At 40.1% G+C, this 135,591-nt stretch overlaps 1 long non-coding RNA gene and 1 other non-coding gene across 2 annotated transcripts; both read right to left on the bottom strand.

Annotated features, from left to right (window-relative positions):
- Positions 1–73,170: 73,170 nt before the first annotated feature.
- LOC132346573 (uncharacterized) lies at positions 73,171–118,945 on the bottom strand. Its single transcript, XR_009496423.1, has 3 exons — positions 118,683–118,945; positions 115,020–115,182; positions 73,171–73,934 (listed from the first exon to the last, which is right to left on the bottom strand). It is a non-coding gene; the product is annotated as an uncharacterized lncRNA (long non-coding RNA).
- Positions 81,125–81,197, bottom strand: TRNAC-ACA (transfer RNA cysteine (anticodon ACA)). The gene has a single exon. It is a non-coding gene; the product is annotated as a tRNA-Cys (tRNA).
- Positions 118,946–135,591: the final 16,646 nt, after the last annotated feature.

Below are 135,591 nucleotides of genomic sequence, written 5' to 3'. Positions count from 1 at the left end.
CTGGCTTGGAGAATTTTGAGCATTACTTTGCTACCGTGTGAGATGAATGCAATTGTGTGGTAGTTTGAGCATTCTTTGGCATTGCCTTTCTTTGGGATTGGAATGAAAACTGACCTTTTCCAGTCCTGTGGCCACTGCTGAGTTTTCCAAATTTGCTGGCATATTGAGTGTAGCACTTTCACAGTGCCATCTTTTAAGATTGGAAACAGGTCAACTGGAATTCCATCATCTCCACTAGCTTTGTTCATAGTGGTGCTTCCTAAAGCCCACTTGACCTTGCATTCCAGGATGTGTGGTTCTAGGTGAGTGATCACACCATCGTAATTATCTGGGTCATGAAGATCTTTTTATATAGTTCTTCTGTGTATTCTTGCCACCTCTTCTTAATATCTTCTGCTTCTGTTAGGTTCATACCATTTCTGTCCTTTATTGTGCCCATCTTTGCATGAACTGTTCCCTTAGTATCTCCAATTTTCTTGACGAGATCTCTAGTCTTTCTCATTCTACTGTTTTCCTCTATTTTTTGCATTGATCACTGAGGAAGGCGTTCTTGTCTCTCCTTGCTTTTCTTTGGAACTCTGCATTCAGATGGGTATATCTTTCCTTTTCTCCTTTGCCTTTCATTTCTCTTCTTTTCTCAGCTATTGTAAGGCCTCCTCAGACAACCATTTTGCCTTTTTCATTTCTTTTTCTTGGGGATGGTCTTGGTCCCTGCTTCCTGTACTGTGTCATGAACCTCCATCCTTCATTCTTCAGGCACTCTGTCTATCAGATCGAATCCCTTGAATCTATTTGTCACTTCCACTATATATCGTTAGGGATTTGATTTAGGTCATACCTGAATGGTATGGTTTCCCCTACTTTGTTTAAGTCTGAATTTGGCAATAAGGAGTTCATGATCTGAGCCACAGTCAGCTCCTGGTCTTGTTTTTGCTGCCTGTATAGAGCTTCTTCATCTTTGGCTGCAAAGAATATAATCAATCTGATTTCAATGTTGGCCATCTGGTGATGTCCATGTGTAGAGTCTCTTGTGTTGTTAGAAGAGGTGTTTGCTCTGACCAATGTGTTCTCTTGGCAAAACTCTATTAGCCTTTGCCCTGCTTCATTCTGTACTCCAAGGCCAAATTTGCCTGTTACTCCAGGTATTTCTTGACTTCCTACTTTTGCATTCCAGTCCCCTATAATGAAAAGGACATCTTTTTGGTGTGTTAGTTCTAAAAGGTCTTGTAGGTCTTCATAGAACCATTCAACTTCAACTTCTTGAAGGATTCCCTTGCAGAACCCATCTTTGCATGAAATGTTCCCTTGGTATCTCTAATTTTCTTGAAGAGATCTCTAGTCTTTACTATTCTATTGTTTTCCTCTATTTCTTTGCCTTGATCACTAAGGAAGGCTTTCTTATCTCTCCTTGCTATTCTTTAGAACTCTGCATTCAGATGAGTTTATCTTTCCTTTTCTCCTTTGCTTTTAGCTTCTCTTCTTTTCACAGCTATTTGCAAGGCCTCCTCAGACAACTAAATGCCTTTTTGCATTTCTTTTTCTTGGTGATGGTCTTTATCACTTGATCATTTTTATCATAGTCCAACTTGATATGCAAAACTCAGGAGTTCATTTTGCCTTAAAGCTGCTTTCTGCTCCCAGGTTGGGACTGCTTATGCAGGGATAGGAGACTCAGGCGTGGTTGATTCCTCCCCTCACCTTACTTCTTCCTAGATGAGAACTGGAGAGAACTGGAAGGAACAGGTATGTGTTGATACTTGGGGTTCCCCACGAATGGTAAATATTCAAAACTGATCAATTCTTTTGCAGCTCCTTTCTGGTAGGGGGACTCTGGTAGAGCTTTTCTTCATGAGAAATTCCTGAGTTTTGTTCCCTTGATAGACAAGTGCCTGCACTTTAGTTATTCACTCACACCCCATCCTAGCTCTGTATTGAACGCTGCACCTCCATCCTCTTTCCTATGAGATAGACTAGCCCCCAGGTAGAAGGCTGCATGGGAGGGATTTCTTTAAAAATGATCACAAGACCAGAACCTTCCTTCCCATCATATCTAATTATGAGGACTCATATCTCTGCCCTACTGTGAGAGTTGGACTATAGAGAAAGCTGAGCACTGAAGAATTGCTTTTGAACCGTGGTGTTGGAGAAGACTCTTGAGAGTTCCTTGGACTGCAAGGAGATCCAACCAGTCCATCCTAAAGGAAATCAGTCTTGAATATTCATTGGAAGGACTGATGCTGAAGCTGAAACTCCAATACTTTGGCCCCCTGATGCAAAGAACTGACTCACTGGAAAAGACCCTGATATCAGGAAAGATTGAAGGTAGGAGGGGAAGGGGATGACAGAGGATGAGATGGTTGGATGGCATCACCGACTCAATGAATATGAGCTTCAGTAAGCTCCAGGAGTTGGTGATGGACAGGGAAGCCTGGCATGCTACCGTCATTGGGCTTGCAAAGAGTCGGACACAACTGAACATCTGAACTGAACTGATATCTCTGTCCTACTATTGATAGAAGTCACAGTTTGCTCTGAATTCAACCATCTCTTTTTGCTTCACTTGGTAGGCATTATTCAGGTCATAGTCAGCCTCTTTACTTTCCATAAGTCTGGCCAGTCCATTCTAGCTTCAAGGAGTAAAGGCCAGGCTCTCAAAGTGGTTCTTTTAAAGACCCTCTCCCTAGGCATGCAGTGAAGGGAAAACACCCCATTTCTCTCTCCCATGGTGCGAGAGGGGCAAAGAGGGAAAAACCATAGCTTCCCTGAAACTTTTCTCAAAAAAATCCTCTTGAGCCTGAGAAGGGTGCTGGGCTCAGGACCTTAAAATCAGTTTTAAACACTCCTTTTGGACAACAGAGGTAGTTTAGCACCTCATAAAGTGGGATTTCCCTGGTGGCTCAGACGGTTAAGCGTCTGTCTACAATGTGGGAGACCCAGGTTTGATCCCTGGGTCAGGAAGATCCCCTGGAGAAGGAAATGGCAATCTACTCCAGTACTCTTGCCTGGAAAAATCCCATGGACAGAGGAGCCTGGTAAAGAGTTGGACGCGACTTCACTTTCACTTCCAAAGTGGGTGTAACTATTGTTTTAAGTCTCAGGTCTCAGATAAAACTGAGACAAAAATCCTCTTTTTCAGATCAACAGAATTCAATATAAACTTTGGATCCTCATTTGAATTTATAAGTTTAAGACATTTGTGAGACCATTGGGTGAAATTTGAGCACAAGCTGACTGTTAAATATTACAGAATTATTTTTAACATTGTTGTGGGTATATTTTTTGTAACAGCCCTGTTAGAGGTATGTAAGTGTTAGAGGTATCTATGAAACTGTATTTGGGACTTGCTTTAAAACCCTCAGGGTTGGGCGTAGGATAGAGTAGATAGAATGAGCTTAGTAAATTGGTACTAGTTACTGAAGTTGTGTCAGGGGTACATGGGGATTTACTATACTATTCTCTAATTTTTTTATGTTTGAAATTTTTATGTAAAGTTTTAAAATAAAATTTAAAAGGTAAGGATCCATTTTCATTCTGCAAAATATGTGACAAGTAATCTTCAAAACTGTCAAGATCAAGAAGAACAAAGATGTCCTGAGAAACAATAACAGGAGTCTCAGGAGACATGATGACTAAATGTGTATTCTGGATGGGGTTCTGAAACAGAAGAATGGACTTTAGGTAAAAACTGAGTAAAGCTGAATAACGGATGAACTTTAGTTAATAGTAAGGCATCAATATTGCTTCATTAACTGTGACAAAAAAATGTACCACCCTAATGTATGACATTAATAATGGGAAACTGTCTGTAGGTGATTAGGGGAACTCTCTGTGCTAGCTTCATAATGCTTTTAGAAATTTAAAACTGTCCTAAAATAAAAAGTTAACTCTTCAAAAGTTCATTTTAGTATCTTGTTATATACATAATTAACATTTCAAAATAATTTCTCACTGTAGTGCATGAATAGCATGATTGATTTAAAAATATTTTTAAGTATTTCAATGTATGGGACATGATTTAAATTTTTGATGAGCATGTAAGTCATGCTCACACTAAGGATTAAACAGTTGATTTTCAAAGCATTAAAGCAGATCTTAACTAGATGTGTTAGTCACTCAGTCACCTCTTATTCTTTATGACCCCATGGACTGTAGCCCACCAGGCTCCTCTGTCCATGGAATTCTCCAGGCAAGAATACTAGAGTGGGTTGCCATTTCCTACTTCAGGGGATTTTCATGACCCAGGGATTAAACCCATATCTCCCACATTGCAGGCAGATTCTTTATCAACTGAGCCATCAGGGAAGCCCTTCTTAACTGGATAAAGAAGCACAAATAAATAATTAAATATATAATCATACCTCGATTAATGAAAAGAATGTATTACAGAAACCATTTATTTCTAGAAGAAGAAGTTATATAAAATGCAAAACATATTGGAGAAGTGAGGAAACTATAGAAAAGTATCATTTTGCTTAGCACTGTGTACTTTAGAAAACATGAAATATGCATCTAGAGGTCTCAAGTAACAGAAGGGTAAAGTTAAGATTAGCTCAAGAGGGGACTAATCAGAGATACTGCTGCTTGGACACATTGCAAAGGCAACAAATAGCAAAGGCAAGTTTTAAACAGAATGTGCCTAGGTTCTGCTATAGCGCCAAAGACAAGGAAGAGAAGAAAGGAAAAGACACTAATTGAAAAAATTAGGCAACACAGACCCTTCCCCTCCTAATATCTCCCAGGCACAGACTTACAGACTTGAGCCAAACTCAGGTTTTCCTATGGAAGCAAGAAGCCTATCTGGGGAAGACGGCCCTTAAGATTCCTCTTTAGAATGTGCGCGTATGTGGGTCCGCATGCACACACACACGCACGCACGCACTCATGTACGTTTCCCTTCAGATTCCTTCTTAAAGTACACACACACACACACACAAATGCACACATGGAAGTTTATTCCCTGAGAGGTATAAATTACATTTACTCTCAGATCTGATCTAGTGTGACATCAAGGCTTCTCCAGTATTTAAAACAAATTATCTATTTCATGATGCTTTTGCTAGATCACAGGATGTATATACAGCATCCATCCCAATCTCTAGCTTGCTTTCCTATTCTCTAAAGTTGGACAGTTTAAAGTTACATCCTTGCAATAAGGTACTTTCTGTGATAGAGGATCAGACCATGCTAGATATGGAGGTGGGTGTGAGCAAGACTGAGGCCCTCTGCTGCTGGTTCTGTGATAAGCACAATGGAGGAGTTTAGTTTTTTTGTGTCATTAACTGAGGTCACCATGACTGCAGCCTCTTGGCACTGAGAGTGCAGGACATCCATTTGACTGGTTAGTATCACGTACCAAGTTCTGGAGTAGCAGTTTCTTGGGTGTGGCAGAACGTGGCAGCTTCCTAACGGTGGCAGGAAAGACAGTTTTAGAGCCCTCAGTTTCTCAATTCAGTACGTGGTTTCTTTTTTTTTTTATTTTTTTTTATTTTTAAACTTTACATAATTGTATTAGTTTTGCCAAATATCAAAATGAATCCATCACAGGTATACATGTGCTCCCCATCCTGAACCCTCCTCCCTCCTCCCTCCCCATACCATCCCTCTGGGTCGTCCCAGTGCACTAGCCCCAAGCATCCAGTATCATGCATTGAACCTGGACTGGCATCTCGTTTCATACATGATATTTTACATGTTTCAATGCCATTCTCCCAAATCTTCCCACCCTCTCCCTCTCCCACAGAGTCCATAAGACTGTTCCATACATCAGTGTCTCTTTTGCTGTCTCGTACACAGGGTTATTGTTATCATCTTTCTAAATTCCATATATATGCGTTAGTATACTGTATTGGTGTTTCTCCTTCTGGCAGTATGTGGTTTCTAACTGCAGAAGAATCATTTGCCCACACCACCCGCCCCACCACGACCACCCCCCCACCCCCCGCCACAGTGGTCCAGTTCTGCTGGGAAGTAGATCCTAAACCATCAGACTCAAAGTGGTTCTCAACCCTGGTTACACATTAGAATCACCAGGGGACCTCAGTAATTCTACACATGCCCTGAGGTTTTCATCCGCAGGTCGGGAAAATCTCCTGGAGAAGGAAATGGCAACCAACTCCAGTACTCTTGCCTGGAAAATCCCATGGACAGAGGAGCCTGGTAGGCTACAGTCCGTGGGGTCACAAAGAGTCGGACACGGCTGAGTGACTTCACTTCCTGAGGTTTTCATTCAATATGTCTGCCATGGATTCCAGAATCTACATTCCTAAAAACAACCCAGACGCTTGGGGCACAAAGCTAAGGTTGAGAACCACTGATTCAAAGATTCTTTCAGTAGTCCTCGCAATGATCCCATAAGCTACTTAACTGTTGCTGTTTAGTCGCTAGGTTGTGTCTGACTCTTTTGTGACCCCATGGACTGTAGCCCATCAGCCTCCTCTGTCCTTGGGATTTTTCAGGCAAGAATACTGGAGTGAACTTTACCAAATGTGATGTATAGGGGCAAAATCTTCACAATAGGAGTAGATCAAAGTTTAAGCAGAATGCAAGTTCAAATATGCCATCCCTCTCCTGCTCAATAAAGAAGCATTAAAATTTTCAGTGCTTACAAAGAGAATAAATAAAGATTGTAAGCAAAAAAAAAAAAAAAAAAAACCAAGCCAAGAATGGTAATAAAGCCTAGAATTTTGAAAAAGAAATTGCTGTTGAAAGATTATAGCATAAAGGCTAGGTAACTTAGAGTCTATAAACTAGTTTCATCCTGCTTATTTACTTTTACTGTCTAGTTGCTTTGCAGCTATTCTGTTTTAGTCTGAAAAAATTAACAAAATGATAACATTAAAAAGAACACTTCCAATGCCCTGATTTGTTAAACTAACCATAATTTCTGGTCTGTTGCTGCCCCCTACCAACTATCCAAGGCAATGCAGGTCAGGTGGATATGATTACTATTCCAGTCTTCCCAGAGTGCTGTTCAGTTCTGCTCAGTCGCTCAGGTGTCCAGCTCTTTGTGACTCCATGGACTGCAGCATGCCAGGCTTCCCTGTCCATCACCAACTCCTGAGGCTTACTCAAACTCATGTCCATCGAGTCAGTGATGCCATCCAACCATCTCATCTTCTGTTGTCCTCTTCTCCTCCTGCCTTCAATGTTTCCCGGCATCAGGGTCTTTTTTAATGAGTCAGTTCTTCACATCAGGTGGCCAAATTATTAGAGTTTCAGCGTCAACATCAGTCCTTCCAATTCAGGACTGATTTCCTTTAGGATTGACTGGTTTGATCTCCTTGCAGTCCAAGAGACTCTCAAGAGTCTTCTCCAACACCACAGTTCAAAAGCATAATTCTTTGGCGCTCAGCTTTCATTATAGTCCAACTCACATCCATACATGACTACTGAAAAAACCATATCTTTCACTAGATGGACCTTTGCTGGCAAAATAATATCTCTGCTTTTTAATATGCTGCCTGAGTTGGTCATAGCTTTTCTTCCAAGGAGCAAGTGTCTTAATTTCTTGGCTGCAGTCACCATCTGCAGTGATTTTGGAGCCCCAAAAAATAAAGTCTCTCACTGTTTCCATTGTTTCCCCATCTGTTTGCCATGAAGTGATGGGACCTGATGCCATGATCCTAGTTTTCTGAATCTTGAGTTTTAAGCCAACTTTTTCACTCTCCTCTTTCACTTTCATCAAGAGGCTATTTAGTTCTTCTTCACTTTCTGCCGTAAAGGTGGTGTCATCTGCATAGCTGAGGTTATTGATATTTCTCTCGGCAATCTTGATTCCAGCTTGTGCTTCATCCAGTCCAGCATTTCTCATGATGTACTCTGTATATAAGCTAAATAATCAGGGTGACAATATACAGCCTTGACATTCTCCTTTCCCAATTTGGAATCAGTCTGTTGTTCCATGTCCAGTTCTAACTGTTGCTTCTTGACCTGCATTCGGATTTCTCAGGAGGCAGGTAAGGTGGTCTGGTGTTCCCATCTCTTGAAGAGATGGAGTGCTTACAGAGGATGGTAGTAATAGGAGTGCTGTTATTACCACCTAAGTTCTCTCTTATTTCAGTGTCGTACTTTTAGAATCATTTGAGGTGTGCACTAAATCCTTAAATAAGCATTTTAACTTTTGTTAGGGATCTTCACTGAACAGTTCACTAATATGAAAGTATCTTGACTTTCTCTAAGCAAGAGTACTCGAGTGGGTTGACATTTCCTCCTCCAGGGTATCTTCCCTACCCAGGGATCAAACCTGTGTCTGTTATTTCTCCTGCATTTGCAGGCAGGTTTTTTACCACTAGTGCCACCCAGGAAGCCCCATGGATGGCACAGGAAAAGCAAAAATTACAATAAAATTCATTCAGTAAATGCTGGTTGAACTCCCACTTCATCCAGCCCAGTGTTATGGCTGACACTATATTCATCAACTGCATCCTTTAAAAATTAGCCTTTTTAAAAATCACATGCTTCAGAGATATCTTCATAAATAAGATGGTGATTGTTTTGCAATATAAAAAATTTTCATCTAGAATTATTTACTTTTCATTGCCATTTATAAAACTTTATCTTAAAAAGGTTGATAATGATGATGAACATAGTAAAGTGTCAATAATTTAAAACATATTTTGCTCACTGAATATATGTGATTTCCTTCTGAATCAGTGAATAGTATACTAACTCACATTTGCATAGCTTTTTACATTATTAAGACCTTTTTACATATCAACTCCAATCTGATGTTTACAGGATTCTGTGAGTGCCATAGGCAAGGTGCCATCTCTATTTGAGAGGCAAGGCAATAGCCTCAGAACACTGAAGAGATTGCCCAAGATTACCCAGGAAGAGACCCTATCTAGAATCTGGCCTTATGAGGTAAACTTCAGAGTTGCTTCCACTATGCCACACTACCTTCCAGCAGTCTTTCATTCACTCATTCAGTAAACCTCTCAAGAGCTTACTGGGTGCTATGTGTGGGTGCTGGGGAGAAGGTGGCCTCTAACTTAGAGATGAGGTTGCACGGAGCATGGAGAGATTGTCAGGGAAATTCTCTGAGGAAGTGATACCTGAAAAGTGTCTAAGGAAACAGCCAGGAAGAAAGTGGGAGAATTTAATCCAGGCAGAGGGAATAGGATGGAGAAGGCCTGAGTTTTCCCCGTAGGAAGAATTGAAAGAAGGTTAGCATGGCTGAAGCATTATTAAAAAGGGGAACGTGGCCTTTAATAGGGCCATCAGTTCAGGCAAGTAGAAACAATGTTCACCAGGCTATGTAAGCCATGGTGAAGAGGCTCATCTCTGTTCCAAGTACAGTGGGAAGCCAGGGAAACGTGGTTGGCTGTGTTCCACGCTGCAAGTCGAAAAACATCCCCAAGTGCGAAACATCACGGTAAACTGTTCAGCTCACTTCAGTGCATTTCCATTCTTTCCCAAGATCTTGTCATATAAAGTCCTGGATGCTCTAGTTCCTGTCCCATTCTTCAAATATCTGGATCTTTGGTTTGGTTTGGCTTTTATCCAGTTTTGGTAGTTGTCCTCAGCTGGTATTTGGTCTGATACAAGCTCACCTGAAACAAAAGTCTTCTCTCACTTTCTCTGAAGACTACAGGCATACCTCAGAGGTAGTGTGGGCTCCAGACTTCTGCTATAAGGTGGATAGCACAATAAAATGAGTCACACACATTTTAGTATATAGAAATTATGTTGACACTATTCAGTATTCTATTAAGTGTGCAATAGCATTATGTCTAAAAAATGCACACAATTTAATTTTTTTAAATGTGGAGGGGGAGAGGCCAAGTAGAACAGGAAGACCTGGAGTAACATCCTCCCACAGACTCAACAAATTAGCACAACTATTGGTGAGAAAGGCCTGAAGAAGAGCAGGAAAGTTCTTCTACAGCTCAAGGTGTAAAGGAGGAACCATGGAACAGGTAGGAGGACATGGTTCAGTGTCCATATCCATGGTTCCAAGTCCATGGTTCCATGTCCATAGAACCATGGAACAGCAGTCTAGTCAAGACCCATACAGTCAGGTAGGCAACCAGCATTTGAGAAGTGAGCCCTACGTTTGATGTGGCTTTTGCCCTTAGGATGTTTACCAGGTCTCAGGCTGTGCAATGGTGAGACGGCAAGAAACCAAAAACTAAAGATGCACAGAGCTTTCAGAAATTTCATGGTACTGGGTAGAGAAAAATTACAGTTTATTATTATAGTTTATCAAGGAAGAAGGGCCTTGATAGTGCTCCAGCTTTCTGTGAACACTCCTCAAGACAAAGGACAAATAAAAATAGACCAACTCTCACAAAGCCTGTAAAAGCCTAAAATTACCTCAATCCTGGAGAGCATCAATATGATCTGGCCCCACTCTAATTGCTGACAAAAAGAAGGTTTAATCCTTTTCGGGGAAGACAGCAGCAACCAGACCAGAGAAACAGGGAGAGATAGATCCAGATAGATAGATATTGGAATTTAAAATAATACCAGTCTTGTTGAAAATTTGATTAACCATCAAGTTGAGAATAAAAAAGAGAATTTTATTCAAGCCAAACTGAGGATTATAACCCAGGGGACAGACTCTCAGAAGTTCTGAGAACTATTCTACCTATTAAAGTTGAAGGCACAGTCATCCACATTTTTGAGACAAAGGATAGAACATCAAAATGGCATACTGACATTTTACATAAAGTTCACCAAAGATAAATAGTCCAGATAAATACGAACAAAGAGAACAGAAAGCCACCTGACTCCCACAGACTTCGGGAAAAATACTAATCTTTTAAGAAGTGACATTGCTAGTGTCTGAAGAAAGGGAAAATAAATGAATCTTTATGGTCGGGCAGGCACTCTCATCTTTGAGGAGGTCTGGTTAATGTGTAATTCAGATGCACATTGCACATTAGAGAGAGGGGGAGGAGGCCCACACAGACAGAGAATTTCATGTCTAAACTTTCTTGTCCTGCCTTAAAATACAAATTTTATTTCATCACCAGGAAATAGGACTAAAAGACAGAAAAGTAAGAGAAAACTAGGCAATAAAAACAGACCCACAAGTAACCCAGATATAGCAGTTATCAGACATGGATTCTTTTTTAAGTGGGAGTATGAGCCTACCTGATAGCTCAGTTGGTAAAGAATCCGCCTGCAACGCAGGACACCCTGGTTCAATTCCTGGGTCCGGAAGATCTGCTGGAGAAGGGATAGGCTACCCACTCCAGTATTCTGGCCTGGAGAATTCCATGGACTGTATAGTCCATGGGGTCACAAAGAGTTGGACATGACTGAGCAATTTTCACTTCACTCACTTTACATGAGTTTATGACAAAAGTATTATGGGATTACCAGCTACACAAAATGTTTATCTGAGATTGAAAATGTCACAAACTTATGTTGATGCCAATCTCCTCAGTTGTGTGGTTCCCCGGCCCCCAACAATGCCATCCTACCCTTTGGACTTCCAGTGAGCCTTAGCCCACTTCTAACAAAGTCTCTAGCCCTGTGCTTAAGAATTCTTTACTCCAGAACTGTCAAAAGCCATCCTTGCTGCTGGGCTCACAACAGGCCTAAAGTGCTTCAAATAATGATTCTCAGGAAATGGTGAATAAAAGCCAAAGTAGGACAGTTCTGAGGTGTGTGTTTTGCACTGTTTCCCCATGGAAACTACTTAGGTGGCTGGCTTAATAGTACATCCTGTGCTGGATGTGTTCTCTCCCTTCACTTCCCATTTCTCAGCCAGTATAATCTATACTCCCCAAATTAACTCCTTTAACCCAAATCCTTGTTTCAATGTCTGCTTCTGAGGGAGTCAAAACTTAAGCTCTCACATATACTGGTGCAGGCTCAGAGAAATATGTCTAGAGTTGGAGTTTTGCCAGGTAAGTACAACCGAGAGAGGGAGAGGGGAAAGGAGCATTATTATAAATTTAACAGAAACTTGGGAAAAAGAAGAAAAGAGTATAAAATCACCATTGGATATATCCAATTTTCATATCAACTCCCCCCATTTACAAAATGCCCTCTCTTCACCCCCATTGCCAATTGAGGTCATCTCAACATCTGTGGAATATCTAAATTTTAAAAAATAACATTCAAAAATACCTAAATACTATAAAATTCTTCCAGAAACAACTAGATAATATGTAAAGAATTGTGTGGTTTTGGAAGGGAATGCTTGAATTATTCTCTGTGCCTCCGTTTGGCATGTTACACTGTGTAAGCAAATTTTCCCTAAAGATCTCTGACTTTCAGAGCTCACATTTTGTGCAAGGCTCTATCAGCCCTTTTAACCAAGCTGCAGGTTATTATCACTTGGGGAACATTTTTTACTACCTCCAGAGATTTTAATTTAATTAATGTGGGTTAGGGCAGACTTCAGCATTGTCTTTAAAACCCCTCAGGCAGTTCTAATATTTAGCCAGGGTTGTGAATCATAGATCTAAGGGATTGTGATAAATGACGTTTATGTAATACTTTTTCCTTTTCAAAGTGATTTTCATAAAGTGAAGCACAATCAAACTAAAATAAGCCCAAAACAGTGGTCTGCACAGGAAACCAAAATGCTTATCTGGTTGGCCACTCAGGCCCCAGAGCCTATCCACTTCAGAAAACTGTCTATGACAATACATGGGAAAGTTCTATACAAAGATGACAAAAGAACTTACAAAGCATGATTAAGCTCAACTTTTGAGATATCTGCATTTCACTATTTGTTGTTGTTTAGTCGCTAAGTCATGCCTGACTCTTTTGCAATGCTGTGAACTGTAGCCTGCCAGGCTCCTCTGTCCATGGGATTTCCCAGGCAAGAATACTGGAGTGGGTTGCCATTTCCTTCTCCAACATTTCACTATACATTAATATAAAAACTGGCACTTCCCTGGTGCTCCAGTGACTAAGAATCCACCTTGCAATGCAGGGGACGCAGGTTTAATCCCTAGTCCAGGAAGTAAGATCCCACATGCTACAGAGAAACTAAGCCTGTGTGTTCCCGCGAAAGATCCCACATGATGCAATTAAGCCTCAATGCAGTCAAATACATTAACTAATTAATTTTTAAAATACATTAAAAAATAAAGATCTGTGATCAACTACCAAAAGTACCTAGAGGAGGAATCTGAAAATAATTTCCAGTTCTTCCTCATTCAGGAATTTATGAAAACCCTTGGTCATTGTGATCAAAGGCATATATTCTTATCCAGTCTTGATTCTGTTTTCCAAAACTCTGCTGCTCTTCTTCATGTATCAAACTACTCTAGTCATAGAGCAGACGCGTGAGGATGTATCTTGTGTCAGAATACTAATTCTACTTGCAGAGAATTCTCAATCTGTATGTCTGGAACTGTTCAATGTTGATTTTAAGTGCCAAGTCTTTACCACCAAGAGAAGCTGTCCCCACAGTTACATCAGGAAAGACTGGCTGCCTGCTTTCTTGTTCAAGCTGGGGCTGGCTTTGGTCTGTTCAGCTTAGCCCTATAGCCCTGGAGCTCTCTAATTTGCAGGCTCTGACATCTGTGTTCTCTGTAGCTGAAAGCATTTCCCTCTGCCTGCTCCATGTCCTGGCTGGCTCAGAAAAAGGGAGAGAGTTTATTCTGCTCTATTAGGCAAGAGGAATAACTTCAAGCTGTACTTTCTACTGGACACTTGTTATGGGATACCATTAAATATCCTCTGGCAGCATTGACTCAGAGCATTGTTCTCTAATATTTTGTATCCACTATCTTGAGATCTATACTTTGAAATAAATTAATGCTATTTGATAGTCATACAATGTTAGAGGTAAAGGAAGAAAAGTTATTGCTCATTTTGCAGAGGAGGAAACTGGGCAACAGAAGCTAAATCAGAGTAAGACACAGAACTGTTTAGTGCAAGAATTAGGATTAGTAACAAGCACAGCAAATTGCATGGATTCAAATGCAATTTTAATTGTTTTCTTGTGTAAAAATATACATGACAGGGACTTCTGTGGTGGTCCAGGGGTTGAGAATCCACCTGCCAATGCAGGGGCCGAAGGTTCAGTCTCTGGTCCAGGAAGATTTCACATGCTTCGGAGCAACTAAGCAGCCGATGAGCCACAACTTCTGAGCCCCTGCTCCAGAGCCCATGCCCCACAATAAGAGAAGCCGCCACAGGAAGCCCGCACCCCAGGGGCAGCCCGTGCGCAGCAACAAAGACCCAGAGCAGCCTAATATAAAACACATAATTTTTTTTAAAAAGGTACATACCAGAATTAAGAAATAAATGATGAACTGGGGAAAAGATTCACAGCATGTACAACTGAGAAGGTTTAACACCAGTATGTCAGGAATTCTTGCCAATCAATAAGATAAAAGTGCTGCCCTCACAGCAAAATAGACAGAAAGCTCATTTAAAAAACAAATACAAATGGCCAACAAGTATATGAGCTGATGTTTATTAGCGAATACAAATTTAAAACGATGATTGGTGGATATTTTTCACTTTTTAATCTATGCAGTATTCCTTCTCCCCTTCTACTTTTTTTTTTGCTTATTTTGTTTCCACGTATATTTAATTTTTTAAAACCTTTTTGTTTTGTATTGAGGTATAGCTGATTAACAGTGCTGTGATCCTTCTCCCCTCTTTTTGATATAAAACATCTTTGTCCCAGATTCCAACTCTGTGGTTCTGGGAGGGCTGATGACACCTATAATAGACATCTGTTCCTTTTGTTGGTGCATCATTCAGCCCCCCTCCCCTGTTTCTCTTTTACAAACCCTTCACCTCTCCTGTGAGTCGTTCTGGTTTTGTTGCTGGGGCTAACATCTCCCTCCATCTTTGTGCCTGGGTGGTATCTGACCCAGTCCTAACTAATCAGAGTTTTCTCATCCTCCCTGCCACCATGATTGGCTTAGGCATAAAATGCAATATCCAAGTCAGGTCAACCAAAGTCTTCCTTAGAACCTTTGCTGCAAACGTCAAAACTGAGGCACATGTATGGAACAGTCTTATGGACTCTGTGGGAGAGGGAGAGGGTGGGAAGATTTGGGAGAATGGCATTGAAACATATAAAATATCATGTAGGAAACGAGATGCCAGTCCAGGTTTGATGCACGATACTGGATGCTTGGGGCTAGTGCACTGGGACGACCCAGAGGGATGGTATGGGGAGGGAGGAGGGAGGAGGGTTCAGGATGGGGAACACATGTATACCTGTGATGGATTCATTTTGATATTTGGCGAAACTAATACAATTATGTAAAGTTTCAAAATAAAATTAAAAGAATAATAAAAAAATAAATTAATTAAAAAAAAAAACAAAAAACTGAGGCAAAGCTGGTCATCAGTAATTGAGTTTGACACCCGAGGATTCAACCAACTGAATTAAATATATTTGGGGAAAAAAAATTCCAAGATGTTCCAAAAAGCAAAACTTAAATTTCCTGCATGCAGACAACTGTTTACATAGCATTTACATTGTAATAGATATTGCATGTAATCTAGAGATGATTTACTCTCTAAATTGGGAGAGGGGAGTTTAAATATATAAATTATATGCCAGTACTACACCATTTTACATGAGGGATTTGAGGAGCCTCAATTTTGTAATCTGCAGAGAGTCTTGGAAATAATTCTCCTTGGATACCAAGGAATAACTGTATACCCTCTTTGAGACTCATGAGACTTCTGAGTCATTTAAGTCTGGAGCTGCCAGGAACCATTTTGTCAACAGGCAGATAAAGTTTATTGAGAATGAAGCCCAAAACATGAGTGGGATGAAAGGTAACCAATTAAGTCCTGATAGCATTGTATGAGCCCATGGATCTTGTTGTTCCTGAAAGCAACACTCTTTTCTAGACTTTTCAGTTACATGAACCAACATATTCACATGTTTTGCTTTAATCAACTTAAGTTAGATTTTCATAAAGGAGATCAAATAAGCTCTGCTTAATGTAAAACTAAATAAAAAAGAACAAAGATTTCTCTTTCCTCCAGACCTCCTAGACTGAAATGATGTAAGCAGCTGCCTGCAACTATATCCCCCTCCTTAGAAAAAACTGTGTTCAGTAGAAAACCAATGAGGATAGCTCATTCTTAGACATCAACTGGGTTCCTTAATCAGGTCAATCCTGAGGTCAACAACCTGATGAATGATGTTCATTAATCTCATATTTTGCTTAAGCCAGCTTGTATAAATTCTCTATCATTGTAGCCAAGAGTCCTAACAATGATATCTTACTTGTATTTGTCCTAAAAAAGAGAGATAACAATTTCCCTAAAATCAAAAATAACAATAACCAATATTATTGATGATGTGCCAAAATAGGGATTCTCATGCACTGCTAGTTTTTGAACACAAACATTTTGTACAGTAATTTGACTATAGATCTGGAAAGCCTTAAAAATTACACATCATTGGAGGAAGGAGAAAGGGATAACTAGGTATAAACTAAGGTATTTTTAGGGCAGTGGAACTATTCTCTATGATGCTCTAATGGCAAAAAAAAGACATCATATATTTGTCAAAACCCATAGATCTGTACAATATAAAGAGTAATGATGCTGACAAAAGCTGTGGATTTCCGTTAATGTATCAATATTCTTTCATTTATTGTAACCACAAAGGTACCACACCAATGTAAGACAGTAATAGGAGAAGCTGTGTGGGCACAGAGATGAGTATGGAAGCTCTCTATACTTTCTTTTCTACTGATGTAAAACCGCTCTAAGAAATAGCCTATTAATTTAAAAATGAAAGAAGAAAGAAAGACAAAAAGAAAGGAAGGCAGGAAAGGAAGGAATGCACATGGTTTATCCAGCAGTTCTGCAACTATAAATTTCTCCCAAGGGAAAAAAAACGGGCAAGGATGCAAAGAATATAAATAAAACAATTGTCATGGAAATGTTTGTTATAGTAAAAAACTGGAACTGGAATCTATTCAAATATCAATCAGTTTTCACAAAATGCTAAATAAATAATTCATATGCAGTCTAAGAGAATGAGGGTGTTGATCAGGGCTTTTTACCTAGGTCCAGGGATGAGCTTCAGGGGTTCAAATGCTGGCTTTCTCATGGAGACATTTGCAGGGTCTTTGGATGCCCTGAGGGGCCCTCTAATCACACAGCTCCCTAACATGGTGACACTACTGGGACAACCAGTGGGACTCTGGACCTCGCCCTGGCAGGTCACCCTCTTTGGGAAATTCCTTTCAAGAAAGCTTGAGTCCAAATACCTTGCACTGCTTAAAAACCCTCAAGAGCCTCCTAGGACCTACAAAGTCCACACTTCCTAGCATGGTATTCAATGGTATTCAAGGCCTTCTATTATAGGGTTTGAATTGCTCATTCCAGTCCCACTTCTCACTCAAAGAGAATTACTTTTTAAAGTCTAGGTACTTTGCTCTATCACTGTTCAAAACCATAGTCCCTTATGAATCACATGATGATGGAAAGATCAATTCAAATGACAGTTTCAATTATCATTCCTGGCATGGACCAAATATAAAGCAAATTAAACTGGCATGATTTTGTACAACAGGTAAAGCGATAAAAATTTTAATGTGACACTAAAGACATTCTCCTTTGACTAAAAAGGGTTCTTTTATTTACCTCATAAAGAGGAAACCAATGTAAAATAGATAGCCACTGAGAATTTGCTGTATGAAGCAAACTCAGGGAACTCAAACTGGGGCTCAGTAACAACCTAGAGGGGTGGGGTGGGGAGGGAAGAGGGAGGGATGTTCAAGTGGGAGAGGACATGGATAAACCTATGGCTGCTTCATTTTGATGTTTGGTAGAAACCAATGCAATACTATAAAGCAATTATCCTTCAATTAAAAATAAAAAAATTTTTAATTCAATATTAAAAAAAAGAAAGAGAAAAAAAAAGGGGGAAACCAAAGGGTAATTGTTGGTTCTGCTGCTGCTGCTGCTAATTCGCTTCAGTCGTGTCCGGCTCTGTGCGACCCCATAGAGGGCAGCCCACCAGGCTCCCCCGTCCCTGGGATTCTCCAGGCAAGAACACTGGAGTGGGTTGCCATTTCCTTCTCCAATGGATGAAAGTGAAAAGTGAAAGAGAAGTTGCTCAGTCATGTCCGACTCTTAGCGACCCCATGGACTGCAGCCCACCAGGCTACTCCGTCCATGGGATTTTCCAGGCAAGAGTACTGGAGTGGGGTGCCATTGTTGATTCTACAGTGAACTAAATCTGATAAGCCACAATAACATAAATGTTCATATACTATTTTTTACAATTTTAGAATTAACACAAACAAATAACAGAAGACTAAATTATTACACTTGAAAAACTTAAAACTAAATTTGCAACTGACAGAGGTTGAAAAGTGAAAAGGGAGAAGAGCAGGTAACAGGGAACATCTGAGCACAACTGTCCTCAACAGGAGATGCTCTCTTGGTTGAAGGAACAGCAAATACAGGTTCAAGGATATTATCTGGGACTTCAGTGGTTAAGAATCTGCCTGCCAATGCAGACGACACAGGTTTGACTAAGCCTGAGGGCCACAACTAGTGAGTCCGAATTCTAGAGCCCTCAAGTCACAACTACTGAAGCCAAGTGCCCTAAAGCCTGTGCTCCCCAACAAGAGCAGCCACCACAGTGAGAAGCCCCTGCACCGCGATGGAGTAACCCCTGCTCACCGCAGCTAGAGAAAAGCTCGAGCAGCAAGGAAGACCCAATACAGCCAATAAATACATAAACAATTTTTTAAAAGAATATTATCTGAAATCTAAGTGTTGACTGGTAGAGGAAGCAGAGATTAGTGTTGGGAGGAGGGAAGTGGCAGAGGATGAGGCAGGAAAAGTGAACTAATTTGCACCCTATATAGGCGTGACAGCTATATCAAGAAACAACACATTTAGAGATATCAAGGTAATCACAAAAAGAACTAAAAACAGAAACTGCTAAAAGTAGTTACCTCTGGAGAACAAGTTAAAAGGACATCACAAGGAAGCAATCAGTCAGGTCCAGAAATGGGACATTCTACTAGACGACTGACCTAGATTCTCTAATAAATCAATGGTGTAGGGGAAAAGTGAGTAAATCACAGGAGACACAACAATTGAGTTCAATGTGGAGACTTCATTTGGGACCTCTATTGGTACAATTTTGAAACAGAAAAATTGGATTATTAGCTGAATATAAAATGATGATAGGAGAAACTGTTAATTTCGTTAGGTATCATAATGGCATGTAGGTTAGATTTTAAAATGTCTTTTGTAGTTAGAAGCATAGTGGAGTATTTCAGGAAAAAATAACATGATGTCTGGGATTTGCTTTTAAAATACTTTAGTGCCAATCCCTCTTACCCTTAGAACATAAAGGGATAGAGAGAAACAAGATTGGCCAAAGGTGATAACTGCAAACGCTGGGTTCACAGGGTTCACTGTACCACTGTTTCTGCCTTTATGTATGTTTGGAATTTTCAAAAATAATAGACTGTTTAATTAAAAACAAAAAGCAGGTGCCTCTGGGGTGTGGGATAGAGCTTGGGGAGCAGCAGTGCAGATAAGATTGTTTTATGTTTTTCATTTATTCAATGAATGTTTATTGAGTCCCTATAATGTGTGAGGCACACTTTAGGCACTTTGGGGATATAAACAGATCAAAATTTCTCTTCTAGCGGAGCTCACATTCCAGTCAGGGGAAAGAGACAATAGTTCATAGACATAAAAAATTAGTTTGATTTGTGGTTGTTTAATTATACCTATGGACTTTGATAAAAATAATTGAAAAAAGATCGCTTTAAAAAATAAAATAAAATCTCCCTCCTTTTCATTCCTCTATCTTTACCTATCAGAATTCTCCTTTATTCTTCAGGTTAGCTTCAAGTGATCAGCTTTAACAAGGTCTCTTTCATCCACAGCTAGAATTAACTGCTGTTTTGTATTTTCTTGTACATCACTAGTAATGCTAACATGTATTTTATTCTCTCATATGACTCTTTATAGCTTTACTAAATGGTTTTATATTTCATTATTTCATTCATATAATAATCTTGAGTGGTTTTTATTTCAATATTATTATTTCCACTTACCAGATGAGAAAGTTAGAGCTTTGAAAGAACAATGACCTACATCAAATTAGTGAGAAACAGAGATGGTGTCTGAAGCCTAAATCATAGTCTCCAAATGCAAATGTTACTCCACTACCTCTCCATAGTTAGTGGTTTCTAACAGTCTTTTTCTTGTTAAAATTGATTTGAATCAAGTACTCTTAACAAATGATATTAAATCAGGTAGTTCAGAAAATCTTGGGAGGAAAAGCAAGTCTCCCACCTCATCAATCCCCAGTCATTTTACAAGAGCAATATTTTTTCATCATTTTCGTTTTTAGCTCCTTTGGTGGTCATCTGTGTAACTCTAGAGAATACATTCACATCTCCAAGTATTGATCATTATCACCTTTAGATATTCTCAGCTGGCTGTCTCCTATAAAGGCGGAGGACTTAGCCATCTGAATGGCTTTCATGTCTTGGGTTAGGTTTCCCAACACGCTGACTCTGAGACAGAGGCTCCAGGGACAACCCTGGAGGAGTGAAAGCAGCAGAACTGAGCTGCGAGAGGAGCTGACCTGCTGAGCAGAAGCCTGAGCCTGTCCCAGGAGCTGGGAAAGTCCTTCATAGCTGTCATGAACTGAGACAAGGGGGCTGGGCCTCCATATCCCATTACTGACCATCAACCAGTCATTAAAGTTGGAGAACATCACATTAGACAAGATACCCCTCCTCAGCTGAGACCCAATTCCAGAAAAAGGACTCAGAGGTAAGTTGGCAGCAGCCAATACTTCCATAATCAGTGGAGAATGAACGTCTCAGCCCTGGTGTGGGAATGTGAGTAGACACCCACTACATGGCTTGGATCCATTTACTTCTTACAGCAAACCACCCCATTTGAAGTTCAGTTCAGTTCAGTCACTCAGTCGTGTCCACCTCTTTGTGACCCCATGCACTGCAGCACGCCAGGCTTCCCTGTCCATCACCAAATCCCAGAGCTTACTCAAACTCATATCCATAGAGCCGGTGATGCCATCCAACCATCTCATCCTCTGTCATCATCCCCTTCTCCTCCTGCCTTCAGTCTTTCCCAACATCAGGGTCTTTTCAAATGAGTTAGTTCTTCGCATCAGGTGGCCAAAGTATTGGAGTTTCAGTTTCAACATCAGTCCCTCCAATGAACACCCAGGACTGATCTCCTTTAGGATGGACTGGTTGGATCTCCTTGCAGTCCAAGGGACTCTCAAGAGTCTTCTCCAACACCACAGTTCAAAAGCATCAATTCTTCAGCACTCAGCTTTCTTTATAGTCCAACTCTCACATCCATACATGACTACTGGAAAAACCATAGCCTTGACTAGATGGACCTTTGTTGGCAAAGTAATGTCTCTACTTTTTAATATGCTGTCTGCTGCTGCTGCTGCTAAGTCACTTCAGTCGTGTCCGACTCTGTGCAACCCCAGAGACCACAGCCCACCAGGCTCCCCCGTCCCTGGGATTCTCCAGGCAAGAACACTGGAGTGGGTTGCCATTTTCTTCTCCAATGTATGAAAGTGAAAAGTGAAAGTGAAGTCACTCAGTTGTGTCTGACTCCTAACAACCCCATGGACTGCGGCCCACCAGGCTCCTCCGTCCATGGGATTTTACAGGCAAGAGTACTGGAGTGGGGTGCCATTGCCTTCTCCAATATGCTGTCTAGGTTGGTCATAACTTTTCTTTCAAGGAGCAAGCGTCCTTTAATTTCATGGCTACAGTCCCTCTGCAGTGATTTTGGAGCCCCCAAAAATAAAGTCTGATACTGTTTCCACTGATTCTCCATCTATTTGCCATGAAGTGACGGGACCAGATGCCGTGATCTTAGCTTTCTGAATGTTGAGTTTTAAGCCAACTTTTTCACTCTCCTCTTTCACTTTCATTAAGAGGCTCTTTAGTTCTTCTTCAGTTTCTGCCATAAGGGTGGTGTCATCTGCATATCTGAGGTTATTGATATTTCTCCCGGCAATCTTGAGTCCAGCTTCTGCTTCATCCAGCCCAGCATTTCGCATGAGGTACTCTGCATATAAGTTAAATAAGCAGGGTGACAATATACAGCCTTGATGTACATTTGGATTTAACCCACCCCAATTTCTGTTTGGTTCCTTTGTTTGGAGAACCTTACAAGTATGTTGGTGAGCCAAATTACTGCCCTTGCCTCTGCACATGCTCTCAAAACCACATCTGAGACTCACTACTTCCCTCCTCTACTACCAATTTCAGACTCCCTTCTCTCAGCTAGCACATCTGCTGGTCTAGGTGGCTCAGCTGGGGCGGGGATGGGGAACCCCAACCTCCATTCCTGAGGAGTCTGAGTCTATGGTCAGCAAGCCTCCTCAGGTTAGGTTGGCTACACTGTCCACTTACCATCAAAACTGGGTGTGTGAGAAAGAAGAGAGGCTCTGCTGGATAAGCTGGATGCCAAACATATTCTTCCCCGCCCCACCATGAAGCTGAAATCTCATCCTCTTCTGATGACTGGCATCCATTATTCCTGCTGGGATGTGGTTCCTTTCCCTAGGCTTCTCTCCTTCACATCTCACATACTTGCACGTACCTCTAAGACAGCTCTAACTCACTAATGCTCAGCACAGCAAGTTCAACATCTTCACAACTAAACTGATTTTCTTCTTCATTCATAAACATGTTCTTTGTCCTTCTGTCCAGCTCCTATGCTGAAACCAGGTTCATTCTGGGTTCTCTGCCTCCTTCACCCTGTAAATATACCAAGTTCTATAAATTCTCCCCCTAAATAGCTTCTAAATTCACTCTTATTCTCTGTACCTCCCCCACACCCCCTGCAATAGTCACTTTCCTTGCTCAGGTGGACTTTCTCACCTGGACTATTACAAAATCCCCCAAATGTTCTTCCTTTCTCCAGTTTCCCCAATAGTCCTCCCACCCACATTATACCACATCTTTTAAAAAGTATGCCCTTTCAGTGATTAAAACTCTTCTAATGTTTAGGCTCTTCACAACTTGGCCCCTTCTTCACTCACCTCCTCTCCACTCCCCCTGCACCTACTTATTGCTTGTAGCTGCCCAAAGGTGACAGGCTCCCTTCATGTGTGCGTGCCAAGTTGCTTCAGTCGTGTCCAAATCTTTGCAACTCTATGGACTGTAGCCAGCCAGGCTCCTCTGTCCATGGGATTCTCCAGGCAAGAACTAGAGGGGTTACCATGCCCTTCTCCAGGGGATCTTCCCAACCCAGGGATCAAATCTGCACCTCCTGTGTCTCCTGCATTGGTAGGCAGGTTCTTTACCATTTTGCCACCTGGGAAGCCCGGCTCCCTTCATGCGCCTCATGCCTTTGCCTGTTCTTCCTCTTGGCCCACAGGCCTCCTGGTGGACTCTACTTCTCTTTGGAGATTCACTTCATTCCATCTCTGACCCTTCCTGATAGGTAGAATGGGCTGCTTCTAGCCTCATGGTCACACTGCAGTTCTTCCATACCTTTATTAAGACTCTTATCACATTATGTTCACTAATTTGTCTTACACACATAGTTGACTGAAATATTTTTTTAATCAAAACGGTTTTGTACCATTCAGTTGAGTCCAGTGCATTGTATTACGTTCACAGTTCCTAGAAACAGTAGATAATCAAAAGATGTCAAATGAATGAATGAAATACACAAATGTTGTTCAGGGCATGATGTACCTGTCTCACCATCAGCAGCTGAGCAGATACTTCGCATCATTTCCCAGTACTGTTAACTGGATGTGTGCTGACTGACTGTGGGGCCTGACCTCAAGAGGACTGCCAAGATTTTCTGTTCATAGCCTAAGAATGCAAAACTCTGTATGTTCTCCCTGGACAATGACTCAATGGCTGTGAATCTGTTTTAGGGAAGGGATGCAAAAGCTAACAAAGCGAAGCAGGCAGACTGAAGCAACACTGGAGAAAGAATCACCGAGTTGATGAGGGCTTAATCATCTACTACTTACTGATCCAAAGTCTAGAACCATGACTGAAATATGGTAGGCATTCAATAAATGTTTGTTGAACAACTAGAGAAAGATGAGAAAGGAGTAACAAATGATGCCCTTGGAAGTGATGCAGAACCTGTAGAAAACTGTCAGGATGGAGAGAGATGAAGTCAGATTTTAAACCATTTAATTGTAAGCTGTTTACACTTAAGTTTGAATCTGGATATATCCTAAAGGTAGAAAAAGAAGACAAACTAAGAGATCCAGAATTGGAAATGTATCTGTTTAAACCAAGGCCATGAAATGTGCACCGAGGGAGACTTAAATGAAAAGATATTATACAGAAAGAGGCAACCATTTCCTGTACTTTTTAATCTCTTCTGTTATTTACCTTCATGATCCTAAATAATATATTTACACTGCTATTCTGTTGACTTTTTTACATTTTAGAAATTATATATTGACTCCCCACTACCATGGAGGATAAAGATACCACTTTCTTTCTGTGTCCCCCCACACTGAAATACACATTCTTTCCCCCATCCTCCAATACAGTTCTATTACAAATGTACAAAACCAATATTTGGTGTTTGCTTTATTTGTTCATTCATCCAGTAAACATGATTTTGAATTACGTTGAAAATTTTAATCAGGGTATATGATAACATTTGTATTTTCAGTAATTCCAGATAGCCTCTTCTGGGTGTTGCCTTTTGAAAAACATTAGTACAATTTGTCTGCCTATTTTAAAATATAAAATCAATTTTTAATCAATAAACCAACTATGTCAGTGTTTATTATGTCCAAAGCAATGTGAGGGAGACCAAGATATCTAAAACAGCTGCTGCTACTGCTGCTAAGTCGCTTCAGTCGTGTTCGACTCTGTGCGACCCCATAGATGGCAGCCCACCAGGCTCCCCTGTCCCTGGGATTCTCCAGGCAAATCTTCACTAAAATATGTGTCTTAAAATGTATATGAGCGTGTTTTCTAAAGTCAGACTTTCCCATAGATTAATATCATTATTTTTATTTATTTATTTTTAAATTTTATTTTATTTTTTAACTTTACAATATTGTATTGGTTTTGCCATATATCAACATGAATCCGCCCAAACCCTCCTCCCTCCTCCTTCCTCGCACCATCCCTCTGGGTCGTCCCAGTTCACCAGCCCCAAGCATCCAGGATCGTGCATCGAACCTGGACTGGTGACTCGTTTCATACATGATATTATACATGTTTCAATGCCATTCTCCCAAATCTCCCCACCCTCTCCCTCTCCCACAGAGTCCAAAAGACTGTTCTGCACATCAGTGTCTCTTTTGCTGTCTCGCATACAGGGTTATTGTTACCATCTTTCTAAATTCCATATATATGCGTTAGTATACTGTATTGGTGTTTTTCTTTCTGGCTTACTTCACTCTGTATAATAGGCTCCAGTTTCATCCACCTCATTAGAACTGATTCAAATGTATTCTTTTTAATGGCTGAGTAATACTCCATTGTGTATATGTACCACAGCTTTCTTATCCATTCATCTGCTGATGGGCATCAAGGTTGCTTCCATGTCCTGGCTATTATAAACAGTGCTTTGATGAACATTGGGGTACATGTGTCTCTTTCAATTCTGGTTTCCTCCGTGTGTATGCCCAGCAGTGGGATTGCTGGGTCATAAGGCAGTTCTATTTCCAGTTTTTAAAGGAATCTCCACACTGTTCTCCATAGTGGCTGTACTAGTTTGCATTCCCACCAACAGTGTAAGAGGGTTCCCTTTTCTCCACACCCTCTCCACCATTTATTGCTTGTAGACTTTTGGATCGCAGCCATTCTGACTGGCGTGAAATGGTACCTCATAGTGGTTTTGATTTGCATTTCTCTGATAATGAGTGATGTTGAGCATCTTTTCATGTGTTTGTTAGCCATCTGTATGTCTTCTTTGGAGAAATGTCTGTTTAGTTCTTTGGCCCATTTTTTGATTGGGTCATTTATTTTTCTGGAGTTGAGCTGGAGGAGTTGCTTGTATATTTTTGAGATTAGTTGTTTGTCAGTTGCTTCATTTGCTATTATTTTCTCCCATTCTGAAGGTTGTCTTTTCACCTTGCTTATAGTTTCCTTTGTTGTGCAGAAGCTTTTAAGTTTAATTAGGTCCCATTTGTTTATTTTTGCTTTTATTTCCAATATTCTGGGAGGTGGGTCATAGAGGATCCTCCTGTGATGTATGTCGGAGAGTGTTTTGCCTATGTTCTCCTCTAGGAGTATTATAGTTTCTGGTCTTACGTTGAGATCTTTAATCCATTTTGAGTTTATTTTTGTGTATGGTGTTAGAAAGTGTTCTAGTTTCATTCTTTTACAAGTGGTTGACCAGTTTTCCCAGCATCACTTGTTAAAGAGATTGTCTTTAATCCATTGTATATTCTTGCTTCTTTTGTCAAAGATAAGGTGTCCATAGGTGCGTGGATTTATCTCTGGGCTTTCTATTTTGTTCCATTGATCTATATTTCTGTCTTTGTGCCAGTACCATACTGTCTTGATGACTGTGGCTTTGTAGTAGAGCCTGAAGTCAGGCAGGTTGATTCCTCCAGTTCCATTCTTCTTTCTCAAGATCGCTTTGGCTATTCGAGGTTTTTTGTATTTCCATACAAATTGTGAAATTATTTGTTCTAGCTCTGTCATTATTTTTAAATGCCTCATTTTCACTGAAGAGTCACAGTGGCTCCCAGAACTCTTACTGGCCATTCCTTCCCATACTTTACATAACATAATGTGTACAAAGCCTTCTTTTGAGAGAATAATTGTCTCTAGGTTTTCATTTAATAGCAATAGAATTTCTTAGAAAATATTATTGTATGATTGTTTTAAATTGCTCTCCTAGTTGCATAATGGTGCCTATAGCATAATGTTCAATAAGTATCCCGATAAGTTTGGAAAATCTTATACTAAAAAGTCTTTAATAAACTACTGTGCTTTGAAGCTGAAAAAAACAATATAATACACAGTGTTTCTAAACTTATTTGATCACAAAATATTTTTTTAAATATGATTATAGTTTAGGAAACAGTGATTTCATCCACTCCCTTGATGCAGTCTCCACTTGATTCAAATGTCATGCAAATGTGCATGCATGTGTGTATGCACCCCCCCAACACACACACACACACACACACACACACACACACACACACTACCTGTCTCCCCCAGTAGAAACTGCTAGGATGGCACTTCCTGCTTTGGGGTGTAACAAGTGGCTCTTTGAAACCAGGATTATGTTCTCAGGCAAAAGTTATAATTAATGACGTGGCAAAATATAAAAAAGAAAACTATATTAACTCCTAAACACCTTATGTCTTTAGATAATTCTTTGTGCTTAAAACCACCTCCCACATCCACCAGTGAGACCAGTGAGCCAATGGACCAGCCATCCCAGACTCTCCCTCTGCTATCTGAAGTCCTGTCCATAGCTGACTCTCTTGTTCCTTTTCTTTCCAGTTTTTAGAGGGGTAATGCCTGAACTAACTAACACCTAGATCACCAGATGCCTGGTGTAAAGGCCTTTATGAGTGTCAGTCTTCCACTTCTGAAGAATATGTAGAAGCAGTGCAAAGAAACTTCTAGTCACCAGAGGTCAGGGATTACATATTCTTTTTATAATTTTTTCACAACATTCATTTTTAAAATTTTCAACCCATCCAAAAAATGCAAAGAGTTATACAATTAATACCCATATAGTCTTCACTAAGATCATATCATTGTTAACTTTTGCTGCATTTGCCTATCTCTCCCATGCCCCTCACCTTTCTCTATCTTTCTTTCTCCCCCTCTCCATTTATGTTTTTTTTTAAGTATGCTGCACATATCAAAATATTTCACCCCTAACCTAAATATTCTACATGCCTCATCTAAGAATAAAAACATTCACCTATATAATCATAATACTACTGTCGCATCTAAGAAAACGGACATAAATTTAACAGCATCATCTGACATACAGTCTATATTTAAATTTGCTCAATGAGGGATTCTCTAAATATTGCCCCTAAGGGTACATAGATGGCAGAAAGAGGGCAGTAAAAGGCTAGCAACTGACTGTGTAGCGAAGTTCCTGGCAGCTGGAGCCCATTTTTGCTGACTCTTGTAGTATTCCTTTCCTAGGGAAATTTAATTAATATGATTAAATGGTTAGGAGTAATTAAACCTCTCACTTAAATGATTGTGAATGTTACTTGTAGTTTCAGCAAATCCGTAAGAAGAACATCAACTCTGCATGATTTATAACATAAGAGCTAAACCAAATACTAAGATTTGGATCTAATCCTTGGATAGACAGTCCTAAAATGTATATATATTCTCCAGGCTTTTAAGGATGCTGGCATATAAACCATTCTTGTATTTTTTGCAGTAGGAGGATTTAATTCATCAGGTGCTCCTTTCACCTAGAAAGTGGAATTTGCTTTTTGTTTTTTTAAGGGTATTTTTTCCCAGGGTCTAGGAGGCTGTTTGAGCATATTCTGTCCAGATTGGGGCTCTACAATTACCAGCAGGATCCTGGAGCCTCATGCCAGCTTATTCACAGCAGGCCAGACTCTTCTAATAGAGAACGTCATTCTCCATGATGTGTGTCTGGTTCTTTTCACCCTCCTAGATTCATTACACATTCTTTCCTACCACTCTGTTTACTACTGACCCTCTCCACCAGTGTCTGTTCTCTATAAACTGAGGACTTTGATTTCTTTTGAAAGTAACAACTCACTGGGACTTGTCTCCTCGAACACTTCGGGTTAACTGTGGGATTTAAAACCTTTACAGATGACAAGTAAATGTAATTGAACAAAGAAAGACAGGTGTGCTGCCGTAAGAGCTTCAGGTATAATGGGAAAGGAAGATAATGCGTCAGTCTCATATGGGCTTCTTTTGCTGTGGTCTCTGTCTAGGAAACTAGTGTATTTATTGATTAGTCCTCAAAAGAGACATCATTCACAAACTGACCCTTGGCTTGTGGCAGGAGATGAACATTTGTGTTAGTTTCAATAACCGTATGAACAAATTCTGTTGCTGGGAAGTCACAAGCAATTGTTGCCTTGACAACACAGCATGCAAGTCTCTAGTTCCCTCCGTAATTCCCTGAGAAGATGGTGATTACTTGTTAGTCCTACCTATGAAGCTATTGCAGAAGGATTCTTTACCATCTGAGCCACCAGGGAAGCACTACGTCTTGCCTACAAGATGAGAAATGTTAACCTATTACTAATTTGCTGGAGGTTTGTCAATACCTGAGAATTTCATCAAGATTCAGGTACACAAAGCCAACATGAAAGGCCATAATAATGTAGAACATTAGGTTTAAAACTTGATTATTGGGGGCAAAGCATCTTAATTTATTAAGAAAGCATTTTTGCTATAAAAGGATATATGTGTCATGGAGGCTAAACAATATGATACTAAACAACTGAAGGATTACTGGAGAAATCAAAAATGAAAATAAAAAATACCTAGAGACTAATGAAAATGAAGACATGATGATCCAAAACCTATGGGATACAGCTAAAGCAGTTCTAAGAGGGAAGTTTATAAGGAATCCCCGGGCAGTCCACTGCTAAGGACTCCACACTTTCACTGCTGAGGACCCAGACAGAATCCCTGGTCGGGGAACTAAGATCCCACAAGCCACGCAGCAAGGCCAAAAAAAATTTTTTTTAAGAGGGAAGTTTATAGCGATATGAGTTTACCTCAGGAAACAAGAAAAATCTCAAACAAACAACCTAACATTATACCTAAAGAGAAAAAAACAAAGCCCAAAGTTAATAGAAGGAAAGAAATTATAAAGACTGGAGCAGCCATAAATGAAACAGAGACTTAAAAACAAGCAGAGAAGATCAATGAAACTAATAGTTGCTTCTTTAAAAAGATAAACAAAATGGATAGTCCTCTAGCCAGACTCATGAAAAAGGGAGCGGGCCAAATCAATAAAATCAGAAATGAAAACGGAGAACTTCCAACTGACACCACAGAAATACAAAGGATCATAAGAGACTACTATGAGCCACTATATGCCGATAAAATGGACAACAAAGAAGAAATGAACAAGTTCTTAAAAAGATATAAAAAGATATAGTTTCCTAAGACTGAATCAGGAATAAATAGAAAATATAAATAGGCAAATTATCAGTAGTGAAACTGAATCAGTAATTTAAAAATTTCCAACAAACAAAAGTCCAGGACCAGATGACTTCAGAGATGAATTCTATCAAACATTCAGAGAAGAGTTAATATCTATTCTTCTCAAACTATTTCAAACGTTTCAGAGGAAGGAACACTTCCAAACTTATTCTATGGGGCCACCATTGCACTGATACCTAAGCCAGACAAAGATATCACACAAAAAGAAAACTACAGCCCAATATCACTGATGAACATAGATACAAAAATCCTCAACAAAATACTACCAAATTGACTCCAACAATATACTAAAAGGGTCATACACCATGATCAAATGGGATTTATTCCAGGGATACAAGGATTTTTCAGTATCTGCAAATCAATCAAGGTGATACACCATATTAACAAATTGAAGAACAAAGCCATATGATCACCTCAATAAATGTAGGAAAAGCTTCTTATAAAAATTAAACATCCATTTATGATAAAAAAAATTTACAGAAAAATGGATATACAGCGAACATACCTCAACATAGAAGCATAGTAAAAAGCAGAGACATTACTTTGCTGACAAAGGTCTGTCTAGTCAAAGCTATGGTTTTTCCAGTGGTCATGAATGGATGTGAGAGTTGGACCATAAAGAAAGCTGAGCACTGAAGAACTGATGCTTTTGAACTGTGGTGTTGGAGAAGACTCTTGAGAGTCCCTTGGACTGCAAGGAGATCAAACCAGTCAATCCTAAAGGAATTTAGACCTGACTATTCATTGGAAGGACTGACGACGTTGAGGCTGAAACTTCAATTCTTTGGCCACCTGATGCAAAGAACTAACTAGCTGGAAAAGACCCTGATGCTGGTAAAGATTGAAGGCAGGAAGAGAAGGGGATGACAGAGGATGGTTGCATGACATAGCCGACTCGATGAACATGAGTTTGTGCAAGCTCCAGGATTTGGTGATGGACAGGGAAGCCTGGCGTGCTGCAGGCCACAGGGTCACAAAGAGTCGGACATGACTGAGCGACTGAACTGAACTGAACTGAATATCAACATAATAAAGCCCATTTATGACAAACCCACAGCTAACATCATACTTAACAGTGAAAAGCTGAAAGTATTTCCTCTAAGATCTGGAACAAGACAAGAATGCCCAATCTCACCACTTTTATTCAACATATTTCTGGAAGTCCTTGTCATGGCAATTAAAGAAGAGTAAATAAAAGGAATCCAAATTGGAAAAGAAGAAGTAAAACTGTCATTGTTTGCAGATGACATGATGGTTTAGAACACAGATAGGTCCTAAAGATGCTACTAGAAAATTACTGCTGCTGCTGATGCTGCTAAGTCGCTTCAGTCGTGTCCGACTCTGTGCGACCCCAGAGACGGCAGCCCACCAGGCTCCCCCGTCCCTGGGATTCTCCAGGCAAGAACACTGGAGTGGGTTGCCATTTCCTTCTCCAATGCATGAAAGTGAAAAGTGAAAGTGAAGTCGCTCAGACGCGTCTGACTCTTAGCGACCCCATGGACTGCAGCCTACCAGGCTCCTCCATCCATGGGATTTTGCAGGCAAGAGTACTGGAGTGGGGTGCCATTGCCTTCTCTAGAAAAAGCTCATCAATGAATTAAGTAAAGTTTTTAGATACAAAATTAATACACAAAAATCTCTTGCATTCCTATACACTAACAATGAAAGATCAGAAAGAAAAATGAAAGAAACAATTCTATTTACCATCACATCTAAAGAATAAAATACCTAGGATTAAACCTACCTAAGGAGGGAAAAGACCTATACTCCAAAAACTGCAAGACATTGATGAGAGAAAGAAACTGAAGACAACACAAACAGATGGAAAGATGTACCATGTTCTTGGATTGATGAATCAATATTGCTAAAGTGACCATACTACCCAAGGCAACCTACAGGTTCAATGCAATCTCTATCAAATTACCAATGGCATTTTCCACAGAACCAGAATTATTTTTTTTAATTTGTATAGAAACCACAAAAGACCCAAAGTAGCCAAAAAAATCTTGAGAAAGAAGAACAGAGCTGGAGGAATCACATGCCCTGACTTCACACTATACTACAAAGCTATGGTAACCAAAATATATGGTACTAGCACAAAAACATACACATGAATTGGTGGAATAGGATAGAAAGCCTAGAAATAAACCCACGCACTGGTAGTCAATCCATCTATGACAGAGGAGGCAAGAATATACAATGGAGAAAGACAGTCTGTCCAACAAATTAGAAAGCCATCTGTAAAAGAATGAAATTAGAACATTCTCTAAGACTATACACAAAAATAAACTTGAAATGGATTAAAGAAAATGTAAGACCAGATACGACAAAACCCCTAGAGGAAAACATAGGCAGGACACTCACTGACATAAATTGTAATGGTATTTTTTTGGATGTTTCCTAAAGGAATGGAAATAAAAGCAAAAATAAATACATGGTACCTAATTAAACTTAAAAGCTTTTATACAGCAAAGGAAACAATAAACAAAACAAAAACAAAACATACTACTCCTATGCAGTAGGAGAAAATATTTGCAAACAATGCTACCAACAAGAGATTAATTTCCAAAATATATAAACAGCTCATATAGCTCAACATAAAAAAACAAACAACTCAATCAAAAACTGGGCAGAAGACAGAAATAAATTTTTTTTTCAAATAAGATATGCAGATGGCCAACAAGCATATTAAAATATGCTCAATATCACTAATCATCAGAGAAATTTAAATAAAAATACAATGAGGTGTCCCCTCACACCAGTCAAAAAGGTCATTATTAAAAAGTCTACAAATAATAAATGCTAGAGAGGGTGTGGAGGAAAGAGAACCCTCCTACATTGTTGGTGGGAATGTAAATTGGTACAGCCACTATTGAGAATAGTATGAAGGTTCCTTAAAAACTGAAAGTAGAGTTATCATATGATCCTGCAATCTAACTCCTGAACTCCAGAGAAAACCTAATTTGAAAAGATATATGTATCCCAATGTTCACGGCAGCACTATTTACAATAGCCAAGACATGGAAGCAACCTAAATGCCATCAACATTGAATATTATGAATATTTCTTAGCCATAAAAAAGAATAAAGTGATGCCATCTGTAGCAATATGGATGGACTTAGAGATTATCATACCAAGTGAAGTATGATATTACTATATATGGAATCTAAAAAACTTATACAAATCAACTTATTCACAAAACAGAAATAAGACTTACATACATAGAAAACAAGCTGGTGGTTACCAGAGGGAATAGCAGGGGCAGGAAGATGTATAAATAAGGAGTTTTGGATTAATATATTGGAGAAGGCAATGACACCCCACTCCAATACTCTTGCCTGGAAAATCTCATGGTCAGAGGAGCCTGGTAGGCTCCAGTCCATGGGGTCGCTAAGAGTTGGGCACGACTTCACTTTCACTTTCACTTTCACTTTCACTTTTCACTCTCATGCATTGGAGAAGGAAATGGCAACCCACTCCAGTGTTCTTGCCTGGAGAATCCCAGGGACGGGGGAGCCTGGTGGGCTGCCGTCTATGGGATGGCACAGAGTCAAATACGACTGAAGCGACATAGCAGCAGCAGCAGCAACCACTATCTACAAAACAGATATAAGCAACAAGGACCTACTACATAGTATGGGGAACTATACTCAATATCTTGTAATAACTTATAATGAAAACAAATCTATAAAAGAGTATATTAATCATTTTGCTGTACACCTGAAACTAACAACATTGTAAATGAACTATACTTCAATTTTCAAAATGGTTTAAAAAAAAGAACCGCATATGTATGCAAATTATGTATTCTGACTGAAAACTGATTTATATTTTCAAGTTTGGCTCCAGCACTAGAGATCCTTTAACTTCATATGCCTCCAGCTCGTTACTGTAATACACCTGCTGGGTTGGGGTTAGGGCTCTGGGAGAACAGCTTTAGACAGCAGCAGTGTAGAACTCAAGTATCAGAAAGGGTGTGTGAGGCCCGTGTGGTGCCAATCCGAGACGCAAGTAGACTTGAAAACTGCTAGTGCCTTAGCGCTTGTGCTCTCTCATGGCTCTTGGAAATGAGACTGCCCCATGAAGAAGAAGCCCAAGCTGCTTCCTGGAAGGTGAGAGACCCGTGTGCTAATCATTCTGCTGTCTCTGCTGATAGCAGCACAGAGAGGTCATTCTACATTGTGCAGTGACCACTCAACCCAGCATTGATCAATGAACAACTGAGCTGACTCACAAAAGAGGAACCATCTCGCCAACCAGACCCTCAGAGGCATGAAAGCGTAAGCAGATGGCTAGTCAGGACAGAAACTCTCTCTTGTCAGGAATATACTTAACAATGCAGCATATATCATTTAAAAGGCACCAGGCTTTTTGGGGTTTTGTTTTTGATGGGAATCATTTGAGATAGAATTTATCAGAACCCCTGTGCTTATAGCACATAAAGCAGAGAAGTACTATAAATAAGAGTGAGGGAAGCCACATATATGCAAGCCCCCCCAAGATTCTGGTATCAACGAAGATAAGATAAAATTAATAATCTGCCACTACAAACAGGACACTGAAGACAATTGGAAATTACATGTGGTCAACTCAAAGTGCACTAGGTTTACACTTTTGAGATTTACAATTTAAGAGTATTGTTGCTCAAGAAAACTTGGAGTGTCCTGAAATCTTATAAATCATCTATGAAATGTTATAGAGTATTTCTCAAACTTGACAAACGTGTACTATTTGCATGTCATTAAAAATATGGTGCAGGGAGTTCCCTGGTGACCTAGTGGTGAGGATTCTGGGCTTTCACTGCTGTGGCCTGGATTCAATCCCTGGTCAGGGAACTAAGATCCCACAAGTTACACAGTATGGTCAAAAATAAGTGTGTGTGTGTGTGTGTGTGTGTGTATAACATAAAACTGAAATAAACTTGTTATTGAAAGAAAACAAAACAAGTTTTGATCAACACTGGGTTCTCTATAAGATTACAAAATCTTTCTAATGCTATTATCTTATGAAGAGCACATTGTCTTATGAAAAGAATATCAAAGAAAGTGGATCCCAAAAAGTAGGTTAAAAAAGTTCCATAGAGATGTATCAGGCAGATAATAAAAATATTGTTCTTTTAGGTTTGGGAATATTTGTGACATTTGTCAGCTTTTTAAAATTTGTGTTGGTGTGATTTCTTTTCTCATTCTAATCAAATATTTACATTTTCATGTAATTCTGCATTTATGATCTTGTATTCTTTTTTCTTAAAGAGAACAGAACTGTATAACCTTCAAGCCACTCCAAACTTAGAGCTGGATCTGCTTCTGGTCAGGATGTAAAGATAATTTGATGGGAATCACTTGACATAGACTCAACAATGTCATTAAGGATTTTCTTTCTTTCTATCCTCTGCTTTGATATCTATGATGTCAATATCATCTCATTTTGCTTCCTTCATGGTGACAAAATGGCTGCAAGAGTGCCAACCTTCCATCTGTATTCTACTCTATTCAAGAGAGTGACAGCTGCCTTTCCACTGTTCCCTCAGATGAGAAACTTGAAACAGAAACCCCCTGTCTACTACCTTATTGATTACCTGCAGGTTCCTGAATCCAGTTGGCTTAGGTTTGGATTACTTGAATAACTCACTGTAGTAAGGTGGATGGAATTACTGCAAAGAGGTTAGTCTCCTCTCAAAACTTTTGGCTGGTACACAGTGAGAGTGAAAATGATTCTGAGGAGATGCCCACACACATGTCCTTTGGAGAGAAGACATGAGAAGGGTAAAATGGCTATTTATTTATTCAGCAACCATCTCCCTGGAACATACCATGGACTCAATTCTATGTTAAGTGTCAGATATAATGAAGATAAACATAAATAAGAAACAGATGCTTCCTGGCTCCTCCTAATTGGAGCAGATACTTCATTTTTAAAAATGAATTTAGGATATCTGATTCTAATACTACTACAAAATGAATTTAGAAACTTCAATAAATTCTACTTTTAAGTCTTCACTTATTCAATAAACACACAATACATGACTACTGTATACTCATCATGGAGTGGGATGCAAAATGCAGTTTCTGACATCATGAGTTAAAATGTTTATTGAAATGACTTAAACAAATGAAAAATTTAAATGATAAAATGTTTAAATAGCTAAAATAAATAACTATCTGCCCAAAAATGGCAATAGAAGAGATGATCCAAGATAGTACAAGAATAGCTTCTGATGACTGGTACAGAGGGTAATGAAGCTACAGGAGTTAAAATTTTTTTAAAATATCAGTTCAGTTCAGTCTCTCAGTCATGTCCAACTCTTTGCAACCCCATGAACTGCAGCACGCCAGGCCTCCCTGTCCATCACCAACTCCCGGAGTCCACCCAGACCCATGTCCATTGAGTCAGTGATGCCATCTAACCATCTCATCCTCTGTCATCCCCTTCTCCTCCTGCCCTCAATCTTTCCCAGCATCAGGGTCTTTTCCAGCGAGTCAGCTCTTCGCATCAGGTGGTCAAAGCACTGGAGTTTCAGCTTCAACATCAGTCCTTCCAATGAACACCCAGGACTGATCTCCTTTAGGATGGACTGGTTGGATCTCCTTGCAGTCCAAGGGACTCTCAAGAGTCTTCTCCAACACTACAGTTCAAAAGCATCAATTCTTGGGTGCTCAGCTTTCTTCACAGTCCAACTCTCACATCCATACATGACCACTGGAAAAACCATAGCCTTGACTAGATGGACCTTTGCTGACAAAGTAATGTCTCTGCTTTTTAATATGCTGTCTAGGTTGGTCATAACTTTCCTTCCAAGGAGTAAGCATCTTTTAATTTCATGGCTGCAGTCACCATCTTCAGTGATTTTGGAGCCCAGAAAAATAAAGTCTGACACTGTTTCCACTGTTTCCCCATCTATTTCCCATGAAGTGATGGAACTAGATGCCACGATCTTCGTTTTCTGAATGTTGAGCTTTAAGCCAACTTTTTCACTTTCCTCTTTCACCTTCATCAAGAGGCTCTTTAGTTCTTCTTCACTTTCTGCCATAAGAGTGGTATCATCTGCATATCTGAGGTTATTGATATTTCTCCTGACAATCTTGATTCCAGCTTGTGCTTCATCCAGCCCAGCGTTTCTCATGATGCACCCTGCATCTAAGTTAAATAAGCAGGGTGACAATATACAGCCTTAACGTACTCCTTTTCTTATTTGGAACCAGTATGTAGTTCCATGTATGGAGATAGATATATATATAAATACATTTTTATATATATTTATATATATATTAAGGAAGCTATTAATTCTGACTGAGTAAGTAGGTGGCAGGCATTGGCCTAAAGTAAGTATTTGAATTTTCACTTTCAACTACTAGGGATTGTTATCAGTGTGATAAATAGGAAGCAAACACAAACATGCACTTTGACCTGCTGTGTTACTCTCAGTACTCAGTTCTCTTGTTAAGGTCATACTTCCCCAAGTCAGAGGTGAGACAGAAAACACCACAGACACCACTGCAGTAGGCTAAGAGGGATTTGCATTGAACACTCTGAGTCTAGCACTTCATGACTTTGTCTGTTAGTTTCTAAAGAAGGTGAAGTGATATAATGGAAAGAATGTTACTCCAGGGACTGGAAGAATTGATTTCTATTTCCAACTCTACTTATTCACCTGATACCTTGGGCAAGTGATAGTCTTTCTGAGCCTTAGTTTACTCAGAGCATAGACCAATTTTCGATTCTGATCATTCCCCTCTTCTATACTATGTAGGCTCCTTAAAGGACTGCTTGTCTTGTAGGACCATTTTGCTGGACACTCTGACATTCATCTTCACAGAAATTCATCTGTGTAACTGTCACTTCCACTACTCAGAAACCCTCTTCTTTGTGTTCGTTGCTTTTGTGCTTGTTAGTAATTATTTGCCCACCTCCAGCAGTTATGCTCCATGTCCTAAGAATTGTCTAATCTCCATTACCAGCTTTTCATTTAACCTCTGTATTCATTTACTGCACAAATATTTATTGGTGGCAAAAAAAAGTAACTGAAAATTAGGATAGGTTATATTATTGAAAATTTTACTTATATGTGTATGTGTGTGCTTAATAAATTTAAATGCTGGTTTGTTTTGACTGAAGTCTAATTAACATACAACATTATATTAGTTTCTGGTATATAACATAATGAGATGATATTTGTATACACAGCAAAATGATCACTACAATAAATCCAGTTAACATCTGCCTTCATACATGGTTAAGATTTTTTTTATTCTTGTGATGAGGACTTTTAAACATCTCCTCTGTTAGCAACTTTCAAACATGCAATACAGTATTATTAACTACAGACATCATACTGTACATTAAATTCCTATGACTTACTTATTTTATAATTGAAAGTTTGTACTCTCTGACCATCTCGCATTCATTCATTTTACCCATCCTGCACTGCTTATTTCAGGCAACCACTAATCTATTCTCTGTACCTATGAGCTTGTTTCTTTCATATTTAGTGTATAAGTGAGATCATATAGTATTTGTCTTTTTCTGTCTGACATTTCACTTAGCAAAATACCCTCTAGATCCACCCATGGATCTAGAATGTTGTCAGAAATGGCAAGATTTCCTTCTTTTTTTATGCCTGAATAGTATTCAGTTGTACATGTGTGCAACATCTTCTTTATCCTTTTATCTAGTGATAGGCACAGGTTGCTTCCATATCTTGGCTATTGTAAATACATCTTTTCAAATTAGTGGCTTTGTTTTCTTTGGATAAATACTTGGAAATGAAATTACTGGATCATGAAGAACCTCTATACTGTTTTCCATAGTAGCTGCACCAGTTCATGTTCCCATCAGTAGAGTACAAGGGTTCCCTTTTTTCCACATTCTCACCAACATGTTATTTCTTTTCTTTTTGATAATAGCCATTCTAACAGGTATGAGGTGATACCTCATTGTGGTTTTGCTTTGTATTTCTTTGATGATTAATGATACTGTGAGCATCTTTTCACATACCTGTTGGTATGTCTTCTTTGGAAAAATGTCTATTCAGATCCTCTACCCAAGGGTTACTCATACTGCTATATGAGTTCTTTCTATATTTTGGATATTAATCCCTAACTCATGTGATATGCAAATATTTCCTCCCATTCTGTAGGTTGCCTTTTCATGTTATTGATAATTTCCTTTCCTGTGCAGAAGTTTTTCAGTTTGATGTAGCCCAACTTGTTTATTTTTGCTTTTGTTGCCTTTGGTTTTGAAGTCAGATCCAAATAATCATCACCAAGACTGATGTCAAGAAACTTACTTCTATGTTTTCTTTTAAGAGTTTTATGGTTTTAGGTCTTACATTCAAGTCTGTAAGAGTCAATTTTTGTGTATGGTGTCAGCAGTCTACTTTCATTGTTCTGCATGTGGCTGTCCAGTTTTCAGTGTACAGATCTTTCATACCTGTGGTTAAAAGTATTCCTTTTTGAAATTATTGTAAATGAAACTGTTTTCTTAATTCCCCTTTAGAAAACACCCTGATGCTGGGAAAGATTGAAGGCAGGAGGAGAAGGGGATGACAGAGGACAAGATGGTTGGATGGCATCACTGATTCAATGGACAAGAGTTTGAGCAAGCTCCAGGAGTTGGTGATGGACAGGGAAGCCTGGCGTGCTGCAGTCCATGTGGTTGCAAAGAGACGGACACAACTGAGGGACTGAACAACAAAAATAATAGTTCATTATTAATGTATAGAAAGAAAACTCATTTTTTATACTGATTTTGTATCCTGCAATTTTACTGAATCCATTTATTTGTTCTCACAGGTTTTTGGTGGCATCTCTAGAATTTTTTAATATACAATATCAAATTATTTGCAAATAGTGACAGTTTTATCTCTTCCTTTCTAATCTGAATGCTTTTTATTACTTCTTCCTCTTCATTGCTTTGGTTCAGACTTCCAATATTATGTTGAACTGGAAGTGAAAGAGTGGGCATCCTTGTCTTGGTCCTGACCTTAGAGGGAACTATCAGCTTTTCTCTGTTGAGTATGATGTTATCGGTGGTCTTATCATATGCAGTATGGCTTGTATTTTGTTGCCTCTATACCCGTTTGTTGAGAGTTTTTAATCATACATTAATGGTGAATTTTGTCAAATGCTTTTTCTATATCTATTGAGATGATCATTTTTATCCTTCCTTTTATTAATGTGGTGTATGACATGACTGATTTAAGAAAACTAGACTATCCTTGCATCCTTGGAGTCAATTTCCTTGATCATGGTATATGATCCTTTTAATGTATTGTTGAACTTGGTTTGCTAAATTTTGTTGAGAATTTTCACGTCTATATTCATCAGGGATACTTGCCTGTACTTTGCTATCCTTGCTGTGTCCTTGTCTGGTTTTGATGTAAAGGCAATATTGATTTCATAAAATGAGTTTGGAAGAGTTCCCTCCTCTTTCATTTTTTGAAAGAGTTTGAGAAGTGCTATGTACTCAGTCGTTCAGTTGTGTCTGACTCTTTGTGGCCCTATGGACTGTAGCCTGCCAGGCTCCTCTGTCCATGGAATTCTCCAGGCAAGAATACTGGCCTGTGTTGCCACTTCCTACTCCAGGGGATCTTCCTGACTGACCCAAGGATAACACCCATGTCTCTTGTGTCTCCTGCACTGGCAGGCAGATTCTTTACCACTAGCACCACCTGGGCAGTGCACAGTTTGAGAAGGACTGGTATTAATCCTTCTTTGAATGTTTGGCAGAATTCATCTGTTAAGCTGTCTGGTCCTGGACTTTTGTTTTTTGGACAGTTTTTGATTACTGATTCAAAATCCTTCCTAGTAATCAAGCTATTCAGATTTTCTATTTCTTCATGATTCAGTCTTAGAAGGTTGTATGTTTCTAGAAATACATCCATTTCTTCTAGGTTGTCCAATTTGTTGGTGTATAATTGTTCATAGTAGTCACTTATAATACTTTGTATTTCTGTGGTACCAGTTATAATGTCTCATTTTTTCATTTCTTATTTTATTTCTTTGCGTACTCTCTCTCTTTTTCCTTGGTGAATCTAGCTAAAGGCTTATCTATTTTGTTTATCTTTTCAAAGAACCAGCTCTTTTTTAATTAATCTATTGTTTTTCCAGTCTCTATTTCATTTATTTCTGTTCTGCTTTTGTTATTTCCTTCCTTCTATTAACTTTGGATTTCATTTGTTCTTCTTTCCTGGTGCTCAGATGGTAAAGCATCTGCCTGCAACGTGGGAGACATGGGTTCGATCCCTGGGCCAGGAAGATCCCCTGGAGAAGGAAATGGCAACCCACTCCAGTATTCTTGCCTGGACAATCCCATGGATGGAGGAGCCTGGTGGGCTATAGTCCATGGGGTCGCAAAGAGCTGGACTCAACTGAGCAACTTCATTTTCTTTTCTTTCTTTTTCTAGTTCCTTGAGATGTAAAATTAGGTTCTTTAGAGATCTTTATTTTTCTTAATATAGATTTTATTGCTATGAACTTGCCTCTTAGAATTGCTTTTGCTGCATCCCATAAATTTTGATATATTGTATTTCCATTTTCATTTGTCCCAAAGTATTTTTTAATTTTTCTTTTATTTCTTTGTTAACCCATTGATCGTTCAGGAGCATACCATTTACTGCTGCTGCTAAGTCACTTCAGTCATGTCCGACTCTGCGACCCCATAGATGGCAGCCCACTAGGCTCCCTTGTCCCCAGGATCCTCTAGGTAAGAATACTGGAGTGGGATGCCATTTCCTTCTCCGAGCATACCATTTAATCCCCACGTATTTGTGAATTTTTCAGTTTTCTTCCTGTTATTGACTTCCAGTTTCATACCGCAGTGATCAAAAAAGATGCTTAATATGATTTCAATCTTTGTAAATTTGCTAAAACTTGTTTTGAGGTCTAATATATAATCTAGAGGATGTTCCATGTACAAATGAGAAGAATGTTTATTCTGTTGCTTTTGGATGGAATGTTCTGTACAAATCTGTTAAGCTCATATGATCTAATGAGTCATTCAAGACTGATGTTTCCTTATTAGTATTCTTTCTAGGTGATCATCTGTTGATATATGTGGAGTATTGAAGTCCTTTACTATTAAGTATTATTGTATTGCTATCTATGTCTCACTTTAGGTCTGTTAATATTTGCTTTATATATTTTGTGCTTATATATGGGTGCAAAAATATTTTTAAATATTACATCCTCTTATTGAATGGATCCCTTTATGATTATGTAATGCTCTTTTATTATAGTTAGTATTTTAAAGTCTATTTTGTCTGATATAAATATAGCTATCCAGCTTTTGTGGAGAAAGCAATGGCAGCCCACTCCAGTACTCTTACCTGGAAAATCCATGGACGGAGGAGTCTGGTGGGCTGCCGTCTATGGGGTTGCACAGAGTCGGACACGACTGAAGCAACTTGGCAGCAGCAGCATCCAGCTTTTGGGGGGGTTCCATTTGCATGGAACATTGCTTTCAGTAGCTTTACTTTCAGTCGGTTTGTGTCCTCAAACAGTGTTTTATTTCCAAATAACACTTAACTTAAAGATTTTGAAAACCTAGGTCCAGACTTAGAGTTAAACAGAAATAGTTAAATCTTCATGCTCACAGAGGTTAACTTGCTGAGACAAATTTCAAGATTTAGTACAGGCAACTGCTAAGTGCTATCACAGATCAGATCAGATCAGTCACTCAGTCGTGTCCGACTCTTTGCGACCCCATGAATCGCAGCACGCCAGGCCTCCCTGTCCATCACCAACACCCAGAGTTCACTCAGACTCACGTCCATCGAGCCAGTGATGCCATCCAGCCATCTCATCCTCTGTCGTCCCCTTCTCCTCCTGCCCCCAATCCCTCCCAGCATCAGAGTCTTTTCCAATGAGTCAACTCTTTGCATGAGGTGGCCAAAGTACTGGAGTTTCAACTTTAGCGTCATTCCTTTCAAAGAAATCCCAGGGCTGCTCTCCTTCAGAATGGACTGGTTGGATCTCCTGGCAGTCCAAGGGACTCTCAAGAGTCTTCTCCAACACCACAGTTCAAAAGCATCAATTCTTTGGCGCTCAGCCTTCTTCACAGTCCAACTCTCACATCCATACATGACCACAGGAAAAACCATAGCCTTGACTAGACGGACCTTTGTTGGCAAAGTAACGTCTCTGCTTTTGAATATGCTATCTAGGTTGGTCATAACGTTCCTTCCAAGGAGTAAGTGTCTTTTAATTTCATGGCTGCAGTCACCATCTGTAGTGATTTTGGAGCCCAGAAAAATAAAGTCTGACACTGTTTCCACTGTTTCCCCATCTATTTCCCATGACGTGGTGGGACCGGATGCCATGATCTTCGTTTTCTGAATGTTGAGCTTTAAGCCAACTTTTTCACTCTCCACTTTCACTTTCATCAAGAGGCTTTTTAGTTTTTCTTCACTTTCTGCCATAAGGGTGGTGTCATCTGCATGTTGAGGTTATTGATATTTCTCCAGGCAATCTTGATTCCAGCTTGTGTTTCTTCCAGTCCAGCGTTTCTCATGATGTACTCTGCATATAAGTTAAATAAATAGGGTGAAAATATACAGCCTTGACGAACTCCTTTTCCTATTTGGAACCAGTCTGTTGTTCCATGTCCAGTTCTAACTGTTGCTTCCTGACCTGCATATAAAGTTCTCAAGAGGCAGATCAGGTGGTCTGGTATTCCCATCTCTTTCAGAATTTTCCACAGTTTATTGTGATCCACACAGTCAAAGGCTTTGGCATAGTCAATAAAGCAGAAATAGATGCTTTTCTGGAACTCTCTTGCTTTTTCCATGATCCAGCAGATGTTAGCAATTTGATCTCTGGTTCCTCTGCCTTTTCTAAAACCAGCTTGAACATCAGGAAGTTCACAGTTCACATATTGCTGAAGCCTGGCTTGGAGAATTTTGAGCATTACTTTACTAGCGTGTGAGATGAGTGCCTTTGTGCGGTAGTTTGAGCATTCTTTGGCATTGCCTTTCTTTGGGATTGGAATGAAAACTGACCTTTTCCAGTCCTGTGGCCACTGCTGAGTTTTCCAAATTTGCTGGCATATTGCATGCAGCACTTTCACAGCATCATCTTTCAGGATTTGGAATAGCTCAACTGGAATTCCATCACCTCCACTAGCTTTGTTCGTAGTGATGCTTTCTAAGGCCCACTTGACTTCACATTCCAGGATGTCTGGCTCTAGGTCAGTGATCACACCATCGTGATTATCTGGGTCGTGAAGATCTTTTTTGTATAGTTCTTCTGTGTATTCTTGCCATCTCTTCTTAATATCTTCTACTTCTGTTAGGTCCATACCATTTCTGTCCTTTATCGAGCTCATCTTTGCATGAAATATTCCTTTGATATCTCTGATTTTCTTGAAGAGATCCCTAGTCTTTCCCATTCTGTTGTTTCCCTCTATTTCTTTGCATTGATCACTGAAGAAGGCTTTCTTATCTCTTCTTGCTATTCTTTGGAACTCTGCATTCAGATGCTTATATCTTTCCTTTTCTCCTTTGCTTTTCACTTCTCTTCTTTTCACAGCTATTTGTAAGGCCTCCCCAGACAGCCATTTTGCTTTTTTGCATTTCTTTTCTATGGGAATGGTCTTGATCCCTGTCTCCTATACAGTGTCACAAACCTCATTCCATAGTTCATCAGGCACTCTATCTATCAGATCTAGGCCCTTAAATCTATTTCTCACTTCCACTGTATAATCATAAGGGATTTGATTTAAGTCATACCTGAATGGTCTAGTGGTTTTCCCTACTTTCTTCAATTTCAGTCTGAATTTGGCAATAAGCAGTTCATGGTCTGAGCCACAGTCAGCTCCTGGTCTTGTTTTTGCTGACTGTATAGAGCTTCTCCATCTTTGGCTGCAAAGAATATAATCAATCTGATTTTGGTGTTGACCATCTGGTGATGTCCATGTATAGAGTCTTCTCTTGTGTTGTTGGAAGAGGGTGTTTGTTATGACCAGTGCATTTTCTTGGCAAAACTCTATTAGTCTTTGCCCTGCTTCATTCCGTATTCCAAGGCCAAATTTGCCTGTTACTCCAGGTGTTTCTTGACTTCCTACTTTTGCATTCCAGTCCCCTATAATGAAAAGGACATCTTTTTTGGGTGTTAGTTCTAAAAGGTCTTGTAGGTCTTCATAGAACCATTCAACTTTAGCTTCTTCAGTGTTACTGGTTGGGGCTTAGACTTGGATTACTGTGATATTGAATGGTTTGCCTTGGAAACGAACAGAGATCATTCTGTCGTTTTTGAGATTGCATCCAAGTACTGCATTTCAGACTCTTGTTGACCATGATGGCCACTCCATGTCTTCTGAGGGATTCCTGCCCGCAGTAGTAGATATAATGGTCATCTGAGTTAATTTCACCCATTCCAGTCCATTTCAGTTCGCTGATTCCTAGAATGTCGACATTCACTCTTGCCATCTCTTGTTTGACCACTTCCAATTTGCCTTGATTCATGGACCTGACATTCCAGGTTCCTATGCAATATTGCTCTTTACAGCATCGGACCTTGCTTCTATCACCAGTTACATCCACAGCTGGGTATTGTTTTTGCTTTGGCTCCATCCCTTCATTCTTTCTGGAGTTATTTCTCCACTGATCTCCAGTAGCATGTTGGGTACCTACTGACGGGGGAAGTTTCTCTTTCAGTATCCTATCATTTTGCCTTTTCATACTGTTCATGGGGTTCTCAAGGCAAGAATAATGAAGTGGTTTGCCATTCCCTTCTCCAGTGGACCACATTCTGTCAAATCTCTTCACCATAGCCCGCCCATCTTGGGTGGCCCCACGGGCATGGCTTAGTTTCATTGAGTTAGACAAGGCTGTGGTCCTAGTGTGATTAGATTGGCTAGTTTCCTGTGAGCATGGTTTCAGTGTGTTTGCCCTCTGATGCCCTCTTCCAACACCTACCATCTTACTTGGGTTTCTCTTACCTTGGGCGTGGGGTATCTCTTCACGGCTGCTCCAGCAAAGTGCAGCCATTGCTCCTTACCTTGGACGAGGGGTATCTCCTCACCGCCACCCCTCCTGACCTTCAATGTAGGATAGCTCCTCTAGGCCCTCCTGCACCCGCGCAGCCATGGCTCCGGGTAACTCCTCTCGTTGTGGCCCCTGGCCTCGGGCGTGGGGGCGTGGGGTAGCTCCTCCCAGCTGTCGCCCTGATATCTCGCTTACCCTCTATTTGCTCACACTCCATGAAAGCCATGTTTGATCACCTGTAAGGGATCCTCGTCTGTGCACCGCCTCCACTCCAGGCCTAGCCAATGTCTGCTGTACCCTCCCTCTCTCCTTAACCCATCTCTATGCCCACCTTCCTTCAAAGACCCTTCTCCAAGGCAATCTGGTCTTCTTTCTGCTGACTCTGAAAAATAAAATTAAATGTATTTGAAATCTACATATTGATATTCTCTGAAATATAAGGTGTCAAAACTGTATCACATTAATCAGATCAGATCAGATCAGTTGCTCAGTCATGTCCAACTCTTTGTGACCCCATGAATCCCAGCACGCCAGGCCTCCCTATCCATCACCAACTCCCGGAGTTCACTCAGACTCACGTCCATCGAGTCAATGATGCCATCCAGCCATCTCATTCTCTGTCGTCCCCTTCTACTCCTGCCCCCAATCCCTCCCAGCATCAGAGTCTTTTCCAATGAGTCAACTCTTTGCATGAGGTGGCCAAAGTACTGGAGTTTCAGCTTCAGTGTCATTCCTTCCAAAGAAATCCCAGGGCTGATTTCCTTCAGAATGGACTGGTTGGATCTCCTTGCAGTCCAAGGGACTCTCAAGAGTCTTCTCCAACACCACAGTTCAAAAGCATCAATTCTTCAGCGCTCAGCCTTCTTCACAGTCCAACTCTCACATCCATACATGACCACAGGAAAAACCATAGCCTTGACTAGACGAACCTTTGTTGGCAAAGGAATGTCTCTGCTTTTGAATATGCTATCTAGGTTGGCCATAACGTTCCTTCCAAGGAGTAAGCGTCTCTTAATTTCATGGCTGCAGTCACCATATGTAGTGATTTTGGAGCCCAGAAAAATAGAGTCTGACACTGTTTCCACTGTTTCCCCATCTATTTCCCATGACGTGGTGGGACCGGATGCCATGATCTTCGTTTTCTGAATGTTGAGCTTCAAGCCAACTTTTTCACTCTCCATTTTCACTTTCATCAAGAGGCTTTTTAATTCTTCTTCACTTTCTGCCATAAGGGTGGTGTCATCTGCATACCTGAGGTTATTGATATTTCTCCCAGCAATCTTGATTCCAGCTTGTGTTTCTTCCAGTCCAGCGTTTCTCATGATGTACTCTGCATATAAGTTAAATAAATAGGGTGACAATATACAGCCTTGACGAACTCCTTTTCCTATTTGGAACCAGTCTGTTGTTCCATGTCCAGTTCTAACTATTGCTTCCTGACCTGCATACAAATTTCTCAAGAGGCAGATCAGGTGGTCTGGTATTCCCACCTGTTTCAGAATTTTCTACAGTTTATTGTGATCCACACTGTCATTAATATCATCCTGAAAAAAAGATACTTGAATACATATTTCAGTTGTTCCCTATAATACAAATTAACATGAAGAACTAAAAAATTGGGAAACTGCTTTACAAAAGACAATTGTGGAGTGCTGATACTAGGGTGTTTTCATAAATTATAAAAAATAAAATTACAAGTTTGTTTATAAAACAACACAATCAAAATTATTGAAATACTATATAATTTAAAAATACAATAATATTATTTTAAATGTTAAACAATAAACTTACTTAAAAATAAGGAAATCAGGACAGATACATTATTTTTTATTGCTATTTAAGTAATAAGTGTATATATTCTTCACATCAGTTTTTAATATAATTTAAATGAGTTTAAAGCCCCCTTTATACTTTCCACATCTTCTCAGTCTTAGTTCTTTTTTCATCTCCTCATTATTATCACTTTGCTATATCTCTTCCAGAACTCTTTCCTTGCATTTACATAATCTTTCTACAAGGGTTAATATTTTACATGTAAAAAACTAAACAGCTTTTGTACAAAGAAATAAGAGCTGAACTTCTGTTCTAAGGTATAATTTTCCAGGCAGGAACATTTTCATTTCTGGGCTCTAGTGAATGTTGAAGAAGCAATGTTAAATCTAAAATCAAAACACTTTTAAAAATGCAACATTCAACTATCTGCTACAAGGAACTCACAAAATGTAAACATTAGTAAAAAGAAATGTCAACATGAATGACATTTTAAAACCTTTAGTTGTGCAAAAAGTTTAGGAAAAAGAAAACTTTTACAGGCAGAAACTATGCCAGTTTATTACTAGGAATTATTTTTGTCATCCCATTATTAACTCTATGAATAACCTAATTAGTCTGTCAGGCACATACTGTCCATTGTACTTTTATTATGCACAGTAAGCTATATCTAGAGCTGCTTTTAAGGCAAATTAGCAATGCTGTGTTTCAGTCACTCAGTTGTGTCTGATTCTTTGTGTCTGATTCCATGAACTGCAGTACACCAGGCTTCCCTGTCCTTCACTCTCTCCCAGAGTTTGCTCAAACTCATGTCCATTGAGTTGGTCATGCCATCCAACCATCTCATCCTCTGCCACCCACTTCTCCTCTTGCTTCAATCTTTCTCAGCATCATGGTTTTTTCCAATGAAAGTCAGCTCTTCGCATCAGGTGACCAAAGAATTAGAGTTTCAGATTCAGCATCAGTCCTTCCAAAGAATATTCAGGGTTGATTTCCTTTAGGTTGACTGATTTGATCTCTGTGTTGTCCAAGGGACTCTCAAGAGTCTTCTCCAATACCACAGTTCAAAAGCATCAATTCTTCGGTGCTCAAACTTCTTCATAGTCCAACTCTCACATTCATACATGACTACTGGAAAAACCATAGCTTTGACTATACAGACTTTTGTCAGCAAGTGATGTGCTTTTTAATATGCTGTCTAGGTTGGTCATAGCTTTCCTTTCCAGGAGCAAGCATATTTTAATTTCATGATTGCAGTCACTATCCACAGTGATTTTGGAGCCCAAGAAAATAAAGTCTGTCACTGTTTCCATTTTTATCCCCAACTATTTGCCATAAAGTGATGGGACCAGATGTCATGATCTTCGTTTTTTGAACACTGAGTTTTAAGTCAGCTTCTTCACTCTCCTCTTTCACACTCAACAAGAGGTTTTTTGTTCCTCTTTGCTTTCTACCATTAGGTTGGTGTCATCTGCATATCTGAGGTTATTGATATTTCTCCTGGCAATCTTGATTCTAGCTTGTGATTCACCCAGCCTGGCATTTCACATGAAGTACTCTTCATACAAGTTAAATAAGCAGGATGACAATATACAGCCTTGTCATACTCTTTTCCCAATTTGGAACCAGTCCATTGTTCCATGTCCGGTTCTAACTGTTGCTTCTTGAGCTGCATACAGGTTTCTCAGAAGACAGGTAACGTGGTCAGGTATAATAGAAAGACAAAACAGATAGACAGACACACACACAAAAATAAATAAAGGAATCCAAACACTAAAGATAGTCATCAAATCACACTGGAAGAAAGCAAAAGAAGAACAAAAAAGAACTCTGCTGCTGCTGCTGCTAAGTCGCTTCAGTTGTGTCCAACTCTGTGCGACCCCAGAGATGGCAGCCCACCAGGCTCCCCCGTCCCTGGGATTCTCCAGGAAAGAACACTGGAGTGGGTTGCCATTTCCTTCTCCAATGCATGAAAGGAAAAAGTGAAAGTGAAGTCACTCAGTCGTGTCTGACCCTCAGCGACCCCATGGACTGCAGCCTACCAGGCTCCTCCGTCCATGGGATTTTCCAGGCAAGAGTACTGGAGTGGGGTGCCATTGCCTTCTCTAGAAACCTCCAAACAAATAACAAAATGGCAATAAGTACAAATCTATCAATAATTATTTTTTGAAGTAGAACTGACTTACAATGTTGTGTCAGTTCAATAAGTACTTTAACTGTAATAAACTAAATGCTCCAATTAAATGACGTAGAGTTGCTAAGTGGATACAAAACAAAACCCAAATATAATCTGCCTACAAGAGACTCACTTCAGATTGAAAGTTCAGAGACAAAAAAAATATTCCATGCAAATGGAAATCAAAAGACAGTCATTGTGGTAATACTTAGGCAAAATCTGTAAAAAGATACAAAGAAGAATATTACATAATCATCAAGGGATAAATCTAAGAAAAAGATATGACAATTGTAAATATATATGCATCCAACATAGGAGCACCTAAATACATAAAACAAATATTGACATAATGGGAGAAACTGACAGTAACATAGTAACAGTAGGTGACTTTCAAACCCCACTTATATCATCCAGACCAAAACTCAATTAGGAAACAATGGCCTTAAATGATACATTAAATCTGATGGATATATATATATATATATAGAGAGAGAGAGAGAGAGAGAGAATATTCTAAACAAAGTCTCAGTAAATGTAAGAAAACTGAAGTCATATCAAGCATCTCTTCCAAGCACAATGCTATGAGACTAGAAATCATTATAAGGAAAAACACAAACTCATAGAGACTAAACTATACGCTAGTAAACAACCAATGGATTACTGAAGTAATCCAAGAAGAAATAAAAAGACTTGGGGACAAACAAGAATGGAAACACAATGATCCACAATTTATGGGACATAGCAAAATCACTTCTAATTCTAAAAAGAAAGTTTATAGGGATACAAGACTACCTCAGGAAGCAAGAAAAATCTCAAATAAATGACCTAACCTTACACCTAAAGTAATTGGAAAAAAAAGAACAAACAAAACCCAAAGGTAGTAAAAGGTAATAAATCATAAAGATCAAGACAGAAATAAATGAAATGGACTTTAAAAAAACAGAAAATACTAATGAAACTAAGACTTGCTTCTTTGAAAAGATAAGCAAAGTTGTTAAAGCTTTAGCCAGACTCATCAGAAAAAGAGACAGGGCCCAAATCAATAAAATCAGAAATGAAAGAGAAGTTACTATTAACACCACAGAAATACAAAGAATCATAAGAGATTACTAAGAACAACTATATGTGAATAAAATGGACAATCTAGAAGAAATGGGAAAATTATCACCAGTCACATCCACAGCTGGGTATTGTATTGCTTTGGCTCCATCCCTTCATTCTTCCTGGAGTTATTTCTCCACTGATCTCCAGTAGCATATTGGGTACCTACTGACCTGGGGAGTTTCTCTTTCAGTACCCTATCATTTTGTCTTTTCATACTGTTCATGGGGTTCTCAAGGCAAGAATACCGAAGTGGTTTGCCATTCCCTTCTCCAGTGGACCACATTCTGTCAAATCTCTCCACCATGACCCGCCCGTCTTGGGTGGCCCCACGGGCATGGCTTAGTTTCATTGAGTTAGACAAGGCTGTGGTCCTAGTGTGATTAGATTGGCTAGTTTTCTGTGAGCATGGTTTCACTGTGTCTGCCCTCTGATGCCCTCTTCCAACACCTACCATCTTACTTGGGTTTCTCTTACCTTGGGCGTGGGGTATCTCTTCACGGCTGCTCCAGCAAAGTGCAGCCATTGCTCCTTACCTTGGACGAGGGGTATCTCCTCACCGCCGCCCCTCCTGACCTTCAATGTAGGATAGCTCCTCTAGGCCCTCCTGAGCCCGCGCAGCCACGGCTCCAGGTAACTCCTCTCGTGGCAGCCCCTGGCCTCAGGCATGGGTTGCTCCTCCCGGCCGCCGCCCCTGGCCTCGGGTGTGGGGGCGTGGGGTAGCTCCTATACTTATGGTCAATTAATCCATGACACAGGAGGCAAGAATTCACAAGGGTAAAGATAATCTCTTCAATAACAGTGCTGGAGAAACTGGACAACTACCTGTAAAAGAATAAAATTAGAACACTTTCTCACATCATATACAAAAATAAACTCAAAATGGATTAAAATGTAATACTGGAAATCATCAAATTTCTTGAAAAAATATAGGTAAAACACTCTTTGATGTCCAATATAGCAATGTTTTTGTATCTGTCTCCTAAAGCATAGGAAATGGAAACAAAAATAAACAAATTGGACCTAAGTAAACTTAGCTTTTGCACAGCAAAGGAAACCATCAACAAAATGAGAAAATATTTGCTAGTGATATGCCTGATAAAGGATTAACATTAAAATATATAAACAACCTATACAACTCAATCTCAAAAAAAAAAAAAAAACAGAAACCAATAACAAATGTCCCCAATTTAAAAAGAAATACCTGGAGTAACAGGCAAATTAGGCATTGGAGTACAAAATGAAGCAGGTCAAAGGCTAATAGAGTTTTGCCAACAAAACACACTGGTCATAGCAAACACTCCCTTCTAACGACACAAGAGACAGCTCTACACATGGACATCACCAGACGGTCAATACTGAAATCAGATTGATTATATTCTTTGCAGCCAAAGATGGGGAAGCTCTATACAGGCAGCAAAAACAAGACCAGGAGCTGAATGTGGCTCAGATCATGAACTCCTGGTTGCCAAATTCAGACTTAAATTGAAGAAAGTAGGGAAAACCAGTAGATCATTCAGGTATGAGCTAAATCAAATCCCTTACATTTATACAGTGGAAGTGACAAATAAACTCAAGGGATCAGATCTGATAGACAGAGTGCCTGAAGAACTATGGATGCAGGTTCATGACACTGTACAAGAGGCAGGGATCAAGACCATCCCAAAGGAAAAGAAATGAAAAAGGCAAAATGGTTGTCTGAGGAGGCCTTACAAATAGCTGTGAATAGAAGAGAAGCGAAAGGCAAAGGAGAAAAGGAAAGATATACCCATTTGAATGCAGAGTTCCAAAGAATAGTAAGGAGAGATAAGAAAGCCTTTCCCAGTGATCAGTGCAAAGAAATAGAGGAAAACAATAGAATGGGAAATTCTAGAGATCTCTTCAAGAAAATTATAGACACCAGGGGAACATTTCATGCAAAGATGGGCACAATAAAGGACAAAAATGATATAGACCTAACAGAAGCAGAAGATATTAAGAAGAGGTGGCAAGAATACACAGAAGAGCTATACAAAAAAGAACTTCATGACCTAGATAATCACGATGGTGTGATCACTCACCTAGAGCCAGACATCTTGGAATGCAAAGTCAAGTGGGCCTTAGGAAGCATCACTACGAGCAAAGCTAGTGGAGGTGATGGAATTCCAGTTGAGTTATTTCAAATCCTAAAAGAGGATGCTGTGAAAGTGCTGCACTCAATATGCCAGCAAATTTGGAAAACTCAGCAGTGGCCACAGGACTGGAAAAGGTCAGTTTTCATTCCAAAAAGAAAGGCAATGCCAAAGAATGCTCATACTACCACACAATTGCACTCATCTCACATGCTAGCAAAGTAATGCTCAAAATTCCAAGCCAGGCTTCAACAGTATGTGAACTGTGAATTTCCAGATGTTAAAGCTGCATTTAGAAAAGTCAGAGGAACCAGAGATCAAATTGCCAACATCCGTTGGATCGTCGAAAAAGAGAGAAAGTTCCAGAAAAACATCTACTTCTGCTTTATTGTCTATGCCAAAGCCTTTGATTGTGTGGATCACAATAAACTGTGGAAAATTCTGAAAGAGATGGGAATACCAGACTACCTGATCTGCCTCTTGAGAAATTTGTATGCAGGTCAGGAAGCAGCAGTTAGAACTGGACATGGAACAACAGACTGGTTCCAAATTGGGAAACAAGTACATCAAGGCTGTATATTGTCACCCTGCTTATTTAACTTCTATGCAGAGTACATCATGAGAAACGCTGCACTGGATGAAGCACAATTATAATCAAGATTTCCAGGAGAAATATTAATAACTCAGATATGCAGATAACATCAGCCTTATGGCAGAGAGTGAAGAACTAAAAAGCCTCTTGATAAAAGTGAAAAAGGAGAGTGAAAAAGTTGGTTTAAAACTCAACATTCAAAAAACTAAGATCATGGCAACCAGTCCCATCATTTGATGGCAAATAGATGGGGAAACAGTGGAAACAGTGAGAGACTTTATTATTTTGGGCTCCAAAATCACTGCAGATGGACTGTAGCCATGAAATTAAAAGATGCTTGCTCCTTGGAAGAAAAATTATGACCAACCTAGACAGCACATTAAAAAGCAGAGACATTACTTTGCCAACAAAGGTTCATCTAGTCAAAGCTATGGTTTTTCCAGTAGTCACTATGGATGTGAGAATTGGACTATAAAGAAAGGTGAGCAATGTAGAATGGAAGCTTTTGAACTGTGGTGTTGGAGAAGACCCTTGAGAGTCCCTTGGGTTGCAAGCAGATCCAATCTGTCAATCCTAAAGCAAATCAGTCCTGAACATTCATTGGAAGGACTGATGCTGAAGCTGAAACTCCAATACTTTGGCCACCCGAAGTGAAGAACTAACTCATTGGAAAAGACCCTGAAGCTAGGAAAGATCGAAGGCAGGAGGGAAAGGGGACAACAGAGGATGAGATGGTTGGATGGCATCACCAACTTGACGGACATGAGTTTGAGTGAACTCTGGGAATTGGTGATGGTCATGGAAGCCTGGTGTTCATCAATCCATGGGGTCACAAAGAGTCTGACACGACTGAGTGACTGGATCACCATGTGATCCAGCAATAGCTTTCCTGTGTATGGAAGACAATGAAAACACTCATTTATAAAGATGCATGTACCCGAAATGTTCATAGCTGCATTATTTACAAAGCCAGGAGATGGAGGCAACATAAGTATGCATCAACAGATGAATGGATAAAGAAGATGTTTATATGTATAAAACTATAGAAAATATATGGTTACACATAGAGTATATATAAAACTGAGTAAAATTAAAGAAGAAGAATGAAATTTTGCCATTTGCAACAACACAGACAGAGCTCGAGGGTATTATGTTTAGTGAAATAAGCCAGATAGAAAGATGAAGATTACACTTTTATGTGGAATCTCAAAAATAAAACAAACGTTTATAACAAAACAGAGAGAGGAAGGAAGGTGAGACAGGATAGGACTAGGGGATTAAGAAGTACAAACTATAATGTATAAAAAAATAAGCTACAAGGATATTGTACAACACAGGGAATATAGCCAATATTTTATAATAACTTTGTATGGAGTATAATCTGTAAAACCTCAATAACCTCACATACACATATGATACCACTCTTATGGCAGAAAGTGATGAGGAACTAAAAAGCTTCTTGATGAAAGTGAAAGAGGAGAGAGAAAACACTGGCTTAAAACTTGACATTCAAAAAACTAAGATCATGGCATCTGGTCCCATCACGTCATGGCAAATAGATGGGAAAACAATGGAAACCATGACAGATTTTATTTTCTTGGGCTCCAAAATCACTGCAGGTGGTGACTGTAGCCATGAAATTAAAAGAAGCTTGCTCCTTGGAAGAAAAGTTATGACCAACCTAGACAGCATATTAAAAAGCAGAGACATTACCGTGCTGATAAAGGTCCATCTAATCAAAGCTATGGTTTTTCCAGTAGTCATGTATGAATGTGAATGTTGGACTATAAAGAAAGCTGAGTGCCGAAAAATTGATGCTTTTGAACTATGGTGTTCTAGAAGACTCTTGAGAGTCCCTTGGACAGCAAGGAGATCCAACCAGTCAATCCTAAAGCAAATCAGTCCTGAATATTCATTGGAAGGACTGATGCTGAAGCTGAAATTCCAATACTTTGGCCACCTGATGTGAAGAACTGACTCATTGGAAAAGACCCTGATGCTGGGAAAGATTGAAGGCAGGAGGGGAAGGGGACAACAGACGATGAGATGGTTGGATGGCATCACCGACTCGATGGACATGAGTTTGAGCAAGCTCCAGGGGTTGGTGACGGACACGGAAGCCTGGCATGTTGCAGTCCATGTGGTCACAAAGAGTTAGACACGACTGAGCAACTGAAGTGCACTGAACTGCATCTATAAAGTTTTTGATTCATTATGTTCAGTTTACCTGAAACAATAGAATATTGTAAATCAACTATATCTCAGAAAAAACTCTTATTGGCCCACTTGCATATCATCACTGGTCATGTTTATTGTGCTTCTAAATATGGTGGTAACACATTAATCTTTCCATTCATTCTATTTTTTGCTTCATTTGGGCAAGGGGAGATGTTTAAGCAAGTTGGGAAAATGGAGGTGGGGGATATCAGGCAAATTATCCCTATATATGAAAAAGTCAAATCACATTGTCTTCTGGTTTGGTAATATAAATACTTAACCCCTTTGGTTACTGGTATTGGGCACATTTTGAAGCTGACCATTTACTATCTATAGGCTGGCAATGGCAAATACAGTTCAATGGAATTCCAAGTCAGAATTTAGCTGATTTACAATTTCTGAATCTCCATGTACTCTGGAGTAGGAACTATATCTTTATGATCCCTATATTCCCTGGATGAATATAATTCATGTTAATGAATGAAGAGACAAATATCACCTATTTACTCATAACATAAAATAAACCGTATTATTGACAATAAGAATTGCCATTTTATATAATTCTGTAGCTAATAAGAAAACATATGATTAAGTACCACATTTATTTTCTTATTTCCTTATTTTAAGTATTTCATAGATATTCCTGACAAGGTTGGACAGATTACTCCTGATCCCACAGTATGTGCCATCTATCAATATTTGGTTAATTGTTCTCACTAACTCAAACTGTTTTCTTCCACAAAACAAACAAAAACAAAAGTCTCTTTAGTTAAAATATATTCCTATACTCTAAAACCAGCCAGATTTGCTTTAAAATGCCCCATTTGAAAAATAAATGAATAAAATGCTCCGTTCACATGTCTATATTTCATGCTCTCTTTCCGTATTAAACTGTTTCATAAATTAAACAAGGATATTTAAAATAAAATTTCATTACACCACCTAAAACTGGCTGTACCAATAAATACATGTAGAGCCTCTTTCTCAAACAGCCTGTATAAGATTATTTATTCTATTAGCCACAACTAAATAACATATTTATTACTTTAAGTACATGTAGCAGAAAACAACTAGTGCTACTTTTAGCAAAAATCAAAAGTGAATGTTGTAATTATAAGGATACAGGCATCTCATAGAACCCAATGTCAGGAATTCAACCAGGTCCCAGAAAAGAACTGAAAGAAAGAACTAAAAGGCCATCAGAACCCAGGCAATTAATTCTCCCCTTTGGACCTAGCTTATCCTCCTTTTTCTGCAGGATAGCTTTTTCTTCTCAATCCACGTAGAAGGTTTAACCTAAAACAAAACACCCAGTTGCTTTCCATCCAAACAGTTATAGTTGGAAACAGTAAAGAATTGCAATTTGAGATATGCAGATACAGTGAACCACATGCAAGTCTAGTAAAACAAAAGAGAAGAGAAACTTGGGGATGGGGCTACTATAAACAAAAAGTGCATTTGATGAAACTGCGAGTTTGAAGTATAGTGGCTTTTTACTGGGGAGTTGCAACAGTCTCAGTAGCTGAGCTGTTGCCAGGCAAGGAGAATTCTTTCTTCCTCCAGCTGGCAGTAGGGCCACTTTTTGCTGGAGATGCCAAATACATCCCTTCCTCTTGCAACAGGTATTGACAGAATGGTGTGGGAGAGAGAGCTCTCCCTTCTGGCCTCCTGACTCCATTGTAATGAGGTTTCCCTTTATTAATTTTCACACAGGAAAGCAATGGCCATATCATCACCAGACTGACTGACTATCTTTATTCAAATCCCTGGAGAGGAACTCTCATTGGCCCAAATTCACCCACCTCCACTAGTAGCTGGAGGTGAGCATTCTGCTGTATGCAGTCCCTCCTTGGAAGCAGGGAAGTATTAAGAGGTTTTTTTGTAAGCTAGGAACACATATCACATAGTGTATACAATTGTATAGTATGCTGTACTGCAAAAGGATAGGACTATACAAACCCCCTTCCTCTCTCAAACTCAACAAAACAATGTCATCCCTCCTCTCCTGGAATGAAGTCACTAAAGGAGTAGAGAAAAGCCCAAGATTACTAAAGAAACCAGTGTCCATCCACATAGAAATACCAGTTACAGGTAAGAAGAATCTAAGCCAGCTTGTCAGTGAAGCATTCAACCAGACAACTTCCATGTCAAAACAGCTCTATAAAATGAAATGTCACATTGAACAATGTGCATTCACTCTCCTTTCCTTAATGTTTTACTTAAATCCTATGTGTTATATGAACAGAGCTAAAAATACTTCATGCTTAAGATAACCAAAGAACTCAGGCTAATAATAAAACAATTGCTGCCTACAGCTTCTATTTAGAAAAGGCAAACAACTTAGACATTCACTGTAAAGAGTCACTGAGCTGATAATTATCTATTGTTTTGTTAAGTTTCACCTTCTCCTGAACGTTTGCTAGTCCACTACGTGGATATACCAGAAAAGATGAAATATCTTGCATAGGAAATAATAAAGCATTTTCAGATATAAATTCAAAATTGAGATGCTTTAAAAAGAATTATAGGTATAGTTATCATAGATTTTCCCCTGTAAATGATGAATAATTTTGCTAGACTGAGCTCTAGGAATACCTGAAACATACTTTTTTCCCCAGCAGATAAGAATTCATATTAGGTAGACTCCTTCTCTAAATATACTCTCTTAGTCTCATCTTTTCAACAGTATCTGCTAAATTTAATCACAGATGCTTAAGATACATTTTTTTCCATAAATGGTACTAAGCAAAAGTATTCTCAAAGGGGGAAATACAGTGTAAGGTAGAATTAAATCCTAATTTTATTTCTTATTCTCTCTCTGACACTGGAGGTCTTCACATTTTGGCTTCTTGTTCTGTAAATTTTATAATGCTGCAATGCCTCACAGCACTGTTGTAAGAAGGACATAAAATGTGAAAATTGAGCAAATATAATCATTGTCATGATGGTTGGTATTATTGCTAATAATGCTGCCCTGCTTATAAGAACATGGATATCATTTCTTATAGGAACACATCATTTACACTACACCTGATTTTCAGAGATTTAACCTATAAGGCCTCAAGTAAGTTAACAATTAATACCTGCACTTGTATAATGCTTTATGGTTTATAAATAATTTCATGAATAAGGAACATTTAATCCTCACATGTGTTGTGTAACAGGTGTATTATCATCCAAGGAGTCAGTGGCTCTTAAATGTCAACTGATTTACCCAGATTTGAATTCAAAGCTGGGATTCAAACCCTGTCTTTTGACTCCAGGTCTCATATTTTCCTTTTATTGTAGAAACTTGTCTGATGGTTTAAAAAAAAAAAAAAAAAGCCTTCTGATTCTATTTCTCACCTTAACTTATAACATAGGTATATGAAGGAATCCACTGAAAACTGTTCCACTAATTTTCCAGGACTGATCAGAGATCCTGATGATTTAACTACTTAAAATGTTCAGTTCCTTTAACTACTTCTTTAACTTCTCACCCTACTTTCTTTTTTCCTTCTTCCAGTTTTACTGAGATACAATTGACACGCAACACTGTGTAAGGTTAGGGTGTACAGTATGATGATTTGACTTACATACATCATGAAATGGTCACAACAGCAAGTGTAGTGACCATCCATCATCTCATATAAGATTAAAGAAACAGAAAAAATGTTTTTCCCTTGTGATGAGAATTCTTAGGATTTACTCTCTTAAAAACTCTCGTATATAATATACAGCAGTATTAATTATACCTATCTTGTTGTATTATGTCCCTAGTATTTATTTATCTTATAACTGGAAGTTGGTACCTTTTGATTACTTTTGTCTGATCCCCCCTCCTGCCTGTGATAATCACAAACCTGATCTCTTTTTCTGAGTTTGTTTGTTTTTGATGTATAATTGACCTATGCAACTGTGTTGTATACAACTAACACTGTGTTGTTAGTATACAATACAGTGACTTTTTATTTAATACTTTTCAAAATGATCACTGGGATAGGTCTAGTTACCAGCTATCCCCATACAAAAATATTACATAATTATTGATTATATTCCCCACACTGTACATGTCATACCCATGACTCATTTATTTATTTAACTTAAATAAAATAGTTAAATTACTATTTTAGTAGACTGTATACTTCATAATCTCCCTCATCTGTTTCTTTGCTCTCCCCAACCTTCTCCCTTCTGGCAAAACCTCTTGTTTGTTCTCTGTATCTATGACTCAATTTAGTTACATTTGTTCTTTTTTTTTTAGATTCCACATATAAATTAAATCATATGGCATTGGTCTTTGTCTGACTTATTTCACTTATTTGCTCATTTACTTTATTCACTAACTTACCTGACTTATTTCACCTAGAGCATAGTACCCTTGCGGTCCATTGACGTTGTTGCAAATGGCAAATTTCATGCTTTTTATGGTTGAGTAATATTTCATAACCATATATTTATATACATACACACACCACATCTTCTACATCCACTCATCTATTGGTGAGTACTTAGGTTGTTGCCATACTTGATTATTTTAAATAATGCTGCAATAAACATTGGGGTGCATGTATCTTCTCACCCTACTTCTCCACTATTTATTTGTCTTTGCTTTTATTCTGTATTAGAATGCATTACATAAAGTCTTCAGTTTCAAAATAATACAATACATTTGGGGTTGATACCACTGAGGGAACACAGAGTAAAGGAGAGGAACATACAATAAGTAAGATGATTTTGTGGCCCAGTGATTTGCATGGGCCCAGTAATACATATCTGGGTTCAAATCAGGGTTTCAAAATGTGCACCTCAACTCCCTTATGTGTAAAATATGGTCAGTAATACCTATTTCACATGGTTGTAGCAAGAGCTAAATAAAAACATGGTGTATGTGAGGGTGTGTAAATATACATTTATTAGTGGTTGACAATGATTGGTACAAAATAAGTGTACGATAAACGGAAATTTTATGCCTTTGGTTGGGGAAAGTTGTAAATAAGTTTGAAAGAGGTATTAAACATGGCTTGACTCATATTGAGGAGGCTGTGGATACCAGTAAGCAACAAATAGCTTTCACAACTTCCAGTTGTTACATCCTAGTGTATATGCTGATGATAGTGAACTTTAGGCAATAATTCACTCAACTAAGAATGCATAAACAAGCCTAGAAGGATGTTTAAACAATGTCCTTGAACAGAAAACAAAATTTAGAGTTTTATCATGAATGGAGATGCTGCATATCCCTTTCCAGATAGGTACCGCCTGTTAAATGTTTTATTCCCCAGTCATGCACAAGAAGCAAAGCCCAAACACAACAGATGGCAGCCCAATTCTGGCTTCTAAAATGGTTTGCCTCCTACTCATAAGAGCCCAAGAATATGTTGACTCAAGGGTTGCAGATGAACCTTCAGTACAAAATGCAATTTCCTAATGTGACTCAGACTGACTGTGTTTCTCATTGGTGATAGCCAAGCTTAGAAACATGGTCTGAATTCAGAGTCTGAACCAGAAAACAATTTAGGTGGAAATTGGCATCCAATTCCAACAAGTTTATGCATGCATATAAAGCATAAAAGGATGGAAAAATTATTTTGATCAGCCATTAAGTCTGAGTAGCAATCATGAATTTAAAAAGTAGTTGAATTCATCTAGGCAGTCAATACAAGTTCAGGAAGCAGAAAATGGAGCATAACCTCGATGCCTCCCTTTCCCTTAACCTTGCCACATCCTATCATAGAAAGTTCACTTGCGATATTGCCGTTACATCCATGGACTTCTGTCTCCACTGCAACTCCTCTTTGTCTAGGCCGACAGCACCCATTTCTTGGTCTCCCTACATTTAATCTAGATCTTCTTGAATGCAGTCCTACAGATTTCTCCACAAGCTTGCTCCTGTCACTGCCATGACTCCATTCCTACTGCTTAAATACCTTCAATAGCTTTCTTTTGTTTCTATGACAAAGGTCAAAACACTTATAATGGTAATTAAAGCATACTGTTCTTAGTTACCACAATGTACGTCGGTTATCAGTGTTCTTAGTTATCAACAACAGAAATTGACTCTGGCTGATTCAAGGAGCAAAGGAGCTTATTAAAAACATATTGCCACTAGGAAGAAACTGACTCAGAGGAGAGAAACTTATAAAAGAATGTGAGCCATCCATAAGGCTAGGGACCAAGCTGAGGAAATGGATGCCACAGCTGGCACTGCCAACATTCTGGAAACAATTATTGGAGCCACTGCCTCACTTACCAAAAGGAAAAGGGAATTCTTCACTGTTTTCATCTGGCTCCTGATCCAAATACTGGTAGGGTCCACTTGATTGGCTTAGGCTAGGTCATGTGACCACATATAGCTGCCTGGAGCTGAGCCTCTCTAACAGGAAGTCAGCCCACCTATCATTAACACAACTAAAGTGAGGGATTCCCCAAATACAGGAAGGAGTTTCAAATGCTGAGAAGTCAAAATAAAGGGAAAGAAAAGAAAAAAAAGAATAACATCCACTACAGCCTATGACTCATGATTTGGCCTTGTCTCCACCTCCAGCATCATATCACACACACACCCCACACCCTCCCTCCCACCTCCATGCTCTAACTACTTTGTCTTTCCTTCAAACATTTGTTTCTTATTGCTCCCAAAGAGGTTAAAGTGTCTGCTCGCAATGCGGGAGACCTAGGTTTGATCCCTGGGTCGGGAAGATCCCCTGGAGAAGGAAATGGCAACCCACTTCAGTATTCTTGCCTGAAGAATCTCATGGACGGAGGAGACTGGTGGGCTACAGTCCACGGGGTCGCAAAGAGTCAGACACGACTGAGAGACTTCACTTTCACTTTCACTCTGGTTCAGGCTAGTGTAAAGGTTCGGGTACTGTTAGAAAGATGAAGGCACACTCACAGGTGAGTTCAATGAGACCATTTACAAAGATGTGGGCTGTGTTAAGGGAAGCCAGCCAGACCAACTCTAGAAAGCATCCTTGGCTAGTAACAGTGGGAAGCCCTAATCACCCCTCAGTTATAGCAGTAAAGGATGAGAGGGAGGGTTCCTGGAACCTAGAGAGAATAGCTGTGTTCTCCAGCAAAGAAATGAAGTCAGTTTACACTGGCAGGGTGGGGAAGCTAATGGCCTGGTTTCACTCTGCTCACACCCTCTAACCTCCTGCTGATGCCTCTTATTGGCCAATCACAAACTGAGACCAGAGGGATGGCATCAAGGTAACCTCCCAGAACACAGGGCAGGGTCAAGAAAGATGGATGTTGGATACAGAAAGGCTACTGGAAAAAAAAAACCCAGGGTAGTCAATATCCTTTGTTTTAGGTTCTTTTCTTAACAGTACTTTAAAACATTTTTAAATTGTGGTAAAATTGACATACAATATTTTATTGGTTTCAGGTGTATGACATAATAATTGGATATTTGTATCAGTGTATGTTGCAAAGTCCTTAACAGTTCTCACCTCTATGTGTAACTATATTATCATGAGTGGTTTTAAAATTACTATTAATACCTAATACTTCCTTGTGGTGAGGGATTGTGCCTGCATTTGTTCACCACTGTTTCCTCAGAAACTAGCATAGCCCTGTCAGGGGAGTGTGTAATTTCCTTGGTTCTGTCTCACTGCAGCAAAGATTTGAAATGGTGGACCGGTGCTACAGCTCAGAGTTTTATTCAGCAAGCAAAGCAAAGTACACCCTTGAGGTGTAAGGGTGGGCTGACCCCAAAGGAGAGGCTCAATCCATCTTGGCTTCCTCCTTTTATATATTTGTCTCCCCACCTCCCCTTGAGCCTATGCAAATTGGGCTGGCCAAGAAGGGGGCGTGTTTGTTTCACCTGAAGTTCTCACTCCAGTCCGTGGATTTTCTTTTGTTCCGTTTTCATGGGTTTTTCCCTTTCTTTGTCTTTTAGCCACCACCATTTTGAACTCCTTTTTCCTGTTCTAACTACCTAACATTCCCCCTTCAAGAGATGAGAGGCCCAAGTCTTTGGGAATAGGAGCATCGAGGTCTCTCTGGCTACTCCCTGCTGAGCTAGGACAGCAAGGGGCATTGGGCCTCCCCTTCTTGCTAGTCTCAAGCCTCAGAGTCCTTATAGTGGTGTCCATCTAAGGGTGAGTGATATTTTCTATGGTCGGGTATAGTTTTCCATATCCTTGTTGAACTAGCACTGTATTTTGTAGCTTGTTGACCAGGGCAGAGACAAAATGGGTTAGACAAATGATAATACATGGAACAATATAAGCAGCATCAATATGGTGATAACCGGGTTAGTAGGGGCATTAGCCAACTCCAAATTGCCTCTCACCAGGAGAAGGATCCCCCAAAGAGAGATTGTAGCCACACTGAGGACTTTCCAGATCGTTCTTTGAGATCCCCTAGGACCTGAATGTTTTCCCTGAGGATTGTGAGATTTTCTTTAATTTAGCTTGGAGGTATTTACCCAGAAACAATGTCTCATTCAAGATGGCTCAAGTCCTTCCTTGTTCAGGTATCAGGAGATCTATCTCCTGTCTATTTTGGAGTACAATCCCTGCCAAGCTGTGTTGGCTCTTTGGAGCTACCCTGAGAAATCTTATCCCCAGAAACCAGATTTTTGGGATGTTCATTAGAATGGCACTCATTTGTAGTTCTGAATAGGTGTCTGAGATCTCCCAGGGGCTCACAGGTGTATTGAGTGTCCTCTTCTGTTTTCTTCCATGGCTTGACTTGTGAGTAGTGAAGCCAGGAGTCATGTCCTGGTACCTTAACTGCTGTGGGGGTATAAAGTATTACAGGGTAGGGGCCCTTCCATGTGGGCTGGAGTTGAGCCTTTGGGGACCCATATTTCCAGACTTTAATTAGGACTTGAGTCCCTGGAGCATATAGTGGTGGCTTGTTAGAATCTTTTGGGTCCTGGTTGACACTCCACACGCATATATTCTGTTGGAATTGCCCAATGGCCATGGTATAAGACCAGAGGGACTGAGCCTCTGGATCTAGGAAGAGGTTATTGACATAAACAAGGGGTCTCCCATATAGCATCTCATAAGGACTAAGATGAACCTGTTCCTTAGGGGCAATACGAGTGCAGAGGAGAGCTATTGGTAAAGCCTCTTTCCATCTGAGGGAGGTCTTCTGGGTTATCTGTTCTATTGCTAATTTTGAGAACTGGTTGGCTCTTTCTACTTTTCCTGAAGACCTGAGGTCTCCAGGCACAATGGAGATAAGAAGTAATCCCCAATGCTTTAGAGATCCCTTGGGTGACCTTAGAAGTAAATGATGTCCCATTGTCACTTTGGTCTGTCACCTGGGCAGACCAAATCTTGGAATGACTTCATGGAGCAGTATTTTTACCACCTCCTCAGCCTTCTAAGTCCAGGTGGGAAAGACTTCAATCCATCCTGTGAATGTATCTATCATGACTAATAGGTATTTATTCCCTTGAGAAACTGGCATCTGGGTGAAGTTCATCTGCCAGTCCTCTCCTGGGTAGGTCCCACTTCGTTGGACAGGCTGGGCCAGCTGGGGTCTTCAAGCTCCTTGGGGGTTGTTTAATTGGCAAGTGGGATAAGAGGAGACCACTTGATTTATAGTCATTTGGAGGCCTGTTCCTCTGAAGGACCTTTATAGTAATCTTTGGAGGGCCTTCTCCCCTAAATGAGTGGTGGCATGTAAGGAGTTAACCAACTTCCATTGGAGATTCCCAGGCAGAAAAAGGAGTTCCTCCTTTTGGAATCACCCTATATGATCTTCTTGAAAGCCCTCACTCTTAGCTTTAAGAGTCTCACCTTCAGTATATGAAGGGGTTTCTGGCAAATTAGTCTGTAGAACTAAGGTGGCAACCCCTATTATGTCATGGTTCTGTAATGCTGCTCTCTTAGCTGCCTGATCAGCTGCTTGGTTCCCTTGTGCCACTTCTGTGCTCCCTTTTTGGTGTCCTTTACAATGGGAGACTGAAACCTCAGTGGGCAGATGGACTGCCTCCAAGAGCCTAAGGATTTGATCACCATATTTGATTGGGGACACTTGGGTGGCCAAGTGGTCTCTTTCTTTCCAAATAGCAGCATGTGCATGTAGCACCAGAAAGGCATACTTGAAGTTAGTGTAAATGGCTACTCTTTCTCCTTTCCCAGCTCTAAAGCCCAAGTCAGGGCTATGAGCTCAGCTAATTGGGCTGAAAGTACCTGGTGGCAAAGGTTTAGCCTCTATGATCTCAAAATTGGAGACTACTGCATACCCGGCTCTTCTTTTTCCGTCTAAGACAAAGCTGCTTCCATCAGTGTATGAGATTTCCTCAGGATTGGTCAGAGGATCTTCTGACAATTCCTCTCAGGGTTTTGTCCAATGGTCCAAAGTTTCTAGGCAAGAATGAAAGGGGAGAGAGCCCTCGGGGGTAGGCAGGAGGGTAGCTGGGTTAAGAACCTCACAAGAGGATATAGTCAGTCCTGGACTTTTCATCAGCACTACTTGATATCTGAGGATCCTTTGATCAGACACCCATAAACAGCCTCTCCCATTCAGGAGTTGTTTCACTTGGGGGCTGGTAAAAATAGTTAGTTTGCTCCCAAGAGAGAGTTTTAAAGCATCTTCTATCAGGACTGTCATAGCTGCAAGATTTCAAAGGCAGGGAAAGATCTCTTACCAATAAGGGAGTAGGACACTTAGGGACCACAAGAAACTGGTGGGAAAGTATTTGTTCATCCCAGCAAAAAAGAAGTGCTTGGGTGAATCTTTTTGTAATTGTTTTTCCTGTAGCACCCAAAATGGTACAGGTTTGGGAGGAGAAGGCTCCAGAGTAGAAGGTCAGGACAGAGTAGGTAGCCCTTGTGTCAACCAAGAAATTCTTGGACCTACCTGCCACATGCAGTTGCACCCTTGGCTCCAGACCCATGATGGTTATCTGTGAAAGGTGGGCTGGCTGGAGCAGGCCACTTAAGTCCTGTTGAACCATCATGAGGGAAGGCTTGGCGCTTGACTTTGAGGCTCTTCGGTCCCCAGGGCAGCATGCTGCCCTATGTCCCAATTGATGGCATTTGTAGAAAGCCGTTTTAGGATACTTATCATGGTTTGGGCACTCTTTGGCCCAGTGTCCTGCCTGTCTACAGATTAGGCATTTGCCTCGTGCCTTGTCCTTCAAGGACTTGGGGTTTGCCATAGGGCTTCTCTAGAGGGCAGCCAGTGTCTGGGCATGACTTATTTTTATCTCTTTCCTTCTCTCCCTTTCCTGGGCCTTGGCCTCCCTCTCCTGTTCTCTGTTATGAAAAGTATTGGTGGCTGTCTGGACCATCTCATCTAAAGAGGCAGGAGGGTCCTGCTGCTGTAGCTGTTGTAACTTTGTCTGATGCATACTGGGACAGGAATTTGTCCTTTAAAATCTCCTATCCCTCATAAGAGTCTAAGTCCAGATTGGTAAACTCTTGGAGGGCCTCTTTTAGACTTTCCAGAAAGGAAATGGGGTTCTTGTTGGACTCCTGTGTTACTGCTGAGACCGGGCACAGTCCCACAAGTAATAGGCTTTCTTCTATTCCCATGGGTGGACTTCCTTATGGGTGAGTCTTTTGCAAGCTTATCCTACCAAGTACTGTTGCAACCTGAGAGCTGGGCGTCCCCGGGTCAGGGTGCAGATCCCCAGACAGGCTGAGGTGTGACAGCCTCCTGGAGATTTAATCCCCGGGCAGGTCAAGGCATGTCGACCTCCTGAGAATTGGGTCCCTGGGCAGGTCGAGGCAAGTTGACCTCCTGGAACCCCTGGACTGGCAGATCCCCATGCAGGTTGAGGTGTGACAACTTTCTGAGGACCAGATCCCTAGTCAGGTCAACCTCCTGACACCCCAGGCTGCAGCTGGGCATCCCCAAGTTATCCAGTGTGACAAGTACTGGGTAAGATCAAGGGGTTGTGATCTTAACTCATTGATGGTTTGTCCACCGCAGATGGCAATAGATATCATGATGTAAAGCAATCCAAGTCTGTGCCCTGAGACTGGGAACCTGGTGAAATAGCCACAAGCCTAATCCTCTTATTGCTCTGAGGGAATGTAAGTCACTGATTTCCTCCCCTAGTCCTCCATAAGAGCAGTTTAGTGTGTTTCCAATGGAAAACATTTCATTGTCTTAGACACATTCTAGGTAATAACAGAAGTAATGACAAAGAAGTGGGTTATCTGGTCCTGTTAGGGGCATTAAGAGTATTTTAATAATAAGCTGGGTGGAGAGATGTGGTGTATAAGGGGGCAGGGTCCTGGTTGTAGGAGTTAGTAAGTGGCTTAAGGACAAATTAAGGATAAGAGGCAACAGACCAGATATTCCATAAAAGTGGAGTGGAGATTTGATCCAGGGAATATGTTTGTAGCTTTAGAAGGGTGGTAAAAGTTTGGGTCCAAACGGCCTACAGGGCTAACTCCTGAAGTGGCAAACATTGTCCTTGGAAGCCCAGTTGCCCTTGAAGGGATGCCACCAACAGATGGACTTCTAGCAGGCGTTGTGTGCCTGTCACCCATCCTAGTGGGTCCACTGAGAGGTGCTGTTGTTGCACAGGTTGTGGGAAACATAGAAGATGAAGGCCTGAATCTCTAGAGGAATGGATATTATACAGTATTTCCCTCCCCAGAGGCCAGCTATTTTCTGGTTGTCCTGCCAGAAGATTGTAGACACAACATTGTGGGCCCGAATGGGGTTGAGGAAAAGAGCATGAAACACGAGAGAAGGGGGCAGGGAATAACTATTGAAAGAATGACATAGCCCAAGCACATAACATAAACAGATTAGAATCAAATGGGCCCAAGATGGCAGATTTCCCTGGTGGCTCAGACGGTAAAGCGTGTGCCTACAACGTGGGAGACCTGGGTTCAATCCCTGGGTTGGGAAGATCTCCTGGAGAAGGAAATGGCAACCCACTCCAGTATTCTTGCCTGGAAAATCCCATGGAGGGAGGAACCTGGTAGGCTACAGTCCATGGGGTCACAAAGAGTTGGACACGACTGAGCGACGTTTACTTTAAGATGGCAGAAAAGTCAAATTCAACTAAACCTTGATCCTCAGTCTGCAAGCTAAATGACACACCCAGAGGCACCATGACAGTTCTGTTCAGTTCAGTTCAGTCTCACAGTCATATCCAACTCTTTGCAACCCCATGGACTGCAGCACACCAGTCTTCCCTGTCCATCACGAACACCTGCAGCCTACTCAAACTCATGTCCATTGAGTCAGTGATGCCATCCAACTGTCACGTGAGTGTATGTTCCTCGGTTCTTTGTCTCGTCACAACAAAGATTTGGAGCGACGGACATTAAAGCCCTCAGCGCGTCACAGCTCTTGGGTCTTGGACAAACCGTGCTACAACTCTTAGGCAAATCAGTGTTACAGCTCTATTTTATTTAGAAGATAGCAGGAGAATCCAAGACTGGAAGAGAAGAGAGTGGAGGAGTGTGCGGGGGAGGGAGAGAGAGAGAGAGAGAGAGAAAGAGCGCACGCACGCAGGAGAGAGAGTCCATGAGAAAGTGCTTTGGCTCCTCTTATATGTTTTTTCCTCCACCTGGGCCTGGCCTGTGCAAACTGGGCTTAGCCAGGAGTGCTGTTTGTTCTGCCTGAAGTCTTCACTCTGGTCCTCGGACCTTCCTTTGACCTTCTTTGTCTTTTAGCCACCACCATTTTGGACTCCTTTTCCCTATTCTACCTACCTAACACAACCATCTTAACCTCTGTCATCCCCTTCTCCTCCTGCCTTCAATTTTTCCCAGCATCAGGGTCTTTTCCAATGAGTGAGTTCTTCACATCAGTTGGCCAAAGTATTGGAGTTTCAGCTTCAGCATCAGTCCTTCCAATGCGTATTCAGGACTGATTTCCTTTAGGATGAACTGGTTGGATCTCCCTGCAGTCCAAGGGACTCTCAAGAGTCTTCTAGAAGACCATAGTTCAAAAGCATCAATTCTTCAGTGCTCAGCTTTCTTTATAGTCCAACTCTCACATCCATACATGACTACTGGAAAAACCATAACTTTGACTAGACAGACCTTTTTTGGCAAAGTAATGCCTCTGCTTTTTAATATGCTGTCTAGGTTGGTCATAACTTTTCTTCCAAGGAGCAAGCACCCTTTAATTTCATGGCTACAGTCACCATCTGCAGTGATTTTGGAGCCCCTCAAAAAATAAGGTCTGTCACTGTTTCCACTGTTTCCCCATCTATTTGGCATGAAGTGATGGGCCTGGATGCCATGATCTTAGTTTTCTGAATGTTGGGTTTTAAGCCAACTTTTTCACTCTCCTCTTTCACCTTCAACAAGAGGCTCTTTAGTTCTTCTTTGCTTTCTGCCATAAGGGTGGTGTCATCTGCATATCTGAGGTTATTGATATTTCTCCCAGCAATCTTGATTCCACCTTTGCTTCATCCAGCCTGGTGTTTCTCATGATGTACTCTGCATATAAGTTAAATAAACAGGGTAACAATATGCATCCTTGATGTACTCCTTTCCTGATTTAGAACCAGTCTTTGTTCCATGTCCAGTTCTAACTGTTGCTTCTTGATCTGCATACAGATTTCTCAGGAGGTAGATCAGGTGGTCTGGTATTCCCATTTCTGGAAGAATTTTCCATAGCGTGTTGTGATCCGCACAGTCAAAGGCTTTGGCGTAGTCAATAAAGCAGAAGTAGATGTTTTTCTGGAACTCTCTCACTTTTTCAATGATCCAACGGATGTTAGCAATTTTATCTCTGGTTCCTCTGCCTTTTCTAAAACCAGCTTGAACATCTGGAAGTTCATAGTTCACGTATTGTTGAAGCCTGGCTTGGAGAATTTTGAGCATTACTTCGCTAGCGTGTGAGATGAGTGCAATTGTGTGGTAGTTATGACAGTTCCAAGGTACTATCAAAAGACCAAGGAGTTGGAATGATCCTCCCACTCATTAGCATATAAAATCACCCAGCTCACAAAAACTAACCAAACCACATTTCATGGCCACAGTACTCGCCCTCTGCAATGGCCCACACTCTGTGGGGTGTGCTTCTCTCTGAATCTGAACAAATCCACCTCTTACCTATAGCTTTGTGTCTCACTGAATTCTTTTTGCAATGAGACATCAAGAACCTGAGCTTCATTAGGTCCCAAAACCAGGCACTGTGGGTTTCGGCTGGGCTCAAGTCCCAGTCAGATATGACTGAGTGACTAAGCATAGTACAGAGTTCCTGCCACATGTGTTTGAGTCCCAATCTTAGGTAAATTGTTTCAAATACAACTTTCAGAAATGGAAAGATGATGACCTGCCCAATCAAACAATGGCATAGATGGAGAGAGGAGCTGAAGGACAGGAGGAAAAAGCAGTAGGAAAAATGTGCTGAGGAATCCCCTTCATAACCTGCCATCAGTTCAGTTCAGTCACTCAGTCCTGTCCGATTCTTTGCGACCCCACGAATTGCAGCACGCCAGGCCTCCCTGTCCATCACCAACTCCCAGAGTTCACTCAGACTCACGTCCATCGAGTCAGTGATGCCATCCAGCCATCTCATCCTCTGTCATCCCCTTCTCCTCCTGCCCCCAATCCCTCCCAGTATCAGAGTCTTTTCCAATAAGTCAACTCTTCGCATGAGGTGGCCAAAGTACTGGAGTTTCAGCTTTAGCATCATTCCTTCCAAAGAAATCCCAGGGCTGATCTCCTTCAGAATGGACTGGTTGGATAACCTGCCATACAATCTGCTAAATACCTGACCTGTGCTCACAGTTTTCATTGGCTTGATCCTTGGCACAAAGATTAAGGACAGAAGAACCCTCACCTGCTTGGGCAACAGCTGCTAAGGCACAGCAGATAATAGAATCTTTGGGACACACTGGGGAGTAGCCCCTGCCAGAATCCCTCAATTGCACCCACTGCCACTTGCCTGTTCACAGGGGGTTCGAGGAAACAAGAGATGAGAGACTGTAAAGGAATTAAGATTTTATTAGCTATATGTACTTCCAACCATAGGGGCAAGAACCTCCTACCTTAACCGGAGGTCTTCTGGAATCTGAGACTGAGCTTGTATGAGCTTTCTGCCAAGTTTGTTTTTGCTGTCCTGGTTTCCAGCATGCTGGGCTTTTTGGCAGTTCCACTGCACTGGGTTTCCTTTACGTTCAGCTTTCACCACATGAACTTTCACCAAGTTGGGCTTCTGCTGTACTTGGCCTCTGCCTTGTGAGGGCCAAGCCAAGGTTGTTTCAGCCAGGTTACATCGGGGTCACAGCATCAGGTATGTCGGGGGAGTATGTAATTTCCTTGGTTCTGTCTCGCCGCAGCAAAAATTTGAAATGACGGACCAGTGTTACAGCTCAGTTAGAGCTCAGAGTTCTATTCACAAGCAAAGGAAGGTACACCCTCAAAGCGTGAGGGTGGGCTAACCCCAAAGGAGAGGCCTCAATCCATCTCGGCTTCCTCCTTTTATACATTTGTTTCCTCCCTGCCTTAAGCGTATGCAAATTGGGCTGGCCAAGAAGGGGGCATGTTTGTTTCACCTGAAGTTCTCACTCCAGTCTATGGATTTTCCTTTGTTCCATTTTCATGGGCTTTTCCCTAAGCCACCACCATTTTGGACTACTTTTTCCTGTTCTAACTACCTAACAGTACCTAAAACACAAAAGTTACTTGCTCAGTCATGAGCAAATGTTACTTGTTCAGTCATGTTAGACTCTGTGTGATCCCATGGTCTGTCCGTGGAATTATCCAGGCAAGAATACTGGAGTGGGTTGCCATTCCCTTCTCCAGGGGATCTTCCCAACCCAGGGATCAAACCCAGATCTCCTGTATTGCAGGTGGATCCTTTACCAGCTGAGCCACAAAGGAAACCCAAGAATGCTGGAGTGGGTAGCCTATCCTTTCTCCTGTGGATCTTTCCGACCCAGGAGTCAAACAGGGATCTCTTGCATTGCAGGCGGATTCTTTACCAACTGAGCTGTCAGGAAAGCCTAGAACTCAAAAGGGCCTCAGTAAATCTCTAATTAAAGGAAGTGTCTTCAATATGGGATATATTGAAAGTTTCTTTAATATGGGAAAGAGCCTAATTCTTGAGCCTTTAATAAAGTGAATAGGGAAGTTATGCCTTCCTTCTTCCTGTCAACCAGACTTTTCCCAGTTTCTTCTTTGTCCACCTAGTAAAATGGCATGTAATTGCAAAATCTCTGAAGTCCTGCTTAGATTGAGATAAAATACTAATAATTTACTTTTATTTATTTATTTTTATTCTCTCTAATATAACTTTTAATTGATTTTGTGAACTAAATAATTACAATAAGTCTGCCCATTTACATTGTCTTTTGTAAACAGAATATTTATATTCTTAAATATAAATATTTATATGAAACAGACAAAAAAAAGCTAATTTACTCAGGCTTCTTGATTATCAAAAAGTTCAAACCACAATGCACAGCAAGCATTTCAGTTTAAACCTTTTTGCCTTTGTGCTATATTAAACTATGCCTTGAAACGGGCATAAGACCATATGGTGGATAACATATGGTACCCAACAGTCGCTATTCATATGGAAAATATGCTAATGATATCCTGTACAGGAAGTAGAAGTGAAACAAGATTTACTTTCTCTATAGAGGTTTATCTGGATTCAGCATCTAAAACTACTGATTTCCAATGTCAAGGAGGAGGTGATTCAGAGGCTGAACAGAGATGGCTGGTGTTCAAGGTCAGTTACAAAGTAACGTGTTGGAGGAAGTAATAATCTGGTGGTCAGAGTCAAGGTAATGTTGAGGGCTAGTAAGAGGTGTCTAGAGAAGCCCCTGAGCCTTATCAAGGGAATCCTTCAAGGCTCAGCTCTTTCCCAGGTCCAAAGAACTCATGCCAACCTTCGGGAAACAGGCTCAGCATCCCCTAACACTGCTTCCAGTAGTGGATTGTGCTTGTTTTTATTGGCCAGGCTCTAATAGACCCGATGCTCCCTCTTTATAACACAGGTTTATAATGCTGCCTCTGAGGTCCTGAAACAGACACATAGGTAATATTATTTATACAAAATATTTTTAAACCAATGTAATACTCTAGTTATAAAATAAACGATAAACAAAATACAACAAAGTAATATATATCAGCATGTAAACCCTTAGGCACTCAGATTTACACCAGCGGGCAGAATCACTATGATGTAACAACCACAAATGCAGATCACGTTGTACTGGAGACTCAAATGCCATGAGAAGCACCGTTGTCAGGCACATGATTTTCAAAACAGAGAATGACTCTTGGTAAAGATCCCCAGCAACAATGTACAATCTTCTCTTGGCTTACACAGTAATTACATACCTGGAAAACTCAGTGATCTTTAAAATATGGAAAAACTACTTAGAACTTTATGTAAAATGGAGCTGGGTTCTAGGCACAGATACTTGCAAATTTTATACCTACATGAAATATTCCCACAGAACATTTCAAAGTCTCATCCAATTCACAGAATAATTTTTTGATGTATGGGTTAGTCTTTTACATTGCAAAATACCTCTGGTCCCAGCCCATGAAATGCCAGTGCATCCTCCAATTATTTTAGCATTTTAACAAGACAAAATGGGTCTACAAGTTTCCAAAATGCCATAAGGGCATATAGTATCTTCTCTGTTACAGAGAATTACTGGGCTAGAGGACTCAGCAATCAGTTTTCTGACTGTGATAGTAACACTGTGATGCTATCAGCATGTGACATTCTAAACCTTCCTTTGGCTGGTACAGTTCCTTCCAGCAGGCCCAGAAACAAAATCCTTCTAACTTAAGGGGAAAAAGTTATGAGCAAGATATGGGAGCAGCTCACCCAACAGAAGAAAGAGCTGAATAAGAAAACCTCAGTATATCATTTAAAATTAAGTTCCACTAAACATAATAGAAAACCCGAAGTAACAGTGGTTTAAACAGATAAAATTCTGTCTCACAGAAACTGAGCCTGGCAGCAAGAAGTGCAGAGTGGGTATAGCACCTCGGCTCCATGAAGTCCCCTGGGACCTAGGCTCATTCAATTCACTCTCTGCCATCCTTAGGGTGTGGCCCCTGCTCTCATGGTCCAAGGTGGCAGCAGAATGCAAGACGGAATGAAGAACCAGGCAGATCTCAACTATCTTCTAAGGAAGGTTCTCAGAAACTGCCATAAGACAATTTCACTTAAACCTCATCATCCAAAACTTACAGTCACATGGATATGCCTAGCTGCAGGAAGACTGGGAAAGTGTTTATTCTGGGTGCTTATGGGAAGAGATGAAAAGTCTATTAGAGAATAGACGAGAATGGATATTGGATGATAAATTAAAAGTAATCAGTGCCCCCACTTGAGCAGAAGACGAATCAGGGCAGCTCTGGGGCCCCAGTGGACAGCACTGTTTGTGCATACTCAATGTTGGGAGCAGTGAGGATTCAAGATTGTCCTGTGCTGTAACCCAGCTGTGTTCTTGGCTGTTGAGCCTTCCGTGGGGTGGTGGGCTGAATAATGGTTATGTCCTACTTCCTGGAACCTATGAACATGTTATCTTACACGGTACAAGGAACTTTGAAGATGTGACCTAAGGCTCTTGAAATGGAGATTATAATCCAGGATTACTTGGGTGGGCCTAATGTAATTTCAAGAATCCTCATAAGAGGGAAGCAGGGGATCAGAGAGAGAGAAGATGTGTTGACAAAATCAAGAGGTTGGAGGGATGTGAAGGACAGCCTCTAGAAGCTGAAAAGGGGTGAGAAAACAGATTATTTCCTGAAGACTCCAGAAAGAACAGCTCTTGCTTTACACTTTCAACATCCAGAACTGTAAGAAAATAATGTGTGCTGTTTTAAACCACTGCATCTGTGGTAATTTGTTACAGCAGCAGTAGGAAACAAATAGACTTGGTAATTGATTATTTTCTGAGTAGGCTCTAAAATCAGGTTCAAAAACCTCATAAATTTCACAAACTACCCAAAATGGTTCCATTAAATCCCTTTCCTGCTGAAGTTAATCAGAGTTGGTTTTTAATGATGCCCAATGAAGGACCCAGGCTTATATAATGAGACCATTCCTCTCAGTTCAGTTCAGTCGCTCAGTCATGTCGACTCTTTGCGACCCCATGAATCGCAGCACGCCAGGCCTCCCTGTCCATCACCAACTCCCAGAGTTTACCCACACTCATGTCCATCGAGTTGGTGATACCATCCAGCCATCTCATCCTCTGTCATCCCCTTCTCCTCTTGCCCGCAATCCCTCCCAGCATCAGGGTCCTTTCCAATGAGTCAACTCTTCGCATGAGGTGGCCAAAGTATTAGAGTTTCAGCTTCAGCATCAGTCCTTCCAATGAACACTCAGGACTGATCTCCTTCAGAATGGACTGATTGAATCTCCTTGCAGTCCAAGGGACTCTCAAGAGTCTTCTCCAACACCACAGTTCAAAAGCATCAATTCTTCAGCACTCAGCTTTCTTCACAGTCCAACTCTCACATCCATACATGACCACTGGAAAAACCATAGCCTTGACTAGATGGACCTTTGTTGGCAAACTAATGTCTCTGCTTTTGAATATGCTATCTAGGTTGGTCATAACTTTCCTTCCAAGGAGTAAGCGTCTTTTAATTTCATGGCTGTAGTCACCATCTGCAGTGATTGTGGAGGCCAAAAAAATAAATTCTGACACTGTTTCCACTGTTTCCCCATCTATTTCCCATGAAGTGATGGGACTAGATGCCATGATCTTCGTTTTCTGAATGTTGAGCTTGGAGAAGGCGATGGCACCCCACTCCAGTACTCTTGCCTGGAAAATCCCATGGACGGAGGAGCCTGCTAGGCTGCAGTCCATGGGGTCGCTAAGAGTCGGACACGACTGAGCGACTTCACTTTCACTTTTCACTTTCATGCATTGGAGAAGGAAATGGCAACCCACTCCAGTGTTCTTGCCTGGAGAATCCCAGGGACAGAGGAGCCTGGTAGGCTTCCGTCTATGGGGTCACACAGTTGGACACGACTGACGCGACGTAGCAGTAGCAGCAGCAAGCCAACTTTTTCACTCTCCTCTTTCACTTCCATCAAGAGGCTTTTTAGTTCCTCTTCACTTTCTGCCATAGGGGTCACCAATAAGAAAACTCAGCACCATCAGCATTCTGTCTCCACTTGCTTGTGCTCAGGAGTCATATTCACCAAAGAATAAAACCATTTTCCAGATTAGATCATGTGCCCATCCCTGTGATCGGGGGGCTGAGGTCCTATGACTAGCAGCCCCACCAGAACCACTTGGATTGCAGAAGGGGCAGTTCATTCAGAGTAATGAGGCAACTGGTCTTACAAGAGGAAGGAGGAAACTAACACTGGCCAATCAAAACCAACTTAATTTTTATTAATCTAATAGTTCAGAGACATAAAGGAAATCTTCATATCTAGTAAGTCAGATTGCTAAAATAAAAAACTAGTAAGGGGCATCTAGTTGAGTATCACACATTAATTACATGTATTTGTCTCTTTTCTGAAATTGCATCAAAAAATGGTACGAATCTTAAGAGCAAATAGGTAATAAACATCAGCAGACAAAAAACAACATTTTTATAAAAAGATATATTTATTTATTTATGGCTGTGCTGGGGCTTTCTCTAGTTGTGGGGAGCAGGATTTACTCTTAGTTGTGGTGTACAGGCTTCTGGTTAAGGTGGATTCTCTTACTGTGGAGCACAGGCTCCAGGCCCTAGGGCTCAGTGGTTGTGGCTCACAGGCTCTAGAATGGTAGCTCAGTAGTCGTAGCACATGGGTTTAGTTTCTCTGTGGCAGGTGGTACCTTTCTGGAGCAGAGATCAAACCTATGTCTCCTGCACTAGCAGGCGGATTCTTAACCACTAGACCACTAGGTAAGTTCCAAAAAACAACACTTTTTAATGCTAGGAAACAGATGGAAGAATGGTAAAGACATTGTTGAGCAAAAGAAGGTAAAGCCAAAGTATCCAAACAGGTGGATAACAAAAAATAGGCAGTCAGTTTACCCTGCAGATGTTCAGAAAGGCTAAGCACTTGGAAGCATGGGCACTTCCTGTGCAAAAACAGCATTTAGTGCCTCATTAAATGCGGTGTATAGAGAACTTGATTAAAATTCTGCCTTGTAAATATAAAAGATGTCAGCAAATAAATTAATATACTCTACTCATCTCTAGAAAAAAAAACTGTTAGATTATTAAAAATATAAGTATTTAACCAATGACTACAAGGCATTTGGGGCTTCTGAAAATTCTTAAAGAGATGGGAATACCAGACCACCTTACCTGCCTCCTGTGAAACCTCTATGCAGGTCAAGAAGCAACAGTTAGACATGGAACAATGGACTGGTTCCAAATTGGGAAAGGCTACATCAAGGCTGTATATTGTCACTCTGCTTATTTAAATTATATGCAGAGTACATTGTGAGAAATGCCCAGCTGGATGAAGCACAAGCTGGAATGAAGATTGCCAGCAGAAATACCAATAACCTCAGATATGCAGATGACACCACCCTTATGGCAGAAAGTGAAGAGGAACTAAAGAGCCTATTGATGAAAGTGAAAGAGAAGACTGAAAATGCTGGCTTAAAACTCAACATTAAAAAAACGAAGATCATTGCATCTGGCCTCATCACTTCATGGCAAATAGATGGGGAAATAATGGAAACAGTGAAAGACTTTATTTTCTTGGGCTCCAAAATCACCGTATATGGTGACTGCAGCCATGAAATTAAAAGACGCTTGCTCCTTGGAAGAAAAGCTATGACAAACTTAGACAGCATATTAAAAAGCAGAGACATTACTTTGCTGACAAAGGTCCATGTAGTCAAAGTTATGGTTTTTTCCAGTAGTCATGTATGGATGTGAGAGTTGGACCATAAAGAAGGCTGAGCACTGAAGAATTGATGCTTTTGAACTGTGGTGTTGGAGAAGACTCTTGAGAGTCCCTTGGACAGCAAGGAGATCAAACCAGTCAATCCTAAAGCAAATCAGTCCTGAATATTCATTGGAAGGACTGATGCTGAAGCTGAAGCTCCAGTATTTTGGCCACCTGATGCAAAGAGCTGACTCTTATTAGAAAAGACCCTGATGCTGGAAATGATTGAAAGCAGGAGGATAAGGCGGAGAAGGCAATGGTACCCCACTCCAGTACTCTTGCCTGGAAAATCCCATGGACGGAGGAGCCTGCTAGACTGCAGTCCATGGGGTTGCTAGGAGTCGGACACGACTGAGCGACTTCCCTTTCACTTTCCACTTTCCTGCATTGGAGAAGGAAATGGCAACCCACTCCAGTGTTCTTGCCTGGAGAATCCCAGGGACGGAGGAGCCTGGTGGGCTGCTGTCTATGGGGTCACACAGAGTCAGACACGACTTATGTGACTTAGCAGCAGTTAGCAGGAGGATAAGGGCATGATAGAGGATGAGATGGTTGGATGGCATCACCAGTTCGATGGACATGAGTTTGAGCAAGCTCCACACGATAGTGAAGGACAGGGAAGCCTGACAGGCTACAGTCCATAGGGTCACAAAGAGTCGGACACCACTGAGCAACTCAGCACCTGACACAAGACATTTGAGGAAAACTTCCAACATCAACAACAAATCTCAGAGGAAACAAAGATAAAGCAAGGAACAGAACAAAACTTTGTTTAAAAAACCCCTGTAATTTATATCATCAGACAGATAAAAGAATGTATTACATTCATGTAACAAAATGAGGATGATTGGTTTAATAAAGGAATTATCAAAACAAGAATAATTTAATAGAAATTAAAAATATGGCTGCAAAATAAACAAAAATGCTCCATTAAAGGGTTAGGAGATAAAAGCAAGGAGATCTTCTAAAAAATAAAACCAAAAGCTAAAAAGATGGATAAGAGGAGGAAAATAAGACATTTAAACAATCATTACAGAATGGCCAACATCTGACTGACAGGCACTCCAGAAAGAGAAAAAGCAGGGGGTGGGGAGGGTGGGTGTGGGGAAGATGGAAAGAAATCATGAAATAAATCAAGGAAAATACCCCAGAGTTTAAAAAAAACTTGCAATTTAGACAGGCAATCTCAGATTTAAAAGTCCCACTAAGTACCCAGCCCAATGAATTTTTTAAAAAAGGCACCAAGTTACAGAATGAAATATCAGGATACTGTACTAAGAATAAACTTAAAACTTCTAAGGAATTGGGGGAGTAGATAATTACATAAAAAGTATCAGTAATCAGACTAGGCATCAACTTCTTAAAGCAATGGAGGAGCTCAGAAAACAACATAGCAAAGCCTTTCCAGTTCAGAGGAGAAGCTATTTTCATCCTAGAATTAAGTAACAATCAACTAGGCCGGTATATAAGGAAGCACACCCATGCACCCTTTCTCAGAAAGCTAATGAAGAATGGGTCCCAGTAAAATGATGGACCTAACAAAAAAGAAGAAAACATGAAAGCTGGGAAACAAGCAATGTCATACCTAAAACTACTAGAGGTATTAAAGTTCTGGGATGACAGTCCAGGTGGCAACCCATCCAGACAGGAGCAGGAGGACAGAGACAAGCAACAGTTGATCTGAAATGTTAAAAGTAGGATTGATAAGCTTCTAAAAATCTAATTAAACATTTGGTTAGAATAACAGAAAACTGAAATGATGAAAAGCTAGGCAATTCTTAACTCCAGGAAAATAAGCAGCTGTACCATGAAGGAAAAGTAGTCAAAGTACATTTAATTGGCTTACTAATAAGCAACACTTACATAATAATGTCGGAAAAGGCAATGGCACCCCACTCCAGTACTCTTGCCTGGAAAATCCCATGGATGGAGGAGCCTGGAAGGCTGCAGTCCATGGGGTCGCTAAGAGTCGGACACGACTGAGCGACTTCACTTTCACTTTTCACTTTCATGCACTGGAGAAGGAAATGGCAACCCACTCCATTCTTGTCTGGAGAATCCCAGGGACAGGGGAGCCTGGTGGGCTGCCATCTCTGGGGTCGCACAGAGTTGGACACAACTGAAGCAACTTAGCAGCAGCAGCAGCACATAATAATGTAAATACTAGATACTGAACTAACTTGAAATTAGATTAGGATTATATTAAGAGGATTATATTAAGTCGTGTCCGACTCTTTGGGACCGCATGGACTGTAGCCTACCAGGCTTCTCCATCCATGGGGTTTCCCAGGGCAAAAATACTGGAGTGGGTTGCCATTTCCTTCTCCAGGAGATCTTCCTGACCCAGGGATTGAACCTGGGTCTCCTGCATTGTAGGCAGACGCTTTACCATTTGAGCCACCAGGGAAGGCCTATATGAAGAGAATAGGGAAAGGGAAGTATATGTGCATATGCAGTTAATAAAGCCTAAAATTTATAAATCAAGAAATAGCAGTATAGCTATAGGCATATTATATCAGGAAAAACTGCTAAAGATTTAAAAGCCTCCCCAGAGGTGAAACAGAAAGCACTGCTTTTTCATTTTTTTAATAAAAGCTTTGTAGTGTTATTTAATATTTTGTATGATTTTGATTTAAAATATTTATACTGCCCTGAAGAAAAGAACCAGTAAGAATAAATCCAGAGATAATTCATATTTTAACTTGTATCATGCATTAATACCACACTCTACTTAGTTCAGATTCTCTTCAGAGATCCAACATGTGCTGAATTTTAAAGAAGCTCATTGCTCCATATATCCTGTCTCCCTCAGCGACCAATATTTGAATTTTAAAAGACTGTGTGTGAAATACTTCAAATATTACTCACAATGGAAGAAAACATTCTCCTCTAGTTTCTGTGTGTGATTAGTGAATGTCCCAAAGCATGAAATATGATTTTAAAATATTGTTCTCTCAGTGTTCATTTATTCTTTGTATTTACTACATCACTTCTATATGGCATTTGATAGCCAGATGAAAGCTTCCCTCACTCTGCATTGTCTTAGCTTGGTCCTCCCTTAATCCTTCTATGACCCTCCATTACATCATTTAGGGTCTTCTCTGCTCTACCTCCCAATTGATGTAATTCTTATATTTTACCTTATAAATTGCCAAACATTCAGTATTCTATAAATGACAGGTTTGTGCATATTTTTGCTAGCAACAAATATACACACATTACAGTAAAAAAAAAAGTTTATAAATTCAGAACCTATTAACAATCTAGAGTAAATATACTTTGAGCATAACAAAATGTGTTTTTCTGAAGACTATGTGACAGTAAACAACTATCAGAATTGAATTAATCAAACATAGACTCAATGGAGAAGGCAATGGCACCCCACTCCAGTACTCTTGCCTGGAAAATCCCATGGATGGAGTCTCGTAGGCTGCAGTCCATGGGGTCGATAAGAGTCGGAAACGACAGAGAGACTTCACTTTCACTTTTCACTTTCATGCATTGGAGAAGGAAATGGCAACCCATTCCAGTGTTCTTGCCTGGAGAATCCCAGAGACGGGGGAGCCTGGCGGGCTGCCGTCTCTGGGGTCTCACAGAGTCGGACACGACTGAAGCGACTTAGCAGTAGCAGCAGCAGCAGACTCAATACCCTTTTTTTTTTTTTTTTCATTTTTAAAAAAACATTCTAGGGACTCCCCTGGCGGTTCAGTGGTTAGGACTCGGAGCTTTCATTGCTGGAGCCCAGGTTTGATTCCTGTCAGGGAACTAAGATCCTGTAAACCACGTGGCATGGCCAAAAAACAAAAAACTTTACATGAATATTCTCCTTCGACTGTTTCTAACTGGTAAATTCTGCCACAGCGAGGATAATTTTATATACCAAATCCTTCTGAGGAACTATAAAGGTGACATATTCATTAAAATTTAGTGTTTATAGTGAAGACTCACTTCAGCAAACTGCTGATTTTAAGAAAGTGGTTGAGGAGCAAATACAATTTTCTCCGCCCACTATTCTTCACTCATGATTATGAACTGGCAAAAAAAAAACAACTCTGGTACTGTATGGATTTGTCGCTGGAAAATAATGTATGAGATATATGGCTAGAAAACCAAACGTAAGAACAGTGAGAAAACTTTCAACACTCAGAAACCCCAAGGGGCAGGTGGCTTAGTTATCTTATGAAATCAATTAATCAAATAGTATAGTTTATGGTCCAAGTTTAAAGTTCATATGCCTTTCCTGCCAGCCAACCTATATACTGAGGGGAGAAGGGGATACACTAGTAAGCAATTTTACCTGTATTATTTGGATAATTTCCATTTGATTTTGGAAATGGAATTTCATTTTTCAGTGTATGGAGGGTTTTGTGTCAGACACTGCTTCCTTGTATGCTTAATGTAGGACTCAACAGGTAGTTTAGTGGAAAACAAAGAACAGGTGACAGATGGCGAGTAAAACGCCTGCAGGCACAGCATGCAATATACTTACTATTTTATGAAAAAAAAAAATCTAGACCAGACAAGCAGAAACACTTTGGGAGGAAAATAAAAAATAACTTGAAACCAAAACTGTTCCAGAAAATCCAAAACGTGTCACTGAAAATACACACCATTATAAATGCAGGGAGAGACACCATTCAAAGAATACCCTGAGGGGCCATTCAATATTCATTTAGCCATCTAGGATTCAACTGCATACACTCAGAAAAAAAAAAAAAAAAATTTAAGAGAAAAATGTAAGTCGTACAGGCAATTGTGTTTCTGTTAAACTCAGTGAACATATGCCCCTGCTAGTGGATATGATCAAACCTGAACTAGACTATCAAACCTGAACTTGACAAGCCTGTGGGGACAATGTATCATTTTATTTGAATGGAATCCGTGACCATGGGTAAGAAGGTCAGAAGCAGGGCTTCCCTGGCGGCTCAGTGGTAAAGAATCCACCTGCCAGTGCAGGAGACATGGGTTTGATCCCTGGGTCAGGAAGATCCCCTGGAGAAGGAAATGGCAACCCACTCCAGCATCCTTGCCTGGGAAATCCCATGGACAAAGAAGCCTGACAGGCTAAACTCCATAGAGTTGCAAAATCAGACTTAACGACTGAACAACAACAACAACAACAACATTACCCATGTCACCAGGCCATGAGTAGTGATGTCTTCTTTGCTGCCTATCAGATCAACAGATGACTAGTTCAACCAGTGGAATTCTGTAACAATACACTGGTTCTACTCTCTAATAATACACTAATCCTTTTCAAAGCAGGGTGTCATTCTGTGGTCAAGCTGGTAGAAGAAAGCCAGTTCTTTTCCCTGTTCTCTGAAGAACTTTGACAAACAGATACCTCTCTTGAAGTTAATTACATTAACCCACGAAAAACAAACATTTCAGAATCAGAGGGATCTGGATTTAGATAATTTACTTAACTTCCTTGAGCTTCAGTCTCTATGTCTATAAGATGAGAAAAACAATAATATCTATGTTTTATATATATACATATATATCTATATATATACAGTAATATATCTTGAGGGTATTATATACCTGTGAGGGTATTATATAGAAGCCTGTGTGCTTCTCAGAATACCTGCTATAGAATACATATTCAAGTTGAGTTTGTGCCCACTCTTTCTCTACTTTAGAATTAGACTCATGCCTGGAACATTTAGAAGCTTTGTTCTCTCTGCCAGATTAACCTCTGGGTGCATATAGTTAGTTGAATAACAGACATGCTTAATATGTCTTTGGCTATTATGTAGTATATGGAGGAGAGAATGGTTCCAGGTTTTGGAGTCAGGCCTGAGTTCAAATTCAACCTCCACCACACACAAACTATATGTCTTTAGGAGCATCAATTAACCTTACTGAGCCTCTATTTTTCATTTGCAAAATAGAGCAGTACCTTTTCCTACCTAGCTAGCAAGGATTTCTGTGAGATTGAAATTGGATAAAATATGTCAAAATGGTTCATAAGTAATAAAATATTATGATATATGTTTATTACTTTATTATCTATATTATTATAATGGAATTATAAATAATACTTAATTTTTATTATTGATAGATGATTTAGGAAAAAAGAAGTTCTCTCATTCAAGAAAAAATTAGTTATTGTATAGTCAGCTTTTTCTTATATTGAGAAAAAGAGAAAGTTAAGATATATATAAGTAAAGAATACCAGCCAGAGAATTAGAATACAACTGATAGTCTGAGTGCTAATACTAACAACTTCCTGGACAAACCTCCCTAACTTATTTAGCTTGGCTTTCTTATCTCTAAAGTAATTCCTGCCTCGGTATATTACTGTGAGGAAAAATACAGAAAAATGATGGGAGGAAAAAAAAAATGGGAAAGATGTCAAATCCTTTCAATAAAAGTCTCAGATGAGTTATTTGAACCTTCTTTCTTTAGGTATGTGGACAATCATCTCATCTTATTTATACACCTGTTTTATGAGCAAAACTGCTACAGACATAACCTTCAGAGATTTGTAGACGTGGTAGAAGGAAAGGAAAGAAGATTAAAGGAAATCCTTAAGAAACATTGGCAAACCTCAGTTTCACTCTTTAATTAGGGCGTGGTTAATAAGTGGGCCTTAGGAAGCATTACTACAATCAAAGCTAGAGGAGGTGATGGAATTCCAGTTGAGCTATTCCAAATCCTGAAAGATGATGCTGTGAAAGTGCTGCACTCAATATGCCAGCAAATTTGGAAAACTCAGGAGTGGCCACAGGACTGGAAAAGGTCAGTTTTCATTCCAATCCCAAAGAAAAGCAATGCCAAGAATGTCCAAACTACTGCACAATTGCACTCATCTCACATGCTAGCAAAGCAATGCTCAAAATTCTCCAAGCAAGTGCTCAACAGTACATGAACGGAGAACTTCCAGATGTTCAAGCTGGTTTTAGGAAAGGCAGAGGAACCAGAGATCAAATTGCCAACAACCATTGGATCATCAAAAAAGCAAGAGAGTTCCAGAAAAACATCTACTTCTGCTTTATAGAACACATCAAAGCCTTCGACTGTGTGGATCACAACCAACTGTGGAAAATTCTGAAAGAGATGGGAATACCAGACCACCTGACCTGCCTCCTGATAAATCTGTATGCAGGTCAAGAGGACATGGAACACTAGACTGGTTTCAAATCAGGAAAGGAGTACGTCAAGGCTGTATATTGTCATTCTGTTTATTTAACTTACATACAGAGTACATCGTGAGAAATGCTGGGCTGGATGATTGCCAGGAGAAATATCAATAACTTCAGATATGCAGATAACACCACCCTTATGGCAGAAAGTGAAGAGGAACTAAAGAGCCTCTTGATGAAAGTGAAAGAGGAGAGTGAAAAAGTTGGCTTAAAACTCAACATTCAAAAAATGAAGATCATGGCATCCAGTCCCATCATTTCATCACCAATAAATGGGGAAATAATGGAAACAGTGACAGACTTCATTTTCCTAGGCTCCAAAATCACTGCAGATGGTGACTGCAGCCATGAAATTAAAAGATGCTTGCTCCTTGGAAGAAAAGCTATGACAAACCTAGATAGTGCATTACAAAGCAGAGACATTACTTTGCCAGCAAAGGTCCATCTAGTCAAAGTTATGCTTTTTCCAGTAGTCACAGATAGATGTGAGAGTTGGACCATAAAGAAAGCTGGGCACTGAAGAGTTGATGCTTTTGAACTGTGGTGTTGAAGAAGACTCTTGAGAGTCCCTTGGACAGCAAGGAGATCAAACCAGTCAATGCTAAAGGAAATCAGTCCTGAATATTCTTTGGAAGGACTGATGCTGAAGCTGAAACTCCAATACTTTGGCCACCTGATGTGAAGAACTGACTCATTGGAAAAGACCCTGATGCTGGGAAATATTGAAGGCAGGAGGAGAAGGGGACAACAGAGGATGAAATGGTTGGATGGCATCACCGACTTGATGGACATGGGTTTGAGTAAGCTCCAGGAGTTGGTGATGGACAGGGAAGCCTGGCATGCTGTAGTTCACAGGGTCGCAAAGAGTCAGACAGGACTGAGCGACTGAACTGACTGAAGAAATAGTACTGTTATACTTTCTCTCTTGTAGAAACTGCCTCTAGGCTGAGCTGAAAGAGTTCCATGTCCTGGACCTCTGAATACAGAATCCAGGAGTCTAGCTTGAAACTGGAGTGACATCCTCAATACTTTCATGAACTCTTATCTCGATACTGATTAAACATATCTTGAATTAGTCACCTCATCTCTTTCTCCATTGCCAATGCTCCAGGCTAAGCCCCTCACTGGCTCTCAGCTGAATTCCTGCAAAGTCAGCTACCTGCTGACCTAATCTCCATTCCCTCCTGATCAACCCATCTCTGAACTGTCAACAGAGGGCTGTTTTTAAATAATTCCATCAAGCGACATGTCTGATAAAAACAATGACTCCCTGCATCACTCCCAAAGAAAGCTGCTGCTGCTGCTGCTGCTAAGTCGCTTCAGTCGTGTCCGACTCTGTGCGACCCCAGAGACGGCAGCCCACCAGGCTCCCCCGTCCCTGGGATTCTCCAGGCAAGAACACTGGAGTGGGTTGCCATTTCCTTCTCCAATGCATGAAAGTGAAAAGTGAAAGTGAAGTCGCTCAGTCGTGTCTGACTCTTAGCGACCCCATAGACTGTAGCCTACCAGGCTCCTCCGTTCATGGGATTTTCCAGGCAAAAGTACTGGAGTGGGGTGCCATTGCCTTCTCCGCCCAAAGAAAGCTAGAAGTCTTTAACCTGCAAAGCAGACCCCTTAATATTCTGACCCAGGCTAGCTCACCAGTTCCATTCAACACCACCCCTCCCACTCAGTTGCTTAGTGAAGCAATATAGTATAGTGTCTATAGCTAATGCTAAACAATTATCCACTTCTTACTTTCAGTAATGGAACCCTTGAGTTTCAGCTGAACACAAGGACTCCCTAGGTATGACCATGTGATTAGACTGTAACCAGTGGGATGAAAGAGAAAGTGTTGTGTGCTTATTTTTGTTTTGTCGTTAATATGAAACTTCTAGGTCAAAAGAAAGAAAGAAAGAAAATTACTATGTTAAGAGTATTCAAACCACAGCCAAGTAAAATCCAGAAACTAAAATGACCCATTATCTGCCAAATAAGAGAAACAGAACATTTAATACATTTAAAGCAAGATCAGTCTGTCAGCAGAATTCAAACTTCCTTTTCAGACCCAGGAAATTTTCTTTAAAAGAGAAACTTTGAAATGCGTTGTTGGCAGGAATCAGAAAGAAGCAAAGAATCTTTTTTTTTTCTTTAATTAATACATACCTAATCTAGAAACTATGTGGCTACTATGCCATTTTTAAGTGCCAAGCTCAAAAAAAGAAACTGAATTTTACATCTCACTGTACTGCTCTCAGAATAATTCATCTAATTCCACTATAGGCAGTCTAACAAATGGTTTGAATCTTTATCAGTTACAGGTTATAATATGCACTCATCAGTGTCCTTTATCATATAGGAAGCTCCCTTTTTCAGAACTCTACTTGGAGCTTCAAGTTAGGATCTAAGGTGTGGGGCCTTGAGTTACTGGTTAAGTAAGCTTCCTATATCCACTTGATCCTCTACTTAGAGAACCTGGGCCAGTATCGTCATCAAATTTCCTGACAGGAAACTGCTTTATTCTTTCTTGAAATGAGAGTTAATAAAAGACCAAGCACACCTGTGTCCTCTCCCTGTGCGAGCAGACTTTAATTAGTCACAATCAGATCAAGAGCAGAAACCACAGAGTAATTTAAACAGGAAGAGCTGACTATAGAGCATTACTGAGCAATGATAGGAGAGGGACTATAAAGATGGGATGAGAGCTCTAAAGGGTGCCAAAGAGCTGAGGGAAAGAACCAACAGAGAGGAACCTGGAGGAGGTCAGACTTCAGCATTTGTTGACGAAGGTATGGTCAAAGTCCACTTGATGCAGAGAAGTTACCTAAGCCAGAGATGGTCCAAAGTTGCCAGGAAAACAGAAACAACCTGCTGGGCACAGGCCAACCAGAGCTGGTTGGCAGACTGGGTATGCAGAAGGAAAGAGGTGCAGAGAGTCAGGAGGCAGGTGAGTCAGCGGGCCACTGCAGGTGAGGCCTGGGATGCTCAGTGCCCATGTCAGGACAGTCCTGGAGAACGGTTCTGTGGGGCACGGGTGAGATGACGCTAAGGGGTGGGTGCACAGAGGGAGCCAGACTGCCGCTGTGGACACTTCTGGGACCAGGACCTCGAGGGGCCTCCCTCTACAGGAACCTGGCACATCTCTGTATTTGGCTGGGGACGGAGCAGCTCCCACCCACTCAACAGGACAAAGCTTAAGCATCTTGCTCACTAGACAGCCAGCTCGATGAGTCCCAGCATGCCCACACAGAGCAGCAACCTGGGCTGCAGTGAAGGTTGTGCTGTCTGGAGCTCCCAGCCACACTTACTTACAAGATCTGAAGAAAACACACAGAAAAAGCTACACACTACAGGACTTAAGCAGTGAAAAAGAAAGCATGCTCTTCAGGCTACCAAGAGAAATCCCTCTTTCTCCTTCAAGTGTGTTTCTCTCTCCAGTGACCTCTATGACAAAGCAGTGTGCCAAATGTCAAAGGAAAAATATTTACAGGGCCCAGACCCATTCAAACAGGTTAGTCGATGAAGGGAGCTGACAGGCAATGAATTAATAATAAGCACATTCACCCTCTGACTGAAGCCCTCCATAGAAACAGAGCTGCCCAGTGAATTGTTCTCTCTGCTTTCCCCTAGAATTTAACTTGTCCCCAGGTGCCACCTGCTCCCATCAATCCCCCAGTAACTCTGATCTTCTAACCTGCCCCTCTAGTCATTTACAGGTGGCTATGTCAGAAGTCTCTCTACAGCCCCTGTTGAGGGTAGCTCATAAGTGTGATACAGTTTTGTACAGCTCTTTAAAGCAATTTGATAAAAGCAATCCAAAGTCAAATTAGAGATTAGGCCATTTTTAGAGTCATGGGATTGTTCTGTATGGCTCTGAGGTAGTGTATGTATGTGACTATGCATTTTTCAAAACCCATAGAACTATACACTACCAAGTGTGGACTTTAACGAATGCAAATTTAAAAAATTAACTAGGATGTTAGAGGACCCTAGAATGCAATACAGACTGTGAGAAATGAATCTAACTCTATTACAGACGCATGACATAACCTTTCTGAAAGGGATAGGGAAAGAGCTGACCTAAAGTAACTTTGGAAAATGGTATTTAGACTAGATACTCTAAAGTTTAAAAGGACTGTATATAAACACTGTACTATAGTCTGCAAATTAGTTTCTTACAGGGATACCAGATAAGAATTCTGAAAGTACTGTACATCTATACTAGAGTTGAACAAGTGATACTAATAGATAATATGAACTAAGTTCCTCAGAGTTAAAGGAAAAAGTTAAAAATAAACAAGGGAGAGGCTAGACTAAGCCCTGTGATAATAAGTTAGAGTTGGGGACATCAGTATAAACTCATGCCTAATTTATGTACTTTGAGTAGATAGATAGTAGAGAAATAGATAATTATACATAATGTTTGTATACATGGGAATACGTATGTATATTTCCTAGCTCTGTCCACTGAGAAAGCCTAGAAGTGTTTCCCCAATAGCAGTGAGCACACACCCTTGCCAGGATCTTGGTTTCTAAAAAACATTTTCCAATAGAAGGAACCAGGGCTTCTTGGATAAATGGCTGATTCTAGGGTGCAGGCAGGGAAGATATAAGAAGTTTGGAGAGAGTAAGTCTAGTGCCAGAAAGGAAGGAAGGGCTCAGACAGCAAAACGGACACTGGAACCAATCTGAAAGAGCTCTCAATGGTCAAAGATGGGAAAATCTGAACAAGCATGTTATTCTGAGTTGTGGAGATGAATTTTTTTTAAAAATATATAGTGAAAAGTAGAAAGTAAGTCATTGCTCCTGGGGAGTAAGAAGCAGCATAGGGGCAGGGACTGTTTGTTGTTAAAAGCCTTAGAACATAATTTGACACTTTAAACCATTTCCATATTGGCTTGTGTAGCTTTGAAGGAAAACTTCTAACTACATTAAAAAGAATACACACAAAAGAAGTTAGAATATGAGGCAATTGAGGGAATATTTTGATGAGAGGGTTTTATTTGGTTGGATTGGTTTCTATGTTTTATTAAAATAGGAGACACTTAGCTAGTTTATATATAGATAGAAAACCAACAGACAAAAAGAATAAAACAGGGAAGAAATAGAGATAACTGACTAAGGTAAGTGTCTGAGGAGGGGAGGCAATCTTTGTTAGAAGGATTTACAGAGGACTGGGCTTCCAGGTGGCGCTAATGTTAAAGAACCCACCTGCCAATGCAGGAGACATAAGACACAAAGTTTCAATCCCTGGGTTGGGAAGATCCCCTGGAGGAGGGCATGGCAACCCACTCCAGTATTCTCGCCTGGAGAATCCCCATGGACAGAGAAGCCTGGCAGGCTACAGCCCACTGGGTTGCAAAGAGTCGTATAAGACTGAAGCGACTTAGTGTGCGGATGGCACTAATCAGCTCATTATTTCTAACCTATCCAAAGAGTGACACATGCAGAATCTCAAGGAAACCTCTGTCCTGTCTCCCTCTTGCTTCTTGCTGAGCCCTGAGGTGCACCCACTCTTGCCTGGTATGGGGTGCTCTCTCACAAGCTGCAAAGGTGCACTTCCTGAAAACGCCAGGGGCAAGTCTGTCACTTCCTTGTCAGTGTCTACACTAATTATTTACAGAGATTTGGCAACAATTATGCAGACTTACAGGCTTCCCAGGTGGTGTAGTGGTAAAGAATCTTCCTGCCAATAGAAGAAACACAAGAGACGTGGGGTTGATCCTTGGGTTTGGAAGATATCCTGGAGAAGGAAATGGTAATACACTCCAGTATTCTTGCCTGGAAAATTCCATGGACAGAGGAGCCTGGTAGGCTACCGTCTGTGCGGGTGGCAAGCTAAGAGTCATACACAACTGAGCACACACACACACACACACACACACACACACACACACGTGCAGATTTAAGCTAAAGACCTCTTTTTTTAAAAAGAAAGATATGTGAATACACTTAATGACACTGGACTATACACTTCAAAATGGTTGCAATGGTGGGACTTCCCTAGTGGTCTAGAGGCTAAGACTCTGTGCTCCCCAAACAGGGTGGGCCCAGGTTTGATCTCTGGTCAGGGAACTAGATCCTACATGCTTTAACTAATACACAGCACAGCCAAAAAAAAAGAGAAAATGGTTGCAATGGTAAATTTTGTTATATAGGTTTTACTATCACAAAAAGTTTTTTTAAAGCGAGATATAAAATTAGGAGAGGGAATTCCCTAGTGGTCCAGTGGTTAGAACTGCTAAGGGCACAGATTCAAGGTCTGCTTGGGGAACTAAGGTCCTGAAAGTTGTGAAGCAATGGCCAAAAAAGTGAAAGAAAATAAAATTAGGGAGAGTCATTCCTAAATGTACAACTCTGTACTTATCAGATCTTTAGTGATGGAGTGAACCCCAAGGTTAACTGTTTAGAAAGAGGTGGAAGTCCAAGTTTACCTTCACAAGCAACTATGGATGAGCCTTTGTTGAAAAGAAAAGAACTCACTTTGCACATCACAGGAGCGATTTTGTCTTCCTAATGACTGAAGATTGCTCTTCTAGAACTATGACTCAATTCTTGAGGGTAGAGTTCCTTATCATGGTATGGTAGCTGAGGTATTTCTACTAAGTAGAATGCTCATGACATATTTCATATATTAAAACCGTTTTAAAGAAATCCATTTCACATTTAAAAAATTTGTTCTCAACTTCAGAAATAATTTTAAAAGGTCTACCAAAGACTACTTTTAATTATAGTAATAAGCAAGGAACTAATAGTGGGTATTCAGTAAAAATGGGAGAAAACACATCTACTCAGCCTTATTTTCACATTTCATTCCTCACTTAGCCCAAACCATATTCTAATACAATACAATCAATGTGCTCATGACAAGGTGATAATTAGTATGTAGTCCTAGAGAAATGGGCCTGTGATATTTTTGATTTGCATCTCCTTTGTTTGGGAATATTGCCTTAAATAACTGAAAGGCAAATAAAATGACTTGGCAGGCCCACACAGAGAAGGAAGTTTTCTTAATAGCGAGTTGCCTTTATATGGGCATATTTCTACTTTCTAAAATAATGTCTCCATTATCTTGGTTAGAGTTCAACTCTTTTAAATCTATAAGAAATATGTGAGGCATGAGTATATGGGATGATTCATAGATTTGAAATAACACCTACTCTCCTTTGGTTCTGGCACAAAATGTGTCAGTGAAGCCTGCAATTAAGAAAATTACCTTGGGCTGTCCTGCCACAAGGATGGTGATGTCAATCTACTCATCCAGAGCAGAAGTGTCTTACAAAAATGAGTTTAGAAAACAATTCTACTCTAGCGATGACTGTGTCTTGGTGCCTTTGCCATGCCATCTAAATTTTTGTCATTAATAATAAGATTAATAATATTTACTAAATATTGTTATGCTATTTCTTGTAGTCATCAAAACAGCCCTATGAGATAGATACTATGATGGTTCCTATTTTACAGATGAGGAGGGGTTAAATAAGGGGCCCAAGATCATACTTTTAACCAGTGGTAGAGCTTGGATTTGAAGCCAGATCTCTCTGACTCAGATGTTCATTCTTTTGATCAAGACTAGTTGCATAATTTGAAAAGCCCAGTACAAAATGAAAATATGGGGGGCTCCATTCAAAAAGTATTAATAATCACAGGGCCCTGTGTGACTGCACAGGTTGTATACCCATGAGCTGGCAGTGCTCTCAATCATGCGCTCTCAATCACTTCCCTCCACCAAGTCCTTCCTCTCCAATATCTCAACCAAATTTAGCAAACATTTTGTCCAATCCACAACGCTACTGTAAGAAGTCCTGTGTGAATTCCTGAGAGACACAGGTCCAGTCTGGAGACATTCATTTCTCAGTTAATCCTTTTACATGCCTAAATTTCACATTATGTTCAACAGCAGAAAGTATCCTTTGAATATCAATCTTCTCTTTGTGAAGGTCCCTAACACCTTCCTTTTAATCAGTCTGCTTCCCTCTTTTAAAAAATAAATAACTTCACCATTTCCATTTTAAGCATATAATATCACAGTGTCAGTACTGTTCCTCCCTGCTGTGATATTTGCAGCTGCTTCACCCTGATGATGGGAAAAGGCCTTGGATCCTCGTAATTGTAGGGTCCTGATTAATGAACACTTTGCCTCTCTGCATTTCCTTTTGAAGATCTTTCCAGACCTTTCACTTGGCACCTTCACTTAAGTGGAATGTCTGGAGCTTGGTGGACAGCATGTTTTGGTGTAAACCTTTTACCATCCAACACATATCTTGAGAACAAAGGAAGTCTGTTTGCAGTATTTATCGAGTAATTGGGACATGCAAGTTACATTTCTAGGGAAAGGAACCAGTTGTGTGTGGACAGCTACAGTGGAGGAGAGTTTGCAGGCAGACTAGGAGACAGAGATGTTATCTCTGCCCCGGTGGGGATTCCCACCTAACACGATGTCTAGCCCCAGACTACCTCATCCTTCACACATTTTCACTATGATTTCTTTTTCTACAAGAAATTAGGACTGTTCCTGTCTTCATTTCTTCCTAATATGGGGAAAGAAGGGAGGACTCACAGGCAGCCTCCACCTGAGACTCTTCTGACTTTAGGACTTAAATGTGGGCTCCTGATTGATGCCGCCTTACTTCCTGTGGATAAAACTGAATGAGATTATAGATAATTTGTCATTGTGGCATGGAAAGAATAAGGCACAAGCAAATATTTAGAAGAGTAGTTTTCAACTGTATCAGACCCACTATCCCCTTTTTATAATGAAACATCCCTTCATTGTCCTGAAAGGGAATTCATAGATAGTATAATCTACACATATACAGGGGAAAAGAAAACCACAACTCATTTTAATTGACATAATGCTTAAATTGTGATACAAAACAGAAATAAAACTAGAGTTAGGGTTATGTTCAGATAATTATAAATAGCTTTTCACCCACATCAGTGCCTTAAAGGACATTTGATAGTAGGGTGGGACAATTTCTATGTCCTATGGAACTCTTCCAAACATCTGTCAATCCTGGCCCTCAGCCACCAGATACCAGTTAGCATGCCTTCAATCATTGTAATAACCAAAAATGTACCCACAGTTCCTATAACACATCGTAAAAGGTGGTACTGCCCCTGCTGAGAACTACTGGTCTATGTAGGAGTGTCTCTGTATTAGATTTCTTTAGATTCTCCCTTGGTTAGGGGTTCTATGTAATAGAATACGATATACTTGCCATACTCCCAGACTAAGAGTTCCAGGGCTTAACAAGCCTGAGCTCAACCAGCATGCATTTTCTATTTGTACACAACTATTTTTAGGACACTAGTTTTAAAATAGTACCCACATACACACACACTCCACTATCACCAAGGTCCCTGACCACAGAGTCACGTGAGGGAGTGGCCATGCTATGTATGGACTGATGGTTATACAGAGTGAAGCAGAGAGAGCCTTGATTTTGTGTCCTATGTAAAACTTAGGGAGGCAGAATTGAGGATGTGTCAGTGTGGTGCATGGGTTGGCCTTGTACCTTTTTCTTGGTACTCTCTGCCCCTACCTTGGGTTAAAGGAGACTCTGTATTGTAAACAAAGGTTGTCTCTTGTTCTGCCTGCTGAATACAAAATTGAAGCCAAACAGGGACCCAAAGGGAATAAGAGTCCCCTCACCCTCATGCCCCTGGACACATACTCCTAATTAGGATCAATCAAAATATCATTCACCAAATACTCAGAAAGATACCGAGATCTGGCCCAATTGAAAAAAAAAAAGAATGCTTGTGGAAACTTCTCTGAGTCACACTCTAGCATTTAGCAGAGGTCAGTGTTTTCCCACCAGAACAAGTTAAAACTTGAATGAAATAAAAATTCTAGATTACCTAAGGGAAAACTTAAACAGCAAAATTCCTCTACACCAAGACCCATGATAAAACATTTGCCCCCTCTTAAATCATGCTCATTCAAGAATCTGTTTAAGCACAGCATGCTTTCTGGGTGGTACAATTCTTACATGGGCCATTAAGAAGAAAGAGGTTTTGAATCAATGAATGCGAGAGGAAAAAATGTGTTGCAACTAAGGAAAACATTCATTCATGTATAAGCCTAGGTGTTGGTCACTCAGTCGTGTCCGACTCTTAGTGACCCCATGGACTGTAGCCCACCAGGCTCCTCTCTCCATGGAATGCTCCAGGTAAAAATACTGGAGTGGGCAGCCATTCCCTTCTCCAGGGGTTCTTCCCAACCCTGGGATTGAACCCGGATGTCCTGCACTGCAGGCAGATTCTTTACTGTCTAAGCCACCACAGAAGTCCCCATTCATGTATACAGTCACTTGTTTCCCTTCTCAGCTTAGTTTCTCCTATTATACATTGCAAGTACCCTTAGTATCCTTCCCCCCAACACTTTGAGAAACTCACTTGATTCCACAATGATCTACTACAGGCAATACACCCTGTAGTCCATGCTTACACCTGTGCCTGGTGAAGAACCAAACCATGCAGAGATCTCACTTTAAATTTATGATCTTAAACCTTGAGTAGGCCCTTAATCCTGCCAGCAATCATACTATATTCCCCAAGTCCTTCTATTATCCCTCTTCCCCTAGTGGTATTACATACCTTCACCTCTGTCCTCAAACCTCAAACACCTACTCACCACCTATTCTCATTTCACATATTCTCATATTCACATATTTCACTGAGGAAATAGAATGAGTCAGAAGAGAGCTCCCACAAACACCCACCAACTGCATGAGTGCCCAAGTCCTGGGTTCTTTCTTATGGCTATAGATGAAAACTTCGTGCCCCCACAAAAGACCAGTTGCTCTACTTGTAGCCTAGATGCCCACTTACTGTCACCTCCTCAAGGACTCACTCCAGCAATTCTGTTCTCAATTCTTCCCTTTTCACTAGATCTTTTCCATCAGTTATGGACATTATTTCTCTCACCTCTGAAAAACCCTGTCTTGACCCCACTTCTTCTTCCATTTACTACTCCCATTCTTTTTCTTTTCTGGAGGTTGTCCATAGTCATCATCTCTACTACCTCCAAATCTCCCTTCCCAGTCTCTCTTAAACCTAATACAATCAGTATTTATCCAATCCACTCCAACTAAATTGCTCTTATCAAGATCACTTCAACCTCCCTGTTGCTATATCCAAAGGCTAAATATTCAGTCTTCCTCTTACTTGATTGGTTAGCAGAATACAATCACTCTCTCCTCCTTGAACCACTTTTCCACTTGGTTTATAGAAGGAGACATATCTGGTCTTCTACCTATATCTCTGGTTCCTCCTCAGTCTTCTTTGTTGGGTTCTCTTCCAACACTCTGACTTCCAAAACTTGGGAGTATTCCAAAATTCAGTCCTCGAACCTTTCCTCTTTATCTTCTTCACTCACTTATTAGGTGATCTCATCTAGTCTCATGGCTTTAAATACCACCCAATATATGTTTTGTCCAGCCTGCATTTCTCCCCTGCACTAGACTCGCATATCCAGCAGCCTCCTTAAACCTCCGCTTGGATGACTAATAGACATCTCAATTTAACAAGTCCAAAACTGAACTCCTGACCCCCTCTCACTACCTCCCTACTGCCGAACCCTGTGCCTCTTCTACTTTTCCCCAGATGCTAAGCCAAAACCTAGAAGTCATCCTTGATGCCTTTCTTGCTCTCATTCCCCACATTTGATATGTCAACTCAACTGTCAACATATGTGTAGAATCTGACCACTTGTCATCATTCCACTATCACTGTGTCTCACCTAAATTAGTGGAGGAGACAACTAGTCTTCTACCTTCCATTTTGACTCCATTCAGACTTCTCAACACACAAGTCAGAGTGATGCTGATAAAACATAAACCAGAGAAGGTCACCCTTCCGTTCAGAAACTTTCCAATGCCATTTTTAGTAAAAGCTCAACTCCTCAAATTCCTTCAAAGCTCTTCACATTCTGCCCTTGGCTCATTTCTTTTCCAACTTTGTCCCCTATTTCCTCATCCTTCACCTCTTCCTTTCTAGTAGGAGTCTCCCTACCCTTTGCTGTTCCTTAAACCTTCTAGGCACCCCAAGACCTTTGTGCTTACTGTTCCTGGGATGTTCTTCCCCCAGACATGACTCACTCACTCACCTCCTTCTCTCAGATATTTCTTCCTCAGTGAGTCCTTCTCTGTTACACATCTGTGATGGCTCATTTTAGCTGTCAATTTGATTGACAGGGTGCCCAGACATTTGGTCAAACATTATGCTGGCTTTAAGACTTAGACTGGAACCACACTACTGGCTCTGCTAGCTCTTCAGCTTTGCTGACTACAGATCCTGGACTTCTCAGTCCCTCTATGGGCCTTCTTCTCAGCCTCCATAACCACTGAGCCAATTCCTTATAACTAATGGGGATTAAATGACTGTATATTTATGCAGTGCTTGGAAGAATGCCTAATATAGTATTATAGTAAGTGCTATATTAAGTAAAATAAATAAATAACTGTATACATACATACATACATATATATATGTGTATATATATATATATATATATATATATATTCTTTCTCTCAAGACTTTCAGATAGTAGAAAGGAAAACATATCTATCAAAAGTACAGAGTACACAGTGGTAGTACAGAAGATAGTAAGGGTTAACTTCCCCTTAGACTCAAGGAAGACTTCACAGAGACAGTCATATTTAATGTGAATCTTAGAGAATGAAGAAGTGCTTCCTAGACCAACAAGAAGGGCATTCCAGGCCAAGGACACAGAACAAATGTTTAAATCAGGAGGCTCAGAGATAAGAATAAATCTGTCCTCCCACCTTCCAGGAAGTGGTTATCTGGAGTTGTCTCAATAAATCCAACTTGTTTTTCCTAATTTATCCTTTAATTTTTTTATTATGTAAGGGAAAGTGTTGGTAACACTGAATATTAAATTATAGTCATTTCACTGTGTGGGAGAGAAAATTTTAGAGATTGTTACACTCTCAGGCAATGCTTACCCCAATCAATTCAATGCATCGAGTGAAAAGAATTTGCTAGTTCTAAGTCACCTTAATATTCTCAAAAGAATCTTTTGTTGATTGATATTTACCATATGTTGAAAGAATCTTTCATCAATTGGTATTTACCATATCTTATCTGCTGATATGATCACTGATAACCATTTTTCTTTAAAATGTTACATTAGAATTCATTTGTTTAATGAATTTCGATTTTTCCATTGCTTTATTCATTTACTACCTAACTAAAAGTATGTTTTATTTATTGTCACATTGTCAGAGATATTAGTTCAGTTCAGTTCAGCTCAGCTGCTCAGCCATGTCTGACTCTTTGCAACCCCATGAAACTCAGCATGCCGGGCCTCCCTGTCCGTCACCGCCTCCCGGAGTCCACCCAAACCCAGATATTAGCTAATAGTATTAAAAAAAAAACAACCCTAATGTCCATTAAAATATTTTCTAATTTTTTTCCTACATTAAAAAACATGATTTAAGGACAACATTACTTCACACACCTTTGACTAACTCCTTTCAAGTTAATGATCTAGAAATCAGTGGAGAAGGAACTTAAAGGGAAATGGTCAAGGGGTCATCCAGGAAGGCAACAGGAGTTGGGCAGGATTGATTGAAACACCACAATTAGATCCAGCCACTTCTCAGGATCTGGCCCAGAAACTCACTCCTTGCAATGCCCTAGGTATGAGCCCCAAGAGGCTGACTCATGCAGAGACAGAAGTAGATATTCAAATGCCAGTTTATTCATTTGCAGTGAGAAATTAACCTCTCACATGGACCAGCGTGTTCTCATTGATTCCTTGAAGTCAAGGCAAAGAGAATTCATACTAAGAAAGTACTTTACTAATTTGCCATGGGAAATCTCTGCATAGGGACAGAAACTTCAGTGTCTGTTGATCTGTATATTTTCTCCCTAGAGATAGCCTACCTGGGAAATCAAACCATAGTCAGAATATTACTCAGTAATAAGAATAGAGAGATGAACATGTGTGTGAGTGTGTGTGTGTGTTCAGTCATTCGGTCATGCCCGACTCTTGTGACCCCATGGACTGTAGCCTGCCAGGTTCCTCTGCCCATGGGATTTCCCAGACAAGAATACTGGAGTGGTTGCCATTTCCTTCTCCAAGATGAACATATGGAACTAGACTGAAAGACTGTGGCAGACAGAATAAAGGCCCCCCAAAGATGTCTACATCTTAACACTCAGAACCTGTGAATATGTTACCTTACACAGCAAAAGGACTTTGCAGGTGTGATTACATGAAGGATCTTGAGATGGGAAGATCATCCCTTGATGACTGAGTTGGTGAAGTGTGATCGCTCAGTCCAGTCCGACTCTGCTACCCCATGGACTAAACAGTCCGTGGAAATCTCCAGGCCAGAAGACTGGAGTGGGTAGCCTTTACCTTCTCCAGGGGATCTTCCCAAATTGGGAATCAAATCCAGGTCTCCCACATTGCAGGCAGATTCTTTACCAGCTGAGCCATCAGGGAAGCCCCAAAATACTGGAGTGGGTAGCCTATTCCTTCTCCAGGGAATCTTCCCGACCCAGAAATCAAACTGGGGTCTTCTACACTGCAGGCAAATTCTTAATAAACTGAGCTATCAGGGAAGCCCGATTACTGAGGTAGGCTCAGTATAATTACAAGCTTCCTTATGAGAGAGAAAAAAGAAGGTCAAAGGCAGTAGAAAGGGCTGTAATGATGGAAACAAGAGGTTGGAGTGATGCCAGCAGGGGGCTATAAGCTGAAGAACACAGAGAGCCTCAAGAAGCTTACACAGGCAAGGAAGTGGATTTCCCCTTAAAGACTCCAAGAAGGAATGCAGCACTGCTGACACTTTGATCTTAGCTTAATGAGATGCATTTAAGATCCCTGATCTCCAGAACTATAATAGAACACATGTGCATTATAGTAAGCTATTCACTTCAGTTCAGCCGCTCAGTCGTGTCCAACTCTTTGCAATCCCGTGGACTGCAGCACACCAGGCTTCCCTGTCCATCACCAACTCCCAGAGCTTGCTCAACTCATGTCCATAGTGTTGGTGATACCATCCAATCATCTCATCCTCTGTTGTCCCCTTCTCCTCCTGCCTTCACTATTTCCCAGCATCAGGGTCTTTTCCAGTGAGTCAGTTCTTTACATCAGGTGGCTAAAGTATTGGAGCTTCAGCTTCAGCTTCAGCATCTGTCCTTCCAATGAATATTCAGGACTGATCTCCTTTAGGATTTTCTGGTTGGATCTTGCAGTCCAAGGGACTCTCAAGAGTCTCTCCAACACCACAGTTCAAAAGCATCAATTCTTCAATGTTCGGTCTTCTTTACGGTCCAACTCTCATATCCATACATGACTACTGGAAAAACTATAGCTTTGACTAGACAGACTTTGTCAGTAAAGTAATGTCTCTGCTTTGTGATAATGCTATCTAGGTTTGTCATAGCTTTTCTGCCAAGGAGCAAGCGTCTTTTAACTTCATGGCTACAGTCACCATCTGCAGTGATTCTGGAGCCCAAGAAAATAAAGTCTGTCACTGTTTCCATTGTTTCCCCATCTGTTTTCCCAGCCATGAAGTGATGGGACCAGATGCCATGATCTTAGCTTTTTTTGAAAGTTGAATTTTAATATTAATCTACCAGGTTATAGTAATTCATTCAGCAAAAGGAAACTAATACTGACTCTGAGGCAGTAATTAAGATTACATTCAGCTGTGAGAGGTAGAAATCCCCACATATAAGTAGCTTGAACAAAGTAGACTTGAACAAGTTATGACCTCTCACAAAAAGGAAGTCCTGATTAAACAGTCCAAGACTGATAAAGCAGATCCACCATTACCAAGTACCCAGGCTTCCACTATCTTGTTACTCTCCATACTCAACACATGGTTTCAACTTCATGAGAGCTCAAGATAGCTGCTTAATCTCCAGCCATCACATACATATTCTAACAGCAGGAAGAAAGAAAAAGTAAGGGTAAAGGAAAGCATTCCCTTTTCTTATGGAAACTTCTGAAAGTTGCACACACCATGTCAGCATGCATCTCATAGACAAACAATTGGTCACAGAGCCACACGTAGTTTCAAAGGAAGCTGGAAGTACCATCCTTATTCTGGGTAACTTAGTGCTCATTGAAAAATAAAGCCTCCTATTTCCAAGGAAAAGGAAGAAAAGAAATAAGGACAACTTACAAAACCTAATAATGACAACTTACAAAGCCTTATGAAACATCACTTCATTCACGTTCAATTCTTTTCGACCCTATGGACTGTAGCCCACCAGGCTCCTCTGTTCACGGGATTCTCCAGGCAAGAATACTGGAATGGGTTGCCATGACCTCCTCCAGGTTTCCTGACCCAGGGATTGAACCCGCGTCTCTTGTGTCTCTGCATCAGCAGGTGGGTTCTTTACCACCAGTGCCACCTGAGAAGCCCTGTAACCCTTGCATTCACCTCTAATCAGAATCAGAAACATGCAAGCTAAGATTTCCTTTCCTAATCTGAGTTGGATGGATACTGCCAGTTTCGCCTATGTGTGTGTTTTTTTAAATCTAGGAACTGAACGCCAATCAATCCTTTTTTAGACTGATATCTTTAGGACATATTAAAATATCTTCAATTAGGTTACTAACATTTTAGCTGGCCCAAGTCTGTCCCTTTCAGGTAATTATATATTTTTCTGCCATGATCCTACAATTTATTCTCAGAGGACCATTTTATTTCCTCATTCACAAGTCCTTGGAAGATACTTCTCCATGCCCCTAAAGGATGATAACAAATTATAAAAGCATTGAGTTAAAGCCTGGTAAGTTTCACTCTCTTCCATGGCTGCTAATCCTACTCAGAAATTCCAATCCTAGAATTGTCTGAAATTTGTCCCAATATGAAACAAAATGTGAGCATGTAGATAGTTGAGATAAGTCCAAAACCACTACTTGAAAGATAATTACGTGATGTGCCTCTGAAACTCCTTTTAGCTAGAGTCAAGGCTGGTCTAATAAGTAGGTGAAGTGAATACTGATGCTCATAGAATTACAACATGGCAGATGCAATTAATATCCCCGTTTTGCTAATGAAGTAACTGAGGCCTAGAAAAATTAACCAAATTTTCCCAAAGCTACGGCTATTCAGTGTCAAAGCGAGGACTCAGACTTCTTAACCAGAGTCTGACTCTAAATTATTGCACTATTGATATAATTCAAGAAACTTGGGTAAATGCCCTGCTGCAAAATATTTCTTCATTATTTTTAAAAATACCTCAAATTTCAAACGCTATTTTGGTCCTGAAAACGAATATAATTGCATAAGTAAAGCTGTTTAGAGAATCCAGGGGAAGATACCATTATGTTCTATCTCCATGACCAATACCTTATTTTACGACACCATCATCTACTACCTGGATTACCAAAATTGCCATCCAACTGGTCCATATTCTGCCAGGATGGCTCCTTCCAATCTATTCTCCACATTATAGCCAGAATCATCTTCCCCAAATGTACATCTGATCATGTTATTCCCCTTTTAAACCCTTTCAGGGATTCTTCATTGCCTTTGACATAGTCTATACTAGTGGTTCTCAACCCTGTTAGGAAAAATTTTATATAACAAATAATTTTCATCAAATTTACTACCTCCTTCCCTTACTATCCAGAAAGGAAACTCATGTAACATTAGTCCAATTTTTAAATGTTTGGCCATGATTACATTTAGAAAGTGAATTCTGTAAGTTGCAGGACAGTGGAGACAGTACTACCTCCTCCCACTACCCACCCTGAGAGATAACTGCTGGTCTAAACCCTTTGATGTGATTTGTTAAGTATTTGTGTTCTGGACTCCTCAAGCTCCAACCAACAGTCTGTCTTGGCCTTAAGTCCTCATAAACTACCTAAATGACTGATACACATGATGGTCTTTGTCACTTACTGTTCTGTAGAAACCACCTTCTTTACCTGGAACTCTCCATCATCCTCTCTCCAGCTTTATCTGGCTAATTCCTCCTCTCAGGTTTCTGCTTAGAAGCTATTTCCTCCATAAAGCCTTCTCTTGTTACATCAGTGACACATGGCATCCTGAACTTTCCTCTGTTATAGCACATGTCAGTCCCACTGTTGCAATGATCTCTTTACTTCTCTAGCCACTCCCTGAAAAATGAGTTTCTTGAGGACATAGACTATGTTGTGGCCACTGTTACAGCTTGTTATACTTGTTAGAGGAAAAGGAAGTTGGAGAGCATCGAAGACTAACTTAGCAAAACTATCTTATATTGGGAGTATTACGATCAGCTATTATTTTTTAGAAACACATTGTTTTGGAAATGCATAAAAAGGAAAAAATACAAAATACATTTTGAGAAAAAAGTATAACAAACCTGACAAACATTACCTCCACCAAGTTATTAAGGTCAACATCAACAGGGATTAGTCATGTGATAGTATGTATCTTTGTTATGACGTGATAAAAATGGCACTTTAAACTCTATAGTTTCCTCCCCCAAACCATAATACCAGCATAATCAAAAGAAAAATAACTGACAAATCCCAATGGAGGGACATTCCACATTCTAAAAATACTTAATGAGTACTCTTCAAAATTATTAAGGTCATCAAAAACAAAAAAAGTCAGGAACTGTCATAGCCTAGAACAGCCTAAAGGACAGGATGGCTAAATGTAATCTGATATCCTAGATGGGATTCCGAAACAGAAAGAAGACATTAGGCAACACTTAAGGGAATATGAATAAAGCATGTACATTAATTAATAATAATGTAGAAATACTGATTCATTAATTGTAACAAATATTAGCATGCTAATATAAGATGTTAATAACAGAGGAAACTGGGTACAGAGGATATGGGAACTCTCTATACAATCTTGCAATTTTTTGGTAAATCTAAAATCGCTCTAAAATTAAAAGTTTATTTTTTTAATGGGCAAAATATTTAGACACTGTACCCCCTCAAAATTATCTATAAATGCAATATGAAAAAAATTCAACATGCTTAGTCATAAGGCAAATGCAAACTGTCATAATGTAATACCACAAGAGACACATTAGAATGGTTACAATGCAAAAGACTCGCAAAATCAAGTATTCATGAGGATACAGAGCAATTGAACCATTGATTATGGTTATGGAAATGCTAAAATGACAATTACTCTTTAAAAGTATGGAGGTTTTTTTATGAAGTTAAACAAACATTTTTCACGAGATCCAGCAATTCCACTCCAAGTTATTTACTCAAGAATAATAAAATATATGTTCACACATACATACATAAAATGTAAAATGGTATCATCATCCACAAAAATAACAACACAATAAAAAACACAATCACTTGGAAATTCATGGAAACTTTTTGAAATAACCATAAGGTTATAGTCTCAGGTTATGCATGCTAAAGTATTTAAGGGTAAAATGTTATATCTACATCTTATTTTCAAATGATTCAGCAAAAAAAAAAAAAGGAAGGAAAGAAGGGAGAGAGGAAGGAAGGAAAGGAGAGAGAGAAGCAAATTTGACAAAATATTAACAACTGATGATCAAGAAAAAGAGTATAGGAGTCTTGTTATTCTTGCAACTTTTCCATAGATTTGAAATTTTTCAGAATAGAAAGTTGTGGGGAAAAGCAAGCTTAGTAATAGCACTAGTAAGATAACATAAATTTCTCTAGGGGTCAATTTTTATTTTTCACTTTGCTCATTGGCCAAAGGCTAGCCAACGTATTTATGTAGTCTGAGCACTTATAATGTGACTCTCTTCACAAAACAGTCTGTGAACTGTTTATTAAACTGTGAACTGTTGATTAAAGTTTCTCAGATGGTCAATTAAATTCAGAGTTATATGTTTATACCAGTACACCTCAGCTGTAAAATAAAAAGTTCTATCATACAACATCTTTTGTACCCTAGATAATGTGCAAGCTATTTGTTCAGTTATTTTGGAATCAGGTAGACATTTTTATCCAGGATTGATTTTTTTTAAAAAGAAGGCAGAATAGGCAATAAAGGAAAGCTAATTTTTAATTTAAAAGAATAATTCTCTATATGTTTATTTCAATAATGCTCAGACATTCTGGGAATCCCACTTTGGTTCTTCAGAGCCTACTTATAAATGAAATCCTTATGAATTCTATGGCCATTAAACCAGGTTTTGTTTTTTTTTTGATGTTGAATTGTATGAGAGAGATATATATATGTGTGTGTGTATATATATATATATGTGTACATACACACACACATATATATATGTATTAGATATTCTTTGTTGGTCATATCATTTACAAATATTTTCTCCCATTCAGTAGGTTGTCCTAATGAAATCATTAAAAAATAGTTTAAATACACTCACATTTTATTTTGGACAAAATGGCATCAGAACATGTGATCACTCAAATTATTAACCTTTCTTTTTTTCAAATGAATTTTTGGCATTTTCAAAAGATCAACTCTACCTTAACAAATTAAAAATTGCCATCATAAATATTACATGGGAGGCCAGGAGTTGGTAAACTTTTTCTGTAAAGGTTCAGATAATAAACATTTTAGGCTTCATAGGTCATATGGGTTCTGTCATGTGTGCAGGCTAAGTCACTTCAGTTGTGTCCGACTCTGCAACCCTATGGACTGTAGCGTGCCAGGCTTCTCTGTCCATGGGGATTCTCTGGGCAAGAATACTGGAGTGGGTTGCCATATTCTCCTGGGAAACCCATGGGTTCTGTCACAACTAATCAACTCTGCAGCTATAGTGTAAAAGGAGCCAAAGACACTTCTATAATGAATGAGCTTACCTGTACTGCAATAACATTTTATTTATAAAAATAGTTGGTGAAACAGATTTGGTCCTCTAGTTTGTTGATTCTGGTTTTAGGTAATAACAGAATAACTGAAATAACTATGTTGCTTTCTATCATGATGGCAACTACTAGGACGTATTGTTTTTGGCTTAAAAAAAAGTTTTTTCCACCCACTGGTTTATAATCAATAGTAAGGTATTTTAAGGGGCTTCTCTGGTGGCACTAGTGGTAAAGAGCCTTCCTGTCAATACAGGAGCCATAAGAGCCGTGAGTTTGATCCCTGGGTCAGGAAGATCCCCTGGAGGAGGACCTGGCAACCCACTCCACCATACTCTCCAGTACTCTCAGTACTCTAGCACACACATGCACACAAGGTATTTTAAGGCCTTGTTTAAAAGCAATATTTTCATTTACCATAACATCAACAAGAACAAAATGTACAGGAATAAATCTAACAAATGATATAAAAGACCTGTATTCAAAAAATTATAAGACACTGATGAAAGACATTGAAGATGACACAAACAAATGGGAAGATATTCTATGTTAATGGGTTGTAAGAATTAATATTGGTAAAATAACCATACTACCTAAGGCAATCTACAAATTCAATGCAACCCCTACCAAAATGCCAATAGCATTTTTCACAGAACTAGAGCAAATAATTCTATAACTTGTATGGAATCACAAAAGATCCCGAATAGCCAAAATAATCTTGAGAAAGAAAAACAAAGCTGGAGGAATCATGTTCCCTGAGCTCAAAGTACATTACAAAGCTACAATCACCAGAACAGTGTGGTATTGGCACAAAAACAGACACATACATTAATGGAACAGAATAGAGAACCCAAAAATAAACCAACACACTTATGGTCAATTAATCTATGACAAAGGGGGCAAGAATATACAGTGAGAAAAGGACAGCTTCTTCAATAAACTGGGGAAAACTGGAAAGCTACATGGAAAAGAATCAATCTGGAGTACTCTATTATATCATGCACAAAAGTAAATTCAAAATAGATTAAAGACTTAAATGTAAGACCTGAGACCAAAAAATTCCTATAAGAAAACACAGACAGAACCCTCTTTGGTGTAAATCATAATTTTTTTTTGTTTCTGTTTCCTAAGGCAAAGGAAACAAAAGCAAAAATAAACAAATAGGTTCTAATTAAACTTAAAACCTTTGGCACAGCAAAGGAAACCGTAAACAAAAGAAAAAGACCATCTACTGAATGGGAGAAAATATTTGTAAATGATATGACCAACAAAGAATTAATATCTAATACATATATATATATATCTCATACAACCCAACATCAAAAAAAAAACAAAAACAAAAAAAACAAAACAAACAAACAAAAAAAACCAAAACTGGTTTAAAAGTGGGCAAAAAAAAAAAAAAAAAAGTGGGCAAAAAATCTGAATAGACATTTTTCTAATGAAGACATGAAAATGGCCAATAGGTACATGAAAAGATGCTCAACACTGTTAATCATTCGAGAAATGAAAATTAAAACCACAATGAGTTATCATCTCACATCTGTCAGAATAGCTATCATCAAAAAGACCACAAATAATAAATGTTGGTGACAATTTTGGAGCAAAGGGAATGGAGAAAAGGGAATCCTTATAAACTTTGTGGGAAGGTAAATTGGTACAATCATTATGGAAAACAGTATGGAGATTTCTCAAAAAATTAAAAACAGAACTATCATATGATCCAGCAATATAGGAAAGATACATGAACCCTTATGTTCACTGCAGCATTATTTACAATAGCCAAAGCATGGAAGCAACCTAAGTGCCCATCAATAGGTGAATGCACAAAGCTTGTGTGTGTATATACAATGGACTATTACTCAGCCACAAAAAAGAATGAAATCTGATCATTTTTGACATCATGGGTGCAGCTAGAGACTATTATGCTAAGTGAAATAAGTCAGACAGAGAAAGACATATATCATATGATTTCACTTATATGCGGAATCTCAAAAAAAAACAACAGATAAATGAACAAATATAATAAAACAGAATTATAGATACAAAGAACAATCAGGTATTTGCCAGAGGGGAGGAGGAGGAAAGAAATAGTTGAGGGAGATTTCAGGTACAAACTTTCAGTTGCAAAATAAATGAGTCATGGGTATGAAATGTACTGTAATATAGGCAAATGTACTGGGTAATATAGGCAATAACTATAGAATATCTTTGTACGGTAACATATTCTAATTAGATTTATTGTGGTGACGAGTTTGAAATGTAGAAATACCTAACCATTCTGTTGCATAACAGGAAGTAACATTCTTTTGTAGGTCGATTATATTTCAAAAGCTAACAAACATAACAAAAGAGATCAGATTTCTGAATAGCAGAGGTGGAGGGTGGGGGAGGGGGAACTGGATGAAAGTAGGAAGTAAGCAAAAGTTACAAATTTTCAGTTATAAGACAATTAAGTGCAAGGGTTGTACTGTACAACATAATAAATACAATTAACACTGTTGTATGTTATATAGAAAAATTGTTAAAAGAGTAAATTCTAAGAGTTCTCATCACAAAAATTTTTTTTTGTATTTCTTTAATTTTGTACCTATATGAGATAATGGATGTTCACTAAACTTATTGTGATAATAACTTCATGATGTATGTAAATCAAATCATTACTCTGTATACCTTAAACTTATACTGTGCTATATGTCAATGATATCGCTGTAAAACTGGAAGGAAAAGAAATAAAAGCATAGTTTCAAACAGCATTTGTGGAAAGTATTGCACTGATATTTCCTCTCCCAGAGGGGAAGCAATCACAATACAATTAGAGTTTTATCATTCAATCAGCAGGAGCTGTATTTTGACTTTTAAGATGATCATTAAAAATAAAAACCCAATACATCATCCCACTGCTGTTATAGATTTCATTCTTCGGAAAGTCATCTGAGGTCAACTCACTTAGTATCAGTATATCTTGGTAAAAATCACGGAAAAAAAAAAAAAAAGATAAAACACAGCAGACACAAAAATATTCAATGGCAAAACAATAATGTGACTGGACTTCCCTGCTGGTCCAGCAGTTGGGAGTCCACCCGTAAGCGCAGAGGACATGGGTTTGACCCCTCGTCTGGGAGGATTCCACATGCCACAGGGCAACTGGGCCCGTGTGCCACAACTACTGAACCCACACTCATACTGAAGCCTGCACGCCCCCGAGCCTATGCTCTGCCAACTAGAGAAACCACCACAACGGGAAGCCTGAGCACCACGCTAGAGAGTACCCCTGCTCACCACAGCTAGAGAAAGCCTTCACGCAGCAATGAAGACCCAGTGCAGCCAAAAATAAATGAATAAATAAATAAAATTAAAAAGAAAATAGGTGACCAATACTCAATTGGCAAAAAAAATCAGCTTATCCAAAACATCTATGAGAACACAAGATGAAAGCAATCTACAGACTACTTCTATCATCGTTTACTAATTTCACTGTCGTATGAAAACAAACATATTTCCTTCGCATTCACAAATTTTAATAAATAAAACTAAAAGTCTTTCTCAGATAGACATTGATGTTTGCAAACACTTGCTATAAAGAGCAAAAAGGATAAACGCTTCTATTTAATAAACAACTGTGCTTTTTGTTCATTTAAAACCTGTTATTTGAGTTAATGTTACAATTTTCAGACCTTCAAGAAGGACCTAGATGAATAAATCATACTTATTCAGTTTTTTTCCCTTTTTATATTTTTTTCCGCCTATATTAGTGATTCTCAAATGCAGTCCCTGAACCAGCAGCATCAACTAGGAATCATCTAAAATCTGTTAAAAATGAAAATTCTTGCTGTCTCCCGGCCACTACTGTGGAGGCAGAGGCTCATGTGCATTCCAGATGAGCAGTACCCATAATCTACTGCCATGGCCAAGAAAGTACCCATAACCTACCGCCATGGCTGAAGAAGGCATTGTTGCTGGAGGTGTAATAGACATTAATCCTGCTTTACAAGAGGTGCTGAAGACCATCGTCATCCATGATGGCCTGGCACGTGGAACTCACAAAGCTGCCAAACCCTTAGACAAGTGCCAAGTCCATCTTTGCATGCTTCCATCCAACTGTGATGAGCCTCTATGTCAAGTTGGTGGAGGTCCTTTGTTTCTTTGTTGTTTTTGTTGTTGTTTTTTTTTAATATTTCCCAGTGGAAACAGTGTCAGACTTTATTTTTCTGGGCTCCAAAATCACTGAAGATGGTGACTGCAGCCATGAAATTAAAAGATGCTTACTCCTTGGAAGGAAAGTTATGACCAATCTAGATAACATATTCAAAAGCAGAGACATTACTTTGCCAAGAAAGGTTCGTCTAGTAAAGGCTACGGCTTTTCCAGTAGTCATGTATGGATGTGAGAGTTGGACTGTGAAGAAGGCTGAGTGCTGAAGAATTGATGCTTTTGAACTGTGGTGTTGGAGAAGACTCTTGAGAGTCCCTTGGACTGCAAGGAGATCCAACCAGTCCATTCTGAAGGAGATCAGCCCTGGGATTTCTTTGGAAGGAATGATGCTAAAGCTGAAAGTCCAGTCCTTTGGCCACCCCATACGAAGAGTTGACTCATTGGAAAAGACTCTGATGCTGGGAGGGATTAGGGTCAGGAGGAGAAGGGGATGACAGAGGATGAGATGGCTGGATGGCATCATTGACTCAATGGACGTGAGTCTCAGTGAACTCCGGGAGTTGGTGATGGACAGGGAGGCCTGGCGTGCTGCAATTCATGGGGTCGCAAAGAGTCGGACACGACTGAGCAACTGAACAGAACTGAATCAACTTGTGCCACAGTCAGCTCCCAGTCTTGTTTTTGCTGACTGTATAGAGCTTCACCATCTTTGGCTGCACATATGCATCTTTGGCTGCAAAGATCTTTGCATCTTTGGATGCAAAGAGCTGACTGTGGCACAGACCATGAACTCCTTATTGCCAAATTCAGACTTAAATTGAAGAAAGCAGGGAAAACCACTAGACCATTGAGGTGTGACCTAAATCAAATCCCTTATGATTATATAGTAGAAGTGAGAAATAAATTCAAGGGATCAGATCTGACAGACAGAGTGCCTGAAGAACTATGGATGGAGGTTCATGACACTGAACAGGAGGCAGAGATCAAGACCATCCTCAAGGAAAAGAAATGCAAAAACGTAAAATGGTTGTCTGAGGTGGCCTTACAAATAGTGTTTTTCTCTTTTGACTGCCTTGGGTTGTAGCTGCGGCATGTGTGAGATTTTAGTTCCCCAACCAGGGATCAAACCACTGCCTGCTGCGCTGGCAGGTGGATTCTCAACCAGTGGACCCCAGGGACGTCCGTCCCCCTGTAGTCTTTATTTGTGAGTCTCAAATTCTGGGTTTACTCCTGGACATCATGTGACCTGGGGCGGTCACTTTCCCACAGACAGATGGCGTCCTTGACGCTGTTTATCGAGGAACAGTGCTGACCTGAGTTTCCGCTCTCTTGTAGTGAATGCATAGACCCACGTGAGTCTGTGTTGAGATCCTCTTTTCATTGATAAATTTAGGTTTTTGTAAAAATTTCATTTATTTTTAATTGGAGGATGATTGCTTTACAATTCTGTGTTGAAAGGCAAAGGAGAAAAGGAAAGATAAACCCATTTGAATGCAGAGTTCCAAAGAATAGTAAGGAGAGATAAGAAAGCCTTCCCCAGTGATCAGTGCAAAGAAATAGAGGAAAACAATAGAATGGGGAAGTCTAGAGATCTCTTCAAGAAAATTAAGAGTTACCAAGGGAACATTTCATGCAAAGATGGGCACAGTAAAGGACAGAAATGGTATAGACTTAACAGAAGCAGAAGATATTAAGAAGAGGTGGCAAGAATACACAGAAGAGCTATACAAAAAAGAACTTCATGACCCAGATAATCATGATGGTTTGATCAACAACCTAGAGCCAGACATCCTGGACTGCAAAATCAAGTGGGCCTTAGGAAGCATCACTACGAGCAATGCTAGTGGAGATGATGAAATTCCAGTTGAGCTCTTTCAAATCCTGAATGATGATGCTGTGAAAGTGCTGCATGCAATATGCCAGCAAATTTGGAAAACTCAGCAGTGGCCACAGGACTGGAAAAGGTCAGTTTTCATTCCAATCCCAAAGACAGGCAATGCCAAAGAATGCTCAAACTACCACACATTTCACTCATCTCACATGCTAGCAAAGTAATGCTCAAAATTCTCCAAGCCAGGCTTCAACAGTATGTGAACCATGAACTTCCAGATGTTCAAGCTGGTGTTAGAAAAGGCAGAGGAACCAGAGACCAAATTGCCAACATCCGCTGGATCATCGAAAAAGCAAGAGAGTTCCAGAAAAACATCTACTTCTGCTTTATTGACTATGCCAAAGCCTTTGACTGTGTGGATCACAATAAATTGTGGAAAATTCTTCAAGAGATGGGAATACCAGGCCACCTGACTTTCCTGTTTAGAAACCTGTATGCAGGTCAGGAAGCAACAGTTAGAACTGGACATGGAACAACAGACTGGTTCCAAATAGGAAAAGGAATATGTCAAAGCTGTATATAATCACCCCGCTTATTTAACTTTAATGCAGAGTACATCATGTGAAATGCTGGGCTGGATGAACACAAGCTGGAATCAAGACTGCCAGGAGAAATATCGATAACCTCAGATATGCAGATGACACCAGCCTTATGGCAGAAAGCAAAGACGAACTAAAGAGCCTCTTGATGAAAGCAAAAGAGGAGAGTGAAAAAGTTGGCTTAAAACTCAACATTCAGAAAACAAAGATCACGGCATCTGGTCCTATCACTTCATGTCAAATAGATGGGGAAACAGTGGAAACAGTGACAGACTATTTTTGGGGCTCCAAAATCACTGCAGATGGTGACTGTAGCCATGACATTAAAGGACGCTTGCTCCTTGGAAGAAAAGTTATGACCAACCTAGACAGCATATTCAAAAGCAGAGACATTACTTTGCCAACAAAGGTCGATTTAGTCAGAACTATGGATTTTCCAATAGTAATGAATAGATGTGAGAGTCAGTTATAAAGAAAGCTGAGCACCGAAGTATTGATGCTTTTGTACTGTGGTGCTGGAGAAGACTCTTGAGAGTCCCTTGGACTGCAAGGAGATCCAACAAGTCCATCCTACAGGAAATTAGTCCTGAATATTCATTGGAAGGACGGATGTTGAAGCTGAAGCTCCAATACTTTGGCCACCTGATGTAAAGAACTGACTCATTGGAAAAGACCCTGATGCTGGGAAAGATTGAAGGCAGGAGGAGAAGGGGATGACAGAGGATGAGATGGCTGGATGGCATCACCGACTCAATGGACATGAGTCTGAGTCAACTCTGGGAGTTGGTGATGGATAAGGGAGGCCTCACGTGCTGCAGTCCATGGGGTCACAAATAGTTGGACATGACTGAGCGACTGAACTGAACTGAATCAACTTGTAATTAAATTACAGATAAAATTAACATTATATGTTAATGAAATAGTAAATAGCTGAGACTGCCAATAAGAAATCAGTTGACTTTTTTCCACATGGAAACTTTTTCCACATTGATAACAGAATATTACCCCTTAGAAAAAGAACGGCAGCTTGGCTTTCTTTAGAATTGTAGGGATATGAGCATTTGCACATAGATTCCTGGAAATTGCTCAGCATTCCAAGGCACTTATTTAAATCCTGTGAGAAGTCTGATAGTGCAGGTGAGAAAGGAAGCACACCAATTGATTCCTTTTACACGTTTGAGAGAGGCTCCTACTCCCTCCCCACCAGCCTGGGGCTTCTCTCCCCATGCACACGAACTGGTGGAGGCCTCTGTGCTATACACCAAATCAATGCAATTAGGGCTGATGACAACAAGAAACTACGGGAATGGGTTGTTGTTGTTGTTGTTGTTTAGTCATTAAGTTGTGTCTGACTCTTTTGTGACTCCATGGACTGGAGCCTACCAGGCTTCTCTGTCCATGGGATTTTTCAGGCATGAATACTGGAATGGGTTGCCATTTCCTTCTCCAAGGGATCTTCCCAACCCAGGGATCAAACTCATGTCTCCTGCATTGGCAGGTGGATTCTTTACCACTTAGCCACCAGGGAAGCCCCAGAGGAATGGGTAGATTCTCTTAAAACTGACTGAGAGGGAAAACCCAGTAAAGTGGTTGGTTGCATCTATGTGGTAGGTAAGGACTATGGCAAAGAGTCTCAGGCACATGATGCCATCAAGGAGTACTTCAGATGCAAGAAATGAACAGACAAAAAACGTGGCTCTTGTTTCTTAAAAAGAAAAGGAGGAAAGAAACACAAATGTGGGGGCCTTACCTCAAAACTTCTTAAGTCAGAATCACTGGAGTGGGGCCCAGTAACAGCTCTCCAGATGGTACTGATGCACATGCAGTTTTGTGGACCACACTCTCAGTTATCAGGTCCCAGCACAGGCACATCTTGAGTCTCTTCAGCTTTTTCATGTTCTACCAGCTCAAATCTAAAGGAGAGGAGAGTGAAAATGGCTTACAAATGGAAGCCTATACTCACTCATATCTGCTTCTCCTTCCACTCATGACCACCTGCCTAAGTCGAACGTAGACTTAACATAGTAGCACTGAGGCATCTACACTTCCTTACTCTGCTAATGCTCAAGGATACTGCAAGATGGAGGTAGAGAGGGATACTGTTTTTCATAAGAAGAATTACAGAGCAATTGACTCCTAAATTATGTGTACATACCACATCAACTGCAATAATATTTCAGATATATTTTAAAAAGAGATCCATTAAAACTTTCCCTTATACAACATGTGCTTATATAGGTCCCATCTTTGTATAATGATGGGGAATAAAAATGTCACAGAAATAAGTGCACTCTCAGAGTGTGATGAAAATTTACATCCAAATACAAAAGGGAGTGAGCACTCTGCTTTAAGTTTCTTTCTGTTTGGACCTAACCCCTGCTTGGTTAAAGAAATTAGAAAAATTAGAACTGTATACAGTAACAAGTCTCTTCCCAATTAAAAGCCATTAAAAAAATAAAGATGTAACCAATGAATAGAGACACTGGTATATGCACCACATTGTGGTAAGCACTGATGAGGGAGGAGAGCCTGTAAGTATAAAAAATACAAAAATACAACAAACAAAAAACTACCCTAGAATAGCTACTGTAGAGTTACAGATGATCAGAGGATGAAACAACAGTGTGAGCTGAAGTGAGATGCAGAAACTGAACCGGTCTTTCAAGGAGGGATGCAGGGAGATGGGAAGGAAAATTCCAGACAGGCAAATGTCATGAGCAAAGTCCCTGAATATCACACTTGGCATATTTGGAGAATAACCAACTAGACTGATTTAGCTGGAGTGGACATCCATATAAGAAAGATTAGAGACACAGATGACGTTTGTTTAACTGTGAGTGTCAGACTGGGGCATTTGACTTTTCTGAGAGCAACGAGGAACATTTAAAATTCTAGGGATATGATGAAAGCAGTATTTCAGGAAGACTGATTTGACCAGTCATTGGAAGGACTGATGCTAAAGCTGAAACTCCAATACTCTGGCCACCTGATGCGAAGAACTGACTCACTGGAAAAGTCCCTGATGCTGGGAAAAATTGAAGGCAGGAGGAGAAGGGGACAATAGAGGATGAGATGGCTGGCTGGCATCACCAACTTGATGGACATGAGTTTGAGTAAGCTCCGGGAGTTAGTGATAGACAGGGAAGCCTGGCATGCTGCAGTCCATGGGGTCGCAAAGAGTAGTACACGACTGAGCAACTGAACTGACCTGATTTGACCAAACGTGTAGAGTAAATTACAGTTAGGCTTCACAAGCTGTCAAATGCGTATGAAATCACCTGGGATCCTATGATTCAGTAGATCTGGGGAGGCCGAGATTCTGCGTTTCTAACACTCCTAGTGATGCCTAAACTGCTGGTCCTCAGACAGTACTCTGAGTAGTGTGGGATTATGATATGTTTTAAATTCAAAATATCCACTGAGGCATACTAAAGAAAATGTCATACAGAAAAAAATAATCCTTTACAAATTTATTATTCTAGTCTGTTCCATTTCTTTGCAAGGAGCAGTCATTTCTCACTCAACCAGCTGATATAAAAAGAGAGACTATAAAAAAGAAAGAACATAAAAGAATCTTACAGAAACAAATGCAGACAGCATGGTAGAATGTCTCCAGGAAATGGAAAAGCAACAGTCACTGCTCTCCCCATGTCTCTGGCTGTATGCCTTCCTGTTTGCTTCTGCTTCCTTCTTCTGTTTACTCACCAGTTCATCCATTAGGACTCTCAGTCCTGATGCTAAATAACTCTGAGTTCAATCATCTACTACCATCGTACTACAGGTTCTTAAATCTCAGTTCATATTGTCAGGAGAGAACCAGAATGGACCATCTTTGGATTCCTCCCAGGGTTAGGAGTCCATCTCTAGTTCAGTCATCTGTTACTTGGACAGAGAAGAGAGTCTTTCATATATTTCAGGGACTGTGAATGAAATGAAGAGGGTGTGTTGGGGATGGAAGGCAAATTGACCAACGAATCTAAAATGAGTGGTGGGTGAGAGTCTCAGGCTCAGTTGAGGCCTCTGCTGTTTGCACAAGATGTCAAATACTTTCCATGCTCTAAAGGCAGGTGCTTTTCTGAACATGTTAAAACATTGAGACACAAGTTTTATCAGCGTTAAGTTATGATCCACCTCCAGACTACTCATTTGAAAAGACCCTGATGCTGAGAAAGATTGAGGGCAGAAGGAGAAGGGGACGACAGAGGATGAGACGGTTGGATGGCATCACCGACTCAATGGACATGAGTTTGGGTAGACTCCAGCAGTTGGTGACGGACAGGGAGGCCTGGCGTGCTGCGGTTCAGGGGGTCGCAAAGAGTCGGACATGACTGAGCGACTAAACTGAACTGAACCAGACTACGTGAGTTGGTGAGAAATTCACTGAGGCTGAAGAAGCAAGTGGTGAGGTAGGTCCCCAGCATTTCTGTACATTCCTGCCCCTACCATCCAATACAGGAGACGGGAGAGGGGAGTTCCTACCCCTCAAATAAAGAAGTTTTTAAGAGAATCATTTGAAGAGCTTAACTTGTATCTCCTAGAATTTGGGGGTACATAGGAAAGCTGGTCACACTTTGAAAAGTCTGAAGTGAAAGACTGTGGCTGTATCATTTAGAGATGGCAGAGCAGTGGAAGGGAAGGAAAGACAGAAGTAGAGAGATGCTATCCCAGGAGTAAACTACATTCACACTAATATGGAGCAGGGAGTACGGCTTGAGTAAAGTGGGATCCTGCAGGAGGAAACTGTCCTGATGAGGGAGAGATATAAGAATTCTCACTTCTGTAAAAGCCACACACAGTTTATGACAGACTGGAGAATGGAGAAGCTAGCTGAATAGTATCACACAGTTTGAGATCATCAGGTAAAATGCAATACCTACAGCTTCAATCTACCTTAGCTAAACTAAGTAAAGATGAACATGACCCCAGCCCCACCCTTATCTTCACCAAAGGAACCCAAAAGGGAAGGAAGGAAGCCAGCCACACAAAGGTTTGAGTTCTCAGGTGTTTCCCACCTGTCTGCATTCCACTAAGCTTCTTAAAGTTTCCCCTGTAAGCACAATCACAGATTCTTATCCAATGTCCCAGGGATTACTTTGTTTAGTAAACAATTGTCACTTCTCATTGTTGTTGTTCAGTCGCTAAGTTGTGTCCAACTCTTTTCCACCCCATGGACTGCAGCACACCAGGTTCTCCTTTCCTTCACTATCTCTTGGAGTCTGCTCAAATTCATGTCCTTTGAGTCAGTGATGCTATCTAACCACCTCATCCTCTGTCACCCCCTTCTCCTTTTGCCTTCTCTCTTTCCCAGCTTCAGGGTCTTTTCCAGTGAGTCAGCTCTTCGTGTCAGGTGGCCAAAGTACTGGAACTTCAGCTTCAGCATTAGCCCTTCCAACGAATAGTCAGGGTTGATTACCTTTAGGATTGAATGGTTTGATCTCCTTGCTGTCCAAGGCATTCTCAAGAGTCTTCTCCAGCACCACAGTTTGAAAGCATCAATTCTTCAGTGCTCAGCCTTCTTTACGGTCCAACTCATATCTGTACATGACTACTGGAAAAACCATAGATTTGGTTATACTATACTCACTTCTCACGCTAACTGCTAAATTTACTCATTCTTTTTTTTTTTCTCTCTCATAGAGACTTCTCTGTGTCTGACACTATTCAATCAATAAACTCAAACTCCAAATGAAACTTATATTTGAGTATGTGGCAGTACAGGTAATAAATAATATACCCATTAAAATATATCAGAGGACAGTAAATACTATATGAATAAAACAATGGCAGGGAAAAAGAACAGATTGCTTTAAGAGTGTAATTTAAAACAGAGGGTCAGGGGGCTTCCCTGGTGGCACAATGGATAAGAAATGGCCTGCCAATGCAGAACACATGGGTTCAATCCCTGGTCCGAGAAGATCCCGTATATTGTGGGCCAACTAAGCCCGTGTGCCACAAATATTGAGTCTGTACTCTAGAGCCTGGGAGCCACAGCTACAGAAGCCCTCACACCCTACAGCCCATGCTTTTGCAAGAGAAGCTACCACAACGAGAAGCCCTCACCCTGCAACTAGAGAAAAACCCGCACAGCAAGGAGGATCCAGCACAACCAAAAATGAGTAAATAAATTAATTAAAATCATTAATAAAATAAAATAAAATGAGGTCATGAAAGCCCGTGGTGGTCCAGTAGGTAGGACTCCACACGTCTACTGCTGGGTGCCTGGGTTCACTCCTTGGTCAGGGTATTACAATCCTCAAGCCTCGCATTGCCCCCCGTCCACCAAAAAAAAGAGAGATAAAATAAGAGGTCAGAAAAAAATAGTAAGGGCTCAGAGAAGGCTTCCTAAAGGTGACATTTTGAGCAAAGAAAGAGCCCAGGCCAGAGACGATGAAGGCAATGACTGTGGGTCAGGTTGGCAGCCAAGGAAATAAGGGTAAGTAGATAGGGCAGAGGGTCCCTGGAGAAAGAGAACCAGGCATGGCTTTCTTGACATAAGAGAAACCATTTTTTGACCTAAGCTAATTTGTGATCTAAGCCTAGCCATGATGTTTGCCTTTGAACAGGTCAACTTGATGGACATGAGTTTGAGCAAGCTCCGGGAGTTGGTGATAGACAGGGAAGCTAGATGTGCTGAGTTCCTGGGGTTGCAAAGAGTCGGACACTACTGAGTGAATTGACTGAAGAGAACAAAAGAATGCAGAAACAAATGACTGTTATCAGGCAAGAGATGGCATCATGGACTCAATGGACATGATGCTACTGCTAAGTCGCTTCAGTAGTGTCCGACTCTGTGCGACCCCAGAGACGGCAGCCCACCAGGCTCCCTGTCCTGGGATTCTCCAGGCAAGAATACTGGAGTGGGTAGCCACTTCCTTCTCCAATGCATGAAAGTGAAAAGTGAAAGCGAAGTCGCTCAGTCGTGCCCGACTCTTAGCAACCCCATGGACTGCAGCCTACCAGGCTCCTCCATCCATGGGATTTTCCAGGCAAGAGTACTGGAGTGGGTTGCCATTGCCTTCTCTGAAGAGAGACAGTGCTAAGCTTTCATTTGGCATAGGAAAAACAGAAAGGCAACTGCAAAATAAATTCAACAAACTAACCTATTACGGGGAACTGAACTATTTATTTCAGGAGTGTTTTAAATCAGTAAAACCTTTAGGTACTTTTCAAGTTCAAAAACTTTCAGGTGTAGATATTCTAAAAACCAGAACAGCCTTGAAACCATTTAAAACTCAAATCAAATTCTCTGAAAGTGTTTATAAAAATGACAAAGGATTTTACTCAAAGAGAAAATGCCCTAGAAGGAAAAAACAGATCAGAATTGTTTTAACACATCAGAAAATAGCTGAAACACATAGAAAATAGTTGAAAATACACCTAGATGTCACATGTCAGGTCATCATCTGATGTTTCCAATAAAGATCTAGAACCAAAAGTATAAAAGCTCATAAGCTAGCTCATTGCTAAATGACACAGTCCATTCTCCAGTGAGGAAAGGACAATCAGCTGAAATAAAGAGGGACACAAAAAAGCAAACTACAGCATTAAATGCTTGTGACTTTAAAAGAGATTAAGAACTGCATAGTAGAGATCTTCCTATTATAATTATCATCACTATGAGAGAGAGAGCATTCCAGAGAGAGATTACAAAAAAATGCTATGAATTCATGAAGGATAAGTTAATACAAATCTGAGAATGGGGGTGCAGTGCTTAGTTGCTCAGTTGTGTCCGATTCTTTGCAACCCCATGGACTGTAGCCTGACAGGCTCCTCTGTCCATACGGATTCTCCAGGCAAGAATACTGGAGTGGGTTGCCATGCCCTTCTCCAGGGGATCTTCCCAACCCAGGGATCGAACCCAGGTCTCCTGAATTGTAGGCAGATTCTTTACCATCTGAGCCACCAAGGAGCAAGAGATTTTTGAAAAAATGTCATCAAAACAGTGGCAATGAATATAATTTCTGCCATGTAACAGCACGAGAATATTTTATTCAAGAATATCCAAGGAAATAAAAATTATATTTAAATGGCATGTATATCAGATAAATCCAGAAATTTTAATGAAAAATAAGAAAGCAGCTTCTGTGAATAAAAGTATTATACTTTTACCTGGGAATAAAAGTCTTATATTTCTATTCTAGATATTTCTCTGTATATTCTCATAGTAAATGATTACTTAGGTATACAATAGCTTGATTCTCAATGTTAAAATGAGACAAGCCAAACTACAAAGATTTAATAAATTATTGAGACTTTATATTTCACATTGTTATCAACTAGCCATAATTAATAGCAATGCAACACATCTCTTAGCCTTTGTTCATTCTTCATTTTTTTCCAAAGTAAAATTAAGGGGGTCGCCTGCTCTGCAAATTGAGAGGCAGGGGAGCAAATGAACAAGACATACTTTGTTTTGCAATGTTTACATACCCTCTTCCCTATCAGATTTGTCTACCAGCCTTGGGGCTGGCCCTTTTGTTCCTTGATAGCTTCAGGAACTTCCCTTTTTCTCATTACAATGACATCATCCCTGACAAAGTTAACATGACTTTTGCTCTCTATGACTTTTTTGTGCTCTCTCTGATTTTTTTGACAACCTGACCTCACACTTTCTCAGCCTTACTGACTTCTTTTTATTTATTTATTTGGCTGTGCCAGGACTTAGTTGCAGCATGTGGGATCTAGTTCCCTGACGAGGGATGGAGCTCAGGCCCCCTGCACTGAGAGTGAGGCATCTTAGCCACTGGACCACCAGGAAAGTCCCTCAGCCTTACTGATTTCTTGTCACTTAGCTTCCTTGGATACGGAAACTGCTCAACCTCCAAGATGTTAAACTGAAATGTTCATCCCCAGCTATCACCTCTTGCTTGTTACTTCTCCATTCTATTGAACCTGGCTTTGGTTCTCAGGGTAACATATATTCCATCAACCATCAACCCGTAGTATTGGAGTTATGACTACAGATTTAATTAATTAGCTTGTTTACTACTTCTATTTATTTTCAAGACTACAGATTTTATCGTCAAACTGCCTAAGTTTAAATCCAACTCTGCCTTTCACTAGCTGAATGACCAGGGATGACTTACTTAATCTGTCTATGCCCTAAATTTCTCTCAGGATTCCTTTGAAGGTTAGATGAGATAATCCACATAAACCTGGCTCATATTAAATACGTGTAGTATCAGCATTTCATTTGGCTTGACTAGAGCCTAGTCATTACAGTCATCCTGGTTATCTCTCAGTCTGGTTAGTATGACTTCCTTCTAGGGACTTCCCTGGTGGGCCAGTAAGTCATTAAAACTCTGTGCTTCCATTGCAGGGGGCAGGGTTTTGATCCCTGGTGGGGGAACTAAGATTCCGCATGCCCTATGGCCAAAAGAAAAAAAACAGATTAGTCCTTTCCATTATTCACCTTTCTTCATCCCAGTTCCCTGATTCAAACTTCCTGGATCTTGTTGGACCATCAGGGATATTCAGGAATTTTTAAAATAATTAATTTCTCCTTGAGTTCTTATTCTACACTCTACAATCATTATTCTAAACCATTCTGTACTTTCCTCAAGTTCCCCTGTCTTCCCCTGCCTGAAATATTTTTAAGACATAAATACTTTTATGTCTTCTAATGCACTGAGAGAGACCACCTTTTAGCAGAAAACATTTCTCCTACACTCTTGTTTCTTCCCATGCAGAGAGAATCCAATTAGTTTACCTCTTGGCTTTTTTGCCTCTAAATCCAATCTATCTCATGGAAAGAGGAATGGCTTACTTGATTGGCAAATTTGTGGAAAATAAACCAGCATTCTCTAACCAACTTTTAGATCACCTGGTAGCCAGTCAGCCCACATAGCCTGAATCAATTGCTCTCTCCCTGAATATAAGATGCTCAGGAGACCAGCTCTACCCATGCAGGGCCTGGGGAAATCTGCAGTTTAAAAGGGAGTACAACCCTAAATTTTGAAGACCTCCAATCAGACAGATGTTAAAGGATACTGAAAAATCAAGACTCAAACTGGGAATGGAGAGGAGCTACATAAATTTATCAGTATGAGTAAACTTTAGGGTGTGGTCAGAAATGTTTTGACCTTGGCAGTTGTATGAGCTTTTAACTGCTGTAGTCTGGAAAAGAAACTGTCTCAGAGTACGCAGTACTCTAACCATAGGAAGGGACTGTCGTTTACGGTGGATTGGTCCATACGTGAGTGGTTATTTTTATAAAGGCAGGCTCAGCAAAGTCTCAGGAACTGTAAGACCCTTGTCTTGGGCACATGACCTGCAAGTGGTCTCTGCATTCTCTGAAAGGTGAAGCCACATAAGTAAACACTGTGAACTTGCAAATGCTAGATGGTGGCAGAATTAGATCCTTTTAGGCCTTAGCTGTTTTTTAAACCAGAAGCCAAGTTCTGGATGCCCCTCAGGAAACAAAACAAGTTCTTCCAGTTGTTGCTGGCGTTCAGGGCAAAGGACAAAATTGAAGGGACTAAAGTTTATGAACTTGGCTTGTCCACAGATTCAGGAGTAGAAAATACAGTAAGAAGTGCTGGCATAGATGGGCATGCAGGAATTTCTGTGCCTTGTGGTTTATGAAATTCAAAAACAGAAAAAACAGAGTGTCCCACAGAGAACCTGGCAAAGGTGTTGACACTCACTACAGTCTAGAGTCCTAGGCTTTAGAAACATGAATAGCAATTTTGGAATCTGCTATTGCTGATTATGTAGCTGAAAGAACTACAAGAATGAGACAAAAGCCTATGTGACTCTCAGTGAACTAAGAATAGAGGTAAACTTCCTCAACTTAATAAAGAACATCTACAAAAAACCTACAGGTAACATCATTCTTAAGAGTGAGAAACCACCTCATGCAGCTCAGTTAAAAAAAGAAAAACAAACAAATAGCCCAATCAAAAAAAAAAAAAAAAAAAAATGGGGGTAAGCTCTAAATAGACATTTCTCCAAAAAAAGACATACAGATGGCCAAAAAGCACATAAAAAGATGCTCAACATCACTAATGGCCATCATCAAAAAAATCTACAAACAATAAATGCTGAAGAGAGTGTGGTGAAAAGGGAATGCTCCTACACTGTTAGTGGGAATGTAAATTTGTATAGTCACTCTGGAGAACAGTATGGAGGTTCCTTAAAAAACTAAAACCAGAAATACCATATGACCCAGCAATCCCACTCTTGGACATATACATGGAGAAAATCATAATTCAGAAAGATACATGCACCCCAATGTCCATTGCAGCACTGTTCACAATAACCAGGATCTGGAAGTAACCTAGATGTCTATCAATAGAGGAATGGATAACGCAGATGTGGTACATATATACAGTGGAATATTACTCAGGAATAAAAAAGAACAAAATAATGCCATTTGCGGCAACACTGGATGGACCTAGAGATTCTCATATTGAGTGAAATAAGTCAGACACAGAAAGACAAATACATGATATTGCTTATATGCGAAATCTAAAACAAGAGGGGATACGAGTGAACTTATTCACAAGACAGAAGCAGAGTCACAGATAAAACACATTTATGGCTACCAGGAGGTAAAGGGTGAGGGATAAATTGGGAGATTGGGACTGGCATATAACACTGCTATGCATGAAATAGATAACTAATAACAATCTGCTGTATAGCATAGGGAACTCTACTCAGTACTGTGTAATGACCTATAAGGGAAAAGGATCTAAAAAAGAGAGGCTATATGCACATGTATAACCGACCCACTTTGCTGAACACCTGAAACCAACACAACATTGTAAATCAATTACACTCCAATTTAAATTTTTAATTAAAAAATTTAAATTAAAAAATATTTATTTTTATAAATATATTTATAAATTTATAAATAAAACTTTTTAATTAAAAAAATTAAAAGTGAGAAACTAGAAGCTTGCTCACTAAGATCAGAAACAAGTCAAGGATCTGCTCTCTTACAACTCCTTTCAACATCATACTGGAAGTCCTATCTAATGCAATAAGAAAAGGAAATAAAAGGTATATATGTTGAGAAGGAAGAAGTAAAATACTTTTTGTTCACAGATGACATGATTGTCTATGTAGAAAATCCAGAATAATCAATAAAATAAGTTCTGGAACTAATAAGTGATTACAAAAAGGTTGTAGGATATGAGGTTAATTTATAAAAGACAGTTGCTTCCCCATTTAGCAGCAAAGTAAAATTTGAAATTAAAAATACAATATTATCTATATTAGTATCCACTAAATAAAATAAAATACTTATGTATAAACCTAACAAAATATGCACAAGACCTGTTTAAGTAAAACTACAGAATTCTGATGAAATAAAACAAAGAATTAAATAAGTGAGATATACCATGATCATAGGTAAGGAGACTCAATATTGTCAAAATGTCAGTTCTTCCCAACTTGATATATATATTCAACACAATCCCAATAAAAACCCCAGCAAGTTACTTTGTGTATACTGACAAGCTGATTCTGGAGTTCACAGGGAGGCAAAAGACACAGAATAGCTAATTCAACATTGAAGGAGAAGAAAAAAGTCAGAGGGCTGATACAGCCTGATTTCAAGACTTACTCTCAAGTTAGAATAATCAAGACGGTGTGGTAATATCTCAATTATATTTCAATAAAATTAAAGGAAAAAAGACACTGTGGTACTGGCAAAACAATTCTAAAAGTAGATCAATGAAACAGAATATTGAAAGCTAATATTCAAACCAGAAGTTCAAAGGAGTTAAAAGCTTTATGTTCACACAAAAACCTGCACACAGATATTTAGAGCAGCTTTATTCATAATTACCAAAACTTGAAAGCAACCGAGATATCCTTCAGTAGGTGAATGAATAAACAAACTATGGTCCAGTCAATAGGATATTATTCAGAACTGAAAGTAAATAAGTTATTAAGTCAGGAAAAGACATACAGATATCTTAAATGCACAGTACTAGTGAAAGAAGTCCATTGAAAGGGCTACATGTTGTATGACTCCATGTATAACTTTCTGGAAGAGGCAAAACTATGGAGGCAATAAGATCAGTGGTTGCTGGGAGTTAGGGAGAAGAAAGGGCTGAATAGGCAGAGCACAGAGGAGTTTTAGAGCAAGGAAACAATTCTATGATACAAATGGTGGACAGACCTTTAGAATGTACACCACCAAGAGAGAACCCTAAGGTAAACTCTGGAATTTGGGTGATGATGTGTCAAGGTGAGTTCATTCATTATAGCGAATGTACCACTCTGGTGTGGGATGTTGATAGAGGGGCAAGTTGTACATGTTTGGGGTTAGGGGGCATATGGGAACTCTCTGTACTTTCCACTCAATTTTTCTGTGAACTTAAAACTACTCCCAAAATAAAGTCTATTAAAAACACTTATGGGACTTTCCTTGTGGTACAGTGGATAAGAATCTGCCTGCAAATGCAGGGGACAAGGGTTCAATCTCTGGTCTGGGAAGAGTCCCACGTGCTGCAGAGCAACTAAGCCAGTGTGCCACAACCACTGAAGCCGGATGCCTAGAACCTGTGCTCGGCAATCAGCAGCCACCGCAGTGAAGCCCATGCACCACAACAAAGAGAAGCCCCACTCACTGCAGCTAGAGAAAGCCCACGCACAGCAACAAAGATCCAGCACAGCCAAAAATAAAACAGAGAAACAAATGAATGAATAAATAATTAAAGATAATAATTTTAAAATGTTTTTAAATAAAACCACTCATGTCAGATTTCTTTGCCTAACAGGGTATTTTTTTTTTTTTAATTCGTGGGCTTCATTCCAAATCTACTGAATCATTTCTTTAGGAATAGGACATAGGCATCAGTATTTTTAATAACTGTACCCAGTTATTTAAAAATTGTAAGCACCCGGGTGATTATTTTGATCAGACAAGTTTGGGAAACATTGGTGTAAGCTATTCTATAGCTGGAAGCAGTCACAGCAACTGATGGCCAAGGAATTAACTTTTCAGCTCACAAGGTATTACACAAGCAGTATTAGTAAAGAGGTCACTCTAAATGTGGCAATGAAAGGGCAAGAACTTGCAGTTCAAAGGCAAAATTATCCTTCCTGTTCCCTTTGAAGGTAGAAGGCCACATAACATGCTTTAGCCAACGGTATGTGAATGAAGGGCTTCCCAGGTGGTCAGGGGTAAAGAATCTGCCTGCCAATGCAGGACACCCAGGGTTCAATCCCTGAATTGGGAAGATCCCCTGGAGAAGGAAATGGCAACCCACTCCAGTATTCTTGCCTGGAAAATCCAAGAATGAGTCAGAGAGATGTGCAGTACTTCTTGGCAGGGATTTTAAGAGCCAGGTCAACAATTTGTCACATTTACTTGTCCCTATTGTGGTGATCATGGAAAAATCTGTGGTGGTTGTATCATCCTAGTTCCTTAAGTGGATACAGATTGAACAGAACTCCCTGCCAATTCATGATGGATATGTAGTATGACTAAAAAATAGACTATTGTTGTTTCAAGCCATTAAAATTTTAAGCTTGCCATTGCAACATAATCCAGCCTATCAGGACTAATCCAATCTTCAAGCTCCACAAAATTTTAAGCTTCACAAGAAGATAACAGTATGTACCTCAAATGCTACTCTCTGAAGGAAGAGTTAATATGGATAGCAAATTACCCCACTAGAAATGGAAAATTGAAAGTGCCAAATTTGACATCTCCAAATTATGTTCATAGGACATGGATTCCAGAAACTTCTATCAGATCAACCATCTTGGTAAAGCTAAAACTGAAAATTTCTCTTCTTTTCATCCCTGACTCCTCTGAAACCCTGGGCTTCCCTGGTGGCTCAGACGGTAAAGAATCTGCCTGCAATTCAGGAGACCTGGGTTTGATCCCTGGGTTGGGAAAATCCCCTAGAGGAGGGCATGGCAACCCACTCCAGTATTCTTGCCTGGAGAATCCCCATGGACAGAGGAGCCTAGCAGGCTATGTCCGTGGGGTCACAAAGAGTCAGACACAACTGACCAACTAAGCACAATTAATGGGCTTTAAGAAGACAAATTTGCCTGGAATAACTACACCAGAGACTGAGGAATAGCTCTTTCTAATTTTAATGGATGCTGGGCCAGTGCTGTAATAATTTTGTGTCTTACTGATTTTTTTGACTCTCTAGAAACTCAATGGGAGACAATGTTAAACTAATAAATTTCTGTACAAGCTACAACTGCTTACAAAAACTTCTGACCCTATCTGAGTCTTAAGCACTCTTCTAAATAAGACTGACTAAAATATGAAGTGAAAAGAATGAATTCTGGACCTTAATTTCTTTGAAGTTTAAATCTCAAGGACAAGATAATTTGACTTTAGGTGTTAATTTCTTTAGGCTATAATTTGTAAGGGGTTTTAATCTTCAGGCTTTAATATTTCCTAGGCATTTGATATTGGGAGAGAATTCATGGTCAAATTGGGAGGATCACTATGTTGACTGCATTTTATTACTGAAGTATCTTAATGGTGCCGTGTATCTCATTGTAGGGCTTCCTTGGTGGCTCAGCGGTAAAAAACTTTCCTTCCAAAGCAGGAGACTCAGGTTCAATCCCTGAGTCAAGAAGATCCCTTGGAGAAGGAAATGGCAAGCCACTCCAGTACTCTTGCCTGGGAAATCCCATGGACAGAGGAGCCTGGTGGGCTACAGTCCATAGCATCTCAAAAGAGTTGGACAGGACTTAGTGACCAGACAACAACAACAAAAATCTCATTGCAAGCCCTCTTGTATGTAACATTGGGCAATATTACTAAATGTAATTGGCATGGAAATAAATGAAGGGATGAATTTTCAGATTTGGAGTTTCTATAATTAATACCATTTGAGGTAGTTATAAAATGTGGCCTGTTTTAAGTCCTGTCGTAGTAGATTCTCTCTGGAAGGAAGCTCAGGTTGGTTTCAGGAGTGTATAAAGCCCAGATCATTCTAGCACCATCTGACCTTCCCATAGTTCCCTCATGCTCACCTGAGAAATGGAGCCCACAAAGTTTCTCACCAAGTTTGAGTGCTACCCTCTGATGAACTCTCTAGTCTTTATATGCCAAGTGGGACTTCTTTTTGCAGGAGCTGCTGCTGCTGCTGTGTCGCTTCAGTCGTGTCTGACTCTGTGCGACCCCATAGATGGCAGCCCACCCGGCTTCCCCGTCCCTGGGATTCTCCAGGCAAGAACACTGGAGTGGGTTGCCATTTCCTTCTCCAATGCATGAAAGTGAAAAGTGAAAGTGAAGTCACTCAGTCGTGTCCGACTCTTAGCGACCCCATGGACTGCAGCCTACCAGGTTCCTCCATCCACGGGATTTGCCAGGCAAGAGTACTGGAATGCGGTGCCATCTCCTGGTAATTTGGCATTGTGTTTTGGCTCCCTCTGCATCTTCCCACATGTGAACCTTTTGCTACTATGATGTATCCCCACCAGTGTATATACAGGAGCTCATAACTGGCTACATAAACTTGTTATTCATGCTTGTGGGCTTCAGGTTTTGAACCCAACTTGTCGTATTTTTGTAGGAAGATGAAATGAGAGTGAAAGTTGCTCAGTCATGTGACTCTGTGACTGGATGGACTATACAGTCCATGGAATTCTCCAGGTCAGAATGCTGGAGTGGGTAGCCTTTCCCTTCTCCAGGGGATCTTCCCAACCCAGGGATCGAACCCAGGTCTCCCACATTGCAGGTGGGTTCTTTGCCAGCTGAGTGACAAGGGAAGCCCAGTAAGAAGATATGGGGATATTAAAAAACTATGCCATTTCCAACTTCCCAGAATTTCTTTTGCTTTTTTCTGGATCCCTTCACGTAGCTACATAATTATATGCTAACCAAATTTATTTTCCTATTTCTTCCATATTCCCTGCCCCTCCCTCCAATTAAATGTGACCATGAGACTAGTTCTGGCTAGTGAAACATGAGTAGAAGTAACAGGTGTTACTTCACAGTAGCGGCTGTCACATCCCTCGGTATGAGGGACCGTTCTCTTCTCCAGCTATAAGCCTGTTTTCCAAAGACTCGAGCAACATGGGTCAGTGCATTTTGGCATAGAGGACAGCAGTCTACAGCAGAGTCTGCATTAGCAAGAAATAAACTTTTACATTTTAAGTCACTATTTTGGGATTGCTGCCACAGCATAAACTCTGACAACCAAGACACTTCTCCACCTACTCCCTTTAATATTTATTCCCTTTACATGTCTTCTTCTTTAGATATGCTCATGTACCTCCTATCCCCTCTCAGAAACACCTTCCCTGATCCACCTGTTCCTCAGATTGTCATAAATCTCCCTTCTTATTCATGGATATATTTCTGGAGGTATATATGCTACCTCCACTTCCTCACCACCCATTCACTCCTTAATTTCTGGGAATTGGGCTTCTGCTTCTTTCATTCTGTAGAAAAAAATTTTTTAAGATTACCAGTGATCTCCTACTTGCCAAATCACATTCAACCTGCATGACCTCTCTCCTACTATGGCCACAAACCCTGGTCAAGTGGTTTTAAATATTTTTATGATCACAGACCCCTTTGAAAACCATATCATATAAAAGCTATGGATCCTCTTGCCAGAAAAGTTACATACACATGTATACAAATTTTTATAAATTTCACAGAGTTGTAGATCAGGAAGCTACCCTAAAGCCCACCCATAATAGCCTAGAGAGCTCTGTAAATTGGGTAAAGAATCCTGCCCTGGTCGGTACCTAAGAAAGAGTGTCACCCATCCCCACAAAACAGTCACACAGAGTAGGATTTCACTTGCCAGTGCATTTTTCTACATCATTCTGAAGTTCTGACTCTCTTCTATTACTCCTATTTCTGTGGTGGCTTCTTACCATCTACACACCCTCATTCACGGCTCTCTTCATTCAATCATGGAGCACTTGCAGAGGAGAAAACAACATTATGCTCCTTTTATCCCATAGGACATGACAGAATAGGTAGAAAAGAGACATACGAACATTAAAACATAAGCAATAAAACAGGGAAGAATATGAATAAGTGGGATACATATTGAACTGTTTTCAAGGAAGGGTCAGACATTGCTTTCTATAGAAGAGGGAGTATAAACTGGGCCTTGAAAGATGAGCTGGGTTCTGATAGGCAGATAGAAAGTGGACTGGTGTGTCAAACAGGAATAGAAGGTATTATGTGAGCAACAAGAAATATGTAAATATGAATGAAATTCTGGGGAAATCACTAGTAGGCCCTACATGGATTGACTAGAAAGGACACAAAGATAAAAGCAGAATGGTAGATTGGGGCTGATCTTGTGTAGGCCTTGAGTACCACGCAAGAGTCTGGGCTTAATTTTGTTAATAATAGAGAGACAGGGAATATTTTTGAGCAAAAGACTGATAGGATAAAAATGGCCTCTTAAGAAGATTAATCTGCCAACAGTGCCTAATTGAGAGATGAGGGATTGGTGAAAAGGAGGAGAGTTGCAGACTGTGCTACAAGCCATGATTTGAACTGCAGAACTGAACTGTTTAAAGAGGGCAACACTAGCAAAAGAGGCACAGCTGGTGCACCTGGCGCAAAGAGGCCTTCCTCGCTTGGATCTCCCTTCAGCTGGAAGAATGCAGTCAGCTGACAGCTTCCAGCTACAGCACCTTTGGAACCTACCACAGCAACATGCAAGCTGAGGTCATCGTCTTCCCAGTGCAGCACCCACCCCCCAACACAGTGACTGAGCACGGCAGGGCTACCGAACCTCGTTACTTCTACTCAGTGCAGAACTTTTCTATCAGGCGAGTTTTGCTCTGGAGCTTCCCACTGGGTTGACTGAGACCTCGCTAGATCTGCAAACTCTGCTAGGCTCTCCTTGTCCAAGTCTGTTTCCTCCCCACTTTGCTTTCATGAGTGTCAGATCATCATCCAGGTCTGAAGCCTTTCTCTACTCAATGCTCCTTCCTCACTTTTGCCTACTAAGCTGTTAAGCTCCAATCATCAATTCACATAAAAATACTTTGGAAATACGTGCAAAGTTACACATTGTAAAATTCAAACAAGTAAAGATTATAGCACTGAATTAGTTGCATCTAGGAAAGGCAGATTCTGAGCTTAATGATTCCATGACCTAGAAAACTGAGTCAGGCGATAATGATTTATGCATTGAGAAAAGCACCGAAGTCACAGAAGGCAGCTTAAAGGAGTTTTTTATATACGGAAATCTTTTTTTCTGATTTAACCTGAGATTAAATAAGCGACTAAATTAGCTACTTGAATATTTAATTAGAGGAATCGATTTAAAGAGAAAATTTTCATCTCACAACTGAAAGTAACAATGAGATAAACAGGAGGAGTAGAGTAGTTCTCTGACAAGTGCTGCAGCTGGAATTCAACAAGTGTGCGTCAGTGTACGTACTATAGTATTCCCTTCAGGTAGCCAAGATTCTCGAAGCTTCTTTTTTTAAAATTAATTTTTATTATAGTTGATTTACAGTGTTGCATTATTTTTTTGCTGTACAACAGAGTGAATCTGTTATACATACACATATATCCACTCTTTTTCAGATTCTATTCCCATATAGGTCATTACGGAGTATTGAGTAGAGTTCCCTGTGCTGTACAGCAGGTTCTCATTAGTCATCTATTTGATATATGGTAGTGTGTATATGTCAATCCTCTTGAAATTTCTTTTTTTTTCCAAACATCAAACTTTTTATTTTTTCTGGGATATAGCCAATTATCAATGTTGTGGTAGTTTCAGGTGAACAGTGAAGGGACTCAGCATACATATACCTGTATCCATTCTCCCCCAAAACCCTTTCCCATCCAGGCTGGATTGAGCAGAGTTCCATGTGCTGTATACAGGTCCTTGTTGGGTATCTATTTTGAACATAGTAGGGTGTACATGACTTTCCCAAACTCCCTAACTATTTCTTCCCTCAGCAACCGCATGTTCATTTTCTAAGTCCCTGAGTGTCTGTTTCGTAAGTTCATTTGTATCATTTCTTTTTAGATTTCTCATATAAGGGATGTCATACAATATTTCTCCTTCTCTGAATTACTTCACTCAGTATGACACTCTCTAGGTCCATTCATGTTGCTGCAAGTGGCATTATTTGAAGTTCATGAGACACTTCCATGAAAATGAAAATAGCAGTTTGAAAATCTATATATTATAAATAACTTCATAATCCACCAACTTGATATTCAGAAGTAATGGAAACTCTACATGACAGACCATCTAACACTATCAGCTAAACATAACCACTCTTCCCGTTGTGTTTGATGGGGAAAGTAATAGCATTATGTTAGAGGTATTCTTTGTGTGTGTCTGGGAGCCATTAGTTGGTCACTGAGTGTCAGCTGTTCACTGGTAATTTAGGAGTGAAACTGTTACCTTTCGTAATTTAGGAATGAAACTGTACTTTTTGTCTGTTCCTACTAATGTAGCTTTAGACTAATAAATAAAAAATATTTGGTTCTTATTTTTAACTGCTACCTAAAACAATAGTTTCCTTTTGAAGTAAATCTTGGTAGAGGTTGAAACATTCCAATGATATAAATACAATGTATTGCCTTTCATTAATAAAACATTAAGAATATAAGTCTGGCCTCTTCCTTATCCCCTGACATGACCTCTCTCCTGCAAGCTCCCCAGCTTCTACATTCTTTTTCCTAAATTGTTTTCCTCCTTCCTCTAGAAATCCCCAAATTTCCTCTTCACCTCACCTCTTTTGCATTTTTTCCACGACCCTGCACTCTCAGTTGAGGACACTGCCTCATGCTTCTCTGAGAAAATAGAAGCCATCAGAAGTTGCTTATCTTCTGCAGATTTACAATTCTACCTGCACCTGTGCCAAATTTTCTCCTCCTCCCCCCTTGTTTCAAAGGGAGGATCTCCTCCTATCATTTCACTCCTGCTCTGGATCTAATCCCTCTCTCTCCATGTCATCTTCTCTCCCTTTCTAATGAACTATGCTGATTGCAAACAAACACGTACCGGTACCTTTCGTCTGCTAAAAACCTTTTTGCTGTATATCTTCTTTAAGCTGCCTTTCTTTCTTTTGCTTCCTCTCACAGAAAACTTTTTGAAATATCCTGTGTCTACATGTTGTTTCCACTCCTTCATCCACAAGCCGCTCCTTTTATTTTTTTGATGTGTACCATTTTAAAAGTCTTTATCGAATCTGTTAAAACATTGGTTCTGTTTTACATTTTGTTCTGGCTGAGAGGCATGTGGGATCTTAGCTACCTGACCAGAGATGGAACCCGTACCTCCTGCATTGGAAGGCGAAGTCTTAACCACTGGATGACCAAGGAAGTCCAAACAAGTCACTACTGAATCCTCCCTGATCCAGTTTCCCTGTCCTACTGTACCTCTGAAATTGTGTGTGTCAAGGCCAAAAATGACCTCAACATTGCCAGCTCCACTGGCCACTTTGGTCCTTATCTTACTGGTGTCTTCAGCAGCATCTCTCTCCCTAGAAACATTCTCCTATCTTCTGTGATGCCAGTCTGTACAAAATAGTTAACATAGCAGACCTGAGCCTGCCAGCTTTTGAAGAGACTTGCTAGGCTGGCCGTTGGCTAGCTATTGGGAACTTCATTTTGAGGAGTGTTTCTACTGTTCCCTGAGTGATATCACTATGGTTCACTGTGCCTGCACTTTATAAATAATGTGGTTTATGCTGAACACCTGCTTTCCTTCTGGGAATCTGAAATTTTGTAAGCAGAGGGTGCCTATATGACCTGACTACAATAAAACTCTTGGGTACTGATTCTCCAATGGGCTTTCCTGGACAGAAATACCATACACGGGTTTTTCCTTTTCTCAGACTCTACTAGTTTCTCTTGCTCTGTCCCACTTAGAGTCACAAGGTTTCATTCTCATTTCTATCTATACTATTTTCTAGGTGATCCCCTTAACATTACAAACAATATCATGTATATGCTGACAATTTCCAAATTTATAACTCCAGCCTAGTTCCTACCACTAACTCTAGAAACTGATACCCGAAAGCCTGCTTGAAACTTCACGTAGGATCTCGTAGGCAAACTTAATATTGCCAGTACGGAACTCATGATTGCTTTTCTCAAACCTGGTCCTACACTGTTCGTCCCATCTTAAGGACCTACCATACATGCATTACCAGAGACAGACATTTTGGAGTCGTTTGTGACTCTTTCCTTCCTCTCACACCACACTCTATAATCAAATCTTGTTAATTCTACCTCAGAATATTTCTCAAATCTGACCAAGTCTCATTTTCTCAGTCTGAAACAAGCCATCATCTGGACTGCTGAACGGCCTCGTAATTAGTCTCCCTATTACCATTCTTATCTCTGAATAATCTATTCTCCATTCAGGGTCAGAAAGATCCCTTGAAAG

The sequence above is a fragment of the Bos taurus genome, chromosome 11, assembly GCF_002263795.3.
Source record: "Bos taurus isolate L1 Dominette 01449 registration number 42190680 breed Hereford chromosome 11, ARS-UCD2.0, whole genome shotgun sequence".
NCBI lineage: Eukaryota > Metazoa > Chordata > Mammalia > Artiodactyla > Bovidae > Bos > Bos taurus.
Note: the sequence above shows the minus strand (reverse complement) of the source record. Positions and strands in the feature narration are given on the sequence as shown.